Source organism: Zosterops lateralis (genome assembly GCF_965231275.1).
Source record: "Zosterops lateralis genome assembly, chromosome: 14".
NCBI lineage: Eukaryota > Metazoa > Chordata > Aves > Passeriformes > Zosteropidae > Zosterops > Zosterops lateralis.
In genome coordinates, this window is record NC_139774.1 from 17,169,878 (window position 1) to 17,313,522 (window position 143,645).

General features: G+C 44.9%; 4 protein-coding genes across 6 annotated transcripts; 1 reads left to right on the top strand and 3 right to left on the bottom strand.

Annotated features, from left to right (window-relative positions):
* Positions 1 to 4,454: 4,454 nt before the first annotated feature.
* HTR4 (5-hydroxytryptamine receptor 4) lies at positions 4,455 to 58,852 on the top strand (the record flags this gene model as incomplete). Its single annotated transcript, XM_083871526.1, has 7 exons — positions 4,455 to 4,510; positions 18,474 to 18,599; positions 20,102 to 20,302; positions 30,042 to 30,195; positions 30,840 to 31,049; positions 31,536 to 31,894; positions 58,765 to 58,852. Coding segments are annotated over 7 exons (1,194 nt in total), but the record flags the coding sequence as incomplete, so codon positions are not given.
* Positions 58,853 to 64,721: 5,869 nt separating this feature from the next.
* FBXO38 (F-box protein 38) lies at positions 64,722 to 86,632 on the bottom strand. 3 transcript variants are annotated; one of them, XM_083871721.1, is made up of 22 exons: positions 86,560 to 86,632; positions 84,295 to 84,436; positions 82,973 to 83,106; positions 81,767 to 81,930; positions 81,253 to 81,418; positions 80,793 to 80,930; positions 80,376 to 80,513; positions 79,938 to 80,031; positions 79,548 to 79,678; positions 79,104 to 79,274; positions 78,706 to 78,848; positions 77,622 to 77,850; positions 76,429 to 76,548; positions 75,583 to 75,762; positions 73,713 to 74,402; positions 71,983 to 72,083; positions 71,717 to 71,819; positions 70,627 to 70,793; positions 69,449 to 69,594; positions 67,964 to 68,067; positions 67,638 to 67,751; positions 64,722 to 66,717 (listed from the first exon to the last, which is right to left on the bottom strand). In XM_083871721.1, exons 2-22 carry the CDS (start codon positions 84,420 to 84,422, stop codon positions 66,539 to 66,541), a joined length of 3,540 nt encoding a protein of 1,179 aa, XP_083727847.1. In that variant the 5' UTR covers positions 84,423 to 84,436; positions 86,560 to 86,632; the 3' UTR covers positions 64,722 to 66,538. The 3 variants fall into 3 exon arrangements, with proteins under 3 accessions (XP_083727847.1, XP_083727848.1, XP_083727849.1); XM_083871722.1 differs by lacking the exon at positions 86,560 to 86,632 and adding an exon at positions 86,125 to 86,225; XM_083871723.1 differs by lacking the exons at positions 81,253 to 81,418; positions 84,295 to 84,436; positions 86,560 to 86,632 and having other exon boundaries at positions 81,767 to 81,854.
* A 2,286-nt stretch (positions 86,633 to 88,918) lies between these two features.
* LOC310914973 (ovomucoid-like) lies at positions 88,919 to 93,972 on the bottom strand (the record flags this gene model as incomplete). Its single annotated transcript, XM_083871491.1, has 4 exons — positions 88,919 to 88,964; positions 90,321 to 90,448; positions 91,715 to 91,746; positions 93,918 to 93,972. The coding sequence occupies 4 exons, from the start codon at positions 93,970 to 93,972 to the stop codon at positions 88,919 to 88,921; spliced, it is 261 nt and encodes an 86-aa protein (XP_083727617.1).
* A 9,263-nt stretch (positions 93,973 to 103,235) lies between these two features.
* Positions 103,236 to 110,238, bottom strand: IL12B (interleukin 12B; the record flags this gene model as incomplete). The annotated part of the gene is made up of 6 exons (XM_083871527.1): positions 103,236 to 103,352; positions 105,280 to 105,422; positions 106,094 to 106,287; positions 107,497 to 107,614; positions 108,273 to 108,548; positions 110,154 to 110,238. The coding sequence occupies 6 exons, from the start codon at positions 110,236 to 110,238 to the stop codon at positions 103,236 to 103,238; spliced, it is 933 nt and encodes a 310-aa protein (XP_083727653.1).
* Positions 110,239 to 143,645: the final 33,407 nt, after the last annotated feature.

Below are 143,645 nucleotides of genomic sequence, written 5' to 3' on the forward strand. Positions count from 1 at the left end.
ATCTGAGGGGTTTTTTATCAGTTTTGTCCTTCATGGGGAGAGAAGAGAGCACTGACAGGGAAGGCAAGAGGTGCAGTGCCTTTGGCAGAAATGGGTGGAAATAAAACCATTTTATCCAAGATGAATCACTTTGATATTTCCTGTTCACAGGCAGGATATTCTCTTACAGCACTTGGAGGGTTTTGGAGTGCTCTACAGTGATGAGCAAGAAATTATCTTTTGATTGAGGTGACTCCCACTCCAAAAATATCATTTTATTGTGGGCAGGGGAGAGCTGGTCCAGTTAACCTCTGCTATCAACAACTTATTTTTCTCTGCTAATGATGGAGCCATGAGGAAAATCCCCACCCCAAATGTGAAATGTGAAGGGAATGGAGCAACAGCTCTTTTTTTATTCAGTCCCAGTTTTGATTTAGCAGATTTTCACTAGAGAAAGTGAGGAGCCTGTTGAAATCATGGGTTTAGATGGTCGTAGCATTTTTTATTTATGTTTGTTAGGGTGATTCTGCTGGCCTCAGTCAGGACTCACACACTGGATGGGACCCAAATGACTCCCTGCACTTCCAGCAGCTCCTGCCTGAGCTGTGGAGGGCAGCAATTCCCAGGGGGAAGGTTAAACAGTTCCTAAACATCTTTTTCTCTGTGTTACCCCATAAAAAACATGTTTTCTGCCAGAAATCCGCCCTGAACTCAGCCCCCATCCCTGCACACCCCCCTGGGCTCCAGAAAGCAAAGCATCACTGTAAAGGGGATTTTTTACACTTACGAAGAGGAGAACAAAGTCACCCAGGGATAAGCCAAATTCTTCACTGGGAGCATGAGACACGCAGAAAGTGAATTGAGTTTATTTTTGCTGCTGTGGTGCAGCAGAGCGTGTCACAAATGGGTGATTTTGATCACTCAGAGTCATCTCCAAAGGCATTGGCAGAAGGGGGTTTAATGGGATGTTGTAAAATTGTGAGTTAAGAAAGTTCAGTGCAAGGTTCACTCTGTTCCTTATACAGGGAGGGAAAAATGCAAAAGGAAACGAGAACTAAAATAGATTTAAAATTATTTACAAATGATTTACACAGTGACCAGAGACACAAAAGGGTCAGGGGGAGTCTCCTATGGAATTGTGAGGTTCAGAGTGGATCTCTTTGCTCTCTAAACTCCTGATGCAGTTTAGGTCCAGTCTGAGTCTCATGTGGCCAAGGGTTGTGTCTGATGGAGTTGCTGACATGGATTTAATTAGAATTAATTAGAAAATTAAGATCTGTGATGAATTCAGGGTCCCATTCTTGGCTAAGGAAGAACCTTCCAGGATGTCAAACCCACCCCTCCCAGAGCAGAAGGGACAGTGTGGATCTGAGCAGGGAAAATGGGTTTTCCAGGATGTCAGTCCCATCTCTCCCACAGCAGAAAGGACATTGTGGGTCTGTCTGCAGGGAAAAAGGGTTTTCCAGGATGTCCAAACCCTTTTCTCCCAGAGCAGAAGGGACAGTGTGGATCTGAGCAGGGAAAATGGTTTTTCCAGGATGCTCAAACCCTTTTCTCCCACAGCAGAAAGGACATTGTGGGTCTATCTGTGGGGAAAATGGGTTTTCCAGGATGTCAAACCCACCCCTCCCAGAGCAGAAGGGACAGTGCGGATTTGTGTGCAGGGAAAATGGGTTTTCCAGGATGTCAATCCCATCTCTCCCACAGAAGAAGGGACATTGTGGGTCTGTCTGCAGGGAAAATGGGTTTTCCAGGATGTCCAAACCCTTTTCTCCCACAGCAGAAGGGACAATGTGGATTTGTGTGCAGGGAAAATGGGTTTTCCAGGATGTCAAACCCATCCCTCCAGAGCAGAAGGGACAGTGTGGACCTGTCTGCAGGGAAAAAGGGTTTTCCAGGATGTCCAAACCCTTTTCTCCCAGAGCAGAAGGGACAGTGTGGATCTGAGCAGGGAAAATGGTTTTTCCAGGATGCTCAAACCCTTTTCTCCCACAGCAGAAAGGACATTGTGGGTCTATCTGTGGGGAAAATGGGTTTTCCAGAATGTCAAACCCATCCCTCCCAAAGCAGAAGGGACAGTGTGGATTTGTCTACAGGGAAAATGGGTTTTCCAGGATGTCAATCCCATCTCTCCCACAGAAGAAGGGACAGTGTGGATCTGTCTGCAGGGAAAATGGGTTTTCCAGGATGCTCAAACCCTTTTCTCCCAGAGCAGAAAGGACAGTGTGGATCTCTGCAGGGAAAATGGGATTTCCAGGATGCTCAAACCCATAACTCCCAGAGCGAAAGGACATTGTGGGTTTGTCTGCAGGAAAAATGGGATTTCCAGGATGTCCAAACCCTTTTCTCCCACAGCAGAAGGACAGTGTGGATCTGAGCAGGGAAAATGGTTTTTCCAGGATGCTCAGTCCACCACATTTCGGGTGGCACAAGCGGTGGAGCAGCTTCAGAGCCCAGAGCTGCAGGAAATGGGGGTGGCAGCTGCTCACAGTGACTCAACTCCTGTTGTCATCAGCTGAGCTGTGACAGAAAGTGGAACTTGATGGGGGCTGAGTGGGATGAAAATAAACGGGGTGGGGAATGTGTCAGTGTCTCAGTGAGTTGCAGGGAGGATGGTGAGGCCACTGCTGGCACTTGGGGGGACATTCCCATCTCCACTGGGGACAGTCTGTGGGGTCACCTCTGGGCCACCAGCCAACCCCTTCTGCCTCTGAGAGCTGAAATCTGTGTCAGTGCCTCAAATCCACGGGAGAGATCCAGCCTTTTATCCATGTCCTTGCTGGATTTTCCCATTTTTCCCATGAGGATGAGGAGGAGAAAGGGGCAGAGGCAGTGGCTGCCAAGTTCCATGCCAGTTCCTGCATTGCCTTGGGTTTTTAGGGGGGTTTTGTCTGTTGAAGACTTTTTTCCATTTTAGAAATTGGTTTTTTGGGGTTGGTTTGAGTTAGGTGGTTTCTTTTTTTTTTTTTCTTTTTTCTTTTTTTTTTTTTTTTATTATTATTTTTTTTAAACTTTTATATAGAAAGTTTCAGTTATCGTAGAATTCTCCATGATGGTGCAGAATATCGTGTAACCTCAGTGCACACTAAAATTACTAAATTACATTTTTTTTTTCTCAGAAGAACAAAGGAAAAAAGATGTCCCCTAACCGAAATTTTGACATACAAAATCACTGAAAAGCTTTTCATCCATTTTGCAAGAAAAATCAGAATTAATTTTATGCTGGTAGAGTGAAACTGTAGCAGGTATTTTGTCCTATGGAAAAACTCCAATGCAGGAGCACAGGAGAGTGGATTTGGGGTTTTTTCCTCCAAATTCAAATTGGAGATCAGGTTTTAGGGGCACAGGGGTGAATCTCTACACCTCTCACCCTTTCCTTTGCAAAATCCAGCAGCAGGTTTTGCATCCCCATCTTGCAGAGTGTGCCCAAAGCATCCCCATCTGAAGGTTTAAACTGCAAACAGGATCCAACCAAACGCTGCCTTTTGGATAAAAATATCCTTTTTTATCCAGCGAATTTTTCCTTACAAATCGATGTCTGATATCTCCATCCCAAATTCCTGCTGGTGGCAGACACCGAGCCAGGTCTGGAGGTGCAGGGGGGCTCATTTGCATTGCAAACCCATCATGGGTGTCTGGAAAAGCTGAGGCACTTTTATTCCACTTCTCCTTTTGAAGCCGAGTAACCACAATTGGCATTATTTGTATTATTTGCATCTGGGTTGGCATTAACAGTGGTTTTATCCCTGCCTCCCTAGAGACAGCACAAGGGGTAATCAACAGCCTCAAGAGCTCCGAAACTGAGCCTATTTTTTCCACTGGATTAGAGGCAGCAAATGCACAAGCACGTTATTAAGACGGTGCATTCATTTCTTTGGAGTCAGGATGGAATTTTGATAGAGTTAAAAACACCCCCATTAATATTTACATCACTTAGCGGTGCTGGAAGTTAAGTACATTTATTTTAACTCGAGCTGCAAAGCATTTAGTCCTTTGTAATTACGGCGCTGCTATTAAGTATTCATAAGGCTGCACAATAGAGTGTCACAGGAAACCTGGTTTAATTTAGTGGTAACTCAATGTTTTAGTTTTGTGTAAAAACAGAAACTAATTTACCAAGCCTTCTTGCTTGTGTTTTCCCACCTGGGCTTTGCAAAGTTTCTTTGAGCTTGGCTCTATTCAAAATACTTTTTTTGAAAGTCTGGAAGTTCCTGGGCAAGCCTTGCAGGTGTGCAGGTGGTTTGGAATGGGCACAGCCTGGCTGGGGGAAGATGGAAAAAAGATGTCTGATGGAAAAAAGCTGATCTGAAACAGCTGAACATGAGCTGGTGGGTGCCCAGGTGGCCAAAAAAACCCCAAGGGCACCTGGTTTGGATCCTCCAGCAGGGTCTTCACTGGGGTAAATTGTCATTTATGGAATTAATCCCTGTGTTTCTCTCTCCACTGCAGGATGAGGGCTCTTCTATGGACTTTGAACTCCCGGCTGCCTGTGCCTGTTGCCTGTGATGGAAGAACTTGATGTGAATGTGAGGTAGGAGGAAGGGCTGGGCTCCTGCAGCCCCTGGGCTGTGACCCTACGATGCATCTGCAGGGTGGGATTTCCTCTTTCCCTGCAGATCAAAGTCTCTGCTCATGCAGCAGAGCTTTGTTTGGGGGCTCCTGGAGCTTCTCTGAGGACGTGGCATCACCCTGGCATTTGGATAAGTGTCAAATGTGGCCTAGACAAGTCCAGGATTTCTTTCCAGTAGAAAATGTTATGAATTTTGAAAAGGTTGCAACGTGACGTTGGAGAGACATTCCTGGAAAATTTTTTGACAGTTCAGCTTGGAACTTGCATTCAATCACAGCTCGAGGGAGGTGGCAGACCTTATTTTCTCTAATTCCAGAGCAGAAAACTAAATGACCCGCGAGTATTTCCTATTTATATTTTATTGGTTTTTTTTTAATTCCGTGCGCCTCGCCGATTGTTATTGGGCACATTTATTATAGGCAGTAGGTTAATGAGATCCTGTCAAGTGGTTTGAAATGAAAACCTCACATTGGTTACAGCAATGCAGAGAGGCCAAACTCTGCCTCTCTTGGGCTAATTGTGCCCTGCCTTTGAAAGACTGTGATAACCTTCCTGGACTTTGGGTAAGACTCCCATCACCTCCTGCATTTTTTTCCTGCCCTTTTCCCTCTACCCCTTCTCCTCCTTTTCTCCCCGCCATTTTTTCCTGCCATTTTCTTACCTTGTTTTCCTGCCCCCTTTTTCCCTGGCACCTTTTTTCTCCACCTTTTTCCCCCACCTCTTTTTTCCTGCCTTTTTTCCCTGCCCTTTTTTCACTTTCTCCTTGCCCTTTTCCTCACTTCTTTCCCATCCCCTTTTTTCCCGCCTTTTTTTTCCCACCTTTTTTTTCCCACCTTTTTTCCCCACCTTTTTTTTTTTCCTGCCTTTTTTCCCACCTTTTTTTTCCCACCTTTTTTTTCCTGCCTTTTTTTTTTCCCCGCCTTTTTTCCCATCTTTTTTTTCTGTCTTTTTTCTCCCACCTTTTTCTTTCCCGCCTTTTTTTCCCGCCTTTTTTTCCCCTGCCTTTTTTCCCCTCACCTTTTTCCTGCCTGATTTTTTTCCACTATTTTTTCCTGCCTTTTCCCTTCCCTTTTTCCCCCACTCATTTTCTTTCCACTCCCTTTTTTCCTACCTTTTTTTCCCACCATTTTTTCCACCTTTCCCCTGCCTGTTTTTCCCCCACCATTTTCCCCCTGCTCTTTTCCCCGGCTTTTTCCCCACCTTTTTTCCTTTAGCCTCCTTTTTTTCCTGCCTTTTCCCCTCACCTTTTCCCCATCTTTTTTTCCCACCCTTTTTTCCTCCCCACACACTTTTCTTTCCTTTTATTTCCTGTTTACCCATTGCACCAAGTTGGGAAATGGCATTTAATTGAGAATCTGAGCTTTGCTGATTCTGGCACCTCATTTTCCTGGGCTGGCTGATGTTTCCCTTGGAAAATCTCCTTTAATGCTCACTAGGGGAAGATGTGTGCTGATGTCTTTACAAATAATTCCAAGGGCGTTAATTAATGGCTTTGAAATGGCTCTTGATGTCCCCACCAAGCTCAAGGGCAGAGTTGTTAGAAAACCAAGACAAGTTTGACTCCTGAATTTTAGGGTGATAGATAAAAGGGTCAGCAAAAAAATCTATCGTAGAACCAGTGAGGAAAGGAAGAGTGAGCTTAGGATAAATGAAATTTCTGATAAATGCAGCAGGGACTTTAGTATAAAAAGAATTTTGAGAGACCCCCTCAGGGTATTAGATTTTCTCCTTTTATTCAAATAAAGTTGCAGGACTCTTCTGTCTCCTGGCTTTTCACTCTGGGGTTTCCTGCACATCTGAAATATTGATCCCACAATTGTGCTCCAGGCAGATTTTGGGATATTGAACTCAATAAAAGGTTCTTGCTTCCTCAGGTGTGGGGGACAGGTTGTTACTGCCTGGATAAACAGGTAGAAAAAAAAAAAAAACCAAAACTTTTGGAAAAAAAATTCTTTACAAAACCCTTTTAATTGTAACTGCTGGTAAAAACAAAGTCCTTTTGCTCAATCAACTAAAGGAAAAACAATGTATTATTTCAGTTTGCCACAGCAGTAATTGCCTTTTATTTTTAAGCCGAGCCCCTAAAGCAGCTAAATTTTAGATTGATGTTAATTGCTTCCAAACTTGGCTTTATATCAGCTTTACTTTTTTTTTTCTCCTTTTGCTGCTGAAGGTGGTTTTGTGGCTTGAAAAGTGCAGAGTCCTCCAGCAGCTCAGTGTGAGGCTCATTAATCTCAACTTGACTTTGAGGAATGAGCAGCGAGGACAAGGAATCAGCTGGGTTGGATTGGTTGTGTTGGTTTGGAAGGAAAAAATCCCATTTTTTAAGCCAAATCGTTGGCACAGAGAGAGGCACAGGGGACACCAGTCCTGACCTCCATCCGTGCCCTTGGCAGGGAATTGTGTGTTTGGTGAGTCCCAAATTCTGGAATTTGCTGTGCTGCCCCAGGAGGCTCCTTTTCCCTGAGAATCACAAGGAGTGGAGCTGTTGGGGGATTGTTGGAACCCTGGAGGGTGAAAATTTCAGATTTTGTGTGCTGGGGGGCACTGACCCCCCAAACAAACACTGAATTTGACCTGAGAGTGTGGAAAAAGCTCCCAAAATTGAATGGCAGCAATGGGATTGTGGGTGTGGGGTTTGAATATATTGTGTGATCTCACAGGGTGAAAAACTTAGAATTTAAGGTTTTAGTATAGAGTAATATATGTGGGGCAACATGGAGGATTTAGGGCGTTGTCTAAGTCCTTTTTCTTTACCTTCCTATTCTGGTATTTTTTTTCCTAATTGGGTGAAAAAGGTTCACATTGCAGGCCTTGGGTGGTCATTATTGGGCCAAAAATATAAATAATATAGGTGTCATCTCATTATTGGGTGATTAGTGCTTAAATAACCTTGGAAAGAGTTAGAGGCATCCATTTTTTACCTCCATTTTCTACCTTGCCAGTCAGAGCTCACAACTTGTGAGGCTGTAACAGAGATAAGAAATAACAAAGTTCAGACACCAAGTCTGAACACAAAACTGCAATTCCCTTGTATTAATCCTTGCTCTAACACAAAGAAAAGAAGAGAGAAAACCAACATTGGGGAACTGGCTCTGGGATGGGTTTGGCTCCTGATGCTGTGCACAGGCAGGAGGAGGCTGGGGGGATCCACAATCCCCTCTGCCCATCCAAACTTGAGAGAAACAGGAGAAAAAGTCACAGAGGGAAAAAGAGGGACCCAAATCTCCATCCCTGGAGCTCCAGGGATGTCCTGGGAGAGGAGCTGGATTGTGTCCTCATCCCTCCTTGCTCTAACACAAAGAAAAGAAGAGAGAAAACCAACATTGGGGAACTGGCTCTGGGATGGATTTGGCTCCTGGTGCTGGGCACAGGCAGGAGGAGGCTGGGGAGATCCACAATCCCCTCTGCCCATCCAAACCTGGAAGAAACAGGAGAAAAAATAATAGAGGGAGAGAAAGGGACCCAAATCTCCATCCTTGGAGCTCCAGGGATGTCCTGGGAGAGGAGCTGAGCTGTGCCCTCATCCCCCCCTTGCTCAGGACACTGCTGGGCTGAGGGATTTCAACCAAATAGGCACCAAAATGACCCAAAGGGTAGGAAATGGAAGGAGTTTGGGGAAGAGCCTGTGTGCTCTGAGTGCCCTGGCAGTGGGGATTCAGGGAAAGCAAAGCTGCAGCAGGGGGTAATAGGAGAGTTTATTCTTGTGTACACAAGCTCTTCTCTAAACCTCTCCAGCCTCTGCACTTGGAGTCATTAAATCATTGTTTATCTCAAGTCCTTTGATCACAATTCTGTTTAGGTGAGAAATGCGAGGCTATAAAATGTCATTTAACGAGCCACAATCAGCCCGGAGCTCTCTTCCTCATTCCCTTTCCAGGGGAAGATCAACTCTAATCCTTCTGTAATATCAGCAGCATCCACCCAGAACGGGATTTGCTCTTGCATTTCTGCAGAGATAAATGAACTGATTGAGAGGATTTTCTGCCAAACTCTGCCTTCTCCACCTGGTCCCCCAGGCTGGGGAAGGGTCTGGAGCCCCAGGAGGGGCTGAGGGAGCTGGGGAAGGGTCTGGAGCCCCAGGAGGGGCTGAGGGAGCTGGGAAGGGGCTCAGCCTGGAGAAAAGGAGGCTCAGGGGGACCTTGTGGCTCTGCACAAGTCCCTGCCAGGAGGGGACAGCCGGGGGGGTCGGGCTCTGCTCCCAGGGAACAGGGACAGGAGGAGAGGGAACGGCCTCAGGCTGGGCCAGGGGAGGCTCAGGGTGGACAGCAGCAGGAATTTCTCCATGGAAAGGGCGCTCAGGCCTTGGAAGTGCCCAGGGAGGTTTGGAGTGCCCGTCCCTGGAGGTGTCACCTGGATGTGACACTCAGTGCTCTGGGCTGGGGACAAGGTGGGGATGGGGACAGTGTGGACTCAGCGTTCTGGGAGGGCTTTTCCAACCTCAGTGATCCCATTAAATGTTGTCAGGAGGCAGCTGAAAGAGGCTGTGGGGTTTTTGCCAGGTTTATCCTCTCCTGGATAAACTTGGGCACAGCAGGGACACTTTGGGGAGGAATCCACAAACTGGGATCACTCAAAAACATCCCGAGGGGCATCTCTGAACCTGCAGCCACAGAGTTCACAGAGCATCCCCCACCTGCCAACAGCAGGGCAGAGCAGGAAGACACAGGGAAGCAAGAAATGATAAATAGATTCACTTCTATATTTTACATTTTTACATTTTACACTTTTATATTTTGTGCTACCAGCCAAAGATTTCCAGTAGCAAAAAAAAAAACCAAAAAAAAACACCTTGGGGGAAAAAAAAAAAAGTTCTTTTTCCTAAATGCTCCCTCCAGCCCAGGCACTGCTCCATCCATCCATCCACGGGGGAGTCATCAGCCTGGGTATTTTTCATATTGTTCAACTCTTTTCTCAGTTTCTAGGGAAACACTTTAAAGCACTATATTTATGGGAACATCTTTCCAAACACCTCCGCCAACACTTAATTAATGGAGTTTTTAAGCCTGGCTCCAGCTCCTGCAAATGAATAGTGTGCTCTGTGATGGCAGCAGTGGAGCAAGGGAGACACACATTCTGTAAATAAAGCTGGGGAGTGCAGAGGGGCAGCTCCTGTTTGTGTTTGTGCTCAGCCCCAAGGGGAGGTCAGGCCTCTGGGAGGTTTTATCTGCTTTTATTAGAGCAATCTGTGCACATGGACTAAAAGCTGGGCCACAAAAAATGATTTTTTTTGATGTCCTGCATCACATTTTTTGCATCAGTGTCTCTGTACAAAGGGGCAGAGAGTGGAGCTCTGGAAAAGGCTGTGGAAAGATGTGAAAACCATCCTAAAAATTGGGATATCCCAGGACAGGCCTGGCTCCAGAGCTTGGCAAAAAATGGGCTGGATCTTTTTGCCAGATTTTTCCCAGGGTACTGCAGTGGCAGAGGATTTCCACAACACTTTTCTTGACTTTCCAGAGCTGACCTTCAGCATCAAGCTGCCAAAGTTCCCTTTGTCCCCATGTTTGCACTGCCCTCTTCCCCAGGAGTGGCTTTTCCAGGAAATCAGGGACCTCTGCAGAGGAGCTGGAATCTCCTGCCCTGTCTTAACCACAATTAAAACACAATTAACAAAACCCTCCCAGAGCTTGCCAGGCTGGAGAAATGTGCTGGTCCCAACTCCTGGGTGGCACATCTGGGTTCCATCCCAGCTGGGAGCCTGCACTTCCCATCCTCAAAGCACCTTGACCTCCTCTCTTTGTTTATTTGAAGGGAGAAATGTGACAAGGGCTTGGTGGAGACTATTCAGAGCATGCACTTAGCTTTAGGTTTAAATAAAAGGAGGAATTTGAGTGCTCTGCTCTTGGAGCAAGGACGTTCCAGAGGGAGGACACCTGTCTGGAGCCTCCACCATCACTGAGGGCCATAAAAATGAGCTGCTGAACACCAGGAGCTGGAATTTTTTCTGCCTGCCACCACTGGAATTATGTTTACCAAGCTTTGGGTTTTATAGTGAAGCTCACAATGAGCTGGGAGATTTTTTTTTTTTTTTTTTTTTTTTTTTTTTTTTTTTTTTTTTTTTTTTTTTTTTTTGTGTGTGTGTGTGTGGCTCAAAGTCACACAGAAGTGGCTCTTGGTGGGGGGGAAGGTCTCAAATAAAAAATATTGCAGAAATCAATGTTTTCTCCTGCCTGTGCCAAGTCTTCCATTAGCAGAGGTGACTGCAAGGAACTTTTTAATTCCTCTGGAGGCTTGAAACTGGGAAAGTCTCCAGGAAATATTAGAAGTTAGACAGCCAATAGCTGTATTTGTGTTATGCTGTCCATGGTGTAAACAGGCAGTGGGAAAAGGGCACAGCCTGGATATTTTAATACCAAGGGTCTTGACTAAAGGCCTCTCATTTAACAGCATTTTCCTGACTGCAGAAGTGGTTTGAAAAAGCAGAGCAGGACTTTTGTGGTTTCTGATTTGAACATCTTGCAAGTCCCATTTCTGATTTGAACATTTTGCAAGTCCCAGGCTTTGGGCAAAGATGGGAACAAAGGTTTGAGATTGACTAAGAACTGCCTGAGAGGGTTTTGATCAAGAGATAACAAATCTCTGGGCTCAGGGCAGGGCTTGTTTTGGGGTAATTTTTACAGGAAAAGGTGTAATAAGACAGGGCATTAAATGCTTTGAGCCCAGGAGCTGAAAGAGCTCCTGAAGAGCTGTGGGCTCTGTGCACCCCCAATTCTGCACCTGGTTATTGCAGGAGGCAATAATTCTCAAATTCTCAATTCTGTGAGAAATTTGGGCACTCAGGGTATGTTTGGTGTAACATAAAGCCTAAACCTTTATTTCCCCACTAGATCTGCATCCAGTCCCTGCCTTCTAAACTCCTGAGATAAAACTTGAGTTGTGCATGTGTGTAATGGTGGTGTCTCTGTGAGGTTAAAATTTTCTATACAATGGCAAAATTACAAATATTCTTGTGCAGAATGAAACTTTCAGCATTCAGATATGCAAGAGACAAATGCTCTGCCATGAGACATGAATAGCCATATGGAATTTTTAATCCTTCAGGAGGTTTTTATTAGATGATAACATGATACTAATCATTATTTCTACATGTACAAGTGTATGTAATTGTATATATAAGCAAAAAATGAAAGTATAGAAATACGTGATTTTTTTTGAGGTGATACTACCGAACTGATTTGAGAATAAATTCCCCAGAATTCATTTGGTATTGTGAGAATATTGGGAATGAGGTGAGAATATTGGGAATGAGGTGCTTCACCCCCTCTGTGCTGTTTGTTGTTGAACATTCAGCCTCGTGTGTGACAGGAGACAGGCAAGAGCTGCCCAGAAAACAGGGGACAATAATCACATTGTGCTTATGGAAAATGCACCAAAAGTCAGGATTGCTGCTCTGCTCCTTTCATCACCCTCTGTTCATCATTAAATGCTGTGTGGTTTGGAAGAGGCCACAGATTCCCTTCGGAGGAGCAATTCTAATGAGGAACTGATCGAGACATTTCTGATGAAACGTGTGTTTGATCTTTGGCTTTAACTCAGCATTTGCAAAGGAGAAATGATTGTTACAGCAGCTCTGCTGTGCTGTGTGGTGTCTAAATCTCTGCCTAAGTCAGAGATTTGAGGTTTTTTCATTGTTGTGGGGTGTTTAGTAACTCCATTAAAGTACTCAGACTCTGCACAGAGTCCCAGCTCTCCCAGCCTTTCCCCCTGAGCATCCTGGTGCTTCCTCTGGACTCTCTCCCCATGCTGCAAATCCCCAAAACGTTGTGTTGATGTGAAAACAAAAGGGGAGGGTTCAGCACCTGAAGGGGACAGCTGGATTAAGATGTGAAAATTTGCAAATGTATTATCAGGAGGAAAAAACCAACCCAAGGTGCTGCAGAGCCCAGGGTGGGATTTGGGTGGCACAAGGGGTTCTCCTGTGGAAGTTGTCAGAGGATGCAAAACAAAGTATTTGCAGCAGCTGCCTTTGCTCCGTGTAAACACCGTGATCTTAATCTCAGGCTGATTTCATGAGTTAATTTTAGCTTGTATTTTAGGTGACAGTCTAATGGGTTTTGAGGGTTGTACTCACATCCATCAGCCCCGCAGCGATATCTGCTCGTGTGTGGGTGTAAATTATGTAACTCCTGAGCTGCTGCCTGGGACAGAGCAGAGCCAGGGCTCCATCCTGCCCTGCAGGAGGAGCACACAGAGGTGTCTGGGCCACTTCAGTCCCTGCCAGGAGAGCACCCAGAGCTCCCCAGGACTGGCTTTATTTCCTCCCTCATTCCCCAAATTCTTGCTTTACTCTCTGTCTCAGTCCATCATAAAGCATCTCATTGTCCTGGAGGAGTTTTCAGCCCCAGATCCAATTTGCTCTGAGCAGAAGTTCTGCTGGTGTCAGCTCAGGGGAGTGCAGGGAGCTCAGGGAGCTCAGGGATCCCTGGCCCTGAGCTTCACCTCCAGTCCTGGACACACTTTGGGCACCACAATGGGAAAAAAATATATCTCTAAAATGTGGGAGAGCTTCCCAATAGGGACACGGGGATGGGGAAGGGTCTGGAGGAGCAGCTGAGGGCACTGAGATTGTGCAGCTGGAGGAGACTGAGGGGAGATTTTCAGGCTCTGCAGCTCCAATCTCAGTGACAATGACAGGGACAGGAGCCAGGGCAGGGCTGGAGCTGGGCCAGGGCAGGTTTGGGTTGGATTTGGGGAAAGGTTCTTCCCCCAGAGGCTCCCCAGGGAATGGGCACAGCCCCAGAGCTCCAGGAGAGCTTGGACAGCTCCAGGGATGCTCCAGGGTGGGATTTTGGGTCTGTGCAGGGCCAGGAGCTGCACTGGATGATCCTGTAGCAACTCAGGATATTCCAAGATTCAGTGGCAGAGCCTGGGGTGGGGCAGGTCCTGGTGTCTCCCCAATTCCCTGTTCCCAAACCCAAAAGCTCTCCCAGCACGGATCGACTGTTCCAACCCACACACGGCAATTTCTGAGCCATCCCAGTAGCCTTGTCTTTTCTTCATCTTGACACGATTGGTTTTAATCAGCGTTATGAGGAGTTTTTATTTCACATAAAGGAGTTTCACAAAAGGAGAAAATCTCATCCCTTCCCTTCCACCTCACTGCCACAATATTTTTATATTTTTTTTTCCCCAAAAAAGCCACTCAACGAATCGTATAACCGAGTTATTTTGGTGCTGTTTATTCCTGCCTTGTCAATACTTTAATTAAATTTCAATCCGTTTGTAAAACAGAAGTGAAGGACGTAATTGACTGGGATCTGTCAGGGGTTGTCCTGCCCATCTGCACGGGCTGAAGTGAAGCAGTGTAGTGTTTAAAGGCATTAAAATGGAATTAAACGCTTCTGGATTAATGCTGATTCCTGATTAATATTTTAGCAGAGGTAACAGCTGGAAAGGCAGAGATCAGATCATCTCCTCCCTCTTGACAAGTTTCTGTGCTGAGACACGTTATCAGGTTTACCCATAAAACAGCTTATCTTGATTTTTAGGTGCTTAAGACCTAATGATTATTTTATATCTGGGAATAATCAGGGAAGCAGTAAAGAGGAGAGGCCAGTGACAGCTTATTTGTGGTGATGAAATATGGAGTGGCAGAGGGAAAAGCCCTGGCTGGAAACAAATCAACCCAATTCCCTGTATTCCCCACACCTGAGGGCACGGTTAAATCAAGAAAACTCTTTTCAGGGCACAGTTAAATCAAGAAAACTCTTTTCTGGGCTCCCACTGCTGGGAGTTTTTATCTGACTCTGAGTTTAATCCCCTCCAGCGAGGCTTGTGCACATCCCCTGTTAGGGAGTGTTCCCTGTGATCCCTTGGGATGCTCCAGGCTCCCTGTGCAGGCAGATTTATCCCTTCCAGTCCCATCCTTTTATCAGCCCTGCTCCTCTGGCCCCCAAACACAGAATTATTCCTCTCTCCCTGCTGCAGGAGTTCTGTGCTGGGTGCTGTGTCCAGCTCTGGGTGTCTCAGTTTAGGGAGGACATTGAGTGCTGTGTCCAGTTCAGGATGGACACTGAGTGCTGTGTCCGGTCTGGGGTGGACACTGAGTGCTGTGTCCAGTTCAGGATGGACATTGAGTGCTGTGTCCAGTTCAGGATGGACACTGAGTGCTGTGTCCAGTTCAGGATGGACACTGAGTGCTGTGTCCAGTTCAGGATGGACATTGAGTGCTGTGTCCAGCTCTGGCCCCTCAGTTCAGGAAGGACGTTGAGATGTTTGAACGTGTCCAGAGGAGGCAACAAAGCTGGTGACGGAATTGGAAAACAAACCATATGAGGAACAGCTGAGGGAGCTGGGGGTGTTCAGCCTGGAGAAAAGGAGACTCAGAGGTGACCTGAGCACTCTCTACAACCCCCTGAAGGTGGTTGTGGACAGCTGGGGTTGGTCTCTTTCTCCAGGCAGCAACTGACAGAAGGACAGGACAAAGTCTCGAGCTGCACCAAGGGAAATACAGGTTGGATATCAGGAAGAAGTTTTTCACAGAAAGAGTGATTAAATACTGGAATGGTCTGCCTGGGGAGGTGGTGGAGTCACCATCCCTGGAGGTGTTTAAACAAAGACTGGATGTGGCACTCGATGCCATGATCCAGTTGAGGTGTCAGGGCTGGGTTGGACTCGATGATCTTGAGGGTCTCTTCCAACCTACACATTCTGTGATTCTGTGATTCTGTGATAAAATACGCAAAAAGCTCTCGAGTTCATTTAGAAAAGTTGGGCTGTTTACAGGAAAGTGAAAATCGAGCTTGAAAAAGTAATTACCCTTCTTTTTTACTTTCACATTAATGACTGTGCAGAGGAGCTTTTTAAATATGTCCATATGTGGGTTTTAAGCATTCATTCCCCCATCAGTATTTCACCTTTTTTTCCTTAAGTGATTTCTATATTCCTGCTAACCAGCAATCATTTTGCCTGAATCTCATTTCCTCATAATAGCAAACCCATCAATCTCTGCTTTATTAAAGAGGGGAGCGAGCTTGGAAGCCAGAGCACTCCGATTTGATAAAAGGATGTTATGCAAACCATTGATTTTAATTTACAGCAATATCCACTTCTTCCATTATTAACAACTCGGAATTACTGCGACTGAATAATTAACACGTTTCCCTGCCTGATGATGGATTATTCCAGAGGCAGGAGCAGCCCAGATGAAATCCCAGTGAGGAATTTGCCCGTTTCATGTTCCCCAGGGGAGCAGTGACAAACAGCACCAGAGGAACTTTCTCCAAAACTGATTTCAGAGCAAATTATTCTTCTCACAGATGTGCCAAGTGGGAATTCCTGCCCTGCTGGGCTCTGCTCAGAGCCCCCCACTTCTGTCCAGGGTTGATAAAATTCTGGGTGAAGACAGAGAGTTTTTTAGGCTCACACAGGTGTATCAAGCTCTGAGGGTTCCCAGCAGCTTCCTAAAAATGGCTCAAGAAAAATCACCCAGATGGCTGAGCAGAGGTGTTTGGAAAAGGCAAAAAGATTTAAATTAAAGAGAAAACAACAAACTGTACAGAACAAAATCATAAAAGCTGTGTGAGGTGCAGGGAGGTTCCTCACACCTGCCAAGACACCCCAAAAATGCCCCAAAGAGACTCTGAGCTCTCCTTTGAGTATTCAACAATCCAGGAGAGGTTTTTGGCTTTGCTGCTCAAGAGAAAATACAGAAAATAACCGCAGGGATTGAGAAACAGCTCAAGGATCCAAAAGGTACCTTTGTCACAGCATTGAGTAAATTGTGGTGAGAAAAGCAAAGAAATTTCTGGTTCTTTTTCCTTAAAAATCAGGGGTGAAACTCAAACCCTTCCCTGGTGTGGAAACACCTGCTGAAATGTGGGGCTGCTCTGCAACAGGGGCCTGTCCGTGATGCACAGGGTGGGAAATGTGGGTTTAAAAGTGAAAAAAAAACCCAAGGCAATGTCTGCAGGGATGTGGCTCAGCAGTTTCTAATTTTTTTTAGCTTTTTCTCCAAATCAGGAGAACTCGGTGAGATGAGGTGTAAAAAGCTCAGGATGGTGTTTAGTAAATAAAAAGTTGACCCCGCAGTCAGTCAAGGTAAAACAGAATAACAGTTCAGTTTTTCAATTACCTGAGTGATCTCACTTTAATCCTGGGTGTCCAACACCAGCTCTGCAGGATGAGGAGAAATTTCTCTCCTGAATTAGTGCCAAGTGTTGCTTTTAATGCCAGTTTATCTCCAAGTGTTGCTTTTAATGCCAGTTTATCTCCAGCCACATTTGGAAACAGGAAAACCCCTGTTCTCACCTGTATAATGTAAAGTCACACGAGCAGGTGAAGGTTTAGGATGGAGTTTCTTCAGGATTTGTCATTAAAAATAGCTTTAGAGCAAAAATAATTCCGAATTTTGTAATAAAATCAGATTTACGAGGGATTTGTTGCATGCTGGGTGTTACCTTCCTGCTTTGCAACCCCACCAAAACTTTCTATGAAACTGCAAAATTATTTGTAGAAATGCAGATTTAAAATATGGCTGACATTGTGTGGAGAGGGGGTTGTGTTATTTTTCCTTTTTTCTTTTCTTCCTCTTCATTAACTGAAAAAAAAATATTGATCTCAGAGTAGAGGGAAATTGGGCACTTGGAAAAAAAAATTATTTTCTTTTCCCTAACTTTGGGAAAATTACTGAGTTAAAAAAGAGAAAAAAAAAAAAAAAGAAAAAAGAAAGAAAAAAAAAGAAAGAAAAAAAAAAAAAAAAAAAAAAAAAAAAAAAAAAAAAGGAAAAAAATTAGAAAAGGAAAAAAATTAGAAAAGAAAAAAAAGAGATAATCCAGACTGTTTTGTGTGTTGTAGCACAGAGTTGAAAGGCAGACAGAAAAAGGGCAAAACATTATGTAGATTTCAAAATCCAAGATGTAAAATGCTTGCCTTGAAGAAAGTTGGAACCCATTAGTCCTTGTCACATCACGTCGGGAGCTGCAGTGACAGACAGAGAGTGATGGGTTCAAACTGAAAAGGGGGAAATTGAGGTTACAGGTACAAAAAAAAATATAAATCCTTCCTTGTGAGGGTGGGGAGGGAATGGAATTCCCAGAGCAGCTGTGGCTGCCCCATCCCTGGAAGTGCCCAAGGCCACGTTGGAACAACCTGGGACAGTGGAAAGTGTGAAATGAGATGAATTTTAATGCCCCTTCCAATCTAAATCATTTTGTGATTTTGTCATACTGAAACCTTGGGGAAAAAAAAACACAAACCAAACCAAAATGACTCTGCATAGGAAATAACGAGATTTATTTGTGTGAAAAAAGAATGGGAAGGTTTTTGTGCAGAGGAAGTGTCCAAGGGCGGGTTGGACAGGACTTGGAGCGGCCTGGGACAGTGGAAGGTGTGGAGTGAGATGAGTTTTACATCCTCTTCCAACCCAAGTAATTTTGTGATTTGTGATTTTTATGATACTAAAACCTTGGGAAAAAAAAAAAAAAAAAAAAAAAAAAAAACAAAAAAAACACACCAAAACCAACACCCTTCTGCATGGGAAATAATGAGATTTATTTGCTTGAAAAGAGAATGGAAACATTTTTGTGCAGAGGCTCTGCACAAGCCAACCTATTTCCTAATCACAATTCCTTATAAATGCTTTCCAGCCTATCAGCTTTGACCACACAATGCTGCCAATGCTTCTAACACCAATCATTTATTATTTAACCCCACGTGGCCTTGCTACAATACACCTTTCACAGTTCTAATTCTCCAAAATATCTGGTTTATTTGCAGGGTCATCATTAGAAACTTGTTTCCAGTCCCATTTCTCTCTCAGCAATATCTGTCCCATCCCATGGTCTTTCCAAATCAGCATTTTTTATCTCAGAGTTTGCACACAGATGTATAAAACCCTGTGAGCTTTCAGCCAGGCTTTGAGAATCCTCCACAAACCCATTCCTCACTTGTTCCCTTTTTGTCTCCCTAGTGTCCCTGGCAGTTCCAGTGAGGGCTTCGGCATCGCGGAGAAGATCCTGCTGCTCTCCTTCGTCTCCGCCGTCATCCTCATGGCCATCCTGGGCAACCTGCTGGTCATGGTGGCCGTGTGCCGGGACAGGCAGCTCAGGTGAGCCCTCTGCCCTTCTTCAGGGTGAATTTGGGAGGAAAATGTTGGAATTCCAGGTGCTGAGTGTAGCCCTGGTTTTGTTGTCCGAGATGTTTTGGGTTTCTGGAATTCTTTTCGCGAAAAATTTTGTGTTAACGAAAGAAGTGGTTTTGTGACGTGGTTTGGAAGCAAAATGAGTGAGAGGCTCCAAGTCAGAGATATAATTTAATATGAAGAAAGGTAAAAAGGTGAAATAAAATAAAATAAATGCAATAACACAAAGGATCACTGACAGAGTCAGAACACACCCTGAGCAGGGTGGGGGGAGCAGTCCAGGTGAGGGGCTCTTCCTGAAGCAGTGATCCCACAGAAAGGTCTGGGAGCTCTGCTCCTCTGGGAATCCAGTGGCTCAGGGCTGCTTGTCCTGTCCCAAATCCCAGATTCTCTCCAGGTGGGAATGCTTGGCTCCTCCCCCTGGGCATTGGGAGCATCTCCCAATGGGATGAGGAGTCGTGCAGTGGCTCCTTGATGGCCCATTAAACAGAGAGAGCTCCTGGAGGGAGTTCCCTGTGAGTCCTGGGCAAGGCATTGATGGGCCATGAGCAGAAGAGCCCAAAGGAGGGGCCTGGGAAAACACTGCCCCACCTGGTTCCAGCAGCTCATGGGGATGGGGATGGAATAAATACTGTGTGCACATCCTACACCACAGCCCAGGACAGTGGAAAACCAGACAAATCAGTGAAGGGCACACTCATTCCCATCCTCATCATTTCAGTATCCTCAGTGTAGAAAACCAGACAAATCTCTGCAGGGCACAGCTACGCAGCAATTCTCTGGAGAAACACTTTGGCTTCTGCCCCTTTTCCATCTCAGATTTCCCCATGAGCTCATCATCAGCACACAGACCAAGGTCTGGCTGTGATTGTGCAGCACCAACACAACTTATCAAATGTTTCCCACCATTTCAGGGGGTCACAGGCACAATCCCCATCTCAAGGCTGCTGCTCACCCTGGGAATTGTCAGCCCAGCCTCAGGAGCAGAGAGAGAGAGATTTAACAGCCTCTATTCATGTGCTGCGTGGGATTTTTTAATGGATTTAATTCTATTTTATTGTTGTGATTTAAAAAGTACTCTTCAAAGTTAAAATTACAGCTTCAGCCTAGATTATTCTCGGGTGCTTTCTGGAAGGATTTTCTCCATTTACAAGTTAAAATAAAATCTCCCTCCTTGCACCCCAGAGTCTCCAGTACAAGCTGTGAGGCTGAGCCACATGCAGAGGGCTCTGAGCATCCATTTGCCTCCTCTGGGTGAGCAGAAAGATGTCCTTAGGGCAGGAAAATTGTGGATATTTAGCTTCAAAAACCATGAGCAAACCAAGGATGAGCATACAGAGTGAGGAGTGTGTTAGAGAGCAGATTTTAGTGAGAGGGAGCAAAGTAAACCCAAATTCAAGAGGGAATCTCTGTCCATTTGTGGAGGCTGCTGCACTGAACTCACCTTAATTTTGTGCTCTGCCTTGCAGGAAAATCAAGACCAACTATTTCATTGTTTCCCTGGCCTTTGCTGACCTGCTGGTGTCGGTGCTGGTGATGCCCTTCGGAGCCATCGAGCTGGTGCAGGACAATTGGATCTATGGAGAGATGTTCTGCCTGGTGAGGACATCCCTGGACGTGCTGCTCACCACTGCATCCATCCTGCACCTCTGCTGCATCTCCCTGGACAGGTACGGGCTGGGATGGGGCACTGCTGGGAGTCTCTTCTCTCCTCTGGGTTATCCTGAGCTGCCAGAGGGCAAAGATGGATCTGCTTGGAAATGGCAGAGCAAGAAATCTCTCTCTCTCTCTGCCAGGGGATGATTTTGGAGAGAATCTTGATAAAGGCAGAGGAATTTGGAATGGGATGAGATTTATGGTGAGGGGCTGGGTTGTTCTGTGCAGGGATGTGTTGGCAGCACTGGGCAGGTGTGGTTTTGTTCCTTTTTTTGCTGTAAAGACACTTCCAGTGAGTCCAAAGGTGGGTCCAAAGAGGGAAGGGCAATTGTGCACAGGGAGTTGTCCCAGCAGAGAAGTTTCTCTGCTCGCAGGGAACAGGGACAGGAGGAGAGGGAACGGCCTCAGGCTGGGCCAGGGGAGGCTCAGGGTGGACAGCAGCAGGAATTTCCCCATGGAAAGGGAGCTCAGGCCTTGGAAGTGCCCAGGGAGGTTTGGATCCCCATCCCTGGAGGTGTCACCTGGATGTGACACTCAGTGCTCTGGGCTGGGGACAAGGTGAGAACTGGGCACAAGATGATCATTAAAATCTTTTCCAGCCTAAATCTCCTGGGAGATCCTAAAAACTTTCCTTTCTTTCAAACTTGCCACCTAAAAATAAAACCCAAAGCCTCAATAATTTATGGCAATTCTGTTTGACTGCAGATTTTCAGGGGAAGTGGTAGAACTCCCAAAAGAGTTTTTCACAAGATAAACACTCAGTACCGAACATTTTGGCTGTTCTGATAATATTTCAAACTTTTTTTTTTTTTTCCATTTGGACTTCTGCGTGGAGATCTCAATACCTTTAAAAACACTCTTACTTAATACTGCTAACAAGGCCAAAATAACCATAATTATTCTCGTCATTATGACAGCTGATATTTAAATATGTGGCATTTCAATATCTTGAGAGTCTGAGTGCAGCCAGACTTTAAAAAAAAAAAAAAAAAAAAAAAAAAAAGAAAAAAGTTGCTTTACCTCTGTATTGATGGGCAGCACTGCTCTGGGGTGGGAGAAAAGGCACCAGCACAATTTTTTATCCAGAGAGAAGCTGATGTCCACCAGCTCCTGTCCTTATCTCCAAGTTGAGATGGCTGGAACACAAATGGGAAGCTCATTATCTTCAAACCATTGACAAATTGCCACTCTGAGCCAATTACCAGGAAAGCAGATGTTGGGCACGGCGCTCTGGGACGTGACCTTGCTCTCTGAAATGTTGGAGTTTGATTCTCCAGGCTCTTAATTAAATAGAGAGGTTTGTGGAGAGAAGGGAAGATGAGATTTCAGATCTGCAGAAGGGGATGAGGAAACTCATGTGTGGGGGGCACAGAAAGGGGGTTCCTTCTTTCTCCTGTCCTCCTGGAGACCCCTCTGTTGGGAAAGATGGGACAGGAAGGGCTTGTGAAAATGATTATATATATAATTTATATATATATATATATATATATATATAAAATATATATATATAATATATATATTATATATATTATATATATATATAATATATATATTATATATATAGTGTATATATATACTATATATATATGTATGTGTGTGTGTGTGTGTGTGTGTGTGTATATATATATATACACACACTGGAGATTTAAAACCTGTGAGTGAAATAGAAATGAAATTCAGCTTTGAGATGTGATCGTGGCAGGCAGGAAGACTAAGTTTATTAACTGGTAATAAGTTGAAGGACAGAAAGCAAAAGGCCCCAAGGGTGCAGCCCCTCTCCACCCTGCCAAGGCATCAGGGAAAAGGTGGATAAGAAAAGTCTCTTTAGAGTTTAGAATACAGGATGATGTGGTGATAGAGCAGTTCTCATGGGCTGCAGGCAAAGTCTGTAGGGTTTGTATCTGGCGCCGGTTGGTCACTGTAAATTAGAATATTCAACACAAAAAGAGATGGAATGGATTGGAACAGAGTCCTGGCTCTCTTCCTCTTCTACCTCCCTCTTACTGCTCTTTCTGCTCCCTCTTTCTTCTTCTGTCTTACTCTTGCTCTTACCTCTCTTACCCCTCTCAGCTCTTTTACCTCCCTCACCTCACCCCCTCTCTCTCCCCCTCTCTCTTTGGGGTTCCCTCCAGCCCAGGCTGGTGGCTGAAGGCAAAGCCCTTTTTACCCACAACCCTTGCAATAAACCCACATATTCCAGAATATCTCAGCTCTGCAGAGTTCCCTCTCCCTGCCCTCCATGGATGATCCTACACCCGCCATGTCCCTGCTCCTGCTGCCTGTCCCCAGCTGTCCCCAGGATCCTGGGACAGCCTTGGAGTTGATGCTTTAGGGCCATCCCCCCACCTCAGCCCTTGGTGTTAAAAGTTCCTGGTAGAACCTTGAATTTCCCTGATATTTTTTTAGTTGTTTTTTTTTCCACAGTGAGGACGGATTGAGAACAGCGTGGAGGGGCCAGAGTAGATGAGGAGAAGGTGGTGGATGAGCCCAAAAAGGGCAGAGCAGGTGGATGAATGAAAGGTTTTTGTGGAGGGAAGAATGACTCAGCCCAGCATGGATCCCTCCCTGGGCTGCAGAGGCAGCACTGCTTCCTTCCCAGGGTTTAATTCAATTTTTTTTAAATTTTATTTATTTTTTTTTCTGTTTGCTCTTGTGTTCATTCAGAATTTATGGCAGTGCTGCCTCTAGTTGGTTTTTTTTTATATTTTTTATTTTTTTTTCCTGTGATTTATTTCCTGTCTTCTATTTTATTTCAGGGCACACAGGGGTGAGTTTTAAGGGGTTTTTAAAGAAAACTGGGTGGTTAATCTAATCCTAAAGACTCTGTTTGGAAAGTCATTCCCTTCGACATATTCACCAAGTGTTGCTTGAAAAGACTTTTATCAGATAATGTCTTGTATCTGTTCTCACTTCTGCCTCTGGAAAAGAAGGAAATGAGCACTGAGGTTTGAATTCTCAAAGGCATTGGAGAAAATCTGGAGAAATCACCACATAATAAACTGATTTTACTGCTCAGACAGGGAGAAAAGTACTGCAGAGAGCCCCTGTCAGCCTCAGCTGGAAAAGGGATTTTCCAAGGTGGCAAATCTATCTCAAGGCTCACTAAATCCAAAATTTCCTGCCACTGCCTTATGCTTTTTCATCATCTCTTTGATATTCTAATATATTAGAGGGATTTACCCTTGAAATATTTATTTATTGCATGTTTTATGCATACGTGTCCCTTCTTTGCGCCGGCGCAATAAAAAATAATTGCACTGCAGATAAACAGACCCAGAAGCTCTGATGGAGTCTCGGGATACAGCAAACCTGTCAGGAGAGGCAATTTTCTCCTCCAATATTTGCAGTCTCCAATTTGCAATGCAATTACTCCTCAAAGTCTTTGGGAAAGCGACAGAGGAACAAACAGGTCTTAAATGTCTGTGGGTTTGGGGTTGGGGGCACATCTGGCACCTCTGGATGCAGCTGGAGCAGCCTCTGCCTTCTCCCTGTCCCAGACCAGGGAGGTCCCTCTTGGGTTGGGTTTTACACCCAAGATTCAGGTTGTTAAAAGTCCTTGGCCCTCTAAAAGCCCTGAGTCACATCACAAGAAAAAAGCAGAATCTTCAAGGTTTTGTTTTTAGGTTTTTCGTGTTATTTATTGTTTGATATCTCAGGATTTTCTCCGCTCCCAGCCGAGGTCTGGACAGTGGGGGAACTGCCCCCGATGGGGCATCACCTCACATTTATACAGATAACTACATGTGGGTTATTTACAATTTCATACCAATGCCCAGTGCCTGTACCAAGATCTCGGGTTTTTGGGTTTTCTTTCTGACTCAAGATTCCAGGCTGGTGCTTCTGGTGGGTTCAAACGAGTGTTTTTCCCTCCTGACCTCTGAAGGCTTTGAATCCGAGTCTGTGCTTGGTGTGAGAAGGATGAGGAGTCTCAAGGTCTTGGTTTTCTTGGTTTCTCATGTTGTTTATTAATTCTTATCTTGGGCTTGGGGGCATGAGGTCTTTTCCCAGGCTGGGAGGAAGCTGCTGTGCCCAGAAGTGCCCCTGGAACACCCCTGGAACACCCCTGGAACATCCCCCGGAACATCCCCACTGTCCAGGACCACAAGGAAGTTGTTTTTGATGGGGAGAACCATTAAACTTTGGGTAGCCGACAGTAATTAACAGTCTGATTAAATACCCCAAATCCCAGCTGGGGCTGTAAATTCACCTGGAGCTCAGACAGCTCTGTTGGGACAGCAGAGGAGGCAGAGCAGGCCGGGGCTGAGCAGGGCCAGCTGCTGTCCTGTCCCCAAGGCTGGCAGAGGTGACACCACCGTGGAGCTCTCCCTGCCACAAAACCAGCCCAGGCCCTGCAGAATCCAGCTCTGAGAGCATTAAGGAAAATCCCAGAGCAGATGGCCACAGCACAGGCTGAGGGATGCTCTGTCCTTTTATTAATCTTTGCAAACCCTGCAGAAATATTTTGTTTATTTTGCCACCCTTAGTGCCAATAACCCTCCCCACACCTCGGCCTCAGGGGGACCATGGAGGAGCCCTCTCCCATCTCCATTTGGCAACAAACATTTGTTTGTGTTCCCTGCTAAATTTATCCAGCTCCAATTTACTGTTCTCTTTAGCATTTTTTCTCAGTGTAATTATCTCAACACCAGCAGGCCGTTGTTTTTTCTAATAAGAATTTAATTTTGTTAGATATAATCATTTTAGGACATTTTCTTTTCCTGGACCAACGATGCAGAACTTTTGTTTCCTTTGGCACAACGAGAGCCCAAAGCTTATTTGCTTGGTGGGAAAAAGGAAAATAGAAAGAGCTGTTCTTTCCAAAAAAAAAAAAAAAAAGTTCAGATCTGGTTCTACAGAGGCCAGAACCTGTTTTCACTGAAATATCAGCAACAGTAGTGTTGGATTAATTCCCCACATGCATAAATAAATGGAAATCGTGGCTCTTGAGGTTCATCACTTGGTCAGGGCTCAGCTGGAGATTCTGTCCCAGTCTGGATTCTCTCAGGGACAAGGACAAGGGCAGTGACTTGGCTCTTGAAATTAATTTTGGGAGAGGGACAGCAGCACTCACAGTTTTCTCATCCTTTGGTCTTCATTTTTTAAGTTTTCCCATCCTCTTGTCTTCTTTATTCCAGTTTTCCCATCTTTTGTCTTCTTTTTTTTTTTTTTGTAGTTTTCCTATCTTTTATACTTCTTTCTTTTTTCAGTTTTCCCATCTTTTGTCTTCTTTTCTTTCCAGTTTTCCCATTTTTTGTCTTCTTTTTTTTTCAGTTTTCCCATCATTTTGTCCTTCTTTATTCCAATTTTCCCATCGTTTATCTTCTTTTTCTTTTCCAGTTTTCCCATTTTTTGTCATCTTTTTTTTCCAGTTTTCTCATCCTTTTATACTTCTTTTTTTTTTCCAGTTTTCCCATTATTTACCTTCTATTTTTTCCAGCTTTCTCATCTTTTGCCTCCTTTATTTTTTAAGCAGCTTTCCCATCTTTTAGCTTTTTGGTTTGGTTGTTTTTTTTTTTTTTTTTTTTTTGAGTTTTCCCATCTTTTGGCTTCTTTTTTCCTAGATGATTTAAAGGGAGGAGGGGAGGAGGGAGGAAATATTAAAATATTACTCAGCGCGAGCGCTCAGCAAGCGTTCCGTGTCTCATCCTGGCCCCGGCCACGATCCAGCACATGCTCTGTGCATCATTTTCCACATGCCCACGACACCAAAGGCTTGGGGAGCGTGGGCCACCCCCAGAGGCTGCTGTAGGGCTGGGGGTGGATTTGTCTGGCTGTGGAAGCTCCAGAGCTCCTTGCAGGGTGGTGCCTCCAGTCCCAGCTCCAAACGGCGCTGCAGACCAGGGGAGGGGTTTTCATTCCTCTTGGGTTTTATGGTTTTCTCTCTGCTCGTGATTTCAAGGCTGGTGGTTCTGGTGGGTCTGAGGAAGTGATTTTCCCTCCTCGACCTCTGAAGGATTTGAATCTGACTCTGTGCTGAGTCTGGGGTGGCACGAGAATGATGTGGAGTCTCAAGGTCTTGGTTTTCTTGGTTTCTCACGTTGTTTATTAATTCTTATCTTACAATTCTCAGTGTCCGGCCAAGGTGTTCACAGCAGCCTGGACACGAGGGGACTGCCCTGTGATGGGAGGTCACTCTGCCTTTATACAGATAATTACGTGGTTATTATTTACCATTCCATACCAATGTCCATCACCTGCACTAACAGGGTCATGTCTACTTTGATCCAATCCACTGAAACTCCCTGTGCCCACGTCACTGCAGACAATGGAGGCCAAGGGAGAAGAAGAAGAACAACCCAGGGCACTGCCCTGAAACCTCCATCTTGTCCCCTTTGCATCTACATTCTAAAAACCCAAACTACAAAACTTTCCACACAGTGATTAGCTACACTGCCATGTGTCACACATTTGTGACCTGCAATTCTTCTCTGTGTTGGAAGTTTTTCACATGGACCGAAATCAAATCCTGTGTCCTCCTGGGCTCTGTGCCAGGCAAACCCCCTGCACAGACCCCAGACCCTCTTTTTGGGGTTCCAGGCCTCTCTACCGAGGTCTGTGACTTTCCAGGGGACCCAGAGGGATGCCCTGGAGTCCAACATCAAGAGGATAATTTCTACTTTGACCCAATGGAAAGAGAGTTCCAGGAGAAGGGAATGGCAGAGGGCAGGGATGGATGGGATTTGGGAAGGAATTCCTGGCTGGGAGGGTGGGGAGGCCCTGGCACAGGGTGCCCAGGGGAGCTGTGGCTGCCCCTGGATCCCTGGAAATGTCCATGACCAGGTTGGAGAGGGTTTGGATCCACCTGGGACAGTGGAAATTGTCCCTGCCCACGGCTGGGGTGGAATTAAATGATCTTTAATGCCCCTTCCCAAGTCTCTTCCCAGTGATTCTGTGGTTTCTGCGGTGGCCAGGAGAGCCACAAGGGCAGAGAAATGATGAATTTCTTCTTTTCAGTCACCTGTAAAATGTTGTGAGCACTTGATTCATTCCTGTGGCAAAGTCTGATAAGGAAAAGGAGAAATATTAGAATAACTTTTGCTTTATTGGAAGAGCTGCAGCTCCAGGAAGGGATTCCTGTGTTTCCCCTTCAGGGGAGAATGTCATTGCAGAGGAGAGGAGGTTTCACAGCAGCTGCTCTGCCCTGGGTTACAGGGAAATGAACATTTGCAAAGAACTTGACTGATAATAGAGAGAATTAATATTTAATTGGGCCTGGACAGGGTATTAATCATGTGTATGTATTGCATTTTATGTTCATCCATCACAGCCACAGATATCAGATATTCCTTGTGAGCCCAGGAAAAAACAGCTCTGCCTGGAAATGAAGCAGAAAACACAGAGCATGTCTTTATCCCAACCTCAGACTGAAACTATTGATAATCTCACAGATATAATTACTTTTCTCCCAGTGAATAAATAGCTGTTTAAACTCTCAGGCCACCACATCCATCAAACCTGCAGAAACTGTGACTCCCAGGCTTTGTGGTGGCACTTCCAGCTGTGTGTGCCCCGATCCCTGGGGTGGAAACCCTGCTGGGCTCTGCAGGAGTTGGATCTGTGCCCCCCTTCCTCCCTCCCCATCACAAAATTGTCACCCACACCCTGCTCAGGGCACTTTTTGTCACCCAAAACACCGACAGGAGGGGGTTCAGCTCCACTGGCTGAACACAGGGGAAGTTCTGGTTGTAGCAGCACCCAGGGCGGAAAAAATGAAATAAAATAAAAAATCTTTTGACACGAAAGTGGAGGAAAATTGCTGCTGAATCACCGGGAGGGAAGAAATATGAGAGCTTAAGGTGTCATTTTTTACAGGCGTGATTTTTACTCTAATGGCCTTTAATAGCAGGAACAATTCAGGGTAATTCTTTCAGCTGCAGCAGAGAAATGTGATCATTCAAACTGCTGGCAAGAATTTGTTTTCCTGCTGTAGTTAATTAGCAGTGTACAGTGGTTTTTTCTCTTCCTGTTTGCTTTGCCAAGGCTGGCTGCTGTCTTGGCTGCTTTTATCCTTTTATTTATTGGATTTCTTCTTTTTTTGGCCTTTTTGTGCAAAGAACTGGAGTCTCTCGTGATTTGGCTTTGATGCCTTTGAAGTCCAGCACTTGCAGAGGGTGACTTTGAGATCAGAAACAATTAAACAGTTTAAATATATATATATATATATATATATATATGTATATATAAAATATAAATCCTTTGTGTTGGGAGTCAGAGGAGCAGCTCTGATGCCAAGGGAATCTCCCTCTGTCCCAATCAACATCCCCAAAAATTCCCATTATAATTTAATTTCCTGGGACAGAGACAAACCCCAGGGGAGCTGGAGCTCAAAGAGAAGAACATTTCACCCTCAGGTCTAAAATATTTGCTCCAGGCAAATCCCTTTTTGTTTGAAAATGCAGCTTTGCAGAGGAACGGGCTGATATTTTTTTCCTGCACACAGGGGAAGCAGAGGGGAACAGAGGAATTATCAAATTGCAGGAGTTGGTTGAATGCCTGTTTCAGCGTTTTTCCCCTGTGACATTTTGAATCTCGCTTCAAAGAGACTTTTTAAGAAATGTTTTCTTTTGACACTTTGATATTATTTCAAGCCTCTGTGTGGAATATATCATCTGATTTTATCAAAATAAAGCAATTCAGTTGACTCCACATGACTTTAATAATAAAAAAAAAAAAAAAAAAAAAGCCTGAGGAAAAAAATGGAAATTCATATTTTTTTTGTGCCTGTTTGGGATAAAACTCTTGGTTCCCACCCAAATCTTGATGAAATAAATGCAGATCTCAAAGAGCAGCTTTTTAATACACACAACACGTGTGCTTGCTAATTTAATTCCTCTAATTCATGGTTCTGCTGAACCTCATAAAACTTTTTACAGAGTGTGCTGAAAATCCAAAAATCTAAAAGAGCCAAAAATATTTTATTGGGAACTTGAAGCTGATTGTCAGGTCAGGACCATTGAAAGTCTGCAATTGGATATTTGCTGGCCTGGTTTTCTTAGGAATAAATAATAATTTCAGAGCCAGAGATTTCCAGTTTTAGGTTTTCTATCCCTTCCTGATGGAGAGATCCACCTGCAGGGGATCAAACCAATAGAAAATTTGATTTCTTATCTCTTTGGGAACACATTTTTAGGTCATTTTATGAGCAGGGACTTGTTGTACTTGGGATATTTTGGATGGATCTGGAGGAGGGAGGAGAGTTCAGGGCACATCCCCTGGATGGTCCAAAGACACCTTTGCCCTGTCCTTGGGAAGGTTAAAGCCCAGCTGGAAAAGAGGAGGATTCCTGGGAAATTTCCATTCCTGGGAAATGGAAAAACTCACTTCATTTTACCGACATTTCACAGCTTTGGGAGACTTTGTTAATTTGTGGTAACAGCTTCTGCAGACTTGTCAAAATAAATCTGCAGTGCAGGTAGGAAATTCAGCTGAGGCTGCCTGGAAGGAAAGGATATTCCTTGGAGGGTGGGGATGAAAATGGAATTTCTCCTTTGCCCTGCGACCTCAGACAACCCACAGCATTTACCTGTTCCTCGTTCTCCCTGGCTGGAAAGCAGGAAACTCTTTTTTTTCCTTGAACCCAGCAGAAAAATCCCAAGTTCTTGTGTGAGAAGCCCAATGGAAGCCGGCTACAAACTCCTATTTTCCCTCTATTTCTAAAGACCGGAAAAACAGCTGGAGAAAAGGACTTTACAACTTAATTTTCAGCAGGTTTGAAGCCTTCTTAGGGCGTTTCTGTCCCTTTTTTCCCTGCAGGTACTATGCCATCTGCTGCCAGCCCCTGGTGTACAGGAACAAGATGACCCCTCTGCGCATCGCGGTGATGCTGGGGGGCTGCTGGGTCATCCCAACCTTTATCTCTTTCCTCCCCATCATGCAAGGCTGGAATAGCATTGGCATCATTGACCTGGTGAGTAGCCAAGGAGGGGAACCAATGCGATGTGTTGGGTGTTCTTTAAAAAGCAATTTTCAGGGAAAGGGAAAAAAAAAAAAAGGAGAATTTTCCCATTCCCAGGTGCAGAAGAGCTGCTTTTTATTTTGGGGAATTTCTGGAGGGGATCTTTAAGTGGGAGTTGAAGTGGCTCTGTCCTGGAAGGACTGGCACAGGGACAGTGGTGGCCTGGGGAAGGATTTTACCCACATTCACTCCCAGTTCAGTCAGGAGTCCTTGGAAAAATGGCCAAACCCCAACTGGCCCCCAACAACACCTCAGGAGTCCTTGGTCTTCTTGGCTTTTGCAGTTCTTGCTTAAATAAGAGGCAGGATTATTCTCTTGGTAGAATTTGTAGTGCCAGGCTGAGGGAATGGCTGCACACTGCCAGAGTAGGGTTAGATGGGATATTAGGGAAAAAATCCTCTTCCCTGTGTGCCCAGGGAGGTTGTGGATGTGTCCAAGTGTCCCAAGATGGTTGGACAGGACTTGGAGCAACCCAGTCTAGTGGAAGGTGTCCCTGCTCATGACAGGGGGTGACATGAGATGGTCTTTAAGGTCCCCCTCAAGCCACTCCATTCTCTGAGCCTCCCATTCCCACATCCCTCCCCTCCTCACCGCAGATCCAGCAGAGGCAGTTCAACAAGGCCTCCAACTCCACCTACTGCATCTTCATGGTGAACAAGCCCTACGCCATCACCTGCTCCGTGGTGGCCTTTTACATCCCCTTCTTGCTGATGGTGCTGGCCTACCACCGCATCTACGTGACGGCGCGGGCGCACGCGCGGCAGATCCGCCTGCTGCAGAGGGCTGGGAACCCCCAGGAGACACGGCTGCACCCACAGCACCCACAGCACCCACAGGAGACACAACAGCACCTCCAGGAGCCACGACAGCACCCACAGCACCTGCAGGAGACACGGCAGCACCTCCAGGAGACACATCAGAACCTTCAGGAGAAACGGCAGCACCTCCAGGAGACAAGGCAGCACCTCCAGGAACCCCAACAGCACCTCCAGGAGCCATGGCTGCACCCACAGGAGTCACAGCAGAACCTCCAGGAGCCACGGCAGCACCCACAGCACCCACAGGAGCCACGACAGCACCCACAGCAGCACCCACAGGAGCCACAGCAACACCTCCAGGAGCCACGGCTGCATCCACAGGAGCCACGGCAGCACCTGCAGCAGCACCTTCAGCAACACCCACAGCACCCACAGCAGCACCTCCAGGAGCCACAGCTGCACCCACAGCACCTACAGCAGCACCCCCAGCACCTCCAGGAGCCACCCCAGCAGCCCCCTGAGGAGCCCCGGCAGCAGCACCCCCCTGACCAGCACAGCACCCACCGCATGAGGACCGAGACCAAAGCCGCCAAGACCCTTTGCATCATCATGGGCTGCTTCTGCCTCTGCTGGGCCCCCTTCTTTGTCACCAACATCGTGGACCCCTTCATAAACTACACGGTGCCCGGCAAGCTGTGGACGGCCTTCCTGTGGCTGGGCTACATCAACTCGGGCCTGAACCCTTTTCTCTACGCCTTCCTCAACAAGGCTTTCCGACGTGCCTTCCTCATCATCCTGTGCTGCGGCGACGAGCGCTACCGCCGGCCCTCCATCCTGGGCCAGAGCGTGCCCTGCTCCACCACCACCATCAACGGCTCCACGCACGTGCTGAGGTCAGTGCTGCCCACGGGGGGATGACTGGAGTGTGGGTTGGAGGGTGCTAAAGGAGTTTTGTGAAGTGGGGAGTTGTTAAAAGGTGTTCAAAGGATGTGTCTTAGGTGGTACAAGGGATGCAGTTGAGATGGACTTAGAGTTATCTGGGGGGTTCTTCATTGTTGGGGCTGCCTAGAACAGAAGTTAGAGGGTGTTAAAGGGGTTTTATAAAGTCGGAAGTTATTAAAAGGTCTTCGGAGGATGCGCCTTGGGTGGTACAAGAGCTACGCTCAAGATGGACTTGGAGTCATCTGGGGGGTTCTTCATCATTGGGGCTGGTTCTTCTGGTGCCTTGAGAGGCTGCCAAGACAGAGGTTAGATGGTGTTAAAGGAGTTTTTGTGAAGTGGGAAGTTATTAAAAGGTCTTCAGGGGATGCATCTTGGGTGGTACAAGGACTACCGCCGAGATGGACTCGGGGTTGTCTGGGGGGTCCTTCATCATTGGGGCTGGTTCTTCTACTGCCTTGAGAGGCTCCTAGAACAGAGGTTAGATGGTGTTAAAGGAGTTTTTGTGAAGTGGAAAGGTATTAAAAGGTCTTCAAAGGATGTGCCTTGGGTGGTACAAGGGCTATAGCCGAGATGGACTCGGAGTCATCTGGGGGTTCTTCATCATTGGGGCTGGTTCTTCTCACGCCTTGAGAGGCTGCCAAGACAGAGGTTGGAGGGTGTTAAAGGAGTTTTATGAAGTGGGTATTTATTAAAAGTTCTTCAAGGACACACCTTGGGGAGTATAAGAGCCTGGCTGTTGGCTGCACCCAAGATGGACTTGGAGTCGTCTGGGGGGTTCTTCATCATTGGGGCTGCCTAGAACAAAAGTTAGAGGGTGTTAAAGGAGTTTTCTAAAGTGGGGAGTTATTAAAAGGTCTTTGGAGGATGCACTTTGGGTGGTACAAGGGCTACAGCCGAGATGGACTTGGAGTTGTCTGGGAGGTTCTTCATCATTGGGACTGGTTCTTCTGGTGCTTTCAGAAGCTGCCTAGAACAGAAGTTAGATGGTGTTAAAGGAGTTTTGTGAAGTGGGAAGTTATTAAAAGGTCTTCAAAGGATGAGCCTTGGGTGGTACAAGGGATACAGGCAAGATGGACTCTGAGTCATCTGGGGGTTCTTCATTACTGGGGCTGGTTCTTCTGGTGCCTTGAGAGGCTCCTAGAACAGAGGTTAGATGGTGTTAAAGGAGTTTTATGAAGTGGGTATTTATGAAAAGTTCTTCAAAGGACACACCTTGGGCAGTATAAGAGCCTGGCTGTTGGCTGCACCCAAGATGGACTCGGAGTCGTCTGGGGGGTTCTTCATTGTTGGGGCTGCCTAGAACAGAGGTTGGAGGGTGTTAAAGGAGTTTTATAATGTGGGAAGTTATTAAAAGGTCTTCAAAGGATGCGCCTTGGGTAGTACAAGGGATACAGCCGAGATGGACTTGGAGTTGTCTGGGAGGTTCTTCATCATTGGGGCTGGTTCTTCTGGTGCCTTGAGAGGCTGCCAAGACAGATGTTAGTGGATGTTAAAGGAATTTTGGGAATTTATTAAAAGGCCCTCAGAGGATTGTTTTGTTTGACTAAACTGTGAGGAGAACTTGCTGACACTTTATGTGAAGTTCAGAGTTATGCAGCAATGCAGTGTGGAAACTGGAAAACATGAAAGCTAGAGCTTAAGGCATCAGGGGTGGCCTGGGGGACATCTGGAGATCATTGGAGCTGACTCTTCTGATGCCTTGAGAGGCTCCTAGAACAGAAGCTGGACAGAGTTAAAGGGATTTTATAAAGGAGGAATTTATTAAAAGGCCTTCAAAGGACACACCTTGGGCAGTACAAGATAGACCGAGATGGACCCTGAGTGAGGAGTTTCCACATTTTTAAAGTTTTGGTCCATTTACACATTGGGGTTCATTGCCCAGTTACAGCTCCAGGTGATGCCGTCCCATCCTCCCAGATTTCTCTCCTCAACTCGATGTGGTTTATAATTTTTTTGGGCCTGAAGCTGCAGCAGTGCCCTTGGTTGTGGGGCTGGAAAAGGATTGTTTTGTGTCACTGAGCTGTGGGGAGAACCTGCTGACACTTTATACAAAATTCAGAGTTATATATTAATGCAGGGCAGAACCTGGAAAATATAAAAGCTCAAACTCAAGGCACTGCACAGACCCTGCAGCCACCAGCAAGAGGAGTCTGTACAGAATTCCCTTCATTTTGCAATCTCTTGGTGGTATAAATAACTATTAAATAGAAATAGAAATAACTATTAAATGCTTAGAAATAACTATTAAATACTTAGGAAAGGGATAGATAAATGCTGAGAAAGGGATGGGACAGAAGAAATCCTGAGGGTGCTCAGGCAGGGTGGGTTTGAAGGGAACTGGAGTGTGCAGCTCCTCCAGGGGTGAGGTGGGAAAATACAGAAGTTTTGTGTGAATTTTGGCATCATTTTTTCTGAAGGGAACAGCTTGACTTTGGGAAAGGGACCAAAAGGTTCTGCAAATGGGGAAATTGTACCAGCAGGATTTTCCAGGTGCTCTTTGTCCCCTGGCAGGGAGAGCAGTGGCAAGAGGGACACACCTTGTGCTGAACTCAGCTGTGACAAAAATCAGCACAACAATGAGCTGTAAATAGATGGGCATTTCTGGGTGTTCTGTGCAACACCAGACTGAAAAAAAAAAAAAAAAAAAAAAAGCCAAAGTCATCTGAAAAAAAAAAAAAAAAAAGCTGTGTTCCCCTCGAAACAGGATTGTTTGCATTTCTTCTGCCACCAGCAGATATTTATTCAACACAAACCAACAAACTCGTGCCTCCATAAATCACTGAAATCCTGCACTGCACAAGTGGATGGGGAGCCAGGTCAGCATTGCTGCAATTCCTGGGGGAAACGAGTTGTGAAACTTTGTCACGGCAAAGAAGATGATTTTAGGTGAAATATATTTGAGCAATGATGGTTTTGGGTGAAATCTATTTGAGCAAGGATGGGAGCAGACAAATTTTGGAACATCCGGGTCAGGGAGGTCACTCTGGTGTTGTTCCCATTTCCTCCCAGAAGTGCTCAGAGCTGCACTGAGTCTCTGCAGGGAGAAGAGACTCTTTATTTACCACTCATTTCCCAGCACTCCTCCAAATGTCAATTGGATTTCTCCAAAGGAAAAAAAAAAAAAAAATCAAAAAATCCTGATTTTTTTTTTTTTTTTTCTCTTGACACAGCCAAGAGAAACAAAGTGGGGAAAAAAAACCAGAAACAAACACCTTGGGGAGTTGGAATTGCAGTGAGCCCCAGTGCTCCCTCTTGGAGCAGGAGTGCAGCCACTCAGGGCTCCAGTTTTTAGAGGTTTAGCGGCTCCACGGATCCATTGGAATAAAAATAAATCCCTGCTGGTTGTAGGAAGGAGGTCAGAGCCGCTGTGGAGCAAAAGGATGAGTGACCACAGGTTACTGGGACCGTGGAATGGTTTGTGTGGGTCTTGCAGTGGTTTGTGGTGGGGTTTTGAATGGCTTATGGCATTTTTTTAAAATGGTTTGTGATGGGTTTTGAATGGTTTAAGATGGTTTTTGAACGGTTTGAGAGGGTTTTTGAATGGTTTGTGATGCTTTTTCAATGGTTTGTGGTGGTTTTTTGAATGGCTTGAGATGATTTTTGAGATGGTTTTTGAATGGTTTGAGATGCTTTTTGAATGGTTTGGGATGTTTCATGAGTGGTTTATGATGTTTTTCGAATGGTTTGAGATGTTTTTTGGATGGTTTGAGATGTTTTTTGAATGGTTTGGGATGTTTCATGAGTGGTTTATGATGTTTTTCGAATGGTTTGAGATGTTTTTTGGATGGTTTGAGATGTTTTTTGAATGGTTTGGGATGTTTCATGAGTGGTTTATGATGTTTTTCGAATGGTTTGAGATGTTTTTTGGATGGTTTGAGATGTTTTTTGAATGGTTTGAGATGCTTTTTTCAATGGTTTATGATGTTTTTTGAATGGTTTGAGATGGTTTTTGAACAGTTTGAGATGGTTTTTGAACTATTTGAGAGGGATTTTGAATGGTTTGTAAGGCTTTTTCAATGGTTTGTGGTGGTTTTTTGAATGGTTTGAGATTTTTTTTTTTTGATGGTTTGAGATGGTTTTTGAATGGTTTGAGATGCATTTTTCAATGGTTTATGATGTTTTTCGAATGGTTTGAGATGTTTTTTGGATGGTTTGAGATGGTTTTTGAACGATTTAAGATGGTTTTTGAACTATTTGAGAGGGTTTTTGAATGGTTTGTAAGGCTTTTTCAATGGTTTGTGGTGGTTTTTTGAATGGTTTGAGACTTTTTTTGAATGGTTTGGGATGTTTTTTGAATGGTTTGGGATGTTTTTTGAATGGTTTGGGATGTTTCATGAGTGGCTTATGATGTTTTTCGAATGGTTTGAGATTTTTTTTGAATGGTTTGAGATTTTTTTTCAATGGTTTGAGATGTTTTTTGAATGGTTTTGAGATGGTGTTTGAATGGTTTGGGATGTTTTTCAGATGGTTTGTGATGCTTTTTCAATGGTTTGAGATGGTTTTCAAATGGTTTGAGATGGTTGTTGAATGCTTTGAGATTTCTTTGAATGGTTTATGATGTTTTTCGAATGGTTTGAGATGGTTTTTGAATGGCTTGAGATGTTTTTTGAATAGTTTGTGATGGTTTTTGAATGGTTTGAGATGGTTTTCAAATGGTTTGAGATGTTTTTCAGATGGTTTGGGATGTTTTTGAATGGTTTGAGCTGTTTTTGGGATGGTTTGAGATGTTTTTGGGATGGTTTGAGATGCTTTTTGAATGGTTTGAGATGGTTTTTGGATATTTTGAGATGTTTTTTGAATAGTTTGTGATGATTTTCAAATGGTTTGAGATGTTTTTGAATGGTTTGGGATGTTTTTGGGATGGTTTGGGATGTTTTTTGAATGGTTTGAGATTTTTTTGAATTATTTGAGATGTTTTTTGAATGGTTTGGGATGTTTTTGGGATGGTTTGAGATGTTTTTGAACGGTTTGGCATGTTTTTCAGATGATTTGAGATGTTTTTTTGAATGGTTTGAGATGCGTTTTTCAATGGTTTATGATGTTTTTTCGAATGCTTTGAGATGGTTTTTGGATGGTTTGAGATGCTTTTTGAATGGTTTGAGATGGTTTTTCAGTGGGTTTTGGTGGTTTTTTGAATGGTTTGTGATTTTTTTTTGAATGGTTTGGGATGTTTTTTGAATGGCTTGAGATGTTTTTTGAATAGTTTGTGATGATTTTTGAATGGTTTGAGATGGTTTTTGAATGGTTTACGATGTTTTTTGAATGGTTTGAGATGTTTTTGGGATGGTTTGAGATGGTTTTTGGATATTTTGAGATGTTTTTTGAATAGTTTGTGATGATTTTCGAATTGTTTGAGATGGTTTTTGAATGGTTTGGGATGTTTTTGGGATGGTTTGGGATGTTTTTGAATGGTTTATGATGCTTTTTGAATGGTTTGAGATGGTTTTTTGATGGTTTGAGATTTTTTTGAATAGTTTGTGATGTTTTTGGGATGGTTTGAGATGTTTTTCAGATGGTTTAAGATGATTTCTGAATGGTTTGAGATGATTTCTGAATGGTTTGGGATGTTTTTTGAATGGTTTGAGATGGTTTTTGGATGTTTTGAGATGTTTTTTGAATGGTTTGAGATGCATTTTTCAATGGTTTATGATGTTTTTTGAATGGTTTGAGATGCTTTTTGAATGGTTTACGATGTTTTTTGAATGGTTTGAGATGTTTTTGGGATGGTTTGAGATGCTTTTTGAACGGTTTGAGATGTTTTTTGGATATTTTGAGATGTTTTTTGAATAGTTTGTGATGATTTTCAAATGGTTTGAGATGGTTTTTGAATGGTTTGAGATTTTTTTGAATTATTTGAGATGTTTTTTGAATGGTTTGGGATGTTTTTTGAATGGTTTGAGATGGTTTTTTGATGGTTTGAGATTTTTTTGAATAGTTTGTGATGTTTTTTGAATGGTTTGAGATGGTTTTTTGATGGTTTGAGATTTTTTTGAATAGTTTGTGATGTTTTTTGAATGGTTTGAGATGGTTTTTGGATATTTTGAGATGTTTTTTTAATGGTTTGAGATGGTTTTTAGATGGTTTGGGATGTTTTTGGGATGGTTTGAGATGTGTGTCTGTCAGGCAGGATCCCCCCAGCCCAGGGCGGTCCTGGGGGTGGAGCAGTGACCCCAGTGACCCCAGTGACCCCAGTGACCCCAGTGACCCCAGTGACCCCAGTGACCCCAGCCCAGCTGTGGGGGGATTTCATGGGCTGCAGCTGTGCCTCAGCTCGGGCGAGGCAGAGCTTGTTCCTCAGGGCTGTCCTGGTGCACCCAGCAGGTCTCAGGTAAAACATCTCCTCCTCCTCCTCATCCCTTTGTGCTCTGTGTTATCCCTTCTCCAGCATTTCTTTAATTTATGACACCAAAAGACATTTTTTCCCTTTGCCAAGGTGCTGATAAATCACATTCTCACTAATTTTTATTTTTTATTTATTTTTGGAAATTCCTGAGCAAAAGCTTGAGAAACACAGCAGATGGTGAGCATTTAAAAGTGATGAATTCAGTGATTTTTCATTTGTTTTTTTGCCCAGGGCAGGGCAGCCAGAGGTTGCTGGAGATGAGTTTTCCACTCCAGAGGTTTCAGCTCAGGGATGAGCTCCCTGTGCCAGCAGAAGTGGCTCCAGACCAAGCCCAGGCTCAGGGGATCTGATTGCTGCCTGCAAAATGCTAAATATTGTTATATGGGCAAGAGATAATTTGATTTTCACCTCAATTTCATTAGCTGCCAACCTGCAAAGGGATTTTTTAAAAAACACAGGGGATGATTAGACTCAATAACAACTAACAAAAAAAAAAAAAAAACAAAAAAAAAACAAAAAAAAAACAAAAAAACAAAAAAACAAAAAAAACAAAAAAAAAAAAAAAAAAAAAAAAAAAAAAAAAAAAAAAAAAAAAAAAACAAATTTTGTCATTTCTTGCAGGAGCTTTTTAAATTTTTTTTTAACGAAGCTCTGCCAATATTTACAACCAAACTTCTGTTCCAACTTCCCTGGTGTGGTTTTCCAGGCTGGCACCAGTGACATTCCCTGTGGCCATCAGAGATTCCTCAGATTTGGGATCTGCTGCAGGATCCAGGAGCACAGGAACCCTCAAAGCCCAAATTATCACCCTCCTTCCCCCCAAAGAGCAGGACCCTGCTGAAACCTTGTCCCAACTCCAAAAAAATACCTCACAGAGAGTTTCTGATAAGAGAAAAAAAGCCTCTTGTAATCGTGCTGAGTGAAATCAAGGTGTTTCTCTTATTTCCTGCAAAGGAGAGAGAGGATTAGAGTTTAAAAACCACATTTTCCTTCAATTTTCCAAAGAGATTCTCTTTCAATAGGCCTGGACATTGGAAAAAGAGATGACAGTGAAGCTAAATTTATTTTTATTTGGCCTAACACAAGGTTCAGGATCAGAATTCTGCATCAATTTGTGTCTGGTGGGGAAACTGAGGCTCTGCAGGGCACCCTGAGCTCTGAAATGACTGAAAAGTGTCTTGGGCTGCTTTCAATTGCACCATTTGTGCTGTGGGTTAAATGAAGAGTTACCCAAAGCACAAACCATGAAATTGATAGTTTAAAAAAAAAAAAAAAAAAAAAGTAATTCCTAATTAATGAAATATTTAAATTGTGTTGTGGGTGGGGCAGGATCTTCCAGAGCCCACATTCCCTGCAGCTGCAATTCCTGCCAGAGCCCAAACCTGGGGGGAAATTCCCCATTTAAATCCTGGAGTGCAGCATTTAGATAAAACATTTATTTTAGCAGCATTTAGTCCAACAACAGCATTGAGAATAAAACACAGACACCCCTCATCGTGCAGCACGTACAGAACCCAACTCCCAGACCTTTGCCAGCCTCTCCGCTCATCCCAGAGATCCAAAACAGGATTTAAAACTAATTTTGGTACCTGAATAAATTCTGTTACGGGTGGAAATTTGCTCTCCACCTACTTGCCTTCTGTTTCAGCCGACCTTTGGGTGAGTTAGGCTGGTTTTCTCCTCTCCAGAGATTAATTTGGTTTATCAGCCAAGCAGTTTTTTTTCAGACAATGCAAATCAGCTCCACATGCCTTGGGCTTGGAAATTCTATGGAAACTTCAGCAATTTATTGTCATGTTCTGTTCCTCCTCGGGGCACCAGTGTCTCCAGCTCAGAGCTGATTGTGTAAGTGAATTTTTAATTTTAGGTTCACTTCTTTGTTCTTCCTTTCAGTAATTCTCTTCCTTGCTGATTGCTGGAGGAGAATTTATTTCAGTATTTTGTGCACCGCCCCATTGTAAAGCCACAATGTGGAAAAGATTCCCTGTTGCTGCAGTAAAATTGTTTTTAAGGCTTTTGGAGTGGCTGTGGGAGAGAAAACATGGTTATTCCCAAGGTATTTTGGCCAGAAATTCGGTTATTTCCAGGAAGGAAATTTTCCGAGGACTTTCAGCACAATCTGTTGTGATTTGATTGGTTTTTAACCATTTTTGGGCTCCTCCCCATTGCCTGTGGTGCTCACCCAGCTCTGAGCACCTTTCCACCTTCAGCTTTCCATTTCAAAATGGAAAAAAAAATGGCATTTGGAGGGTTTGGTCAATCCTTCTCTTCTCTGGCCACCACAGACCATTCCAGCCATGCCAGAAAAGAACATTTTAAAATGCAGGTAACCAGATTTAGGAGGCGATTTAGGAACTCTCCAGGGACTCCTCCCCTGGGCTGCCCTTAAATTGGTTTCCAGAAGGCACAGGCACATTCCAGGCTCAGTTTGAGATGAGTTTTGCACAGCAATCCTTGGGATGGCTTTGGCTGTGTAATTTTTCCTTGCTGGAGCAGGACTGGGCTGGGAATGGGAACATTGCTGAGGTTCATCTGGGATTTCTGCTTCCTCTGCATCTTTCCACCTTCAGCTTTCTATTTCAAAATGGAAAAAAAAAATGGCATTTGGAGAGTTTGGTCAATCCTTCTGTTCTCTGGCCACAACAGACCAGAAAAGAACACTTTAAAATGCAGGTAACCAGATTTAGGAGGCAATTTAGGAACTCTCCAGGGACTCCTCCCCTGGGCTGCCCTTAAATTGGTTTCCAGAAGGCACAGGCACATTCCAGGCTCAGTTTGAGATAAGTTTTGCAATCCTTGGGATGGGTTTGGCTGTGTAACTTTTCCTTGCTGGAGCAGGACTGGGCTGGGAATGGGAGCATTGCTGAGGTTCATCATCATCAGGGATTTCTGCTTCCCCTCCGAGGAGTCAGAATTCCCTTCTGGCCTCATTCAGCCTCCCTTGGCAGTGATTTCCTGTCCCTGGAGTGTGGATTGTGTGTGACACTGGCACTGACAGGTTTGCAGAGCTCTCCCCGGAGGGTTCTTAATGAGGCTGTTAATTTGTGTCACTCCACTGAGGCATCAAAGCGCTTCAAGAGCTTTTGGCTTTATCTCATCGAGTGTTTGTGTTGTCCTGGAATAATCACTGAGGCTGGAAAAGGATTGAATCCAGCCCTGAAATCGGAGTTTCACCTCCAGGGATGGGGATCCCAAACCTCCCTGGGCATCCCTTTCCAATTTTTTTTTATACTTTCCTTTATATGATGTCACAGCCCAAACGTTGTGACATCAACACTGGGTTTTTTTTCCTGCTCTGAAATCCTTTTCTCTCTCAAAAAGAACTTTAAAAATCCCTTTAACCTCCGTGTTTTCCAAGCTCTGAGCCCTGGCAGTGCTTTTCCCACCACTTCTGGAAAAAAAAAACAAAAACACATAAACAACAGTTTAAGTGCCGTGCACAGCAATATATTGTGGAGATTTATTTAAGAATTGAAGGAAACAATATGGATTTGTCCCTTTGCAGAGCCAAAACAGGCAAAACTCCAGTACAAAAGAAAAAAAAAAAAAAAATCAAGAATCTGGTCCTGTCTCATATTAAAGTTATCTATGAGTAACTTTATCACAGATTGATCTGTCAGTGCTCAGGAGTTTGCAGTGATGAATTAAAGGCACAGGGATGTTTTTAGGGAGATTCATGCCCTGTGTTGACAAGGCTCTAGAGCACCGTGATGGGGATTTATTAGCACAGAAAACACTTCATAACACTTGGATCCAGAGCTGCACAAAGCTCCAGGGGCAGGAGAGCAATTGGGGGGAGTGACACTCCCACAAGTGCTGCCAGGAGATGTGCAAAGGGAAAGTGGGGAGGTTTTATCCAGCAGGAGAATCCCATCCACCTCCTCCATCCCTCCATCCATCCATCCATCCCTCATCCATCCATCCATCCCTCATCCATCCATCCATCCATCCATCCATCCATCCATCCATCCCTCCATCCATCCCTCCATCCATCCATCCATCCATCCATCCATCCATCCATCCCTCCATCCATCCCTCCATCCATCCATCCATCCATCCATCCATCCATCCATCCCTCCATCCATCCATCCATCCATCCATCCATCCATCCATCCATCCCTCCATCCATCCATCCATCCCTCCATCCATCCATCCATCCATCCATCCATCCATCCATCCATCCCTCCATCCATCCATCCATCCATCCATCCATCCATCCATCCATCCATCCCTCCATCCATCCATCCATCCCTCCATCCATCCATCCATCCATCCATCCATCCATCCATCCCTCCATCCATCCATCCATCCCTCCATCCATCCATCCATCCATCCATCCATCCATCCCTCATCCATCCATCCATCCATCCATCCATCCCTCATCCATCCATCCATCCATCCATCCATCCATCCATCCATCCCTCCATCCCTCCATCCATCCATCCATCCATCCATCCATCCATCCATCCATCCATCCCTCCTCCATCCCTCCATCCATCCATCTCTCCATCCATCCATCCATCCATCCATCCATCCATCCATCCCTCCATCCCTCCATCCATCCATCCATCCATCCATCCATCCATCCATCCATCCATCCATCCCTCCTCCATCCCTCCATCCATCCATCCATCCCTCCATCCATCCATCCATCTCCTGGAGATCCATCCTTGGGCACAGCCTCTGCAGGAGGGAGGAAAACCAGGAAAACCAGGTACTGATTGGTGCTCCTGGGACAGGGACAGGAGCTGAAGCTGTTCCAGAGCAGGTTTAGGTTGGATTTTTTGGGAAAATGTTCTTCCCCCAGAGGGTGCTGGCCATTTCCAGCATTTCCAGCACATTGGAGCTGTCCAAAGCCTCCAGGATCACCAGGCAGGGATTTCCAGCAGCTCTGCAGTGCTTCCAGAAATCAGATTTTTGAGCAGTGAGCGTGGCTGTTAAATCATGGGGACAAATTAAATGGCCAAGCTACAACTCCCTGGACTTTGGTTTGAGGGCCAGGTGTGGCTTCCTGCAGAAAGAATCCTCAGTCACACCAAAGAGGTGTTGGCACTCATGGAATGAGCAGGAGAAAGGCAATATCCAGCTCCCAAATCCCCTCCAGAGCAATACTGGAGAGGTTTTGGGAAAACAGGCAGAGAATTCCTGCTTAAAACCCTATGGGAGAGACAGGAAAAGGATTTTGTTGGAAAGCAGAATGATTCCCAGGATGGTTTATGGAATGAAGGGCTGCACCTGGTGGCTCAGATGGTTCTGGCACCAAAAGGCTCCTGTCAGGGGGAGGTTTGGGAATGTTGCTGTGACTCTCATTGACTGCTCAGTGTTTGATGTGGGGCTGTTCCCGATTAACCAGCGCTGTGTTTTTTTCCTTTTTTTCCCCCCCTTAACTCCCTCACTGTGTCTGTCTTTGCTCCTTCCTGCACTAAAAGTGGCTGTTCCTCTGTCTCCAAGCTCCTCCTGCTCTTCTGCAGCAGACCAGCTCCTGTCTAGCCATGACCATGCTCTGTAAGTCCTTTCTTTTATTACTGCAGCTCTGTCTGTTCACTGTTTATTGCAACCCACTTTAAATCCCTCCTTTATTCACGTCTGAACCTTTGTGGGGTGGAACAGAAGCCCCAGGGGCACAGGGGTGTCTGCAGGACACTGGGAATGGGCTCCTGGCTGCAGGATCCTGTGGAAAACAGGGATTTTTCCCTCTTTGGGATGGTTGTTCTCACTCCAAGGACCAGGGTGCAGCACTGCAGGGTGTCCTCAGTGGGCAGCACACAGAGGAAAGGAGGATACAGAGAGTGGGTTTGGATATTGGGAAAAATTCCTCCCTGTGAGGGTGGGGAGGGCTTGGGAGGTTCCAAGGCCAGGTTGGGCCTGTCTTAAGTGGGTTAAACATGACAAATCAGAGATTTCCCCTTCCCCCAGAGGTTCTGGTTGGGTTCCTGCCACCATGGGAATGCTCCAGAGCCAGACAAGTGCAATAAGAGTGGAATTGGCTTCCTGGCAAGTGGAATAAGAGTGGAATTGGCATCTTCCTCAAAATGTTTTTGGAACGAGGGCAGGGGAAAGGAGCAGGGCTCACCCCAGGGCTGAGCAAACCCTGGTGGCCACAGTGACACAGTGACACCCCCCCTGTGTGGGGTGACAAGTGACAAGGACTGTCAGGACACAGGGGATGCTCCTCTCCTTTCATTTACACCCCACAGCATCCCCAGGTCCCCATCCCTCCACCTGCAGCCCCAAATCCTGGGCTCCCACTAAAGCTGCAATTATCCCACCAGGTTTGTGGCAGGCAGGGGTTTCCCTCTCCTTTTTTTCCCCTTCAGTGCTTTGGTTTATTCCTCACCAGGCACAGATTGCAGGGAGGCAGCAGATTTCAGCAGTTGTTTCACAGCAGCAGAGTTCAGGGCTGTGGAAGTTTGCACAGCCAGGTTCCCTGGGAGGGCTGGGAGGGAAATATTTCAGAAGGCAAAGAGAATAGAAAAAAAGGCTTTTATTGTCTAATTCTTACTACCTTTTATAAGGTGTTCCCATCCAGATTTAACATGGTCGGTGAATAGGAACAACACCTCATTAATCCCATAGAGAAAAAGCAAAAAAAAACACCTGGAGAAAGATTGTTCTGAGAAAGGAGAGTTGTTTGCCAGGATTATATGAGAAGAAGATTTCTTGAGGAATTTTTTCTTGGGGAAAAAGTTAGACGATGCTAGTAGGCTGAAATCTGTCAGACCCAGAAATATCAGGCCCACAGTGGAGGAAACAGAAAATCACAGGATGGTTTGGGTTGGGAGGGTCTTTACAGCTCAGCTCTGCCCTCCCCTGCCATGGGCACCTTCCACCATCCCAGGTTATTCCCAGCCCTGCCCAGCCTGGCCTGGGGCACTTCAGGATTATTCACATTTTGGGATCTAAGGCTTCACTGGGCACTCAGAAATCTCAATTCCAGCTGGACCTGGCTGTTATTCCTTTGTGTCAGTTGTCTGTGGATTGTCCTCCTGTGAGTGTTTGTGTCTGTTCTCATCCCTGTGTCCATCCCTTTATTGTGATCCATCCTGGCTGCAGTTTTCCCAAAAAAATCTCCACTGGAGAGAGGCTGCGACCCTTGGACATAACACCCCTCCCCTGGTTCTGCTGGGCACAGAGAGGAAAATCTTGATTTTTTTTTAATATATTTTTTTTTCTATCATATCTATGCAAAGCAGGTACAAAACCTCCCCAATCAGGTCTGGTAGGATTTTACACTTTCCTGGTCAAAGTGACAAATGCCTCCCTTAAGATCAGAACAGCAGCAAAAGTAGCTCAGATTCAGAAAGAAACAAGGAGAAAGGACAAAAAGAATCAAAATGCACTGGAAAAAGCTGCCCTGGGCAGCCCCTTTCTGTGCTCTGGGCCAATTTTGCCTGGTCTAGAGACAGAACTGGGGTGATAAAACTGCTTCTTGTTCTTTTACCTCTCTCTTTGTCCTTGTTTATGTCCCCCAGTTGGTTTTGTCACAGTTGTTATGGATGAGATCCTCAGTGAGGCTGCAGAAATGTTATTGGAGATTGTGCTGGGGTTTTTTTTGAGGTTTAAAAGCACTGAGAGAGAAGCTGTCAGTGCCTGTGGTAGGAACTCAGCTGATTGAAACACCTCAGGCATCAAAAAAAAGTGTTTTTAACTTGTAACTCAAACCTTTCCCCACAATCATCCTTGGAGGCTGCCTGGAAGGAAAAGGAAAAACTCCTTTTTGTCTTTTTTTTTTTTCCTACATTAACAACCCCTTGGTGTGGTGAGGATGATCCCTGGTGGGAGTTGTGGCTGCACTGGTACCAGAGATGTCTCAGAGAGAGGTTTCAGCAGCAGAAACCAGGGGCTGCCCAATTTCCCAAAGCACAAATCCTTCAGTTTTGAGGATTGCTGTCCAAGAACCAATGGAAATAACCAACTTGGACCAGGCTCCCAGCTGGAAAGGGGATGAGGAGGATGATGATGAGTGTCTCATTAGCAGCGTCACTCCAGGATTAATTGCAGAGTTTGCTGTCCCCTGTGAATTCCACGGTGCTTTTCTGTAGCAGGAATGAGCTCCAGGGCTCCTGGTGTCATGGTTTGAAAACAAAACGAGTGAGAGGCTCCAAGTCACAAATATAATTTAATAAGAAAAAAGGTAAAAATAAAATAAAATCAATGCAATAACACAGAGGAGCACTGCCAGAGTCAGAACACACCCTGAGCAGGGTGGGGGGAGCAGTCCAGGTGAGGGGCTCTTCCTGAAGCAGTGATCCCACAGAAAGGTCTGGGAGCTCTGCTCCTCTGGGAATCCAGTGGCTCAGGGCTGCTTGTCCTGTCCCAAATCCCAGATTCTCTCCAGGTGGGAATGCTTGGCTCCTCCCCCTGGGCATTGGGAGCATCTCCCCATGGGATGAGGAGTCGTGCAGTGGCTCCTTGATGGCCCATTAAACAGAGAGAGCTCCTGGAGGGAGTTCCCTGTGAGTCCTGGGCAAGGCATTGATGGGCCATGAGCAGAAGAGCCCAAAGGAGGGGCCTGGGAAAACACTGCCCCACCTGGTTCCAGCAGCTCATGGGGATGGGGATGGGATAAATACTGTGTGTACATCCTACACCACAACCCAGGACACCTGCCTTGCATCCAAAGGGAAGGAGAGCAAACCTGCCATGGTGGGAATCAGGAGAGAGAGGGAGGTTTTCCCTTTTTTCCAGTTAAACCCCAATGGAAGAGGAATCAGGTTTTTGTGCTCTGCATTCCAAGGGCACATCCCAGCAGCAGGACATGAGCCAGCACCTCCAAAGGCTTCTCCAGGAAGCTCCTCCAGGACTTTTTCCCTTAAGATTTCAGGGATTTCTGAGCCGAAGCTGCTCCTCCACCCTCATTCCTTCCAGGCTGGAGCAGGAGGAGGAGCAGGGAGGGGACGGAGCCGATGGTGCCGATGGCAGCGCCATTTCCAGAGCTATCAACACTGTCACTGTCATAGCTCTTGGAATGGTTCTGCCATAAGCACTGGACTGCCAGCAGCTCTGCCTGCGAGGGCCTGGAGTTCTCCTCCCTTGGGATGAAGCCTGGCTCCTGAAGGATGGATGAAATCTGGGCCTCACTGACAATCACCACGCTCTCCTAACCCACAAACAAACCCCTGATGCATCCAGACCTCCCTGCTCGGGTCAAGAAGATGCAGAAATTCATGGAAATGTTGGGAGAAAACCTGCTTATCTGTCTTTGGGAAGATTTGTATTTTTACAGCGAGTTTGGGTGAGTGGGAACGACGTGCTCACTCTCAGCAGCCCATCCCTGGGGTTGTGGAATTCCAGTGCTTTGTGCAGTTGTATTCCTGAAGGGATCACAGCTGGAGAGAAGATCCTGGTGCCAAAACCATCACAAGTGCAGAACAGGAGCATCAGGAGCCCCAGGAGCTCCGTGGCCACAGGACAGTCCCTGCCTTTGCTCCTCTTTGTCCTCGCTCCAAGAGTTTCCCTGCAATGTTCCATATTTTGCCACCCCAGTGGGGTTTTTTTTGGCAGAGAAGAGGAGGAAACCCAGCAGCTGCAGAGAAATGGGTGTGGATGTGCCAAGGTGCCAGGCAGGGCTTGGGGAAGGGAATGTCCTGGCCAACAGGGCTGGAATTCCTGCTGGAATTCCCATTCCAGGGGCAGCTGGTCCCTTTTGGGGCTGGCTCAGACCCTGGGGATGCAGAGAGGGGCCAGGTAAAGCTTTTGGAACAAGAACAAACTGTCACCTCTTGACAAATCTCAGATCTCTTTGTCCCATGAGCCTGATTCCTGCTCCAGGAGATCCCACAGGGATCTGAGAGCCCCAGCAAGGGGAATTGTGTGGCTCAGGGATAGATTCTGGTCACTGAAGAGTCCAGACCTTTGTGACAAACCCACAGGTTGCTCGGCCAACCCTCTTAGGCCAATCCTAAGAACTAATTAATTCTTTCATTTTCTGGATTAAACTCTTGTGCAAAACGTCCCGTCAAACAGAGGCCGTTACGTGGTGTGTCAGTGTAATTAAATAGAGAACTGAGCTCCAGAGATGCCCACAACACTTAATTAAGATTAATTAAGCACCATGAGTTACAGCTGGAGAGGAGGAAAGGGAGGGATTCAGAACTGGCTCAGTGAAGGGGTGGGATTTTCATAAATTGTTTTTTAGAATCTCCAGCCAAGATTATTTAAAGATTATTTTTGGGTTCAGCCCCTGGCACAGCCCCGTTCTCCTGGCCAAACACAGGGATCTCCTGCACCCGGGAGAGGGAAGGGCTGGATTTCTGGAGCCTCAGTGGCACAGATAAAGCTCTGCCAAAATAAACACAAGATTCCCTTCACTTCCTCCCTGAGGCACCAGTGTGATCTTCATTCCTTGGAATCGGAGAATCCCAGAATGGTTTGGGTTGGAAGGGGACCTTAAACCTCATCCAGTTCCAACCCCAAACCACTTTCCACCATCCCAGGATGCTCCAAGTCCATCCAACCTGGCCTTGGGCACATCCAGGGATCCAGGGGCACCCTGAGCCAGGAATTCCTGTCCAAAATCCAACCTAAACCAACCCTGAATTATTGAGCAAAGCCCACCTTTGCTGCCCTCAACATAACACCAAGAGTCGTGGCACAAAATTGAATTTATTTTGTGAGGCCACTTATTGCTGTAGGAGAGCCCAGACTTCAGTCAGTTACATTGGGAACCTGATGGGTGAAAAAAAAAGCAATTTTCTGTTCCATTTGCCACATGTATCACACTGCTTTGCTTTTCCTCAGGAAGGAACAGACATAAATCTGAGCAGATTTTATTTACCAAAGCAAGGGGACTGAGGAAGAGATTTATGGAGTGTGTCATCTCCTCTGGAGCAGAAAATAGCCAGGCCCAGGGGCAACCAAGGGATGGCACAACCTTCACAAGTTTTGAACTTATTTTTTTTGCTCTGCACAGCGAATTTGAATTCATTGTATAAAGGTGAGGGTCTCATAGGTGGCCCTGAAAGACACTGTGCAGGAAAACCAGAAGAAGGAAGCAGAAAATGACAGAAATAACCTGGTGTTAACAGCAGGGATGTGGAAATCAAGGGTTTGCACACACACACAGGTGTTTTGATGGCCTCGGTTACCTCAGAATCAATTCATTGATCAGTGGAGCTCTTCATGTCTCAATCTGCAGGGAATTCCTCTGAGGAGAGAGCTCAAAAGGAGTTGCTGAGAGATGGTTTTACTTGGAGTAAAAAACCAAAAAATATCCAAACCCATCAGAGAATAAATAAATAAATACATACCTGCTTGATTATGGTCCCTCATTTTGGGGAGGTTAATCTCATCCTCCCCACAAAATAAGCTCTGCCTTCTATTTAGATTTCTGCCTCTCCTTGCCCTGAGTACGGTACATTCAAATATTGAGTTTGGCATTTTTATTTTGGGCACCTTCAGGAGATTTGAGGCTAAAAACAAAATGGTTTTCCTCAGGTTTTTGTTCCCAGAGAAGTTCAGAGGATCCCTGAAATCCCAGAGGGAGCAGGGTCTGGCATCACCTGCACAGATCTTAAAAATAAAAATATTTTTCTTAGTTTTTTGTTCCCAGAGAAGTTCAGAGGGTCCCTGAAATCCCAGAGGGAGCAGGGCCTGGCATCACCTGCACAGACCAAAAAAATAAAATAAAATAAAATAAAGGTTTTCTCAGGTTTTTGTTTACAGAGAAGTTCAGAGGGTCCCTGAAATCCCAGGGGGAGCAGAGCCTGGCATCACCTGCACAGATCCTCATCCTGGGGAGATGCCCAGGAGCAGCTGCTGGAGGGGCTGGGGTGGGAAAGCAGCACCAGCACAGGAATTTTGGGCACAGAGTGACAGAGTTTGGGGGCTGAGCAGCCTCTGAGTCACAGCAAAATGAAACAGCAGCTCCTGTCCCCCCGCCCGGGGAGGAGCTGACCCTGCAGGGAGGGAGCTCCTGGCAGGGAAGGGGATGAGCAAGGGGAGCATCATCCTCCCTGAGGAACAGGGGAGGGAACAATATGTGCTCCTTGGCTGGGGATGTCTGGAGGAGCTGAAAAACCAGGAGAAAAGTGCCCAGCAAAGGGAGGCAGGGGATGGATTGAGCTCCAGGGAGCACAGGGGGGTCTGGAATCCCACCTTGCATTGATCAAACCGAGGATTTTGCAGAAGGAATGTGGAGATTTTATACAAATGTCCCCATCTGTGGTGTGACATTTCATCCTGATAAAAGGCTCACCGAGGGTGAGGAGTGGGGAGCGCAGCTGACAATTAATTAATGTTGTTCCCAATCTCACTGATGAGACTTTCCCAATTCACACCCAGTGGGTTGCAGGGGAGAGAGGCCAAAGGCAGGAATGTGCTGCTTTAATCACATCATGGAAATAAATATTAATTGGTAAATGTGGATAAAGAAGGAGAAGAGGAGAAAAAACTCACCCTGAACTCACCACGGTGGAACCTGGGGTTTGCACTCTCACCTGAGGAAAGGCAGCCAAATAAATAATTAAAGTTGATAAGATTTACCACAAGATTAATCTACAACAGGTCCAAGCTGAGATGTTAAAAGCATCATAAAGATATTTATTATTAATTTTAAATGTGGGGTTTTTTAAACAATTTTTTAGTTGACTATTGTTTAAGTGGCATATTGTTATTAAATTTTTATATTATAATATATATATTTATAATATATTATAAATATATATAATATAAATATAAGTATAAATATATAATATATGATATATGATATATGATATATAATATATAATATATAATATATAATATATAATATATAATGTATTACATTATATATACATATATATAAATCTATATTATATATTATATATTTATAAAAATATAAATATATAATTATATTATATAATATATAATATGCAATATATAAATATATATATATAAAATATATATAATCTATATTATATATTATATATCTATAAAATATAAATATATTTTTACATTATATAATATAATAATATATAATATATAATAATATAATATATAATATATTGTATATAGTATCATATAATAATTATTTTATATAATAATACTTTTTATATAATATAAAATTTTATAATAATATAATTATTATCGTATATAGTTATTATATAAAATTATTATATAATTATGTATAATTTTATATATAATTTTATATATATGTTTATATATATATAATATTTATATTATTACTCCTATGTTTATATATATATATATAATTTATATTATTACTCCAGAAAACACATTTTTCAGCCCTTCAATTCGATACCTTAAGGTGAGCACACCTTAGGGCTGTGCAGGAGTTGCAGGGACACCAAACTGTGGATTTTCCATGGGCAGGAGGGGCTGGACGAGCCATTCCCTGGGGAGCAGAACTCTGCAGGGTGGGAGGAAAACTCAGCTGCTCACAGGGACTGGGTGGTATTTATTCCTGAGAGAGGAACCCAAAGGAGTGACAGGAACAATGTGCACAAGCCAGACTTTTGTTACCAAACTCGTGGTGCTGCGGAGAAAATCTGCTTTGGACACCTAAAAATAAAATAAAATAAAATAAAATAAAATAAAATAAAATAAAATAAAATAAAATAAAATAAAATAAAATAAAAAGCTCTGCTGTTCACACACAAAGGAGGGGGAAGGTTTTTTTGTCAGATTTCAACGAGCTGTAATTCCATTTTTCACTGGATATTTCAGTGGGGAAAAAAACACTCATTCCCAGAGGGAGAAGGTTGGGAAATATTGAAGGGGAGGTTTGGAGTGCCCATCCCTGGAGGTGCCCAAGGAATTCCTGGAGGTGACACTCAGAGCTCTGGGCTGGGGACAAGGTGAGGATTGGGCACTCCATGGGCTGGGAAGGATTTTCCAACCTGAAATCTGAATCTTTGTCATCTCAAACTTGTCAAACTCCAACAGCTCCTCCAACTTTTGCCACTATTTCACTCCACAGCTTTAAAAAATGTAGTTTTTTTTTTTTTTTCCACCTCAACAGATAAAAGGTTTAATTACGCCAGTAGTGAAACCTCCATTAAAAAAAAAATAAATTAAAAAAAATCATCATTATCTCCCATTTGAATATTATTAATTGATCCTGCTTATGTTTCATTAATTGAAACACTTAAATTGAATTTAAATTGAACACCACCAGCCCATCTGGGGGTGGTTTTGAGCAGCTCCTGATGGGCTGCTCTGTGTCCCTGATGTGTCTGTGTCTCCTCATTAGCACATTTGGGGCTCTGATGACTCTTGTATTAATTACAGTGCAAAAAAAAAAAATCAGAATTTGAGGCCAAAATCTGGAGCTAATTAGAGCCTCTAATGGAGTGCCAAGCTTGGCATTAATGAGAGAGAAAAATGGAAATTGGGAGTTAATGGGAGAAAAAGGGGAAAGGGCTCCTCTCCCCCAGTGCCCCTGGGTGGCCTCTCTCGTTTTGTTGATTTGTTTATTCTGGTTTAGAATTACTAAATGCATTTCACTCACTGCAAACAAGCAGCTCCTGATGGATTTGGAAAATTTTTTTTGCCTCATTTCTCTCCTTTGAGTGCACAAATTGCTGTTGTTTTTTTTTTTTTTATTGTGGAAACATCAAGTTCTGCAACATTAAAACATCACAAAACCTGTAGGAGAAGAATTCAGCAGCTCTGGGTCATCCTCACCCTTGTGGTCCTTGTGTGGATCTCTTGATTTCCATCAGAAATCATTGATTTCCACCAAAAATCTTTGATCTCCATCAAAAATCTTTGATCTCCATAAGAAATTCTGATTTCCATTAGAAATTCCTGTTCACAACACCCCAGATTCCAAAGTTTTGGAGCTGAAGCTGAGCAAAAAAAAACCATCCTGCGGTGGAAAATTGGGGGAAATTATAAACATTCTCCAGGTGGAGCAGCTGAAAGCAGAAGGAGAGTGGGAAAAAGGAAAAAAAAAAAAAAAAACCAAAAAAGATGAAATGCAGCAGTTGTGGTGAGGGGGATTGGAAAAGAGCACAGAGAAATTCATTAATAGAGCCTGGAAATAAAGAGGATTTTAAAGGAAGATGGAAATGAGCACCTGCACTCCCAGGGAAAACAAAATTTGGGTAAAATTCAGCAGAAAAAAACCAAGAGGAAACAAGAGGCTGAAGGGTTTGGACATCTCATTTCAAGATCCTATTTTGGGTTATTATTTGCACTTCTAAACATCCTCCTTGAAAAGGATCCACAGTTCCTGCAAACACAGAAATAAAGGGGCTGGAGGGGGTTTGGTCTTGGTTTGGCAGAAAAAAATAATAATAAAAAAAAAATTTAAAAAAAAATAAATAAAAATAAAAAAGGGGGATGATGGAGCACTGGGGGAAAATAAGACACAGAAAATATTGGGAAATGATTGCTTTGTTTCCTGAGACTTGACAGAGACAAAAAAAAAATTAAAAAATCTCTTTTTAATATTTTTTTATATTTCTTTTATTTGAGAGCTTTGCTTACCTGAGACCTGCTAATTCCCAATCTCTGTTCCTGCAGAAATCCTACAAAATGCACTGAAATCTGGGTGATGTGGGCTGGGGACAGATGTTTTATCAAACCTCTGCCTGATATTTAGCAAAAAAACGAGGGCTGAGTTCACCTCCCGAGGTCAGAACAGCATTATTTGATTTAAAGATAATTAAGAGATTCAGCTCAGCTGCTCAGGAGTGGGAAAATAAACTCCTGCCATGAGACAGAGAGAGATTTGTGCTTAGATTTGACTACAAAGGGTTCTAAAATCAACAGTGCTGTCAGAGCCAGGTAAATAATTCAGCAATTCCAACGTTTTCCCAAGATCTGGGTTATAATGGGATAATTCAATTTATTCTTACCCCGCTCTAATGATTTTGTGCTGATGGGTGAGTGCAGAACTTCACTGCAGTGAGAGGAGCAGGACAAATCCAGCCCAGAGGTTACAGAATCACCGGGAAGTTTTTTTAATTTTCTGGAGTCTGGGGATGCTGAGAGAGGGATAATTCTGCTTGGGAATTTTTGGAATAATTTGTAGAGGTTTCATTTGAAAATATTTTGTGAAATTCCATTTGGTTTGGTCTCTGTGAATTCATTTTTTCAGCAGAAGATGGAAATGGGACAATGAATTTTGTTCCCAGTTCATGCTGATATTTGGTGTTGTTCAGATTGGAGGATTTTGCTTTTCCAAAGCCTTTCCCACTCTCTCAAAATGAAAAAATATCACAAATTAAAATCAGGAATTCCAGAGATTCTTGGATTTTTGTGTCACACTCTCCTCACTTCTCTGTGTCCCAGCATCTCCCAATTTCCCAAAAATATCAGAATTCCCTTTCCAGGGAGACCAGAGGAGGGGACCTTCCTGATGTCCTGGAGAACAGACTCAGATTTTATTCCTGGAATTCCATCTGAGGGATCTTTCCTGGTGTTTCCAGCCTTGGGGAATTTGTGGTGCCACCTGCAACTTCCAGGGGTTGGTTCCCTGGGGCTTTTATGGGCTGCCATAAAACACAGAAATAATTTTTTAAAAAAATACTTTTCCACCTGTTCCTGACAAGGAATGGAGCAGAGCAGATCCAGCACAAAAATCAGCTGAAGCTCCTCTCCCTTCTCCTCACTTTTGTGAGTTCTAATTGTTGTTTTCTAATTCACAATTTATAATTCTGGAACTGAGCAGATGGTGCAGGGCTGATCCCAGCGATGTGTTCATTAAATCTCCTCTGCCAAGGGATTGTTCAGCACAATCCTCATCCTTTGTTTGTTCCTGCTCTTGGAAGTTCTTGCTCTTCCCCTCTGGAAGCAGCAGAGCTTTGAGGAATGGACACAATTTCCTGTCCAGGTGAAGTTCCTGCAGTGATGCTGCAAATATTCCACAGGGAAATCACTTTGGGAGAGGGAGGAAAATGAAAGATAAATTGTGGAGCAACACAATTGTCAAATCTCAGAACAGCTGAAATCTTTAATTCCATTTGGAAGTTCAGTGACATTAAAAACGTGGCTCCAGCTCCAACTTTTGCCTCAAAATCTCTTCAACATTCCAGAATTTTAGGTGGTTTTGGAGAAAAATGGTATAAAAATACTATTAAAAACGAGATTCTGCTCAAGCCAAATGCAAATCATCCCATTTTATCCCATTTTCCATAATTCCATCTTGTTTTCCTCTGGTCCCAGCAAACCTTTCCTGGCTGCTCCTGGAAATAACAGTGGGAGCCTTTTCCTTGGACTCTGTTCCAGGTGGATTCTGGTCCCTGGGGGAAGTTTCTGGTTCTGGATGAAGGAAAAAAAGTGTTTTGAAGAATAAAATGGTTAAAATTCTTTTTTCTCTTTACAAGTTTTGGGGTTGTTTTTTTTTTTCAAAATAACATGTAGAGACAAAACTTGGAACTTTAGATTAGTTTACTTATAAAATCTCCTTACTTTTACTACTTATAAAATAGTTTTTTATTAGTTTATTTAGACAGAGTGTCTGGGAAATTTGTAGTCGTGAATATTATATTATATTATATTATATTATATTATATTATATTATATTATATTATATTATATTATATTATATTATATTATATTATATTATTTTTTGCCACAGCTTTCTTCAGTCAATGCCAAACCAGCACACCTGGCAGGGCCAGATGCACCAAAAATATCTGATAAAAAAATCCAAAATCAGATACTGATAAAAGTATCAAATACACCCACCTGTCCCTATTTCTGTGCAAAATCTCCTCTCTGCCTGTTATCCTTTTTTCAGCAGAGGGGGAATGGATTTATTTTTTATCCCAGCTGGCAAATGGTCACTGGTTTTCATCCCAAATGGGGAATGGTCACTGGTTTTCATCCCAGTTGGGGAATGGACATTGGTTTTTATTCCAGCTGGGGAATGGACACTGGTTTTCACTCCAGCTGGGGAATGGACACTGGTTTTCACTCCAGCTGGGGAATGGACATTGGTTTTTATCCCAAATGGGGAATGGACACTGATTTTATTCCCAGTTGGGGAATGGTCACTGGTTTTCATCCCAGCCAAGGAATGGTCACTGATTTTATTCCCAGTTGGGAAATAGACACTGGTTTTCACTCCAAATGGGGAATGGTCACTGGTTTTATTCCCAGATGGGGAATGGTCACTGGTTTTCATCCCAGTTGGGGAATGGTCACTGGTTTTTGTCTCAGCTGTTTTGGGGCTTTGATTTCCCAATGAATTGTCCAGGTTGGTGTTGGGGGATGGCTCTGCAGGGAGTCAAAGTGGGAACATTGCAGTCACTGCATCCCCTGCACCCACCCCCTGCATTGGAGCCTCTCCCTGGGATTTGCCAAATTCCCAGAATTATTTTGTGAGGCCAAACCCCCTCCTGTGCTGACCCCAGCTGTAATTCCAGTCCCTGGGGCTGGCAGGATAAGTGTCCCCAAACCTGCTCAATTCCAGGGCCAGGGAGGGTTTGCAGCAGGTCCCTGCAGGGGACAATTATTGGGATTTATTTTGGGGTGTAGTTGGGATCTGGGCAAAGCTCCCTCAGAGCTGTTCCCCACTTTGGGAGGATGCAGAGGGCAGGGACACCCCAGGATTCTTTTTGAGGAGCCCATCAGAGGCAGGAAAACTGCACAATTATTACCAGTAGATAATTTACTTAATGCATTTTTAACCCTTTTAATGTGTATTTTTTTTTCCCCTGCACACCTATTGCAGCTCCCTCAGACATGTTAATGTCTCAGACCTACCTGGCTGCTTTTTCTGAAGCCTTGAGCCCACACAGGGAGGGCTCCAGTGCTGTTTTCTCCTTGTATTGTAGGATAAATAATAAATAAATAATAACCCATGGGGTGGGAGCTGAGGCACACCAGGTGTGTTCCTGCAGGGGAAGCAGCTGAATTTGGGGGTGTAGATGAACCTTTTCTCTGAAATTTGCTCCCCACAGCTGAGAAATGAATTGTATTTTCAGAGAGAGCTCAGTGAACACACAGAGGGGTGAGAACAAAAGCCGGGCTGTAAAATCCCACTTTTATCCAGCACCAAATCCCTGCCCTACAACTGAGGGGCAGCTCTGAACTTACATTTGCAGGGAAAAACCGCAGAGTATGGAAAAAAAAAAAACCAAACAAACAGAGAACACAAAACCCTGGCAGCAGAGGATGCTGGAAGAGAATCCTGGGGATATTTTAGGGATGATTTTGAGGTTCCTGAGCAAACCAGGAGCTCTTTGCCCCTGTCCTACCAAATCCTCTTTCCCCACAGGGTAAACAGCTGGAAGTGTTGAACCTCACTGCCAGAGGCTTGAGACAGACCCTCTGTGCCCCACGGGACACCTTTAATGACTCCTCTTTAATTAATGAACCTCTCACAGTCGGCACCTCCTGCTCTTGCTGCTCTTGCTCCACTCCGGGCCGGCCGCGGAACACGGAGGAAGGTTTGGATCCTTGGATGGTCCCTGTCCCTGTCCTGGGATGGAGCAGGAGCTCCTCTCTCTGTGTCCCGTCTGTGGCAGAGCCTTTGGCATTCCCAAGGTCTCCCAGGAATGTGGAATTGTGTTCCACACTGTCCCTGTGTGCCCTGGTCCATCCAGTCCCAGCTCTGTTGTCACTTCGTGTCTCGTCAGAGTCTGTTCAGTGTCAGGTGCAAAATGTCTCTCCTCATCTCTGACATCCAGTCTGTAACTCATTTTTTAAATTTCTGGTCCTCATTTGAAGTTCCAGGGGGTGTTTGAGGGAAATATCTGCACATTCAATGCTGGGAGCAGCATCCAACTTGGGAAATTCCTGATCCTTATTTAAATGTGCTGGAGTTCCAAGGGATATTTGAGGGAAATATCTGCATGTTCAGTGCTGGGAGTCAACATCCAGCCTGGAAAATCCTTATTTAAAGTTCCAAGGGATGTTTGAGGGAAGTATCTGCACAGTCCCTGTGTGCCCTGGTCCATCCAGTCCCAGCCCTCTTGTCACTTTGTGTCTCATCGGAGTCTGTTCAGTGTCAGGTGCAAAATGTCTCTCCTCGTCTTTGACATCCAGTCTGTAACTTGTTTATAAAATTCCTGATCCTTATTTAATGTTCCAAGGGGTGTTTGAGGGAAATATCTCCACATTCAGATTGCTGAGCCTGGGAAATTCCTGATCCTTATTTAAAGTTCTAAGGGATGTTCGAGGGAAATACTTCCACATTCAGTGCTGGGAGCAGCATCCAGCCTGGGAAATCCTTATTTAAAGTTCCAAGGGATGTTCAAGGGAAGTATCTGCACATTCAGTGCTGGGAGCAGGATCCAGCCTGGGAATTCCCTGCAGGAGCACCCAGCAGCCCAAGCTGACCCAGGCAGTGCAGCTCACCTCAGACACCCCAAACTCAACAGGTTCTTGGTTTTCAGGGATTGCTCTGACTGCCCCAAACCAAAGATTTCATTCCCTGCCACAGAGCAAAGCAGGGATTCACACTTTTTAACGTGAGATCTGGAAGAATTGCTCTCTTAAACACACTTTGGAGTTTACAAGGTTTTATTTTGCACAGGTTTGGCCTTGACCTGGCTCTGATCAAGGTTTGTGTTCCCCCTCCAGGTACACGGTTCTACACAATGGGCACCACCAGGAACAAGAGAAGCTTCCCCTCCACACCGACCCCGAGTCCCAGGAGTCCTGTTTCTAGTCCTGGCCCCAGAGGAGGAAGATCAGAGGCCTTGTAGGATATCCCCGACAGCAGGAGGTGACAATCCATCCATCAGCACTGTCCTGGTGCCTCCTGCAGTGAATTCCCAGGAATGCTGAGCACTGGGAGCTGGGTGGGGGCGTGGGGAGGGTCAGGACTGCTGTCCCTGTCCCTGTCCCTGTCCTGTCCCTGCAGGAGCAGACAGAGCCCTGCTCCAGGAGTGAGGAATTCCTGGAAAAGTCAAGACACACAACAAACAGCTCCAAACCAGCCCGTGCAGGGATGAGACTCCTGCTGCTCCTTTCCTCTCCAGCTCTCCTCTGCTCAGCTCAGCTCCTGTCCTGGGGGTCACAGAGGGTGGGACTGAGCTGCTCCATCCATCCCTGCTGCCTCCAGCCTGGACACTGCCAGGGGAGGAGCAGCTCCACCTTTTCTCCAGGAAAACAAGAGGAAATGAAACGTTTGCTGCCCTTCGTGTGCAGCCCCAGCTGCTGTTTCACCCGCCCTGCAGAGCCCTGGGAACGCTCAGGTTGGGTTTTCTGGCCCAGGAGGATCCCAGCAGGGAACTGTGGCCATTCCCAGGGGATGGGACACAACCCTGGAGCCCAGAGCTGCTCCCAGCCCTCCCCTGAGCAAACTTTGGGCACCCTGAGGCAGGAGGAGCTCAGCCAGGAGCCAGAGGCTGCCTGCAAAGGATCACTAAGTGCCACCTTGGAAAACAAACCACCCAAACCCTTTTCTAGCTACATTTGGAAGAGAAACTCCTACTCACCTTGGCCACTTTTATTTTTCTATTTATTTCTGGTCTCTCCCAGTTGAGGCCACAAGTTTTCCAGACTTTCCATCCTTGGCAAAGGTCTCAGTCCTCAGTTGCTCCTGCATGTCGGTGTCACCACGTTCCTCCTTCCCCCTCTGCATGGAAAAGGGTGGGCAAAACTCTGAACTCCCCAAATTTGGGACAAGGATTTTCATGCCTCTCGACCCTTTTTTTTTTTTAGGTGAAAATCCACCCCGGAGAAAAATCAAGTTGTACTTTGTCATATCGTGTTAATAACCATGTACAGATATTTTTAATGTACAAAAGAAAAGCTGACGTTATTTATTATTTTTTATCAGGAACGTGTGGGGTTTTTTGTTTTTTGTTTGTTTGTTTTTTTTTTTTTCATTAAAAGCTTCTAGACCAAGGAGCTTAACATTCTCTGTTATTATTATTATTATTATTTAGTAATATTTCTGTTGCTATGTGACAGGTATTTACTGTAAACAGACAAATCCTGCTCGGAACAAACAAAAACGTTGCTCAGTTGGAGAAATTTTGTGCATGAAAAGAACAAGTGGCTCCCCTGGCCACGGTGTCTGACTTCTTCCAATTCTTCTTCCAATTCTTCTTCCACAGCAGAGTCACCGACAAAGCTCCACATCCTTTTCCTTCAGGATTCAGAAGGACACTGGGCAGAAACAGCCCCAGTTGGAAGATTCAAGGTGGAAAATTGCTGGAAAGGCAGAAATTATTGATGTTTGTGGTGGAAGGTGCTCCTGGTTCATCATTGAGACCTGATTGGAAATGATCTGGTTTTAGAGGGTTTTATTTAAAAAAAAAAAAATTAATTCAGCTTTACTCTTGACACCAGAATAGTGAGTGAAAAAAAAGCCATTAGTGAAAGTTTGGGAAAAATCCATCCAGGGCTGCCTCAGTCCTTGATCCTCCCCCTGTGTGGAAGTGCCCACAGGGGATTTGTTGGGGTTTGGGCACACGAGGCTGCAGAACACCTTGGCTTGGTTTCACCTCAAGTGTCAAATTTCTTAAAAGAAACCCCGAAATAAAGCTTTTCTCTGTCCCCATTGAAGGGCACCAAAACCTTGGTGTGAAATTTCCTGGCCTGAGATGGAACCAGCAGCACTGGAAGCCAGAGGGAGGGGGATCTTTCCTTCTGCTTTGTCCTTCAGGCCTTGTTTTCTCCTTCATTTTTATGTGCATTGGGAAAAGATATTTTTTTTTAATTTTGAACAAACTCCCAGTTTCCACAGGGGCAACATTCCCAAGGCTCTGCCAACAGAGCAGAGACTCACCAGGCAAAATGGTCAACAGCTCTCACTGGGAAAAGGCTCCAAACACAAAAATCCATGTCCTGTGTCACCTCCTGTCCCTCCCTGGGCCCAGAAAACCTGCCAGGAACCTCCTGGCAGCTCCTCCTTGATCAATCCATGACCCCAGCAATGTCCCTGTGCCATCAGCAGTGCCACAACTGCCCTGGAAGTGAAGGTGGCTGATGGAAAAGCCCCACCCTGGAGCTCCTGTGGCCTCCCAGTTCAGCTTTTTGCCCATTTTGGCTGGTGGGGCCAGCCCTTGCCTGTGCTCAGTGACGTGTCCTGCAGTGGCTGTTCCTCAAAATAAAAACTCCTCTCTGGACGTGGCAGTGAACTCCAGCTGGGGCTCATCTCTGGTGCTGTTCACACTCAATTCCCGGGCTGGGAGCAGCTCAAACCTCCCAAAGTGACCCACAGGAGGCTCCAGGAGCTGTCCCAGGGAGGGGGAATCTGCCCCTCTTTGCTTTTCCTACAACTCCCTGCCAGGAGGGGACAGCCAGGGGGGATTTGGGATCTTATCCCAGGGAACAGGGACAGGAGGAGAGGGAACAGCCTCAGGGGAGGCTCAGGGTGGACAGCAGCAGGAATTTCCCCATGGAAAGGGTGTTCAGGCCTTGGAAGTGCCCAGGGAGTTGTGCAGAGCCAGAAGGTCCCTCCTGAGCCCCTTTCCCAGCTCCCTCAGCCTTTCCTGGGGCTCTAGACCCTCCAGGTCCCTCCTGGACACCCCTGGAGGTCCCTCAGCCCAGGGGACAGTCCCTGCCCTGCTCCTCGCTGTCCCCAGCTCACAGAAACTCTGCCCTGTTCAGCTTCACTCATTCCCAGCTATGATTTATTTGCAGTCCAGGAGCCCCCACCTGGTCCTGGCCCCTCACCTGGTCCTGGCCCCTCACCTGGTCCTGGCCCCTCACCTGGAGGATTCCCAGGAGCTGCTGATGGGATCAGAGGCATCCACATGGACCCATATGAGAAATAAAAACCAAGGAGCACCTGGATGTTGAGCAGAGTGGATCCCTTGCTCCAAAGACACTTTTTAGGCAATCTCTGCCCCTCCAGGGGTGTCTGCTCCACCCAAGGACACTCCAGGGGGGTCAGACATTGGGAATGTGGCACTAAAATCTGCCCACCAGGCAGAGCTGAGAGGGGAGTGATGCTCACCTTGCCTCTGACTCAGAATGGCTTTGGTTTTACCTCCTCTGCTCCTGCTGGGACCCCGAGCTCTGTGAACAGTCAGCAGTTGTGTGTCAGCTACAGCAAAGCCATTTCTGCATTTCCAAACCCCTCTCACTCAGTTCAGGGATTACTGACAGACACTTCCAGCCCAGATCTCCTCTCAGCCCCAGATTGGGCCTGTCAGGGTGGAATTCACTCCCAGCTCTGCTGGTTCTGCTCTGCAAGAGGAGGGAGAGTCAGAAAGTGTTTGACACTTCTCTGTGTCAGCCTGACTGAACAACGTGCCCAGAACCAGCCCAGATCCCAAATCATGTACAGAACCAACCCAGATCCTGTCCAGAACCAGCCCAGATCCTGTTCAGAACCAACTCAGATCCTGTCCAGAACCCACACTGTGTCCAGAACCAGCCCAGATCGTGTCCAGAACCCAGATCATGTCCAGAACCAACCCAGATCCAAAATCATGTCCAGAACCAGCCCAGATCGTGCCCAGAACCAACTCAGATCCTATCCAGAACCAGCCCAGACCATGTCCAGATCCAGCCCAGATTGTGCCCAGAACCCAGATTCTGTCCAGAACCAGCCCAGGTGGTGCCCAGCTCACTCCCAGCACAGAGGAGCAGCAGCAGCAGCTCCAGCCAAGGGCTGCAGGGAGCCCACACACACTGAGTCATTCCCACCCAGCTCTGGGAGTGCTGAAGCCACAGGGAGCATTTCCATTCTGTGCCTTCCCCAGTTTTAGGGTCCCCTTTCCCCCCACATTTTCATCCCTGAGCCATCTCTGAGCACTCCCAGACCAAAAGGCCAGAAACTTGTTGCTTTCTTATAATAAAAACTCAATAAAAATATACTAAAGCTTTTTGTTCTTTCAGTTTTTGTATAAATCTCGCTGAATAAATCCCCAGTTTATCTCCTGCCAACACCCAGTGGCTGCTGAGGAGCTCCCAGGGCCAAGGGGTCCCTGTCACACCCTGACAAAGGGTTAACCTGGAATTGCTTCACTGGGAACTGAAAGTGGAAATCCTGGGCAAGGGGAGGCTGCAGCTGCTCCCCACACCCTGAACAGCCCGGAGAGAGCAAAGGCAACATCCCTGTCTCCATCAGCTCCTTACAGCTTCTCCTCTGACTAAAACACCTCCGAAATCCTTTCCTTTTTCCAACCCAAGCACTGACTTTGCCTTTCTCATAAATGAGAGGGAAGAGCAAGCCCCAGCCCAGTGAACAGGAGGCTTTGTGCCCCCTCTGCTGTGCCCAAACACACTCTGGCCTTTCTCTGTGTACCCTCTGCACTGTTTGGATGACATTTCCCAGGCACCTGAGCCTCTCCCAGCTGGGATTTCTGCATCCTCTTCCAGCAGGAGCTGTGGGAAAAGCTCCTCTCAGCCTCACCTCCCAGTTAGTGCATTCACCTCCTGCCTTTTGCAGCTGAACTGGACCTGCAAATATGAATTCCCCCCTCTGAGTGTGCACCTGCACAGAGGGACAGAAATCCAACCAAAACCTCACTTACCCCGTGGTGCTGAGTCAGAGCTGAGCCAGGGAAGAAATTCCTGTTCAGTGTTTTCCCCAAAGTCACATCCAGGAGGGCACAGAGGTGATGCAATCCTTTCCTTTATCATCCCTTTACCCTGCAGGTTAAATGTTTGCCAGGCTGCCTTTGGTACCCAAAAGCAAATATTCCTGTTTTTAGGGGGATGTGGATGGATCCCAGATTGTCCCCACAGGAGCAGGGCAGAGCTGAGAGGCCCAGCTGGAATTCCTGGGCTGCAGGAAGAGGGAAGGGCAGGATCTCTGTCCCCAGGAAGGGCAGGATCATTGTCCCCAGGAAGGTGGGAAGGGCAGGATCTCTGTCCCCAGGGAGGGAAGGACAGGATCTCTGTCCCCAGGGAGGGAAAGGCAGGATCACTGTCCCCAGGAAAGAAGGAAGGGCAGGATCACTGTCCCCAGGAAAGAAGGAAGGGCAGGATCACTGTCGCCAAGGAGGGAAGGGCAGGATCACTGTCCCCAAGGAGGGAAGGGCAGGATCACTGTCCCCAGGAAAGAGGGAAGGACAGGATCACTGTCCCCAAGGAGGGAACAGTAGGATCACTGTCCCCAAGGAGGGAAGGGCAGGATCACTGTCCACAAGGAGGGAGGGAAGGGCAGGATCTCTGTCGCCAGAAAGGGCAGGATCACTGTCCTCAAGTAAGGAACAGCAGGATCACTGTCCCCAAGGAAGGAGGGAACAGCAGGATCACTGTCCCCAAGGAGGGAAGGGCAGGATCTCTGTCCCCTCACCTGCAGGGCCAGCAGCTCCTCCTGCCACACACACCAGGCACAGGAGGGAAGAGCAGCCTGGCACAGGAACATCTGGGATGCTCCAAGGAAAACTGAACTGGGCAGAGCCAGGGAAACCCTCCCTTGCCACAGGGATTGGATAAAAGTGCCCGAAAAAACCACAAAATGCAGAAAGGAGGAAGTTTAGACCCAAAAGATGAAATCCCCATCAGATCCCAGCTCTTCCCTCCTCCCCAGCCCTCAGGAGATGGATTCAGGTCTGGTGTAAAATGGGTGTCACATTTCAAAGGTGAAAATTACTGCAAGGCTCAGCTTCCAGAAATACTGAATATAAACAAACACTTTATTTTTATTTGTGTAAATACTTCTGCAAAAGGCTGGAGTGAGGAGATACCAGCTGGAGACGTGGTGCAATACCTCAGAAACTCAGTAACATTTTCTGGACTAAAATGGTAAATCTGACAGAAATCAATGACTCAGAGGACTTGAAACACTTCTAGGAAGGGTCACAATTGTTTTGGCTGAATATTATTTAATACATTATCTGTGGTTAATTAAATATAAGAGTGATAATAAACCATTGACTGTGATCCTGCAGTAAAGCAAATTTAGTAACATTCACATTTCTCTGGTGCTTAGTGCTCCACCTCCAGTCAGCACAGAGCAGGGCTGAGGAAATGCTCCCTTTAGGCACCATTCTCTTCCTCTTCTATCCCACTAATTTCATTTCTAATTTCACATTATCCCAAGAATTCCCACAGAGAGGCAGAGAAAATCAACACTGGCTTTGCTGCTTGGAGCAGCTTCACCTCATTTTTACAGAGCAAAACAATCATAGAAATCCCCCAGCAGCCAAATTTACCCCCAAATTCAGAGAATCACCATCAGCATGATGAGCAAAAAAAAATTGGATAAAAATGGTCTGAATTGCACAGCTTTTACCTCAGGAAGTGTCATTTTCCAGGCTGGTAACACCAATTTTAAAAAAGCACAGATGAGAGACCAGGCCAGAGCTGGGAATTCTTGCAAGGTCTGCCAGCCCTGGACACCCTGGGATGGAAAAAAGTGCATTTTACACCTGCACTGGCAGCAAATCCCCACCAAACACCAGTGGGCACTGGGAGCACCTTTCAATACACAACACACACACACACACGTTTTTTTTTGGGGGGGCAAATAGCAGCAGTTTTTTTACTGACCAGATGGGAAAATGTGCATTGAGGAGTGAGCACAGCCCCAGCCCCAGAGCTCCAGGCACTTCCACATCCCCTTTTCTGCCTGCCTGGAGGGAAAGCTCAGCTCCCAGCCAGCCACAAGGAGCACATTTGTGTTTGACAAAGGGTGGAACCAACAATCAGCAACTCGATTTCCACAAGTACAGAGTCAAATACACCGTGATCATGAAATCTGACAGTACAAAAATGTTTGAGAATATTCTGTTTCCAAAGTGCTAAAAATGGGGGTTTCCTTTCCCCCCTCAAAAAAATGGGTTGAATACCTCTAGAAATTACTACAGATCACCAAAATCTCTATTTTTTTTTTTTTTTTTTTCTTTCCTTGCTTCTGGCCTTCTTTGCAACAGCTGGAGAATATTCTGACCCTTCCAAAAATGCACACAAGACACCAGGATTGTGCTCAACAGGTTTACTCAGACTGGACTCTTAAATGCTCAAGAAAAAGGCACAGATTAAAAGAGACTCTGATGACTCTTTTGAACACAGCAAATGGAATTGTTGTTTGTAAGGAGAAAAAAAAAAAAATAAAAAATAAAATACTGCTATGAATTGCATGGGCTGAAAAGTTCAAATCTTCTTTCCCCGTTCCTAATTATTGGCCTTCATTAAAATGGAATTAAATTAATCGTATATAAACATATGAAATAAAGTCTCAGTATTAGGAAGTTTTTTTTGTTTGCTTTTTTTTGTTTGTTTTTTCCTCTATGTACAACTCTTAGTATACAATTTGTACTTTCCATTTTACATTTAACTACATCCTCCTGGGCCACAGGGGAGAGCCGAGGGGCGCCTTGGTGGGAAAATGCTTCGCATTTAAAGGGTAGGGAAAAAAAAAAAATTTAAAAAAAAATAAAAATCCTGCTTTTTCTTGGCCAGCAGTGCCAGGGGGAGAACAGGGCAGGCTGGGGACAAGCCCTCAGATGTAATCATCCTCCACGGGCTCCCCGTTGACATCACAGTAGTGGATGAAGATGGCCACGACCCTCTGGAACACCCCTTTCCTGACCTGCCGCAGCTCCGAGATCTCCTCGCCGATGGTCTCCATGCAGATGTCAGCTGAGAGCTGCCCCTTCCTCCTCGGGGCGTAGATGGTGGCTGGGGACGCACAGCAAAGGAAAAAAGGGATGTTTTTATTCAAAATGTTCCCCCAGGCAGGTTGGTTTTGCATGCAGATATGGCTAAAAGCCTCTTGTGGCTGGACACGGTTAAGGAGGGTTTTCTCTCCTGCACAGCTCCAGTGCTCATGGCCAAATGTCTGGGGGTGAAATGAACCCCAGAGCAGCAAAAACCCCCTCCATGAGGCCTCTCTGACAAAATTCCAGCTCAAAATTCCAGCTTATCCATTAATTAAATGTTTTATAAACAGCAATTAAGGATAAAGCAGCAGAGCTCTCCTTCATTGTCATGGCTTTAACACCGTGACTCTTTTAACGTCCTGACTCTTAAATACTTATCAATTTTTTTAGTAATTCAGCCTTCATACTGAACTACAAGCATCAAGCTACAATAAAATTACATCTGTCCAAAATAAAATTTTAAAAAGAAATTAAAAAAATAAAACCGGAGAAAGGTATAGCAAAAAAAAAAAAAAAATCTCTTTCTTCTTGAGATTCCTAAACTGGAGCTGGATAAGAACTTGATCCAAATCAGGACCAATTAAAAATACCTCTAACGAGGATTCCAGGATGTTTCTGATTAAGTAATGGAAGAACATATTTTTCTCTGCTTCCAAACAAGGTTTTAACTGAGCCCCAGGCAGTGCCTACCATCACATCTCACCAGACAAGCTCCCAAATAGAAAGAGTCACATCTACAATAAATTCTAACTCTGTTCCAGAGTTCACAAATCCAGTTTTTAATTTTACATCAACTTTCTGTCAGTTTTCTCACTTCTCTCCAGCCTACCTTAATAACAGATCTACCACAACCAGCCTGAGGAGCAGGAAACTGGAAAAAGCAAGGGATGAATTGGCAAATAAGCAGAGTTGTGTGGAGAAACAAAGCAGGTTACTCACTCCTCTCATCGTCCTCAAAGTCGTATCTGGCGTAGCTGTTGGGCTCTGCTGTCCTCAGGGACCTCAGCCAGGGGAAATCAGTGATCATGGAATAGGGAGCACCATCCACAATGCCTGGGAGAGGGACAGGGTGAGCAGCCAGAGAGGAAAACACCACCCCTGCAGCACTTTTTAAATCATTGATCAGCACAGAGCAGCTCCTCACTTCATTCCCCCACTGAGATGAGTTTCCCCCTTTTCCTCACAAGGAATATTCCTTTTCCACAGCTCTGGTGATGAATCAAAGCAAGAGGAGCAGGAGCCCTGAGCTCCACATAAAATCTCACCTTCCAGGGTGTAAATGTCTCTGCCCCAGGGGTATTTGGGGTATTTCTTCAGGTCCTCTTCAGTCCTGGTGGCCTCAGGGAAGAACTCGTATTTAATCAGCTCTCTGGGCAGGAGGAGGGACAGGTCACAGCCAGGGAATGGAGAGAAGGAGAGGGAAAAACCAAATGAGAAATCCTAATACACAACCTTCCCTTTAATGAGCCTCAAATCCATGGAAAAACTGCCCCAAGAGCCTCACACCAGCTCAGCTCCATCCCTTCACTCTGGAGAGCAATCACAGCCCACAGGGACAGGTTCAAATTGCTGGTTGAGATAATTCCCTGCTGCTGGGAATTTCCTGGAGGTGATACTGATTGAACATCACCTTCCACAGAAACTAACTCTACTTCTTGAAGCAAATCACTTTTAAAAATAACTTGGGAAATAACATTTCCCAATTATTCCAACAACTTCCACATCCAACTGCATTATTGCTGGATGAATGTGATGGTTACTGCTGGAGAATTTACAGGCTTTTCCATATGGGTTTACAGTCTGTTTTATATTAAATGCATCTTGACACTGAATTAAAACTGCACCACCCAGAGTTCGACCTTCAGTAGTAACAAAATGGATTTTTTTAAAAAAATTTGGGTGACAGAACAGAGCAAGTCTGGAGCTGCAGCTGCTCCAGGACACCTTGGCAGAGTCCCTGGAGGGCAAAAAGGGATTTCAGATCTCACACAGCTACAAGTGAGTTCTTCAGTCTGAAATTAATTCAGTGCATCCTAGCTTACAATATCCTCTAATGCAATCAATACTGGAGACAGGGAATCTTAGTATTTATCAGAGTATCTTAAAATCCAAGTAGCAGATTCTGCAATAAAAGGCTTGCTGGGCTTTAAACAACCAAATTTCACTGCCTGGGGATGGCTCAGAGCTCCCTGGCTGAGCTCAGGGCTTTTTGCAGGGGCTCAGGGCACTCTGGGGATTTACTCAGGGCTGCTCAGGGCTCCCTGAGGAAGGCTCAGGGCTCCTTGGCTGAGCTCAGAGGTCCCTGGGGATGGCTCAGGACTCCCTAGCTGAGCTCAGGGCTCTCTGGAAGGGCTCAGGGCTCCCTGGGGATTTGCTCAGGGCTCCCTGGTTGACCTCAGAGATCCCTGGGGATGGCTCAGGACTCCCTAGCTGAGCTCAGGGCTTTTTGCAGGGGCTCAGGGCTCCCTGGGGATGTGCTCAGGGCTCCCTGGAGAGGCTCAGGGCTCCTGGGGAAGGCTCAGGGTTCCCTGGGGATTTGCTCAGGGCTCCTGGGGAAGGCTCAGGGCTCCCTGGGGATTTGCTCAGGGCTGCTGGGGAAGGCTCAGGGCTCCCTCTCTGAGCTCAGGGCTCCCTGGGGATTTGCTCAGAGCTTCCTGGCTGAGCTCAGGGCCCTTTGCAGGGCTCAGGGCCCCCTGGGGAAGGCTCAGGGCTGCTCAGGGCCCCCCGGGGAGGGCTGCTGCTGCACTCACTGGTTGATGTTGGCGATGGTGTCCATCCAGCTGCGCACCCGCACCTTGTTGCGCACGTTGGGGGGGTTGCTGAACTCGTGGATGATGCAGATGTGGTAGGGGTAGGGCCCACTGAAGATCTTCTGCTCCAGAGTCAGCGTGTCCACCTGGCCACACAAAGCTTTGTGAGCACCACAGACACAGGGGTGGGGTTGCAGGGTCGAGAGAAAGCAGAAATGGACCAAATCCCCCAGAAATGCAGAGATGAGAGAGGATTTTTACACAAATAAATACAGGATTGAGGGGGGCGAAACTCCCTCAGGGCAGCTTTGCCAATTTATGTTCTTGAGTGCTGGAATGGGAAATGGAATTGGAATGGAATTGGATGGGAAATGCCCAGTTTCTGATGTCTTTCTGAACTCCAAAGATGGAGCTGGGAAAGACTCAATTATTTCTCAGCTATGTGGAAATAAACTCCATAAAATCACAGAATGGTCCAAAACTACATTTATTCCTTACAAATTTTGTTATGAGGAGAGGATCAGTGATTTGGGGTTTTATTCCCATCTAATATTTTTACAGCTGTCCTTTAAGAGATTTAAAGGTTTCAAAGCAAAGCTGTTATTATGGATTTTATCTACAATCAACCTTCCCTTGTTGGCAAACCAAGACAGGAAAGCAGGAGAGGAGCAGCACCACAGAGGGATCAAATCAAACATTCCCAACCTTCCAGATTTTAAATTAAACCCTCAAAAATCCTCATAAATGGTTTAAACAACTCCCTAAACACAGGGGGAGGAGAGGGTGGCTCCCAGTCCCACCAGGATCCTGTAACATTTCAGGATCAGAGGAGATGGAATATCCCAAACTCTGCTGTTCCTCAGTCCAGCAGGAACAAGGATTAAAGGATGGATTAAAGGATTTCAGATCCCTGTGCCATGCTCTGCTCACACACAGCTACAAGGAGCACCCAGGTTCTCACAGTCTGAGTTATTCCGTTTGAAATTAATTCAATCCTAATTTACAAGCTCCTCTAATGCAATGAATACTGGTGATAGGAAATTTTAACATTTAATTTATCAGAGTATCTGAAAATCCAAGCAGCAGATCCTGCAATAAAAGCCTTGCTGGGCTTTAAACCACCAAATTTCAGAGTTGTGGTGGTGTAACTCCTCCAGGTGTGTTCCCTGGCTCTGTACCTGCTGCATGGGACGAAGGTAAATGATCCTGTTCCTCTCTGGGGGCATCCTGAGGATCTGATCCAGGACCTGATCCATGTTCAGCTTCTTGCACTGGGCGTAGTCGAAGCGATTCACAACAGGGGCATTTTCCACCTTCAAGTGTTTCAGCACACGGCACCTTGTAGCTAAAAAAGGAAATAAAAGACCTCAGGAGACTCCTGTCAGAGAATTTCAAGGCTGGCAGGTTCAAAAGAAGGCAAACAAGTAATAAAAGTATCAAAAGATTGCATAAGTATATCAAATACAGCCCAGCTCTTCGTTTTTTCCATATTATCATCAAACTTTTCAGCTGTGGCCTTGACAGAAGTGGCCTTTTAAAAGGCCATGCCAAATTTCATCTAATAATTCTCTTCTCCCTCTTTTTCCTTTCACTGAAATGGTCTGTGGGCTGCCACAGCTTCCAAAATCAGCTCAAACAGAGAATTGGGAAGTAATGGAAAATAAAATTGTTTCCTTTCCAGCAACGCTGCTCATGTAATCAAAATTTCCTTCAAAAAAATCAAAGTGTGTTCTAAGTACTCTGGAATAAAGAAATAAATCCTCTATTTCTGCTGAGTAGACAGATCTCATGTCAAAGAAAATGTCTTTATTTAGGTGGTGCAGAAAACAATAAATGACCCAATGCAGGAGCAGTCACACCCTGGCAGGTGAAACTAATGCAACCCAGCACTGAAAACAGGTTTTTATCATGTCAAGGAGCAGAAGTATCATCCTGTCAGCTAAAAAAACCCTCGGGGAGAATGAAGAAATGAGAGAAAAACAAGGTACTCAAACTCATTTCATCAACTTCTAATTACTGTATTAACACTCTTCAATAAACATCTCATCTCCCTAATTGTCAGATCATTTCAGCCGTTGATTTGCAGATATTAATCTTTATTAAAGCTGTTAGAAGAGCCATTCAAAGTGGGAAGCAGCAATATTTGGAGTTCTAATCCATCAGCAATGCAGGTGATGAATGCAAAATGAGAAGTGGCCTGACTTGAATTCTTTCAGGAATTCCCAATAATGCCAGAGGGAGGAGGCAGCTCTGACAGGAGTCACATACCGTGAATAAACATCATTTTGGGACAGTCTTTCAGCACCAAATCTGTTATTCCACAGTTGGTCAATGTGATTCCCACCAGGTTTTTGGATTTCAAAGTCAGTACCTGGGGAAAAAAAATAATAATAATGTATGAAAGGGTAAAAAATGAGAGAAAAATAAATTGAATTTTCCAAGATCCGGGAGGATATTAATTAATAATAGAGTTTCAGGTTCCCAACAGGGGTTTGTGGTGCTAAAGCTGCAGGGAGTGAAGGAAAAGCTCTTACCTGAACATGATCATCCTCAATGACAGGGTCACTGGTACTGGTGGATTTGTCAGCTGTCCTTTTCCTCTTGGTGGTTTGCCTTGGCTTTGGCTTTGCTACTTCTGGAAACAAAAACATGGGAAAATCTTTCCTCTGCTCCGTCTCAGGAGAGCTGAGAACAGCCCAGGACAACTTTTCCCACACAGGGAAATCCAAACACCTGCCTGGCTCCAAAACAAACCCTCTCCTTGCTCAAAACCCCAGTTTTGTGCTCAGAATTATTCCCCAATAAATAACTTTAGAGGTGAAAACCCAGGAATGCTGAAGCTACAGCAGAGAGAGATGTGGAGCCAGGAAAAGATTCATGGTTAGGTTACACTTGAATCTCTGCAGGAAACAGAACATCCTTGACAAATACAAGGCCTAAAATAGCTTTAATGTTTAAATAGTAGAAATTATCTCAAACTTCTGGAAAATCTGGTTTTTGTCACTGTCACTAAGGTTTTCTTAATATTGCAAAGGATGCTCAGGTATAAAATCCTTTATTGCTCCCAAAGCTCCAGCAGGGACCTCCAATTCCTGCTTGATTTAACAGATGAGTCTTTGAAAAGAAATCACCACAAGCATTATTTCCATCAGGAAGAGGAAAAAAAAAATGCCCTAGAATTAATTTTCTGTCATTAACAGCTCAAAATGAGAAATTATTTTACTAAAACTAAGCTTTCTTTATTAAAACATACGGCATGTGCACAAAGATCTCCAATTAATTACTGGTCCTAAGGTAAAAACCAAACATTTTAAATTTAATAGCAAGATCTCTCCTTGAAAACTGAGCTACAAACTACCTGCACAACATCTGAGGTGATTTAGCTTTTGTTAACTCTTGGGAGCATTAAATAAACTGGAAAAAAAACAGCAGGACATGAAGTGTTTGAATCGTTCCATGTTAACAGAGGCAGGAATTTGTCCTCCCTCTGACACTCACAGTTGTGTAAGCAGCACATTTCATCTTTCAGTTTCATTTTACCTGCCAGATATTCCCGGCACAGAGTCCTGGATATATGAGGTTATATGTGCCAGAATAAGATGATTATTTTGGAAACCAAATGTATTTGAAAGAAACAGCAAGTTCCCCTCCCACATCTGTTGTTTTCTCCCTTCATTCCAGCCCTTCAGGGGTTTTATTTTATGTCAGATGAACAAAACAATAAAGTGAAGCATGAAGGTGTTTAAGAAAAGGACAATTTTCAGTGAGTTTGATCAACCTGCCTAAAACACTTGGAAGCAGAACCCAGTGCAGGTCCAAAAGCCTGGCTCAATTGTAATTATGATTTTATTGGTTGATAAAGCACCAGCTGTAACCTTTGCCTTCTTGTTCAGATCTAAGTGTAGCTGCTGCCTTTGCAGGGAGGAATTTAATGGGGAGACAACTCCTGTCTCAATGAATCACAGGCAGGCAGAGCCACCAAAAAAATGGCATTTGCTTTTCAAAGGAATAAAGCAAATACTGGTTAGGATGTACAGGGAACACAAACAGAAAGAGCTGCAGGCAGGAAAATGTCAGTGGCACTTTCAGAAAAACCTGATTTTACCTGGTGATGGCACCTCTGCTCCATCAAGCTCTGACCCTTTCAAAGCGCTCAGGTTGAAAAGCCGCACATCAGAGCTCCCTGGGGGCAGCTGCAGCTGCTCAGAGCTGTCTGATGGCAGCACTGCAGCTACTCAGGAGTTACTCTGTGTGTAAACCCTACCTGGCTCTGACACCAGAGGCACGTGGGACAGCCTGCTCCTGGCCCTGGTCAGGGGTCTCCGCGGATACTCCTCCTTGCAGTCCAGCTGCCAGCCCGGGGGCTGTGTGCTCTGCTCCTGCCTGCCGGCCCCACAGGCACTCCCACTAGTCCTGTCATGGCCAGGCTGTGCTGCAGCCCCAGTGCAGTGTGGCAGAGTCCTCAGTGCACAGTCTGGCCCGTCCCTGCAGGCTGCACTGGTGGAGGGGCTCTCCCCATCAACCCCCCCGCTCGTCCTGCGCCGCGAGGAGCAGCGCGAGCACACGGGGCTCTCCTCGGCCTCCCTCTCGCCGGATCCGTCCCTCCTGCAGGGAGAGCAGCCACACTGCCTGCACTCCTCTGCTGCTGCTGCAGGGCTGGAGGCAGCACAGTGGCTCTGGGCTGCCTGGGCACAGTCAGGACTGGGAGAAGCAGCGCTGCAGGAGCTGGGCGTTGGCGCGGAGGATCCCGGGGCGGTGCCGCAGGTGCCGTAGGAATCTTTGCTCTTGTTCCTCTCGGGCATGTCACTGGCTGCTTTCATGTCAGCTTTGATCTGCTCACTGGTCACCTGGCAGCCCTTCTCACAGCTGCTTTCCTCCACGGGGAACTGCTTGGCCTGGGCGCCGTGGCTGCTGCTGCATCTCTTCCGCAGGGGAGTCTTGCCTTTGCCGCTCACTGCGGGAGAGAACAACGATGAGAAACCTCAAATAAAGCTGAGTGTTACACAGGGCAGCCCAGAGGCCAGTGACAATCTCCCCAGGAATGGGGATTATTGGTAATTGTAGCTGTTGTAACATCTTTCAGCTATTTTTGGAGTGATGTGCTGGAGGCTTTGCCACACGAAAACACCAAATTGTCCCAGAGCAGCTCATTGCTTACTCAGGCACAACAATATGAAAGACACACTGAGAACAGAATCAAATACAGAATAGTTTGGGTTGGAAGGACCTTAAACCTCACCCAGTGCCACTCCTGCCATGCCAGGGACACCTTCCACTGTCCCAAGGACACCTCTCACTGTCCCAGGCTGCTCCAAGCCCCAGTGTCCAGCTGGCCTTGGGCACTGCCAGGGATCCAGGGGCAGCCACAGCTGCTCTGGGCACCCAGGGCCTGCCCATCCTCACAGGGAGGGATTTATTTTCTAATATCTAATCTAGAGAGGCTCCTGTTTTCTTAAATAGGAGGAATACACCTGAGGAATCAAACAGGAACAGAGACAGGACTGAAGTTCACACCAGTCAGCTCCCCCTCCTGGGTCCGGGCAGTGCTGCCAGCAGGAACAGCAGTCTCAGCTCACAGGGGAATAAAAACCCAAATAAATCATAACAAAACTTAATCCCAGGGTCACTGAGGGTGGAAAAGCTCTCCCAGCCCATCCAGTCCAGGCTGTGCCCATCCCCACTTTGTCCCCAGCCCAGAGCACTCAGTGCCACCTCCAGGTGACACCTCCAGGGATGGGGATCCAAACCTCCCTGGGCACTTCCAAGGACTGAGTTCCCTTTCCATGGAGAAATTCCTCCTGAATGTCTGTCTCAATCCTCTCAGCTCTTTACACCACCCCAAATCCCAAATCCCCAATACTGGCAGCACAAAAGCTGATGAAAATTCTCTACAAACAGGGATTCTTTCCCCTCTGAAACCAGAACTGTGGTTTGATATCCAGGCTTGATAAATTCTGTCCCCTTGGGAACCCCAAAGAGGAGCTGCAGGTTTCAGATCAGTGCAGCACCATTTCTATTTCTGTACAAAACCTGTGATTTGAGCTCAAAACGCCTTCATTCCACATTCCAAACGAAGCTGGAAATGAACCTGAACCACAGGGAAAGGCTGAGGCTTCAGAAGGAACGTTGCACACCTGAAGGTTCTCTGGTTTCCACTGGATCCCTGCTCTTCTCCTCCCCATCTGAGTAACTCTGTGCGATGCTGTTGGAGATGCAGGTTCTGGAAGTGCTCATGTTTTCCTCCTCATCCTCACTGTCTGAGTCATGGATGGTGATAGGAGCTGCTTTTACAACAGGTTGAATTCCACTTGGTCCTGAGAAGGAGAATATCAGCATTTTATGTAAAAATTAACCAAGCGTGGATTAAAAGGCTGAAAAACTTCTAGCACTGCTTGAAAAACTTCTAAAGAATTAATTGGAGACAATTTAGCCACCTAATCTGTGGGTCCCCCATTAAAATCTAATTGGGAGAAGAGCAAAATATTGCATTTCAGCATTAAAATGGTTTGGGAGGGGAGGAGTGTCACAATGGAGTGTCACTTCATGTTGTTGGGATATTCAGTAGAAAATCCTGTTGTCCAGCAAAAAAGTGGCAATAAAAGAAATCAAGGCTGCTTTGTGTCATTAATGCAAATTAAATTAACTCTGGAAAAAGTTGTGCTGGCTTGAGAAAAAGCAAAAACAACCCAAGTGCTGCAGTGAAAGAACTAAGGCCATGAACACCAACAGAGCAACAGGACAAGTTCATCCAGGCCTTCTCACTTTTATTACACTGAGCACAAAAATCAGGCTTCAAGTCAAGTTATTTCCCTGTATATGCAAAGAAAGCTCTGGGCTGTAACACAGAACAAATTCCTTCACAGCACCAAACTGTGCTATAACATCATCATTCAGAATCAGACAACTCAGCTGAAGCAAAACCAGACTTAAAATGGAAAATGAATCTCTCAGGGAGGTGATTTTTTCCCAAACACAGTTACCTGCTTGCTCCTCATCCACCTCCATGGGAACAACAGCCTGGCTGGGAGCTGGCAGCTCGTCCTGGGCCTGCCCAGCAGCCTCCCCCTCCTCCTGTGCCACCTCCTCCATCTCATTCAGGGCTGCAAAGAGCAACAGGAGCTCAGGGAGAGGAAACAGGATGGACAGAGCCCTCAAACACTCACAGGAAATAAATAATAACTGCCCTGGTTCCCTTGGTATAAAGTCTCTCAGAGATTTGTTCCACATCTCTGTGGCCAAAGCCCAGCCTAACTTTTGTGGTTTGGTTCATTCAGAAAAAATTAAAGCTCCACCTCAGGAGCTGAAAGAGCAACGAGCTTTCAATGTATTTTCCTGTCTCCACCAGGAGCCTGGTGAAGATAAAATCCCCCCCAAAAGCTCCTCCAGGGTTACCCTCAACTGCAAATCCCTCCAAAAAGGTCTCCCAGGGTTATCCTCAGCTGCAAATCTCCCCCCAAAAGCTCCTCCAGGGTTACCCTGAGCTCCAAATCCCTGCCAAAAGCTCCTCCAGGGTTACCCTCAAGTGCAAATCCCTCCAAAAAGGTCTCCCAGGGTTATCCTCAGCTGCAAATCTCCCCCCAAAAGCTCCTCCAGGGTTACCCTGAGCTCCAAATCCCTGCCAAAAGCTCCTCCAGGGTTACCCTCAAGTGCAAATCCCTCCAAAAAGGTCTCCCAGGGTTATCCTCAGCTGCAAATCACCCCCAAAAGCTCCTCCAGGGTTACCCTGAGCTGTAAATCCCCCCCCAAAAGCTCCCCCAGGGTTACCCTCAACTGCAAATCGTCCCAAAAGCTCCCCAGGCTTACCCTGAGCTGCAAATTCCCCCAAAAAGCTCCCCCAAGGTTACAATCAGCTGCAAATCCAGCCCCAAAAAAGCTCCTCCAGGGTTTCCCTCAGGTGCAAATCCCCCCCAAAAAAGCTCCTGCAGGGTTACCCTCAGCTCCAAATCCTCCCCAAACTCCTCCAGAATTACTCTCAGCTGCAAATCCCCCGAAAAGCTCCTCCAGGGTCACCCTGAGCTCCAAATCCCTGCCAAAAGCTCCTCCAGGGTTACCCTCAGCTCCAAATTCCCCCTAAAGCTCCCCCAGGGTTTCCCTCAACTTCAAATCCCCCCCAAAAGCTCCCGCAGGGTTACCCTGAGCTGCAAATCCCCCCAGAAAGCTCCCCCAGGGTTACCCTCAGCCCCAATCTGCTGCTCCTCAGCAGGGCCCTCCTGGCGCAGCTCGTTCTCCTCGTTCTGCTCGTTGGGGTGCTGGTGGTTGTTGTGGTGGATGTTGGGGTTGTTGTTGTTGTTGTTCTGGTGGTTGTTGTTGTTGTCATTGTCATTGTTGGAGTTCTGGTTGCTCACCAGGGCAGAGGAGACCCCAATCCCTGTGCCTGCACTCAGGCCCACACGAGCACAACCCTGGGAACAAAGAGCAGAAATTCAGGTTTGAAAAGAAGGACTCGTTATATTAACATTCCCTAAAGGCAACAGGAAAACCAAAAATATTGTCTGGGACAGCACAACACTAACAGGGAAACTGTCCCTCAGATTTCCTGATTGCAGAGGTTCCTCTTCAGGCTGACAACCCAGAACTTACACTGTCAAACTCCTCATGAACAGGAAACTCCTCAAAGCCCTTCACTGTAATCTATTAATTGTGTTTATTAATTTGCTGTGGGATCATGACATGAATACAATCAGATCAGAGTCTTCCCAGCACACAGGTACCATCCATGACCAGAGGAAGCAGGTTTTACACTTCTCATTCCCTGCCCAACAGCTCACCAAGGAGTTGTGTTACAGTGTGGGAGGGGACAAGGTGAAGAAATAAAATTCCTAAGCTTTGAAAGCACTTCAAAAGGGAAACGCCACCCCCATTTCACCCAGAAAAAAATCATAAAAAATCCTTAATATTGGAAAGACAGGCCTAAGAGGAAAAAAAAAACAAAAACCAATATAAAAAGCAGCAGCACAGCGAAATATCAGCAGAGATCTTGAGAGAATCAGTGAGTTTTACTTCTGGTAGAATCAATTAGTTTTATTTTCTGATCACATTCCTTGCCACTGCTCCCATGTGCAGAAGCAGCACCATTCTCCCCAGCACATCATGCTAAAAGCAACTGTAAATAAAGGAATTTATTACCAATCTCTTCTATTAATGACAACTCGGAGCAGAATGCACAGCAGGCTGGAGCACACTGGATTGCCAACGAAATGGCAACAAGTAAAAAATCCTGGCAAGGAGAAAAAAACAAACCACTCACTGGAATTTACCTTTGGAGGCTCCCTGAACATCTGGTCCAGAGAAATAAACTCCAAGCTGGGCAGTAACTCGATGAACTGACTGAAAGAGTCCAGCTTGATGGCGTGGCATCTCACCAGGGTCAGGTCAACCAGGCGGGTCCACCTCGAGTGGTCTGGGAACACAAGGGAGACCTTTCCTGAGGGAAATTCCCACCTCACTCCTGGTTTTATTAACCCCCTTTTCAGATCTGAGAGAGCAGCAGCCTCTGGATCTCTCCATCCTGCTCCCAGCACCACCGTGGCCCCAAAGCAAGCATCATCTACTGTACTTACTAACAACAGAACAAGCAGTACTAGAGAGCAGAGAAATTCTGGTTTTAGCACAGAAATTCATAGAATAGCTCTGAAATTTCAAAGGTGTGCAATACCTGTGATCCAATTATTTGGGTTATGTAGATGTGGGCAGTTGTAAATGACCAGATACTTGATGAAAGAAAAAACTTCATTTACAGCTTTCATACCAATATCTGTAATAATTCCTGGGTTTTCAACCACATCAGCCAAGCCGTACCTCACCAAGTCCGTACTCGTCATTTTACCTATAAAAGAGAGGAGCAGACACAGCAGTAAATTTGCCTTTTATAGCAGGATTTTCTAACTCCTTATTGATCAGATAATTCCTTTAATAAAGCTCAGCTTCCCCCACTTTCAGGGAGTGAGGAAAACCAGATCTGGCTGTAGGAGATCAGCAGCATCAACACATGCAACATTAATATTCTTATTAATCAATAATGATTGAAAACACAGCAATTTCTGTAATCCTGATGGGTTTGGGTTTTTTTTTTTTTTTGTGGATATAAAAAGTGTCATACACTGTAGCAAAAACTCATCAACGTAGCCTAGGTGAAGAGTTTCAAACTGTGGGAATTCCAGTTCAGCCATCTTCAAAGCAGAAAAAACACCATCTTTGGTCAAGGAAGGCTGGATCCGCACTTCGTGCAACCTGCGGGGAATTCAGAATTGCTCCATCAAAATTCAGCCCAAAACACAGGAAACACTCAAGAAAGTGCCCTGTTCTAATAAAACAGAGAATCTGGCAGGACTCAGAGGGTATTTGCAGTGATTTTAACTACAGAAAACTCTTGTGATGCAAAGTTTATATGTGTAATACTTAAACTTTGATGGCTGTTCTGTCCCTTGGATGTCATTTCTGACGTTTATTTAGAAAAAGGAGAAGCAAAGAGAGATCTGAAGGGAGGTACCTTCGTGCAGCAGTTATGATGAGGTAGCCAAGATCCACTTCAAGTGCATTCTTGCAAGCTCCCAGAACTATAGTGTGCAAATTCCTAAAACCACCTGGCAAGGCAAATAAAGAACACCCTTCTTACACTCCAGCCTCACATCACAGCCCTCAACCCTACACATTTTCATCAGTGGTGTCTTGACCCTTTTTAGCAAATAAAAAAAAAAAAATTGCAATTCTTTCAATCCTCATTCTGCTCATCAACTAATGCAGCTCATTAAGAGTTAATTGCAGCTGGAATATCAAAATTATAACCAATACAGAGAATATTTAGCACCGTGACCACACTTCCAAACGCTTAAAAAAGGATACGTTACAGACAAAAAAACCTCCAGAATTTGCTAAAGCTTTAATTTATTTATTTTTATTTAGGTATAAAGGATGGGGAGCTTCCCACCTGATCTCCAGCTGTCTTCTACCACGTGCTGGATCAGTCCTCCAAGAAATGGAACACGGACCAGCTCCAAGTGCTCCAGATTCCTGGCAGAGGCCAGGCCTGTCACCAGGGGAACGTACTTCAGAGAGTTTGTGGGTCCTGCACACAACAAGGCCAGAAAGACACAGCAGATTGTTCACTTCTCCCTCAATGATCCCGTGGAAGAACTAAAAACACATCCACACAAATCCCCCTAAGAGCAGGAAGTCAGCAGAACCACACAGCACCGAGTGAAGGCACAGGACAGGGAGAGATTTCTGTCCAACACCACAAATCAAACAAGGGCTGCTCTCAGAATGTGGAATTTCAAGGCTTTTAACAGAACCAGATTTCCTCCATGCTCTACCATCCCCTTCAGACAGGAAGAATCCCTCTTACCAGCACAGTTCCTCATGACAAAAGCACGTAAGCTGATACAAAGGAAATCTTTAAAAGGCTGTGGTTTGGTGAGTCTCACCCACTTCAAATAAAGGTGCCTCAGCATTGGGATACAAGGAATCTCAGGGACATTCACCCCTAATAATACATAAACAAAACAAACAAACATTTTTAAACAAGCTTTAAACTAATCCACTGCATGACAAATTCCTGGCTTTCAAAAGGAAGCTTTTTTTCTGTGCAGAAAACTTGAACTTGAAACACCAGTTCTTCACCTTGGTTTGTCAAGAATTCTTTAGAACTTGCCCTCTGCACCTGCTACCAAATATCCAACTAAGACCTCCAAGATGCCACAGCCCAAACTCCCTCTCCTCCAAAGAATTTACAAATCTGCAGAGTTTCAAAGCCTTTAAATCCACCTGTGTTTGAAGCCAACTACTTCCACCACGACCACACTCACCTACTAAGTGCAAAGTCTGAATTTTAGCTCCTATAGGAATTTTCAGCTTGTTCTCAGGAGGAATTGGAAAAGCACCATTACGATTACGAAACTTCCCTAAAATGTGGACTTGGGGCATGTATGTCCAAATAGCTTCCACCAGCTCTAAATGAGAGGTCTCAACACCCTGGATAAAAGGAAGCAAAGCAAATGCTCTAACACCAGTTCAACAACAACAACAACAACAGGAACAATATCCTCTTAACCATGTAAACTACAGAATGCAACGTTATTTTCACTTTTCATTTCTGGCAAGACTGGCCTTTTTTTTTTAAAAAGCAGAGGGATGAGAGCTTTAATTCCTTGCTGGGCTTAAGGAGCACCTGGGTGGTGCCAACTAAAAATAGTTGTCATTAGCAAATGGGGTCACAATTAACTCCTCCCTGTGCAGCCAGGCCTAAACCAAAGCCCTGGAAGCATCAAATCACAGTTTTTAAGTGTTGAAGGAGGTTTTCTCCCAAGCCCAACCACTCACCAGCAAATTTGGACAGGCCTGCAAAGCCTCTAAAACTCCAGGGATGCTGAAAGCTTCGTGGCCACGGACTCGGCGCCTTTCCAGATACCTGGGATGAAGACCATAAAGTTGTTCAATGTCTGGCATCTTCCTCAGCAGCGTTAGGAAGCTGGAATCAGTGAAACCTAAGACAACAACAACACATTTGGTATTGGTGTGGCAGCAGACACTGGGCTCTGAAGGGAAAGCCAAACACACTCCTCTCTTTATGTGGGCAGTACAAGCTCTGTGATGTTGAAAGATGGATGGTGGTGAAGCAATAGCTTTTCTTTTCCTTCCACATTCTAGAAATTATGACCTAAATATTCCTCTCTGTCTTGAATTCTGTATGTTTGCATGGCTGCAGGGTTCACTGTGCTCTCTCCCCTCCTCACATGAAGCTTTGGGGGTCTATTTTTCCTGGAATTCTATTTATCAACTCCATGGCTCAAAAAAATCCCAGCTGGGTCCCTTATTTCAGTTCACTATTCACAGCTCACATTTTTCACAGAAACAGGATGGTTTCTTAAAGGCAAAGGTCTATTTTATTCTAATGAAAGACAGCACATAAAAAGGATTTTATCTGGGTAAGTTACTTGTATTTACACCAGTTTTAGATTAGGTCTAAACGCTTGCTTAATACCATAGCCAATCTCAATTTTTAACTCCTCTGATTTGCAGAATTCCCTCACTTTAGCTGTGTCCCCCACCAAATCCCAGCAGTGCAACTGAAACCCAACAGAAATCCTGGTACTCACAGGGCTCACCCAGATTAACAAATTTATCTACTCATCTGCAGGTGACACGAGCTGTGACATCAAAACTCATCCTCACATTGTTAAGTGCTGGCAGATGAGTTGCTCTTTCACTCCACTTTATTTTTTGCTGCCTGAATGCAAACAGCCTCTTGATGTCATAACCCCTGGACAAACTCCCTTCCAACAATCTGCACTGACAGGAGGCTCCAGAGCACTCCCAGCCTCAGAACCACAGGGTGAACTGGGCAGGGTGAACTGATCTCAAAGGTCTTCGAGATCATCAAGCCCAACCTACGACCTCACACAGCAACACCCCGAATTCGTATCTACACCAGACACAACCTTGGCAAGCCATTCCTGAAGGCAAAGGAAAGGGAATATCTGATCAATCCCAGGTTTGTTGAGTGGAGGAGGGTGGCAGGGGGCTCACCTGTGGGCATGTACTCCCACCAACGCCCCGCACACAGATCCACCACCTTGACCACGCGCAGGTAGAGCGTCACCGCCTCCTTCAGCTTCCGCGACAGGCACTCCATGCACATGATGTCCTGCAAGGGCAGGTACCTGGGGGAGCACAGACAGCCCCTGCTCCAGCACTGCTGCAGCCTCCCGCACTGCTGCAGCCTCCCGCACTGCTGCAGCCTCCTGCACTGCTGCAGCCCCCTGCACTGCTGCAGCCTCCTGCACTGCTGCAGCCCCCTGCACTGCTGCAGCCTCCTGCACTGCTGCAGCCCCCTGCACGGCTGCAGCCTCCTGCACAGCTGCAGCCTCCTGCACTGCTGCAGCCTCCTGCACTGCTGCAGCCTGCAGCTGGCACCCAGCAGAGCCTGGTTGCAGCACTGGGGGCAGTTGTAGCACGGCGCTGTCTCATTAAACGTGGAGTTTTGCTTAGTAAAGTGACTCAGCAGTTTCTGACACTGCACGTGGAATTGTCATGCAAATATAGTATTAAATGCATTATTATTTGGGTCTCTAGGGAATTGGGAATTGCTGAATGGTTTGGGTTGGAAGGGACCTTACAAGTCACCTCTTCCACCTCCTGCCATGGGCACCTCCCACTGTCCCAGGCTGCTCCAAGCCCCAATGTCCAACCTGGCCTTGGGCACTTCCAGGGATCCAGGGGCAGCCACAGCAAATCTGGGCACCTGTCCCAGGGCCTGTCCACTCTCCCAGGGAACAATCCCTTCCTTAAAGTGAATTTAAACCAACCCAAACCCTGCTGACCAAGCCATTTGCCTCACTAGGTTTAAAGAAGTGACTTTTGTTTCCCAGCACACACTGCAAGGTCAATTTCCAAATATTTTGGAGAGCTGCTGTTCTCCAAGAACTTGTGGGTGAGGCATTTGTTTTGGGTAATAGGACTGAGTAAACATCAGGGAGAAGGACTTTGCTGTAGAGGAGGTCACACCCTCATCCCAATCCCTTCTGCAGATGCAACAATTCCCAAGCAAGCACCTCAACTGTGCTCTATCCAAAACGTATTTCTGCTCTAAAATCACTATTTCTAACCAAATTAAATCACTCATTGACTTCTTCTTCATTCTAATAACATTCATGACACTCACATAAATTGATTTTCAGTTTCCAAATGAATTTTGAAGACTGAAAAAAAAACATTTGTAATCCCTCTTTATCCACCAATCCGCTCATGGTCCATCCACCGTTTACTGTGTCACAAACAGGAAAAGCAGGAGAGAAAATAAAGAACTCTAAAACAACAAGCAGTGAATTGATTTCTGCCAGGCTGCTCACCTAAAGATGTGGCAAAGCACTTCATGAGAGAGTTGGTTCATGTAATCTTTTGGCTCCTCAGCTTTGGTAGACTCTGCCCCTTCCCTGCTGGCCGCGCTGGCTTTCACAGTTTTCCGCCGGGGCCCCATCTCTGCACCGAGCCCTGAGGGAGGAAACAGCACAGGGTTATGAAATCCAGGCCACTGAAACACACAAGGGACAGAGCACAGGAGGGAACAGCACTTCAGCTGCAAAAAAACCCACCAAGTTGTGGTTTGATTAGACAGAAAGGCTCAGACAAAAGCTGGGGATGGTCAGACAAACCGGACGGATCCTCTCAGCTGAGGGAGTGAGGAAGAAAAATCATCTCAGGTTTGAAGCAGAATAAAAAAAAAAATCTTTTTGTGAATAAAAAAAAATGTTCAGAGATCCTGCCCTGAGATCAAGACAAGCACAGGGGAGCTGTGCAGAGATCACCAGCTCAGCACCAACTGCCACCTTCCAGCACAGAATGAAAGTCCAAAGTCTGCCCGGCAGAAAAACGATTTCTTTTCCCTTTTTGAAAAAAAAAAAACCAAAACAAAACAAACAAACAGGCTCCTGCTGAACACTCCCCAAAAATGCCCCATTAAAAGCCCTCAAACCAGCTCCTCCTCGAGGTGAGAACACCAAGGAAAATATTGAGGCTGTTGAGTTAGAGATCAAAGCCAAGGAGAAGCTGGGAGTCATTGTTTGAAAGCAGCTGAGGATCCTCTGCTCCTTCCTGGGCTGTGTCCACCCTCAGTGCAGCACAAACAGACACTGGGATTGCAATTTCTCACCTAAAAACACCCACAAACTCCATGAGAACACAAAAATGAGCAGCTAAAATAAAGGTGAACTCGATGTTAACAGGAAATCACTTTGTACAGATGCTGAGAGATCCTTCCCTGACTTCACCTGGCAAAGATTTATTTTATTCCAAGGCAAGAACAAGAATGAGGAGGGCAAAGCTTCACCAGCTCAATGAGCCCGAGATTAACAGGCTGGATGCCAAAATTCAGTGGATTGAGGGAAAACAAGTGGTTTTAAAAAAATAAGGGCAGATTTCGGAAAAGCTTCCAGCAAGGCTCCATTGCAGCCTCTCTGTGAGGCCAGAATTTGGAATATTGACAGTTTCACTGAGATCCAAGCACTGCACAGCACCTTCTGTCACACATTTTGGGTGTATTTGAAGTTCCTGACAGCACCTTGCCGTGATTTGGGGAAAATCCAACCAATAAATCCCCACCTGGTGCCTGTGGGCAGCAGGAAATGGAAAATCCCTTCTCCTCTGGAATTGGGGGAATTCTCCAACCAGGAGTGAAGATCCTGCTTTTGTTGTTTTTGGGGCAGGCTGGGAAAGGGCTCAGTTTGGGGTGATCAACCCCATAAAGCCCAAATTGAACCATTTATAGCCTGAATTCCAAGGGAAAGATCAATCCCCAGTCACCAGGGGTAACTCAGCTTGACCAGAGGATGTGACACAACCCAAAAACCCTCCAGAGTGGCACAGCAGGAAAGAGAACAGCACGAGGACTGGGAAAACAGGCAAGAAAAATGAGAATATCAACAACCAAAGCAGGAAAAACCCTGTAGGACACAATTCCAAGGAGCACAACCCGCCCCTGCCGTGAATTGGGGAAAAGAAAGATTTGTCTCTATGAGTTTGCACTTTCTGCACGATAAAAACTCCTCTTGAGGTTATTCCGAGCTAATAACACCTCGTTCCACATTAGCGAGCTGACCCCGTTTAAAAACTCCAGACAAATCTCCACAGAGAGAAAAAAATCTATATATTCAACAAAGCAAATGGGATTTCGCGGCCCCCACCTCAATTAATTCCCGACAACGAACGTCGCACCAAACAACAGCTCGACGCGCTTTATTCTTGATGACTAAACACCCCACGGACCTTAAAACGCTTTAAAAACCACGGGGAGACTCCGCAGGAAGGAAAAAATAAGAAAAAACGCAGCGACAGCGGCCAGGGACAGCCTAGAAAGCGCCGGCTACAGAGAGGCGCTCCTGAAGCGGAGGGAAAAGGGGAGAACGCGGCGATTTGTGCCGAGATAAGCGAAGGAAAAGCAGCTTTCCCCAGAGCCCCGTCACCGCCGTTGGCTCACGGAGGGGCCTGTGACAGCGGGGAGGGGCCGACAGGGTACGGCAGCCTCCGGGTCGCCTCTCCGCCGGTCCGGGGGGGGCCGAGCCGGCCGTGTCCTTGTCCCCGTGTCCTCGCTGCCCTCCCCGTCCCCTCGGTGCCCTCACCTGCCCGCGCTCCCCTCGCCGCCCTCGCCCCGGTTCGGCCGCGGGGGAGCCCCGGCCCCGCTTCCTGCGCGGCCCCTTCCGCCACCGCCGCCGCTTCCGCTTCCTGCCCCGCGCCGCTTCCGCTTCCGCCTCAACCCGGCCCCGCCCCCGCCGCCATCATGAGTGTGGCACCCCCGGCCCGACCCGCTGAGGGCAATGAGGGCTCTGAGGGCAATGAGGAGGCAATGAGGGCTCTGAGAGCAATGAGGGCAATGAGGGGGCAATGAGGGCTCTGAGGGCAATGAGGGGGCAATGAGGGCTCTGAGGGCTCCCATTGCAGGCTGGGCTCGCTGAGCACACAGCGAGAGCGATGTGGTTCAATGAAAGTGTTCTGTCAACGCGCAGTTACAGTCACAGACGTGCCGAGCTCTCAGGGACACACTGTGCATGAACAGCCCCGGCTGTGGGAGGTGCCCATGGCAGGGCTGTGGTGAAGGTGGTTTTAAGGTGTTTCCAGCCCAAACTATTCTGTGATCAGCTCCTGGTCTTGCTCAGACCCCCAAAATCCCTCCCTGGGGCATCCCTGGAGCTGTCCAAGCTCTCCTGGAGCTCTGGGGCTGTGCCCATTCCCTGGGGACCCTCTGGGGGAAGAACCTTTCCCCAAATCCAACCCAAACCTGCCCTGGCCCAGCTCCAGCCCTGCCCTGGCTCCTGTCCCTGTCATTGTCACTGAGATTGGAGCTGCAGAGCCTGAAAATCTCCCCTCAGTCTCCTCCAGACCCTTCCCCAGCCCTGTGTCCTTTGGATGCTCTTTGGGAAGTTTGTAAGTGATTTTTCCTGGAGAATCTTTACCCTGCCTGTTTCCTCCCATGTGTATTTGCAGTATTACACAGCTCTGTGCTTAAGTCTTGTTTTAATCACTGGATCCCAGCAGAAATCACAATTTCCTCAACATTTTAAAGTCATGTTTGATGCAAACCCCGAGGGGTTGGGTAACAAGGCTGGTTCATCACCCAGCAGATTGTTTGTGGGTTATTTTTTAATACAATTTTTGTATCCCAGGCTTTGGATTTTTAGCTCTGGAGTCAAGCCCTGCTCCACCAGAGTTTTCTGTTGTTTGTGGGTTATTTTTTATACAACTTTTGTATCCCAGGCTTTGGATTTTTACCTCTGGACTCAGTCCCTGCTCCACTACAGTTTTCTGTAATTTGGGAAATTGTTAGCAATAGATGCAATAAATTCTCTAGAAAGTTCACCATGGACAAAAAAAAATAAAAAGAGTGAAGGTTTATTTTAATAAACGAACACACTGAGTAGGTGAACAACATACAGAAACCAGAATTTGTACAGAGAGGGGTGAGAAAGAAGCACTTAAAAAGAAATAAGCATTCAAAATTTAGGTACAAAACTGGGAAGAATTAAAGGGAAAGCTGAACGCTTTGGGAAAATAATATCTGCTAAAAATTCTGAGTAAAGGAAAGAAAACATTTGAGAACAAAGGGGAGGGACTGGGGGCATTGTCAGAGGGTTTAACTTCGGCCATGGAATAAAATATCTAAAGAAGGGTTTGTGTGAAGCCACAGAAACATTCTCTGATGTGAGGACAGAAGGGTTAAAATCCCAACTCTGGAGCGGGGAGAGGCAACAGAGCCGGGAATCCTCCTCGGGATGGGCTTGGAACGGGCAGGACGGGGAAAATCCAGGGAATGGGGAGGAAATCCAGGAAACGGGGCAGTGAGGAGGAAATCCAGGAAACAGGGAAATTTGGAGGAAATCCAGGAAACGGGGCAGTGAGGAGGGAATCCAGGGAACAGGGAAATGTGGAATGAATCCAGGGAACGGGGCAGTGAGGAGGGAATTCAGGGAACGGGACAGGACAGAGGAATTCCTGGGAACGGGGAAATGTGGAGGAAATCCCGGGCACAGTGTGGAGGAAATGCCGGGAACTGGGAATGTGGAGGAATTCACGGGCACAGGGAGGAGGAGATCCCTGGACACAGCGAGGAAGAGATCCCAGGAACAGGGCAGTGGTGAGGAGGAGATCCCGGGCCCAGTGAGGAGGAATTCCCGGGCACAGGACACAGCGAGGAAGAGATCCCAGGAACAGGACACAATGAGGAGCAATCCCGGGCACAATGAGGAGCAATTCCCAGGAACAGGACACAATGAGGAGCAATCCCGGGCCCAGTGAGGAGGAATTCCCAGGAACAGGACACAATGAGGAGCAATCCCGGGCCCAGTGAGGAGGAATTCCCAGGAACAGGACACAATGAGGAGCAGTCCCGGGCACAGTGAGGAGCAATTCCCAGGCACAGGACACAATGAGGAGCAATGCCGGGCCCAGGCCGGAGCTGTTCTCAGCACCGCCCGCGGGGCTCCCTCAGCACTGCCCCGCCCGTTTCACATGCAGCGCCCCTCGGCTCCTCCTGCCAGGGAAAAACAGACATTGCACACACAAAACTTCACCTTGGCACCTTAAGTTTTAAATATATTATTTTCCAGGTTCTGGATTGGTACATAACTCTGAATTTCATATAAAGTGTCAGCAAGTTTTCCCCACACAAAACAATCCTTTTCCAGCCCCACAACCAAGGGCACTGCTGCAGCTTCAGGCCCAAAAAGTGAAAATAACAGGGAATTGAGGAGAGAAATCTGGGAAGACAGGACTGCATCACCTGGACAATGAACCCCAAAATTTAAATGGACCAAAAGTTATAAAAGTGTGAAAAAAAACCCAAAAAATAAGTCCTGACTCAGGGCCCATCTTGGTCCATCTTGGGTGCAGCCCTGGCAAGGTTCTTGCACTGCCCAAGGTGTGTCCTTTAAAGGCTTTTTAATAAATTTCTATTTTATTCTTTATTCCTCAGTTCTAGGCAGCCTCTCAAGACATTAATGTGGTGCACCAAAATCCTCTAAACCCTTCACCAGCAGAGCAGACACCATAAATATTCCCAGCAAGACATGAGGGCACCGATCTGCAAACAGCTTTCCTTGCAAAATTATGTGTTTTACCCATAAAATCCAAGATATTTCCAGGACCACTTTTGAATTTCTGTGTGGTCTGAGTTGGGTGCAGGTGCTTTGTCAGGTTTGTCAGGTTTATGTTGCTCATTGGACTCTTCTCTCTCCAATTTTCCCGTTTTTGCTGGAATTGGAAGCTGCTCACACAAATATCAGCGTCTTTTTTTTTTTTTTTTTTTTTTTTTTTTTTTTTTTTTTTTTTTTTTGTAAATAAATCTTACAGTACCTGCAGCAAGTTCCTCACACAAATAGGAGTAAATTTTTAGTGTTCAACTTTGCAATGGTTGCTGCAGTTTCCTCACACAAACATTTAGGGCATTTTTTAGCTCCCTATTTTGCGTTTCCTGCCAGAATTGGAAGTTGCTCACACAAATATCCAAGTAATTTTTTAGTGCCCAACTTCATAATTCCTGCCAGAATAGGAAGTTCAGACCTGAATATTTGGGTCGTTTTTTAGTTCCTTGTTTTACATTTCCTGCCAGAATAGGAAGTTCAGATCTGAATATCTGGGTCATTTTTTAATTCCCTGTTTTACATTTCCTGCAAGAATAGGGAGTTTTCACCCAAGTATCACCATCATTTGTTTTTCAGATCAGTTGGACGTTGTCAGTGAGAGAAACAATTTTTGTGTAAAGGTAAAGCAGCAGAGAAGTAACAACCCTAAAAAGAGGGTTCCAGGACTTTTGTGGAGTGGAAATCCCAGATAAGTCAGCCCAGCCCAGCCCTGGCCCCCTCAGGGGCAGTGGCAGCTCAGTACTCACAGCACAGCCTTGCAGAAGGAACATTTGTTGTTGTAGGTTTTGCCATCGGAGCCGCAGAAGGGCTGGTAGAGCCTCTCACAGTAAATGGGCCTCCCCCTCTCCAGCCTCCTGTACTCGCTGCAGTCCACCTGCAACGAGGGCAGCCTCCAGTTCAATCCTCCAGGCACAGAAATTGTGAATAAATCTAATATATGTTCATATATATGTATGTCCCATGCTTTTATATATATATGTGTGTGCCATGAATATATCCAATATATATTCATATATATGTATGTGCCATGATTTTATATAGACATAAATATATATATGTGTGTATGTGCCATGCACATATCCAATATATATTTATATATAGATGTGCCATGCTTTTGTATATATGTGTGTGTGTATGTGCCATGAATATATCCAATATATATTCATACATATGTATGTATGTGCCATGCTTTTATATATAGATATATATGTGTGTGTGCCATGAACATATCCAATATATGTTCATATATATGTATGTGCCATACTTTTCTCTCTCTCTATATATATGTGTGTGTCATGAATATATCCAATATACATGTTTATACGTGTGCCATGCTTTTATATATATATATGTATGTGTGCACCATGAATATATCCAATATATATTCACATATATATGTATGTGCCATGCTTTTATATATACATATATATATGTGTGTGTGCGCCATGAATATATCAATATATATTCATATATATATTTGCCATGCTTTTATATAGATATGTGTGTGCCATGAATGTATCCAATATATATTTATATATATATGTGCCATGCTTTTATATATATATTTATATGTGTGTATATGCCATGAATATATCCAATATATATTCATATATATGTATGTGCCATGCTTTTATATATATATGTGTGTGTGTCATGGATATATCCAATGTATATTCATATATATGTATGTGCCATGCTTATATATATGTGTGTGTGTCATGAATATATCCAATATGTGTTCATATATATATGTGCCATGCTTTTATATATATATTTATATGTGTGTATCTGCCATGAATATATCCAATATATGTTCATATATATGTATGTGCCATGCTTTTATATATATATATATATATATATGTGTGTGTGTCATGGATATATCCAATGTATATTCATATATATGTATGTGCCATGCTTTTATATATATGTGTGTGTGTCATGAATATATCCAATATATGTTCATATATACGTATGTGCTATGCTTTTATATATACATATATATGTGTGTGTGTGTGCACCATGAATGTACCTAATATATAAGTTTAACATGTTTATTTTCTGACTTAATGCTATTATATTTATTTTTTTTTTTACCTCATATTATATACTTTTATCCAGGACAAAAGAAATCACTCACCTCATCCTGTGGAGCAGCATCTGCAGTGGAAACTGAATGACAGAAGAGAAAAATAAAAAGCCACAGTGAATGAACACTCAGGATGACTTCACTCAGCACCTCTGAACCTTTTACCTCCTGAAATGTCAATACTGACAGAGCTTTGTGGTGTTTCACGAGGCCCAGGTGTCAGAACCTATTGAACAAGTGGATTTTGGTGCATTATTTACCTTCTGTCACCTTTGCTGCAGGAGGGGATGGGGCCATTGTTCACCACAAACAAAGGAGTCAATATTATATTTATTGTTCATAATCTTATTTTATATTTAATGTCCAGCATTAACTGGTGGTTGAGCACGGCTGGGGTTTAATTCCTGAGTTTACCAGGAGCTGTGCATGGCTGTGAGCAAACCACATCCCTTTCACACAGGTGCTTTCTGTCAATAATGAGGATTAAAACACAATATTAACTCTAAATAACAATGATAACACAATCTGGCTCCTAATCCCACTTTAGGAAGTGGTTCCCTTGTTTCAATATGTATTTTCAGCTGCCTGGCTCCTATTTTTAACCACATTCCTCTGGAGCAGAGCCGTGTTCTCAGGTGGGGCTGCAGGGAGCTCCTTCCAAACAATGCAAATTACACCTCCCACAAAGTAATCAGCCCTTGGCGTGGCTCCACAGCGCTGACACATTTCTTACTTTCTTTAGGAATGTATTTGTCCCTCTGCTGTCCCATCATCATCATCATCATCCTGGGGCTTCCAGGGAGAGATTTTCACTGTGCAGAAGGAGCAGGAATTTGTTCTGGAGCAGAGCTCTAGCACTTGGGTTTTTTAATTAAATTTTGAATTTTTTTTTTCTTTTTTTTTTTTTTTATCTTTAAAGGTTAAACTTCCCAAATGTGCTCTGGAGCAGAGCTCTAGCAATTGTCTTTTGGAATAAATATGGCTTTTTTGTTTTTATCTTTAAAGGTTAAACTTCCCAAATGTGCTATGGATCAGAGCTCTAGCAATTGTCTTTTGGAATAAATTTAGCTTTTTTTTTTATCTTCAAAGGTTAAACTTGCCACAAAAAACTTCCTTTCATAAACCTGTTGACATCCTCACATCAAACACACTTGTTCAGTGGAAAGAAAACGAGCAGAAATGAAGCTCCAGGTCAAGTTTCCCTCTCTGTCACCAGAGCTTTGACTGAGATTTCATTATTCTGGGATTGGATTTATTCCCCTTCTCCCCAAACATTCAGATATTATTATTTTATTTTCTCTGGTAACCTTTAGGAGCCACTCTGCACACGGGAGTGAATGCAGAAAAGGAAGGTGTGGCTCAGAAAGTGTTGATTCATGAAGTTTTCAAGCAGACAAGATAAACCAGAAAGTTCAAGGAAGAGATTTCCTGGAATTCTAATGGAAAGAATATTTTTTATTATTATTATTTTCCTGCAGTTAATGAAACCCTGAATGAATTATTTCCATCACGTTTCATTTCAACTGCTGTTTTTCATAAGATTTTTGGGGTTGAGACAAATTTCAAAGCAACCTTTCCAGAGCTACTCAAAAAGATCCTTTTGTTTCACAATCTTGCATTTGACATTTTCATTATTTTACTTCTTTAATGCTCATAATGCATTTAAACTTCTATACTACCTGCAGAGCTGTGGAATCTTTCAGATGTTTTAAATGCATTTATTTTTTTCTCTTAAAAAAACATTTTTTTACTGCAAGTTTTTAATAAAAATAAAATTGCCAAGTAAAGGGTGAAAAAATTCCTTCCGGATCCCTATTTTATAGAGCAACCTGTGCCTCAAATCTCTCTGCATCTTGGAAAAATAAGATTATAAGATTAAAAAAGATGTGATTCTCAGCTGTTTAATGTGACCTGAGCATCATCTGCTGTCCTTTGCTCGGTCAGTTTGGCAGGGGGACAAACTCAGCAGCTCCCAGCTCCCTTTCTCAGATAGAAATTTAAAAATAAATCATTAAAACATGATTTATTTTTTTTTAGCTGAGGTGTCACAGCTCTTTTGAGTCACAGCTCTGAGTTACACCCAGCAAGGAGCAGCTTCTATCTACTCCAGGTGAAGAATGCATTATTACAGCAACAAATAACAAGATTTTAAATAGAAAAAAAATCCAATTTTCTCCCTCCCACCAGCACAGACAACACCGAGAACCTCCCAGAAGGAAAAACCCCAAGGAACAAGAGGGAATTAATTACTCACACGCCAAGCACAGAACTGCCAGCACCAGGAACAGCCCTGTCCCTGTGACCTTCATGGCAAACACCAACCCTGGGCTGTCCCAGCGCCACTCTCGGGTCCCTGTGATGTCCCCAATGTCCCCATGGGGCTGTGGGAACCATTTATAGCCATGAGCCGGTGATGAAATCCCTCTGTGGGTAATTAGGGAAGGTGTTGCCCAGGGCAGAGTCAATAGGATGTGTCCTGTGCGGGGTGTTGATGGAGCAGGGATTGTTCGTGCCTGGACCCAGCCTGGACCAGCCTAATTAACTGTTCCAGCCCCACAGCCAGGCTCTGACTCAGCCCCCTCTCATTGCCATGGGGACTCCAGCTGAACACAGTTCCCAGGGAGGAATCATCCTGCCTGGGTGTTTGCCAGAATATTCATCCCATCAGGGCTTGATTTTTAATTTTTTTGGGCTTTTTGAGGCTGTTTCTGAGCTCTGGTTTGAGCTGAGCTGGTTGTAGCACTGAGCCTTTGAGCTGCTCTGGGAAATCCACGTTCTGCTCAAAGCCCTTCACAACCAGCCCAGAGCATCCCCCAGGGCTCCTTTTCCTTTCCAGTGCCCCCAGTTTGGGATCAGAACCAATGATTTGGGAGAGGAGCAGCAAAGACACCCCAGGGCACTGCCTGGCCCAGGACAAGAGAGGATTTGAGTCCCTTCCTGCCCAGCCATGGACACAGGAGGAGATTCCTTTGCCCCTCTGCTCCCATGTCCCTGTTTCCAGCACAACAGGAGGGATTCCTTCAACAAATCCTGCATTTGTTGGTGACTTTACCAAAAGGCAACAATTTCTGTCCTTTGTGACAGAGCTGTGGTGGAGAGCCAACGGGACACTCAGGTCCGAGGCTTAATTTTCATAAATAATGTGGAGTTTGGAGGTGATAGTTTGGTTTCATCCTTCCAGAACTGCCTTTTCTTCTTAGTGATTTACCATCTAAATGTGCGAAAAATCCTAATAGGAAAAATCTCTGCACACCACCACAATATTCCCACAATTCCCACAATATTCCCACAGAATTCCCACAATTCTCACAATTCCCAGTATTTCAGTGATGACCTTCCCTCACTGCAGGGTGGCCCAGGGCTTTCTCCCCGTGCAGGATTGGGGTCAGAGGTGTTTATCCCAGTAAAACAAGGGTCTGAAAGCTCCTGCAGAAAAGATTTCAATAGGTCAGGCAAGCCTTGGGCTCCTCTAACCCATCCTAAGAGGGATAATGAATAATTCTGTCATTAAAGAATACAGGTAATTAATAAAGGTTTAATTTCTCTTTATTTAACAGGATGAAAAACATAAATCCCATCAAATCCAAATTCCAGGATGGGCAAAGATCTGGTTGGAGCCGGAGGCCTGGAATTTTATCTTTTGGATGCCCTAATTTATTTTTCTTTTTCCTTAATTTGTACATGTGTTCCTGTGAGGCTGAGAGGACAAAAGGCAGGGTGGGGTTTACCCTGGATCCCTCTGCTTGGGGCTGTCAGTGACTTTATGCTCTGAGGAGATTTTCTGGAGAAGAGCCTGGCAGGGCACATGCAGGAACTCGTGGGGAGTATTCAGGACACATCCCTGCTTGATGAACAATTATGAGCAATTAGGCAAGAGGAGCAAAACCCAAACCAGCAGGAAGTTCCTCCTGATCTGAAGAGTTTTGAGCACACACAGAGATCTCAGGGATGTCCTGGCGCTGTAAAACTGCAGCCTGACAGATGCTGCCAGCTCCTGAGCCCGGAATGGGGAAAGGGCTCCAGCCCAGAGCTGCCAGTGTCCTGTGGGATGCAGCCCCAGCATCCATTTCATCCCATCCCATCCCATCCCACTGATCCCATTTCATCCCACTGATCCCATCCCATTCTATCCCACTGATCCCATCCCACTGATCCCATCCCACTGATCCCATTCCATTCCATCCCACTGATCCCATCCCACTGATCCCATCCCACTGATCCCATTCCATTCCATCCCACTGATCCCATCCCACTGATCCCATTCCATCCCATCCCACTGATCCCATTCCATTCCATCCCACTGATCCCATCCCACTGATCCCATCCCATTCTATCCCATTCCATCCCACTGATCCCATCCCACTGATCCCATCCCACTGATCCCATCCCACTGATCCCATCCCATTCTATCCCATTCCATCCCACTGATCCCATCCCACTGATCCCATCCCACTGATCCCATCCCACTGATCCCATCCCATTCTATCCCATTCCATCCCACTGATCCCATCCCATCCATCCCATCCCATCCCACTGATCCCATTCCATTCCTTCCCACTGATCTCATCCCACTGATCCCATCCCACTGATCCCATTCCATCCCATCCCACTGATCTCATTCCATTCCTTCCCACTGATCCCATCCCACTGATCCCATCCCATTCTATCCCATTCCATCCCACTGATCCCATCCCATCCATCCCATCCCATCCCACTGATCCCATTCCATCCCATCTCATTCCGTTCCATCCTATCCCATCCCACTAATCCCACCCCATCCCATCCCATCCCACTGATCCCACCCCATCCCACTGATCCTATTCCATCCCATCCCACTCATCCCATCCCATCTCACTAACCCCACCCCATCCCATCCCACTGATCCCATCCCATCCCTCTCAGGGAACACAAACCTCTCTGTTCTGTTGATGTGGGAAGATTTTCCAGCTCTGCACTCCAATTCCAGTGCATCATCGTTCCCAAGGTGTCACTGGCGAGGCTGGAGCTGCTGTTCTGGGACAGTTCTGGGCTCCCTGGCAGGGAAAGGCACTGAAATGTTGGGTCAGAGCCCCTGAGGGAGCGCCAAGTGTTGAGGGTGGGTGAATCAAGAGGAAAACTTGGGAGAAGGGGTTGGTTCCATTTGGAGAAGAAGGAAAAACCTCGTTGGTGACAAGAAAATGGAGCCAGAGCCCTCCTGGAGCTGCAGAGTGAAAGGAAGAGGCAACAGAGCAAATTGCAGGGAGAGAAATTCCAATTAGACGGGAGCAAAACAAATTTCACAACCAGAGGAGTCAACCATGGAGACAGTTTACCCACAGAGATCACTGGAGATATTAAAAGTGGGGCTGATGTGAAGTGGCCGCAGAGGGTGGGGACATCCCAGTGACCTCCGTGGGCCATTCCAATGGAACTGGTTCTGCATTCCCTGGAGAATGTCAAGTGTTCCTGGCATTTTCAGGGACCTTGGGGTGGTTTTTGTCCTCGTAAATTAACCTTTGACAGACCAAACGTGGGCAGTAAAGGACCATAATGGAGTCATCTGAGCTCCTGTGAAAAAAAAAAAAGAAGTTAATTGGGAAACAAATGTTTGGATGTGTACAGGAATAGCTGCTTCCCAAAGCTGGGTCAGTAAGGCCTAATTGCTGAGCTCATTCAGAAATTTAGGGTAAATATGGTAAATAAATCATTTATATTGAAGAATTGTGAGTGCAATTTTGGCCTCATCAGCAAAGCCATGAATACCTGTAAGTTAATCGTGGACCTCTCGTAATTTTCTACCTTTGTCATTATATCTTGGGTTTTTTCCTAAATTTTTATCCCTCCCAAGTTGATCTTTTGAAGAAGAAAAAGCAATTCCATGATGTTCCATTGTGGTAAAATATTAGTGTGTATTTCTCTGAGGGTAAGGAAATATTCCAAAATATTATTTATTCCAATTTTTAGACTGCTTTTAGTTCTGAAGCCCAAGTTAGAGCACCACTGGGATGCCAAAAATGCTGCTGCAGCAGGTCATTAGTCAAGTGCAGGGGAGGATGTTCCCTGGCTGCATTCCAGAGGAGGAACCTGCTCCCACCCCGTGGAGAACCTCCCAAGTGGGGCATCCACAGAGCTGCTGCCAAAGAACACCTGGAAAATGTAAAAAACAACCCACTTTGTCACCAGGAGGTGAAAAATCCACTTTGTCACCAGGAGGGAGCGTCACAGTGGGACCTCCCCTCCCACCTGGAGATCCTGGAGGTGTTTTTATCCCCCAGCCCCAGGAGAGTGTCTGGCTCAGTGTTTTTGGGGGTGTTTTTATCCCTCAGCCCCAGGAGAGTGCCTGGCTCAGGGTTTTGGGGGTGTTTTTATCCCCCAGCCCCAGGAGAGTGTCTGGCCCAGGGTTTTGGGGGTGTTTTTATCCCCCAGCCCCAGGAGGGTGGTTGGCTCAGGGTTATTGGGATGTTTTTATCCCCCAGCCCCAGGAGGGTTCCTGGCTCAGGGTTTTATCCCCAAGCCCCAGGAGGGTGCCTGGCCCAGGGTTTTGGGGGTGTTTTATCCCCCAGCCCCAGGAGGGTGCCTGGCTCAGGGTTTTTGGAGGTGTTTTTATCCCCCAGGAGGGTTCCTGGCTCAGGGTTGTCCACCCAGCTCCAACCAAATGAACATTTTGAAGTCTTGCCCAACGCAGGGTTTGAGAACCGAGGGCTGCCCGTGTTGGGGCTGTGCCAAAGCCTCGGGTGTTTGTTTGCCTGGGGAAGGTGACAAGGTGACATCCCTGTGGGACATCAAAGGAGCCTTTATCCAATGCTGAGGGTGTCAGAGCCCTGCCAAAGGTGCCTGTGTTGTTGCCTGTGTTGTTTCAGAAATTAAAAACAAACCCAGCACGCTGCTCAAAGGCTGGAGCTGATTTTTGTTTTCCCTTGTCCCTCCTGATCTCTTTGGGGTGCCCCATGTCCTGCAGGCAGCTCAGGGATCCTCCCTCAGCGTCAGACCATGGATGGCTCTGAGTTGATTCTTCAGAAAAACAAAGTATTAATGGCTTAACACCTCCAAGGATGGGCTTTGGGTAGGAGTGGTTTGAAACCACCTGAAGATGCAGTTCCTGGGTGTTTGGACTGACTTTGCTGCTCTGTCACACCAAAGTCAATCAAACTGGCATTTCAGGAAGGGTCTCAAGGTTTTCTCATGGCTCACAACAAGGTTGGAGGATGAGCAGGTTGGTTTTCCCTTTATTAGAAATAAAAATTTAGAAAGAGAAGCTACAACTCATAAAGAACAGGGGTGGGAGGAAGATCAGCACAGAGAAGGGATGGATATGCAGGATTTGGACCTGAAATCTGTGTTTTCTCCCCCAGAACCCCTCATTAAACATCAGCTTTTTCCCCCTTTTCTGCTCCCAGCAAGTTCCTGCTTGCCCAGCTCCAGGGGCTGAAGCTCCTGGAGAACAGCAAATCCCTACAGCCACCAATTAAAGGCTCATTAAGGGCACCGACTCTTTAGCTGTCAAGCATTCCTTGAGCTGAGCAGCACCCACAGAAAGCCCTGCGGGGGATTAGTCAGGCTCTGTCAGAGCAGATTGAGGGAGGTGTGGTGGCAGAACCCAGAGCCAAGGCTTGAGTGGTGGGCAGGGATAGAAAGCTGCAGGAGCTGCCCCTTCCCAGGGAATGGTGGGGATTGGGAAAAGGAGCTGGTCCAGCAGAAAAATATGAGATTCCTACAGTCAACGACTCTCTTCTCCCAGGAAAAAAAATTTGTTCTAAAATTTTATGTCAGAAAAATCTGGGGTTTCTACAGTCAACAACTCTCTTCTCCTAGGAAAAAAAAAATTGATCTAAAATTTTATGTCAGAAAAATTTTGTACAGTCAACAACTCTCCTCTCTCAGGGATAAACTGGATCTAAAATTTTATGTCAGAAAAATCTGAGGTTTCTACAGTCAACGACTCTCCTCTCTCAGGAATAAGTTGGATTTAAAATTTGATGTCAGAAAAATCTTGTTTTTATACAGTTAACGACTCTCCTCTCTAAGGGATAAACTGGATCTAAAATTTTATGTCAGAAAAATCTGGGGTTTCTACAGTCAACGACTCTCTTCTCCCAGAAAAAAAAAAAATTGATCTAAAGTTTGATGTCAGAAAAATCTTGGGTTTATACAGTCAACGACTCTCCTCTCTCAGGAATAAGTTGGATCTAAAATTTTATGTCAGAAAAATCTTGGGTTTATACAGTCAACAACTCTTCTCTCTCAGGGATAAGTTGGATTTAAAATTTTATGTCAGAAAAATCTTGGGTTTATACAGTCAACAGGAATAAATTGGATCTAAAATTTTGTGCCAGTAACTTGGATTTTGCAATCTAAAGATTGGCTTTTTTGGGGTTTGGAGATAATTTTTGTACATTGTGCAGCCTGAATCTGTGCATTTGACAATTATGCAGAGGTTTCCAGATTATTTCTGTGTAACCAGGAGAGGAATGAAGGGAGAGAAGCCCAAGGAGTGATGACACACCAATGATGATGTTCTTGGATGGATGGAGTGTGTTGGAGAGTGATCTCCTGTGCGTGGAGCCACCACAGAGAATATTTTTTGCTTTTTATCCAACCTAGACTGAGGTGGGAGCCTGAAAATTCCCAAAGGAGACCTTTCACAGGCACCTGGATCCATGGGAATGGAAAACTGGGGAGCAAAGCCAACCTTAGGAGAGCAGGGAGCTGACAATGAGCTGATTCCTGCAGAGAAAGGGGCAGATCTGAGCTGAACTTTGGTATTTTCCTGAATAAACTCAACCACTGGATGCTCCCAATCCACCCCAGGAATCCTCTGGGGAGGCTCCTCTCATTCCAAGGCGCATTCTGAAGGCAAAGCTCAATTTAGGCTCTGTCAGGACACCAAATTTAGCTGAACATTCCAGGGCTGGAGGCTGGGCTGGGTCTGAGCTCAGGGGAGGTTTCAGGGTTGGTTTAAAAGGTGCCAAGGTTCAAACCCTGAAGGTCAGGAAGGTTCTGTGACCTCTGAGCACTGAAACTCAGAGCCCTCGAGGTCTGGGCTGGGTGGGTTCAGTTCAAAGCTGGAGATCACAAAGAATCCCTGAATTTTCCTCTCCTGCAGGTCAGGGCTCAGCAGATCCTGCTGCCACACCCCGAGCCCTTGCCTGCCTCATCCTCTGCACTTTTACAGGCTGGGAAATTTGCTATTATTAATTGGGAATAATTAATCTGCCCTGCAGACATTGAGACAGAAATAGTGTCTGATCCTCTGGTACAAAAGTGAAGAGTGACACAAACAGTTATTAAAAGATCACAAATAATCCAAATTTTCTCGTTTTCAGTGCGTTTATTATTAGCTCCTTTGTAAACAAGCACACAAGTTGCCTTTATAGCCAAAATAAGACATGTAAACTTAATATTAATAAATACCAACAGGACTTGTAAATAAATTATCAGCAGTTTTCTGAAATATCAGATACTTGACACATTTGCAATGTTTAAATATCTTCAATTACCAGCCATTATTAAGACTGGGAAAAAGGAAGCATGTCAGTTTTCCCCCCCCCGTGCAGTGGTTGGGACAGCAACTGCCACCCACTGGCCTTGCAAGTCAATAAATAAATACATAAATAAATAAATACATTAATAAATACATAAATAAAAAATAAATTACCAAATAAATAAATAATAAAATAAATACCAAATGGCTAAATAAACAATGAATAAATGAATAAATAAATGAATAAATAAATAAATATTAAATTAAAAAATGCATAATATTAATAATAATAATAAGGGCATACAATAATAGCTGCCAGCAACCTGTGGAAATCATGTTAATGTAACATGATGGATGCTAAAAGTGGAACTCCAATTTGGGGGATTTAGGAGCTGCCAAAATCAGGACCACATTCAACTGGTACAAATAAAATAAAATAAAATAAAATAAAATAAAATAAAATAAAATAAAATAAAATAAAATAAAATTATGGCTTCTTAAGAATCTCAAATGGAAATTTTCCTTCTAACTGTGCTTCTGTTCTTGTGCTCATCCATTCTTTGCCTTCTCTAGGAGTGCTGAGCCTCCCTCCTGGATCCTCACTCGTTTTTTATCTGTGAAACAACATCAGAAATTCAATTTACGTGTCAATTCATACAGGATTCCTGTGGTTGTCCCCAGGGCAGGAGCCAGGAGACACAGAGGGGACACACAGGGGACACAGAGGGGACACAGGGGACACACAGGGGACACACAGGGGACACACAAGGGACACACAGGGGACACACAGGGGACACACAGAGGACACACAGGGGACACACAGGAGACACACAAGGGACACACAGGGGACACACAGGGGACACACAAGGGACACACAGAGGACACACAGGGGACACACAGGGGACACACAAGGGACACACAGAGGACACACAGGGGACACACAGGGGACACACAGGGGACACACAAGGGACACACAAGGGACACAGGGGACGCACAGGGGACGCACAGGGGACACAGGAGACATACAGGGGACACCCAGGGGACACACAGGGGACACAGGGGACACCCAGGGGACACCCAGGGGACACACAGGGGACACACAGGGGACACACAAGGGACACACAGGGGACACACAGGGGACACACAGGAGACACACAGGGGACACACAGGGTACACACAAGGGACACACTGGGGACACACAGGGGACACACAAGGGACACACAGGGGACACACAGAGGACACACAAGGGACACACAAGGGACACACAAGGGACACACAGGGGACACACAAGGGACACACAAGGGACACACAGGGGACACACAGGGGACACAGAAGGGACACACAGGGGACACACAGGGGACACACAGGGGACATACAGGGGACACACAGGGGACACACAAGGGACACACAAGGGACACACAGGGGACACACAGGGGACACACAGGAGGCATACAGGGGACACACAAGGGACACACAAGGGACACACAGGGGACACACAGGGGACACACAGGGGACACACAAGGGACACACAGGGGACACACAGGGGACACAGAAGGGACACACAGGGGACACACAGGGGACACACAGGGGACACAGAAGGGACACACAGGGGACACACAGGGGACACACAGGAGGCATACAGGGGACACACAAGGGACACACAGGGGACACACAGAGGACACACAGGGGACACACAGGGGACACAGAGGGGACACACAAGGGGACACACAAGGGGCACACAGGAGACACACAGGGGACACAGGAGACATACAGGGGACACAGGGGACACAGGGGACACACAGGAGACACACAGGAGACACCCAGGGGACACACAGGAGACACACAGGAGACACCCAGGGGACACACAGGGGACACCCAGGGGACACAGGAGACATACAGGGGACACAGGGGACACAGGGGACACACAGGAGACACAGGAGACATACAGGGGACACACAGGGGACACACAGGAGACACACAGGAGACACCCAGGGGACACACAGGGGACACACAGAGGACACACAGGGGACACACAGGGGACACACAGGGGACACACAAGGGACACACAAGGGACACAGAGGGGACACCGAGGGGACACCCCCAGGTGTGTCCTTACCTGCAGAGCGAGGACCACTGGCTCCAGGAGGAGGGGTAGCCGCGGTCCCTGGCCTGCACCCAGACCTGTGCTGGCCCCGGGGCTGGCACAGACTGCTCATCGGTGTCAAACACCTGGGGACAGGGACAGGGACAGCTCCCTCAGCCTGGGACACGCCCAAAGCACCGGGGAGGTCACTGAGCCCCCACCCCAAAGGCTCCAATGCACCCACAGGTCACACAGTCCTGGGGGTTGGGAGAACCTGAGCTCAGCAGGAGCAGCTGGAAAGGTCAGGGACCACTCAGGGGAGTGTTCTCAGTGACCCAAAACCACACTGAGGGTGTAAATGACCTGAAACCCACTGAGCTGGGTGTTCTAAATGTCCCAAAGAGATCCAAACCCACTGAAAGTGTAAAGGACCCAAATCCCATTGAGGGGGGTGTTCCAAAAAACCCAAACCTACTGAGAGGGTGTCCCAAAGAGATTCAGACTATCTCAGGGTGTAAATGACCCAAAATCCACTGAGCTTGGTGTTCTAAATGTCCCAAAGAGATCCAAACCCACTGAGTTTGGTGCTTTAAATGACCCAAACCCACTGAGAGGGTGTCCCAAAGAGATCCAGATCCTCTCGGGGTGTAAATGACCCAAAAACCACTGAATTTGGTGCTTTAAATGACCCAAACCCATTGGACTTGATGTTGTAAATGACCCAAACCCACTGAACTTGGTGCTCTAAATGATCCAGACCCACTGAGCTTGGTGTTCTAAATAACTCAAACCCCAAACCTAAACACTCATTAAATGAAAGGGTCATTTGCTTATCTGGTTTTGGTTATTTTTCTCTTTTTCCTTCTTCTCCCAGCACAGGAACCCCGAAAACCAGGAGCTGCTTCTGCTCAGGATGAGTGAAATCCCCTCTGGTGACACAGGAACCATCCCCAACCCCACAAATCCCCTCCCAAAGGGGTGGAGGAGCCAAAATCAGGGACTGAGCACCGGGGGAACGGCCCCATCTGCTGGCCCGGGCTGGATCCCGTCCCCACTGGGGAACATCCCCTGGGGCTTGGATTTCATCCCCTGGAAAAGCGGGATATCCATTCCAGCTGTGCTTTCCTCAGGGCTGGCCCCAGGAAAGGCTCAGGGGTCCCAGTTCTTTCCCAAGCCAGGAGCAATTTGGACATTTAACCCTATCACAGTTAATTATTCCCATGAATTAACTGGAAATTGAGGGGAAAAGAGCAGAGTCTCCATAGAAATTCTTCCAGGTGAGACCCTGATCTCTTATTTCCAATTCACCTCTAAAGTCTGAGTTACCCAGGTATGAATAACTCATACCCTGCTCTTTCCCAAACCAGGAGCAATTTGGAGATTTAATCCTATCACAGTTAATTAATTCCATTAATTAATTAATTTCCTCCTTAATTTCATTAATTAACTGGGAATCAAGGGGGGAAAGAGCAGAGTCTCCATAGAAAATCTCTTATTTCCAATTCACCTGTAAAGTCTGAATTACCCAGGTATGAACAGCTCATACCTGGTCCTTTCCCAAGCCAGGAGCAATTTGGACATTTAAATGATGTCCAAATCATTTGGACATTAACTGTGATAGTTAATTATCACAGTTAATTAACTCCATGAATTAACTGGGAATCAAGGGGGGAAAAGAGCAGAGTCTCCATAGAAAATCTCTTATTTCCAATTCACCTGTAAAGTCTGAGTTGCCCAGGTATGAACAGCTCATGAGGAAATTGGTGTCACAGATCCTGAGGGTTCTGGGTTTGGAAATTGGGATTTTCCCACACGGGGCCTCCTCATGGATTAGCAAACACAACCCTGCAATGCTGGACAGGATTTTCTGTCCTCAGTTCCCTCAGGGATCTTCCTGCTCATGGACCTGGGAAAGGCTTTTTCTGCCAGGGTAGAATTTGCCATTTTTGGGACTCACCACCATTTTAATTTTTTTTTTTAATTTTAGTTCATTATTCTTGCAAACAAAACTTAAATTATTTATACTCTTCAGGTAAAAAAAAAAAAATTGTGTCTCAAATGTTGTGTTTCTACCTTTTCTGCTCTCTTTGGGCTTTTAACTTTGACCTTGAAAGTCAAAGGGAAGTAGGAGTTTGGGGTGCTCCAGGTCCTGGGGTATGTCCAGGTCACTGTCCCATTGCTGGCCACGTACTGACACTGGGGGGGGTCAGGCTTTACTGCAAGAGAGAACACAGAATTATTCATATTAACAATTTAATGTCAGATATTGGTGTGTTACTGGTGGTGGTTTATGGGAATGAGCTTTGGGAGCCTCCAGGTTAAGAGAGGAGTGAACTTGAGGTGTAATAACTGCCTTGGGTGCTTTGTATGGAAATTTAAACACATTCCCAGCCTCAATCTGGATAAAATCCTTCTTTTTTTGGCCTGGAGGGCTCTGCTGGACACACAGGAATATCTTCACTTGCTGACCATTAATGCATTTAGGAAAACCTCTGTTTCACAACTCAGAGCCCTCTGAGCCCCTTTCTATGACCCTGCCCTGGCTGCCTCTCCAGGAGTGGGTGAGGAGGGGAAACACCCCCAGCCTGGAGCAGCTCTCAGAGAGGAGCCAGCTGGGTTATTGCCTTGTCCCAACCACCTCCATCCTTTGGGGACATTCAGGGATCTGTGGGTGTGAGGCCACTGCAGGTCACAAGCCAAGAAAATGCTGCTGCTTCACTTCCTCATCCTCCTCCAGCCTGGCATCCCCTGTTCCTGTAACTGAGCCTTGCTGGACATTTACAGCGCACAGGGCAGGGATTCCCAGGGCTGCCCTCAGCCCTGACTCCCACTGGCAGCAACAAACCCCAGCTCAAAGTTCACCTCCCACCACTCCTGGGCTACTCACTGATGTCCCTGATGAAGAAGCTGGTGGTGCAGTTCTCATATTCCACCTCATCGATGACCTCCAGGACCATGTCAATGGGCTGGTGCTCCTCAGCAAAGGGACAGAAGTTCTCCTTGTGGCACTGGGCAGTGAAGGTGGTCAGGGCCCCCTTGGTGAGAGCCACGGGGCTGCTGCAGGACACGTCACCCTGGGGGCTGGAGAGAGCAGGGACAGGGCTGGGGATGCTGCTCGGGGCTGGGAATGTGCTCCCAGAGCAGCAGTTTGGTGAGGAAAGGTTTTGGTTTGCCTGCACTTTGCTGAAGAGGGTTTGGGTTTTCCTGCACTTTGTCTGCTGCAGGAAAAGGTCAGTGGGACCTGTCACATTCCCAGAGCAGGGACAGGGCTGGGGATGCTGCTCGGGGCTGGGAATGTGCTCCCAGAGCAGCATCATCATGTATTTGGTGAGAGGTTTTGGTTTTCCTGCACTTTGTCTGCTGCAGGAAAAGGGTCAGTGGGATCTGTCACATTCCCAGAGCAGGGACAGGACTGGGGATGTTGCTCAGCCCTGGGAATGTGATGCCAGAGCAGCATCATTGTCTGTTTGGTGAGGAAAGGTTTTGGTTTGCCTGCACTTTGTCTGCTGCAGAAAAGGGTCAGTGGGAGCTGTGGGATGTATTGGTGTCAAATCCCAGCCTCAGCAGAAGAATTAATAGTTAAACCTAACCCAGGATCTCTCATTTCCACCACCCCATGGCAAAGCTCCACTTTTCTCCTTAGTCCCTTTGCCCTCTCCCAAACCCTGCTGGAGAAATGAGGGTTGAGGAGTCTCCGTTGGGAAACAAACACCAAAAACTCCCAAAGCACAGCCCCCATCTGCCTGTGTTTGTGCTCCCAGCCCCCTGAACCCCTTGTGCAGCCGTTTCTCCTTCATCAGGCTGGAGTGACCTTTGCTGGAGCACTCCCTGTTTTGGAGAACCCCCCCTAAGGAGCAGTGGGAGGCAGGAAATCCCCCCAGGGTTCCCAGCACACATTTCCCTGCAGGTTTCTGCAGGGCTCCTCAGCACAGCCCTGTCAGGGCCCTGTGCTCTGCACTGGGGCAGCCTCCCACTCCCCTCTGCACTGGGAGCTGTGGTTCTTTCTGCCCTGGCTCCACTTCCCCTCTGCCCTCCACCAACTGTTTTGCTATTGCTTAAGTTACCCACTGGCTACTCCAGCCCTCTTGGGCTCTTTCCTTTTTTTCAAGGCTTTATTTATTCATTTTTAAGCCACTTCCGCGCTCTTATTGAGTTGACTTTGGGCCAGAAATGACTCAAAGCATTTTGGGGATGTTCAGATTTGGAAAAGGGGATCTCCCCCCCAACTGAATGTCTCTGACAACCCAAAATCCTACCCAGAGTAACCCCAAGGGCTGCTAAAGCTCTTACTCGTTCAGGCTTCTGATGGTGAACTTCACATTGGGACTGTTATTTTCTGTCATCCAGGAACACGTGAAAATTCCAGAGTAGTTCTTTGCCTCGCACTTCAAAAACGTATCCTTGGGCTCTGGATAGAGAAATGTAGAAGAGCAGGAGTTATTTAACTCTTGTTTGACAGAATGGCCAAGGCAGAGAGAAATAATTCATAAATTCACTGGTGTAACACTCTGGCAGGGACTCAAATATGGGACTCAAATGAGTGAGGCTCAAATGACAGAACTTCAAACCTGGGTCTGGTTCTGTCAAATCTCAGAATCCTGGAATCTCCTGAGCTAAAGGGACCCACAAGGATCATGGAATCCAACTGCTCAGACCCCCAAAATCCCACCCTGGGCATCCCTGGAGCTGTCCAAGCTCTCCTGGAGCTCTGGGGCTGTGCCCATTCCCTGGGGAACCTCTGGGGGAAGAGCCTTTCCCCAAATCCAACCCAAACCTGCCCTGGGACAGCTCCAGCCCTGCCCTGGCTCCTGTCCCTGTCATTGTCACTGAGATTGGAGCTGCAGAGCCTGAAATGTCTCCCCTCTGGGTCCTGCCCTGGTTTTCCAAACCAATTCCTCCCATCCCTCCACCCAAATAAATCCCAAATAAATCCCACTCAATTCCTGTGCTGCTCATCAGCAGAGATGATTTTCCTGCCACTCTCAGCAAGGTTTTTGCAGAGAACCCCTTTGCAGGGACATTTCCCAGGAGCTCCCAGATCCAACCCCAACATTTTAGGGCCGAACCTTTAAAGCTTTTCAGGATCCACCTCATCATCTTCCCCTGGGAGTCGATTCTGGTGATGAGGAGCAGTTTGGAGCTGAGCAGTTCTTTGCTCTCCTGGCTCCAGCAGCTGTAGTTTCCAGCATCTGGGCTCTCCTTCACTGCAGCAGTCACAGTTTTCCCTTCTCTCCTCCAGTCCAAGCCCTTTTCCCAGTAAACTGATTTCTCAGAGGTGTCACAGGTCAGCTCCACGGTGCTGGCCGGGGCCTTGGCGTCCCACTGGGACTCAATGACCAACACTGGGGATGGCAAAGGGAAAATCATGATGTTTTCTGAGCCTGAGAATTGCTGAGCTCTTCCCAAGGGAATCCTTTAACAGTTTTTCTTTTTCCCAAAACAACCTTGTGTAGACAATATTCCTTTCCCATCACAGCAGGTGTTGTTTGCTATTTAGACAATGGGAGAGGTGTCAGCCCTATGGACCAATAATGTGGATTTTTTTTAGTGCAGCACGTTATAAAAGGGCTGAATGAATTGTAAATAAAACCTTCTAATTTCTCCTGCCTCCTGACTGGGGTCAAACATCTTTATTTCGTGTTTTATTGTGACCCAGGAGCTGCTCAGAGGGAGCAGGGGCAGCTCAGGCTGAGCCTTTTCCTGCAGCTCCATCCCAGGGAGCCCCAAGGCTCTCCCAGGAAGGAGAAACACCAAGAAACCTCCAAAACATGGAATCTAAACTGGCAGAAAATACTCAGCTCTGGGAAGTCTGTAAGTCTTTCCAATACAACCTTGTGTGAACAATATTCCCTTCCCATCACAGCAGGTGTTGTTTGCTATTTCTGTGACTTAGACAATGGGAGAAGTTTCAGCCCTATGGACCAATAATGTGGTTTTTTTAGTGCAGCACATTATAAAAGGGCTGAATGAATTGTAAATAAAACCTTCTGATTTCTCCTGCCTCCTGACTGGGGTCAAACATCTTTATTTCGTGTTTTATTGTGACCCAGGAGCTGCTCAGAGGGAGCAGGGGCAGCTCAGGCTCCATCCCCAGGGAGCCCCAAGGCTCTCCCAGGAAGGAGAAACACCGAGAAACCTCCAAAACATGGAATCTAAACTGGCAGAAAATACCCAGCTCTGGGAAGTCTGGAAGTCTCTCAAACTCCCTCAGGAAAAATTTATCTTCAAAGTCAAAGTTTGCTCTCAATGTTCACCAATATTTGCTTTTTTCAGCATCAAATCCCTCCCAGGGAACCCCCAGGATAAATATTCATTTTGATGTAATGGGGGAAAGTCAGTGCAAGAGAGGGCAATCTGAATTTAGCCCGATTTTCTGATAAATTGTTCAAAAGAATTGTTTATTATTGTTATTATTGTTACCTCCCCTGTATTTTTACAAATGGATTTACAGTTAAGTTCTTTACCAGAAAAGTTGATAAACTATTTCAAGGTTTTACTCAGAAACAGATTTTCTTTTTCACAATTAATTCTTCCCTTGTTTTTTTTTTTTAGGGCTGTTCCCTAAGCCAGCTTTGAGATTTTAAACACGAGGAGAAGGAATAGGAAATAAAACAGTTACTAATGCAAATATTGCAAACATGCTGTTGGAAGACATTTTAAGACTTTTAAATATTCTCGCATTAACTCCAATTAATTATTATCAAACAAATAAACATATAGCCTTGGCCTAAGACACTGGAGTTAAAAAATTCTGTTCTAGTGGCCACAATTATATATATATATATATATAAAATTATGTAATTATAAAATTATTATATATAATTATATATATGATATATATTATAATATATAATTTTTTTATATAAAATTTATATAATATATATATACATATTTTTAATATATATATATATAAAGTTTTAGCTGTGACTAAGTAGAGACTTCCTTACCATTTTCCTGCAGTTTCCACTGGGCACTTTCCAGTAGGACAGCAAAGGAAAACAAGGACAATAAGGCACAAAGGAGGTGAGACATCTGTAGGGAAAAAAAAATTAATTATTAAACTTTATTGAGGTTGTCTCCAAAATCATCCTGGGGCTGGGCAGGGTGACAAGGACACAAATTCAGAGAGCTGAGCTGATCTTCCCATTCTGAGGACTCCGAGACCCCATAAAAGGGGAATCCCAGGTTTGTGGTGGAGATGGAACCAGGATTTTAATCATTTTTGGGATTCTCATGCCAAGGCATTGAGAGGAGGGAATTGTGTCAGTGGGTTTGGGGTGGGCGCTCATTAAATATTCCTTGTCCTCTGCTTGGTCCAGTGGGGAAAATTCCATGGAAAAGGCCCAGGGAGGTTTGGATCCCCATCCCTGGAGGTGTCCCAGGAATTCCTGGAGGTGGCACTTGGAGCTCTGGGGTGGGGACAAGGTGGGGATGGGGACACAAGGTAGGGATGGGGACAGGGCAGGATGGGTGACATGGTGGGGATGGGGACACAAGGTGGGGATGGGGACAGGGTGGGGATGGGGGACAGGGTGGGGATGGGGACAAGGTGGAGATGAGGACAAAGTGAGGATGGGGACAGGGTGGGGATGGGGACAGGGTGGGGACAGGGTGGGGATGGGGACAAGGTGGGGATGGGGACAGGGTGGGAATGGGGACACGTGAGGATGGGGCACAGCTGGGTCTCAGTGATCCCAAAGCTCTTTCCCAGCCCCAGTAATTCCATGATCCCCCATGACCTAAAGGATCAATGAGTTCCATCCACCCAAAGCTGAGTTTGGCTCAGCTCCTCAGCACTTCCACTCAAACTCCTCGAGTTTGTTGTGGACAAACCCAAGGAGCTGCAGGAGGGTTTTTCTGGGTTTTGTCTCCATCATCCCTGGAGCAGAGACAGCAGGGCCAGTGCTCAGTGCAGGGCTGTGCCAGCACTTGCTCCACTCCTATTTCTGGTACCCCCTGAGCTCTCACAGTCTGACTTTGGGAACAATTTCAGGCAAAATCCCTCCTGGATTCAGAGCCACAGCTCTGCCTGCAGGGAGGGCTGGGAGTGGAGACCATTGCTGCTGGATGTCCAGGATATAAACGGATATTTGTCCTGAATTTGTTCCAAAATCCCTGCAGAACTCTCCATAAAACACCAAACACCTTGGCCAAATATTGTCATAATTACTGAGTGCAGAAAAACTTTTATAACAGTTATTTAGATCCACTTCCAGACCTCTTTAAACTGAAGAGTAAACCAAATTAACAGATATAGAGGGGATTAATAGTTAAGAAAGAGACGGTGAATATCTATTCTAACTACACTGGGAGGCTGAAAAACACAAAATTCAGTGGGGAAAGCCAGTTATATTATTATTATTATTATTATTATTATTATTATTATTATCATTATTATTCTCATTATTATTATTATCATTATCATCATTATCATCATTATTATTATATTGTAGTAATAATCATTATTATTATTATTATTATTATTACCCAGACAGAAATTACAGAATCATTTGGGTTGGAAAAAAAAATCGCTAAAATATGTGATCACTGCTTCATTGCACTCTCAGATTTCAGGCAGGATTGGTTGGAATTTCCAACAGAAAGATTCATTTGGCAACTTTCTGTGAGCTGCTGGTTTCTGTCACAGGAACATGAAATTCATCACCACTTCATAAACCTGAAACTGAACATCCAAACCATCAAAACACCAGCTCGGGCTGGGGGGGAGCAGTGGGACTTGTGTCTTCTCTCCCATTCATCACAATTAAAACCTCCAAAACCAGAAAAGTTTCTCCTGCCTCGGGGGAGAAGCTTCATGATTCAGGTTTTTTGATGAAAAGAGATGAGATTTTTGATGAAATGAGAGCACATCCCTCCCCCGTGTCAATATTTGATTGAAAAATTATTCAGAAATAAACTCAGGTTTTTGTACAGCACCAGTGAGAACTTCAGAAATGAGAAGATTCCTGCTCCAAATGTTCAGGGAATCAATCACAGAATCATGGAACAGTTTGGGTTGGAGGGACCTTAAATCCCACCCAGTGTCAGCCCAGCCATGGCAGGGACACCTCCCACTGTCCCCAGTGTCCAGCCTGGCCTTGGGCACTCCAGGGATCCAGGGGCAGCCACAGCAAATCTGGGAATTCCATCCCACCCTCCAGGGAACAATTCCTGCCCAAATCCCACCCAGCCCTGCCCTCTGTCCATGTGAAGCCATTCCCTGTGTCCTGTCCCTCCATCCCTTGTCCTAATCCCTCTCCAGCTCTCCTGAAGGCTCCTTTCACTGGAATTCCACCCCAAAATCCCACAAATCCCATCCCTCTGTCCATGGGAAGCCATTCCCTGTGTCCTGTCCCTCCATCTCTTATCCCCAGTCCCTCTCCAGCTCTCCTGGAGCCCCTTCAGGCTCTGGAAGTGTCTCTGAGCTCTCCCTGGAGCTTCTCCTCTCCAGGGGGACATTCCCAGCTCTCCCAGCCCTGCAGCAGCTCCAGGGGCTCCTCTGGATCTCTCCAGCAGCTCCAGGTGCTGCTGGTGTTGGAGAGCCCAGGTGGGGTCTCACCTGAGGACAGGGGCACAGGGACAGTGTCCCTTGGTGTCCCCTCTGGAGCTCCAGGGTGGGACTGAGCCCAGGTTCCTGCACTGAGGATTCCCAAAGGATTCCTGGCAGGAAGGAACCTCTGCTCCTCCTCTGAGCAGCCCCAGGAGCAGAACAGGACAGTGGAACAGAGCAACCATTAAAAAAATTGACTTTGGCAGCACTCCCAGGCCAGAAACATCAATCCTGGCCCAATAAAAGTGTTGTTATTGCCTGGTGACACAAGTTCCAGCTCCAGGAGTGTTTACACGTGGAAACTTTATGAGGATACAAACAGTGCCCTGAGGAAAACATCCCGACAACTGTCACAATCCACTCCCAATGAAATAATGTTAAATTCTCATTCATTTTTTACCTGAGTAAAGAAAATTTAAAAATAAATTCTCACCGTTCTCTGGCTGGAGCTGCAGCTGGAGGTTGGCTCTGGGATGTGAAGGAAGCCAAGTTCTGGTCCCCAAAGTCTGCAGAGGAGCTTTATAAACGCTCCCTGTCACCGCACAGCCACAGGATTGCAACACGTGGCCCCAGTTCCCATTTTGCATTGGGCCACAGCTCCAGCCAGAAAAAAAAAAATATACAACTATTTGGGAGTCCCAGGTAAACTTCGAGGAGGAAATGAAATTGTAAGATTGTAAAACGACCTTTAGTGGTTGGCCAGAGTCATTTCCTTTCCTCGCTGGTTTTTTCTGTCTCTCCTTTTGGGGTTCTTCATCACGGAGAAAGAGTGAAGAGAGACCAAATGAACTTCCAAAAGTGGCTGGTGGGAATCACAGAATGAAGACAGAAAGAGAAAGTTCAATAAAGTAAAACTCCTTCTACCTGATAAGCAGGAGAGAGATAATTACATGACCTCTAATCGATCAGAAGGAAAGGGAAGATTAATTTTTAATTGCTGGTTTCGTGTTGTGTTTGTTCAATGAATTGAGACTTGAGTCAACCAAAAAAAACAAACAATTAGTTCTGTCTTAGAGATACCTGATATTTGCACATTGTTATGCTGCAGTTTTTAAATATAATCTGAATTTGGTGTTCCTTTTAGACCTCAGGAACAAAAAGAGCCCCGTGCTCCACATGGGCTTTAAAATGAGGAAAGACTCTGTGGATTTCTTTTTTTTTTTATTGTTTGTGAAGTAATTGAATCCAATTCTCATTATTTGCCAGGCAAACACAAAATACACTGCTTAGGAAAAAAAAAAAAAAAAAAAAAAAAGCCCAAAAGAAAAGGTTTGAAACTCAACCTGACACACTTTAGGAATGAATGGAGAGACACAACTCAATTCCAGGGGCTTTCCAGGGGCAGGATTCCCACAGTGCAGAAATTACAGAGCCCAAAGCCAGGAGTGGAGTGATGGTTTGGGATTGATGGGACCTTAAAAATCACCTTAAATCATGCCATGGGCAGGGACACCTCCCACTATTATTATTAATAATATTATTATTATTCTAACCCAGGCTGCTCCACTATCCCAGGCTGCTCAGAGCCTCATCCAGCCTGATCTTGGACCCTTTCAGGGATCCAGGGGCAGCCACAGCTTCTCTGAGCACCCTGTGCCAGGGTCTCCTCATCCTCCCAGGGAACAATTCCTGCTCAAAGTCTCATCCATCCCTGTTCTCTGCAGTGGGATCCATCCCTGTGTCCTGTCCCTCCAGGCTGGGACAGTCCCTGTGTCCTCCAGGCTGGGACAGTGTCCCTGTGTCCTCCAGGCTGGGACAGACGACAAATGCAGTTCAAACAGGATCCTGCTCCCCTCCTTCCCATCCCACAGGACACATCAGGGTGACCCCGGTGACTCTGTGCCCATCCTGGAGTGCCCAACCTGCTCCTCAAACATGGGAATTCCCTGGGCACGGGTGGAGCTGCTGGGAGGGAGCTCCAGGCCAGGGAAAAGCTGTTCCCTTCACACCCCAAATCCCAAATGGGGCTGTGGGTCCGTTCCTGGCACAGAACTGAGATCTGGGCCAGGGGTGGATGGAGCCCCAAAGGGAACTTCCCAAGGGATGCAAAGGGATTCCATCCCCAGGGATTCCAGGGGACAGAGTTGTCCCCTCCTCATCCTTGTCCCCCATTGCATTTCCCACCTCTCCTGTTGTCCTCATTCCAAGAGCACGATTTGTTTGAGGAGCAGGAGGAGGCTCAGGGCATTGATCCCTCCTGCTGTAAATTCATCCCTGGGCAGGGGAGGGAGCTCAGCCTGAGCAGTTTGAACACAAATCTATTCACATTTAGGACAATTTACAGTCTCCAAAATCCTTTTTTTTGGGGGGGTAATACACAACTGAAGGTCAGCAGGGACAGGAGAGGTGGGAGCTGGGTTTGGTCATGGGTAAAAATAAAGGCAGGAGGGAATTGAGGTGAATATTTCCTGCTCCTTCCCCTCATCCCCTCATCTCTTTAGTCACAGTGACTAATGCAGAGCTCAGCAAAGTGCCTGCTCACTTCTGAAACATGAACAGCTCCTAATTAATTAGGAACTGTTAAAATTAAAATTAATTAAAATTAACTAAAAATCAATACAAATTTAAAAATTAAAAATTAATACAAATAAACACATTATTATTATTAAATACAAATTAAAAAATTAAAAATTAATACAAATAAACACATTATTATTATTAAATACAAAATTAAAAATTAAAAATTAATACAAATAAACACATTATTATCAAATACAAATTTAATAATTAAAAATTAATACAAATAAACACATTATTATTATTATTCAATACAAATTTAAAAATTAAAAATGAATACAAATAAACACATTATTATTATTAGATACAAATTTAAAAATTAAAAATGAATACAAATAAACACATTATTATTATTCAATAAAAATTTAAAAATTAAAAATTAATACAAATAAACATATTATTATTATTATTATTAAATACAAAATTAATAATTAAAAATTAATACAAATAAACACATTATTATTAGTATTAAATACAAATTTAAAAATTAATACAATTAAACACATTAATATTATTAAATGCAAATTTAAAAAATTAAAAATTAATACAAATAAACACATTATTATTATTATTATTATTCAATACAAATTTAAAAATTAAAAATTAATACAAATAAACACATTATTATTATTCAATACAAATTTAAAAATTAATACAAATAAACACATTATTATTATTATTCAATACAAATTTAAAAATTAAAAATTAATACAAATAAACACCTTATTATTACTATTATTATTATTATTACTATTATTATTATTACAAACAAATGCTTGCATCAAGCCTCCCTAATTCCCTCATCTCAGCTCTTATCCCATGAAATGATTTGGTGCCCCAAAACTTTCTGCCAAGAATCCCAAAAACTCAGTCCTGGAGCACAGACACCTCCGGGTGGAACTTCCACCATGGGATGGAGGGTTTCCTGTGCTCCACCAGAGGAATTTTTAAATATTAAAAGACAGAGATTGTGAAAAGCTCTCTCGATGACAGGCTGGTTTTCCACTATGAGCTCATTGATTCTGGAGGGGAAATTTGGAGGGGAGCAGCTTCTCCCCATTTCTTATTCTGCTTCCCCTATGACACTGACAGAGAGTGTGCAAACCCTGGCCAGGCTTGATTTTAAAAAAACTCCTTTTTGGCAGAAAAGGCACATTTGGAAACAGGTTTCCTTTCTTAGGAAGGAAGAAAGATTATTTTTGCTTTGTGAAATGATAAATAAATCAGATCAATCCAGGAAAAAAAAAATTAACCAACCCAGTGTAACTTAGGGAAAAGGAATAATTATAAAAAGTGTATAATCTTTCTATGGAATTCCCTTCAGCCCTTGGCTGGTTTTCCATGGATTTCCATTGGCAGATTAATGTCAAAAATCAACTTTTATTCCCAGGATTTTTAATGCAGTAGCACTGAGAAGCCAACACTGCTCTTTATCTGTAATTCTAGATATTGTTCTATAATCCAGTCATTTATGTGAATTCATCAGGAATTACTGTGTGATATTGGTGCACCAATGAATTTTCCTAAAAAATAAAAAAATCCCATTAAGCCACTCCATGGAATCACTGAACCAACCTCCAACCTTGAGAAAAATACAAAAAAATTACACAAAGGGGGAAAATATACCCAACTTCTCCCAAAAAGCAGAAAGCTCCCTAGGGCAGTGATTAATTTGATTTTGGTAGCAGGGGCCAGGATTGGGAATCTCCCCCTCCCTGGGCGGAGAGCACAGGAAGGTGGGCAGGAGGATCTCTGACCTCATCCAGCTCAGGCTGATGTAATTCCTCAAATTCCAGCTCAGAGCTGCAGGATGTGGATCTGGGGTTGGGTACAGACATGGAGCAGGAGTCTCCTGAGAGGAGGGAAAATGGGATTTCACCTCTTGGTCCTGCTCCTTTCTGCCCCAGGACCTCACAATGTGTAATTCCCAAAGCTTTGGGTGTCTCTGCACAAACTCCTGGGCTTGGAGACAACCCCAGAGGGATAAAATGAACAGGAAGAGCCAGAAGGGTCTTGCAGGAGGATTTTTAAAGAAAGGCAAAGCGAGGTGTGACATTTCCAAAGGGGTTTAAGAACCAAATCTCATTTTCTGCAGTAAATTACTCTGTGGAGTCAATGGGGTTTGGGTGTTTAAATGCAGGAGATGCTTTTGCAAAACCTTTAAAACTGTTCAGTGAATGTGGGATCCAAAAGGAATTGATGTTTGTGCTGGATTTATTGCAGAATTAGAGTTATCAATCCTCTCTGGCACAGGAACACAGGAGGTTCTTCCCAGTGCTGGTCCAAAGTGCAGATCCCTGTTCCTTATGGGATCAACTCACTGCTCCCATCAGAAATCACACACTGAGATAAAGCTGACACTGAGATCAGTCTGACATTGAGATAAACCTGACATTGAGATAAACCTGACACTGAGATAAACCTCACACTGAGATAAACCTTACACTGAGATAAACCTTACACTGAGCTCAATCTGACACTGAGATAAACCTCACACTGAGCTCAATCTGACATTGATATAAACCTGACATTGATATAAACCTGACATTGATATAAACCTGACACTGATATAAATCTGACATTGATATAAATCTGAGATTGATATAAATCTGACATTGAGATCAATCTGGCATTCATATAAATCTGACATTGATACAAACCTGATATTGAGATAAACCTGACACTGATACAAACCTGACACTGATATTAATCTGGCATTGATATAAATCTGACAATGATATAAATCTGGCGTTGATATAAAAATGATGTTGAAATAAACCTGACCCTGAGATCAATCTGACATTGATATAAATGTGACATTGATATAAACCTGACACGGAGATAAACCTGACAATGAGATCTGTCTGACATTGATATAAACCTGATATTGAGATAAACCTGATATTGATATAAAACTGACACTGAGCTCAATCTGGCATTGATATAAACTTGATATTGATATAAGCCTGACACTGAGATAAACCTGACATTGATATAAATCTGACAATGATATAAATCTGGCATTGATATAAACCTGATAGTGATGTAAACCTGACACTGAGATAAACCTGACACTGATATAAACCTGACTGAGATCTGTCTGGCATTGATATAAACCTGATATTGATATAAGCCTGACACTGAGATAAATCTGACAATGATATAAATCTGACATTGATATAAATCTGACACTGATATAAACCTGACACTGAGATCTGTCTGGCATTGATATAAATCTGATATTGAGATAAACCTGACACTGATATAAACTTGACACTGATATAAATCTGACACTGAGATCAATCTGGCATTGATATAAATCTGACAATGATATAAATCTGGCATTGCTATAAACCTGACACTGAGATAAACCTGACACTGATATAAATCTGGCATTGATACAAACCTGACACTGAGATAAACCTGACACTGATATAAACCTGACATTGCTATAAAGCTGCCCCTGATGTAAAGCTGCCCCTGAGATGAGCGTGGCACACCCAGCTGCAGGGTGGGCTCTCCCCTGGAGCTGCTCTCATCTCTGGGGATGTTGTAACTCTCAACTCCACCATCAGCAGAGCCTGGGCCACCTTCCCCTGCTGGGGGTGGGGAAATAACACTGCAAACTGAAAGTCAAGGGAAAAGCCCAGCAAATTCATTTCATTGACTGAAATTCGAGCAGCATTTTCTTTGTCTGACAGCTCCTAGAAAAGGAGTTTTCAGGCAAAGCCGAGCCAGGCCATCCTAAGGCCAAGGAGAGTTTGGAAAATGCTCTCAGGGACAGGGTGGGGTTTTTGGGGTGTCCAGGGGTTGTTGGACTGATGATCCTTGAGGGTCCCTTCCAGCCCAGGATATTCCATAATTCTGTAATTAAAACACTCAGGGATATACCTGGAAGAAAGAAAAAAAAAAAAAAAAAAAAAAAAGTCGTGACAACTTCCTATTTTATTATTAATTAATTTATTATCATCAATTATTATTATTAATTAGTAATTATTATTTGCTATTAACTATTAATGTATAAATATTTATTTCATGCTAAAGCCTGGAGACCCAAAGTGACAATGGGGACCCAAAGTGACAATGGGGACACCAGGGTGAGGAATCCAGGAGTTCACAGGAAGATTCAGTGCCCAGGCAGGATCCAGGCACCTTGTTACATCATTTTTTTTATCTGTCAGAAAATTCCAAGTTCCTCAAGGTGGGGAAAAAGAAACTTTAAATAATGTCGTAAGAGCTGTGACACCTCCCATGACTGGGAGGGAATGAGGTCATGCAAGACCTGTTTGGAAAGCAAAAAACTTTTCACCAGTGAACCGCTGAAGCATCCCTGAACTTCAAAGAAAATTTTGGAATTAACTCCAGGGGTTTGCTGTGTGTCATCACACTCACTCCTGGAACTCCTTTGCTGCTGTCGTGTTGTAACAAATGGGACAGTGCTGTTACCAAGCCCTTCAAATTAAAATTAAAATTAAAATTAAAGAGCTCTGACGGGGGAGGGTTTCCAGGACCCACAGCAGATGAGGAGGATTTTGGAATAGGAAATCCTCCTCCAACTGAATTTCCTGCTGTTACAGATTTCTGCTTGGGATGGAGCAGATTTTGGTGCCAATTCCTCAGGAATTATGACAATCCCCAAGGTCCCTGTTCCTGCAGCTCACAGGCTCCAGGACTGTGAATAATTCAGTGAGGAGAAAGCTTTGCATGAGGGAACTTCCAGCAAGGACTTTCCCAGGGGAATGATGAAAGCACAGCCCAGCTGTTCCTGCTGGGACCAGGGAGGAGGATGAGGATGTGCTTGGAGTTGCTCCTGTTGGGAATTGTGCTCCCTGTGCTCTGACATCACCCTGATTAAACACCTCAACAGCCCCAGAGGGAAAGTGTCCTTCAGCCAGCTGGAATAACTGACTCATGGCAGTAAATTCCTGCAGCTCAGCAGGAATGTTGTGATTTGCTCGAGGAAATAGGGAAAAAAAAAAAAAAAAACACAAGCAAACAAGTAAAGGATGTTTTGCATTTTAAATGCTCGTGGATTTGTATTTTAGGTTGGTTTTTGCTAAAAAAAAAAGGAAACATGATGCCTTTTTTTTTTTTTTTTTTTGGATGATCCTGTACACAAGGCTATGGACACACAATTGAAGTAAAAATCTGCTTTTTGTATATCTGGGAGCTCATTTGATCCTGTCCCAGGAGAGGAGATCCCTGCTGGGTTCTGCTCCCAGGATATGAAGGGATGGAACCAGGAATGTGCAGATTTCTGGGAGAAAAGGATCTTTTCCTGCTCAGTAAAGAAATCATCCCTGGAGCCATCACACAGCCAGGGTGGCCTGTCCCCTGTCACTTCCTAACTCTGCTCTGACGGGATTTTGGGGAGGACAATCCTCACTTTTTATAGCTGGAAAATAAATGAAACTCTCTTTTTCCAACTCCACAGGGCACAAAGATCCATTGGCCCCAAAATCCATTTGTTTCTAAAAATCCATTTGTTTCTAAAAATCCATTTGTTTATAAAAATCCATTTGTTTACAAGCTACTTGAGCCACAAATTCATCACCCCAACTTGTCTCTAGATTGTGATTGGCTTTTCCTTCTCATCTCTGCAGGTGAATTCCCTGAGATATCTCTACAGGTGAATTCCCTCTACAGGTTTATTCCTTGACAGTCAGAGGAATTGCTGGGAGTGCTGGAAGCAAACCCCAGTCCCTGTTTGCAGAGCTCAGGGAGTGACCCTGGAGCTCCAGGCCTTGGGGACTTCCTTTGCCCTGCACCCAAAGCTTCCCCCAGCACAGGGGAGTCAATCAAGGCGCTGCTGTGACCACAAGGGACACGACTTCCTTCCTTCCCGTGGTGACACTTCAACAGCCACTGCAGGGACTCTGCTGGGAGCCCAACACCTGCTTCTGCCTCCCTTGGGATCCTGGAGATGTGAGTGGCACCTCCAAAATTCCTCTGGTGCCCCAGAGGTGGCTTTTCTAAGGATTTCTAAAGCGAGGAAAAAGCAGCAGGAAAAAACCTGGATTGCAGAATCTCTCCATGAACACGCCCCTGCCAAGAAGTTAAACATTGATGTTCTTGTGCAAGGCTCGTTTGTACCTCTAATAAAAAATAATATCAACTTCAAACGTCCTGTTTCGATTTCCTCCACCTCTAATTAATGTCTGAGATTAAGAGCAGCTCGAGAGAGATTTAGTCTGGCAGTTGTAACAATGAATGCCTTTGTCAAAGGAACTACTGTTTGCCCTGAGCAAATTGGACTCAATCCTGATTGACATCAGCCCTGGGATGGTGTTTGAAGAGTTCAGCAGAAAATCACTTCCACCAGAGAGTGCAGCCCAGTATAAACCAGTATAAACCAGTGTAAACCAGTTACTGGGGTACAGAGAGAGGGGATGGAGCACAATGGGGAGGAGAATTTTTTTTTTCCTCAACCAGCTGAATTTAACTCGCTCTGCCCAAGTGTCCTGAGCAGCCTCATGGAAAGGCATTTCCACCTGGAGCTGCAGGGAATTGCTGCGGCTGAAAGGGCAGCTGGGGTCAGCAGGGTGAGCCTGGAACTGCCCCAGGGATCTGGAACTGTTCGGAGGACCTGGAACTGCCCCAGGGACCTGAACTGCTCCAGGGACCTGAACTGCCCCAGGGATCCTGAAATGTCCCAGGGATCCTGAAATGTCCCAGGGATCCAGGACTGCCCCAGGGATCTGGAACTGTTCTGAGGACCTGGAATTGCTCCAGGGATCCAGCCCTGCTCCAGGGACCTGAACTGACCCAGGGATCTGAACTGCTCTGGGAATCTGGGACTGCCCCAGGGATCCTGAACTGCCCCAGGGATCCAGAACTCTTCCATGGACCCAGAACCACTCCAGGGATCCAGAGCTGCCCCAGGGATCTGGAACTGCCCCAGGGATCCAGAACTGCCCCAGGGACCTGGAACTGCCCCAGGGATCCAGAACTGCCCCAGGGATCCAGAACTGCCCCAGAGACCTGGAACTGCCCCAGGGACCTGGAATTGCTCCAGGGATCCAGAACTGCTCTAAGGGTCTGAACTGCCCCAGAGATCTGGGACTGCTCCATGGACCCAGAACCACTCCAGGAATCTGGGACTGCCGCAGGGATCCAGAACTCTTCCATGGACCCAGAACCACTCCAGGGATCCAGAGCTGCCCCAGGGATCCAGAACTTCCCCAGGGACCTGGAATTGCCCCAGGGATCCAGAACTGCTCCAAGGGTCTGAACTGCCCTGGAGATCTGGGACTGCTCCATGGACCTGGAACCACTCCAGGGATCTGAACTGCCCCAGAGATCCAGAACTGCTCCATGGACCCAGAATCACTCCAGGGATCCAGCCCTGTTCCAGGAATCCAGAACTGCCCAGGGATCCAGAACTGCCCAAGAGATCCTGAACTGCCCCAGGGATCTGGAACACTCCAGGGACCTGGAACCACTCCAGGGATCCATCCCTGTTCCAAGGACCTGAACTCCCCTCAGGATCCAGCCCTGCCCCAGGGACATTTGGAACACCCCAGCCATGGGATGTTTTGCTGTGCCCCAACTCCAGCCCCATCCCTGCAGTCCCCCCCCAGCCCCACACACAGGATTCTGCTCCAGGGGTGACATTCCCAGGAAACACAAACCTCTGCTGTGAATAACCGAGGGCAGAGTTTATTCCAGGCTGGGAGGTGGCTCCACACCTTTGTTCACTCACAAAGGCTCAGGCAGGATTTGGGAACAGCCAAGCCCTGAATTCCCACTGGGACAATCCTGGAATTACCATTTAATTACATCTGCACTGCCCTTTCCTGACATGTTGATCCTTAATTGACTGTTAATTGAAAATTAACTGTTTCCTGAGAGTTAATTGTTCATGGATGAGGAATGAGGAGAGAGGAACCCCACAAATATTGTAACATCTGATGCAGAAAGAGCAGCTGTGGCTGAGCAGGGGGCAGAGAACTCCACTCACTTGCACTGCAGATTTATTTCTATGTAATAAACCAAAAGAAAATGAGAGGTGGGGATAAAAAACCACACAAATTGTGCTAAATAAATAACCTTGATTTTTTTATTTGAGAAGGGTCCTCACACTGCAGTGCTGCTCACCCCAGAGCTGAGCCAGAGGCTCAGGGTTGGGAAATCAGAATTCCCAATCCTGGCAGGGCAGAGCAGAACTGCAATTGCAGGGTGCAAAGGCAGGTGTGAGAGCAGAGCAGAAATCTCTGGGTGAACCCAGGTGTGAGAAGAGCAGAGCAGAAATCTCTGGTGCAAACCCAGAGATGTGAGAGCAGATCAGAAATCTCAGAAATCTCTGGTGCAAAGGCAGGTGTGAGAAGAGCAGAGCAGAAATCTCTGGTGCAGAACAGAAATCTCTGGGTGAACCCAGGTGTGAGAGCAGATCAGAAATCTCTGGTGCAAACCCAGAGATGTGAGAGCAGAGCAGAAATCTCTGGTGCAGAGCCAGGTGAGAGAAGAGCAGAGCAGAAATCTCTGGTGCAAAGCAGAAATCTCTGGGGCAGAGCAGAAATCTCTGGGGCAGAGCAGAAATCTCTGGTGCAAAGCCAGATGTGAGAGCAGAGCAGAAATCTCTGGGTGAACCCAGGTGTGAGAGCAGAGAAGAGCAGAAATCTCTGGTGCAAAGCCAGATGTGAGAACAGAGCAGAAATCTCTGATGCAAAGCCAGGTGTGAGGGCAGAGCAGAAATCTCTGGTGCAGAGCAGAAATCTCTGGTGCAAAGCCAGATGTGAGAGCAGAGCAGAAATCTCTGGGTGAACTCAGGTGTGAGAATAGATCAGAAATCTCTGGGGCAAAGCAGAAATCTCTGGGTGAACCCAGGTGTGATAAAAGAGCAGAACTCTCTGGTGAGCCCTGGGCAGGCTCTGTGTCACTGCAAACACCCACCCTGAGACTCCCCAGGCCAGTTCTCATCCCAGGCGAAAGGCCAGCACTGCAGTGTTAAATCCAGCAGAGCCCAAACAGCTCCATCAGTGCTCCTCACCAGCCCCCGGGCAGGAAAAGCTCAAGTCACTTCTCTTCAAAGAACTGAGATTTTCAGTTGGGAGGGGAATCCTGGGCAAAAAAATAATAATAAAAAAAAAATCCCCTTTGTTTAACCTTGTGGAGGGGTGGAATCCCCATCCCTGGAGGAGCTGGTGGGTTTTTATCCTGATCCCAGTCCCAGCCAAAGCCATTCCAGACATCCCACTGCTGCCCTTGGAAACTGGGCTGGGATCCCCCAGGATTTAAATTTAAAATTTTAGAATTAAATTAAAAATTTAGAATTAATCCTGGGATCCCCCAGGATCCCATTGGAGTGGGGAATAAAACAGGAAATTAAATTTAAAAATTTTAGAATTAATCCTGGGATCCCTCAGGATCCCACTGGAGCACATGGGGAATAAAACAGGGAATTAAATTTAAAAATTTTGGAATTAATCCTGGGATCCCTCAGGATCCCACTGGAGTGGGGAATAAAACAGGAAATTAAATTAAAAATTTTGGAATTAATCCTGAGATCCCCCAGGATCCCACTGGAGCACATGGGGAATAAAACAGGGAATTAAATTTAAAAATTTTGGAATTAATCCTGGGATCCCCCAGGATCCCACTGGAGCACATAGGGAATAAAACAGGGAATTAAATTAAAAATTTTAGAATTAATCCTGGGATCCTCCAGGATCCCACTGGAGCACATGGGGAATAAAACAGGGAATTAAATTAAAAATTTTGGAATTAATCCTGGGATCCCCCAGGATCCCACTGGAGCATATGGAGACTAAAACAGGAAATTAAATTTAAAAATTTAAAATTAATCCTGGGATCCTCCAGGATCCCACTGGAGCACATGGAGAATAAAACAGGCCATTAATTAAATTAATTTTAAATGAAATTATTTTAAGATTAAATTAAAATTCAGTTAAATTATTTTAAATTCATTAATTTCAAAATAAATTTTTCTATTAATTTTAAAATTAATAAATCTTAAATAAAATAATTTAAAAATATTAATTTTAAAATCAATAAATTTTAAATAAAAATAATTTTAAAATATTATTAATTTTAAAATTAATAAATTTTAAATAAAAATAATTAAAAATTATTAATTTTAAAAGTAATACATTTTAAATAAAATAATTTTAAAATTATTAATTTTAAATAAAATAAATTTTAAATAAAATCATTTAAAATTCCAGGCTGTTTGCAAGTTTCCAATAATTATCAATAAATGTGGATGCACAAATAGCCAGGAGAACTCTGCCCTTTAGGAAAGGGAAAAATGCTGAAATTTCCTCAGCTGAAATGGCCAAACAGAGATAGGAAGAGTTTAAGATTTTTTGAGGAACAATTTAAAGTCTCACCAGAATTATCAGGAGAAAGTTGTCCTGATAGATTTGGGGAGGGAGACAGAGAGAAAAAAAATAAAGAAAATAAAGAAAGAAACAGCAGGGAAAAAAAAAAAAAAAAAAAAAAAAAAAAAAAAAAAAAACCAGAAACATTTAAAATCAAATTTCAAAATCTATTTTTTGGGGAATCTTCAGGGATTTAGAAGAAAATCACAAACAAAACCCATTCCAAGCCCATTTTGCTTCTATTTCCAGCCTTGATTAATTTTAATCAAAAATTCTTCCCAAATTTGGCTCTCCTTTCCCCTCACCCAGGACTTTCTGGGGTAATGAGGCATTTGGTAAAAAAAAGAAAATTCCACCTCCACTCACAATTTCTGTGAAAAGAAACTCCCTCACTCTGAGTTTCGGCGTCTCTTGGTTGTTTTACCAACCTGGTGGAGATGGAAATAAACTGTAAAAACTGAAAGCACAAAGAGGAAGCCGAGGCCAGCGTTTCCCAGGTGAGCGCAGGGTGTTCTCAGTGAGGAGCAGCCCCAGGGTGGGAGGCTTTGGCAGCACCAGGAATTCCTGGAATTCCTGGAAAAGCCTCCCCAGCCCTGGGAGCCAAAACCTGTCCCCAGCCCAGAGAACTGAGTGTCACATCAGGGGACTGAGCACCTTGCCAGGATGGAAATATTCTTTTCCAGGACAGAAAATATTATTTTCCACAAGGAATTATTCCTTTCCACAAGGAATTATTCCTTTTCAGGATGGAAATATTCCTTTCCACAAGGAATGCTCCTTTCCACAAGGAATTATTTCTTTCCAGGATGGAAATATTCCTTTCCAGGACGGAAATATTCCTTTCTACAAGGAATTATTCCTTTCCAGGAAGAAAATACCCCTTTCCACAAGGAATTATTCCCTTCCAGGACAGAAAATATTCCTTTCCAGGAAGAAAATATTTCTTTCTACAAGGAAATATTCTTTTCTGGGACAGAAAATATTCCTTTCCACAAGGAATTGTTCCTTTCCAGGAAGAAAATATACCTTTCCAGGATGGAAATATTCCTTTCCAGGACAGAAATGTTCCTTTCCACAAGGATTTATTCCCTTCCAGGATAGAAATATTCCTTTCCACAAGGAAATACTCCTTTCCACAAGGAATTATTCCTTTCCAGGACAGGATTTCCATTCCCAGATCTCAATTTGGAAACCCCAGCAGAGTTTGGTTCTGTCCAAGGACCTGCTGGGAGCTCCCTGGGAGCTCTGGGAGGTCCTCGAGGGATGTTCTGAGCTCCAGTCAAAACATCTCTGTGGTTTGGTGACGCTGGGCCGGCGGCGCCAGGGCAGCCTGGGTTATGTAATAAACCAAGAGATGAGGAGGCGGCTGCAGAACTTCCCCCAGGACGGGCTGGGAGACCTGGCCTGACCTCAAAAGCCACAAGGCTGAAACTGGCTCCTGTCCCAGCACTGTGAGCCTGTGTCACTGTGTCACTGTGAGCCTGTGTCACTGTGAGCCCTTGTCACCGTGAGCCTTTGTCACCATATTGGAGTGTCCAATGGTCAGGAATGGGGCTCCTCTGCTCCTCAGAATTCTAGAATTCAGAATTCCAGAATCTCTGAGCTGGAAAAGCCCTCCCGTCCTGTCCCGTCCCATCCCATCCATCCCATCCATCCCATCCCATCCCGTCCCGTCCCGTCGCGTCCCGTCCCATCCCATCTCATCCTGTCCTGTCCCATCCCATCCCATCCCATCCCATCCATCCCATCCCATCCATCCCATCCCATCCATCCCATCCCGTCCCGTCCTGTCCCGTCCCGTCCCATCCCATACCACTGATCCCATCCCATCCCATCCATCCCTTCCATCCCATCCCATCCCATCCCATCCCATCCCATCCCATCCCATCCCATCCCATCCCACTGATCCCATCCCATCCCATCCATCCCTTCCATCCCATCCCATCCCGTCCCGTCCTGTCCCATCCCATCCATCCTATCCCATCCCATCCCGTCCCATCCCTGTCCTGTCCCCACCTTGTCCCCAGCCCGGAGCTCTGGTGACCCCAAACCGTGTTGGGGCTTTGGGGTGGGATTTCTGCCAGGAGCTCCTCAAGCTTTTATTGCAGCACCAGTCTGATATTCACAGGGTTTTACACAATTAAAGGATGGTTACAGCTCAGCAGCCAAAGATCTCTTTGTTACAGAACATTTTAAAGGTTTTCCAGCCAAGAGCACGTTGCTAAAACTCACAGACAATTGTTCTACCATCACTGAAGGCACACACACACCTGCTTCAGGCAGTGCTTGCCTGGATGATTTTTATTAATATTAAACAATATTCCATTATTAAGCTTAAAACTTTCTACCATCTTGCTGAACATATTTTTCTGCAGCCTTAAGATCTATCCCAGCCAAGCCTAAAACTCAGATTAAAGCCTAAAACTCAGATTATTGGTTTATTCCTTGTTTGTCATACTATTATAATTTTTCCTACTTTCAAACTTAGCAATAGCAGCTAATTCTGAAATCTTCTCTTTCTGTTTCTGGGCCCTGCTTTCCCAGATTTCTGATTTTTTTTTTAATATTTCCCACGCAAACCTCCCTGGGCAGCCCCTTCCAAAGCCTGGCCACCCCTTTCCATGGAGAAATTCCTGCTGCTGAACCACATTCCACAGAGATTGCGCTGGTTTTTCTATCACACACCACGATAAAGAAACTGATTTTCTCCATTTGCCAAGGAAACCTTTTCAAATATGAATTTTCAATTTGACGTAAAAAACCCCACCACATTCCACTGGACATTGACAAATCAATTCTTGTCACTTATTTTCCATGTCCTGTACCTGTGGATGGTGACTTGGACCAATTTTGGAGTCAGAATTTGGCTGATTTATTTTCCAGGTGCTGAAGAATTTCAATTTTCTTTCAGCTCATTCAAATAACAGAATGTTTAACTCAGAATGAACAAAACCTTTGTATCCAACTCCTCAGGTCAGGATTTCCCTCCTGTTATTTACACCCGAGACTTGGGGAACAACAATAAGAGTTAAACTGGGGATTAAACACAAACAAAGAGGATTTTAATTCCATAAAAAGCAAAGTTAAACGCTCACAATCCAAAATTCTCATCAGCGCTCAGTAAAACATCAGAATAAATTCTGAGCATGATATTTTTTTCTATAAAATTCATAATTTGACAAAAAGTCACCAATTCTCTGACACAAACCCCAGAGGCAGAGACTTTCACCCCCCACATCCACAGCACTCATTGAAAATAAAGTGAGTTATTATTTTTGTTCTTTTTTGCCCTTTTACACACATTCAGCAAGGGATTGGTGATTTCAGTCCCTGCAGGCCTTGGAAGGGCAAAGGCAAAGTGAAAGCGCGGAAGTCCCGGCGGGTCACGTTGTCACTGTGTTGTCACTGTGTCACCAGGGCCTGAGCCACACGCAGGGACAGGAAACGGGGGAAGGAAGAGTCCTGGCCATAATTTGAATAAAAGGGTTTTGCTCCTGTTGATGACTTTGTGTTAAAAATGTGTGTTATAAAGTTGGTTTTTTGGCAAGATTTGTGTTGTGTGATTAATGATGTTGTGGTAAAAAAAAATTATATATTTTTTATTATATTTATTATATATATTGTTATTATATTCATTATATCTATATTATTATATTCAATATATCTATATTTATTATATATATTTATAATATTTATTATATTTATTATATTTCTATTATTATATTTATTATATTTCTATTATTATTACATCTATATTATTATATTTATCATATATATTATTATATTTATTATATGTATTATATTTATATTATTATATCTATTATATTAATATTGTTATTACATTTATTATCTTTATATCATTATTACATTTATATTATTATATTTATTATATTTATTATATTTCTATTAATATATTTATTAAAGTTCTATTATTATATTTATTACAGTTCTGTTATTATTGTATTTATTATATTTCTATTATTATTACATTTATTATATCTATATTATTATTACAGCTATATTATTATTGTATTTATTATATATATTATTATATTTATTATATATATTATATTTCTATTATTATATCTATTATATTAATATTGTTATTACATTTATTATATCTATATTATTATATATCTATTATTATTGTATTTATTATATATATTATTATATTCATTATATTTATTATATTTCTATTATTATATCTATTGTATTAATATTGTTATTACATTTATTATAGTTCTATTATTATATTTACTAGAGTTCTATCATTATTGTATTTATTCTATTTCTATTATTATTACATTTATTATATTTATATTATTATTACATCTGTATTATTGTATTTATTATATATTACTATATTTGTTATATTTATTATATTTCTATTATTATATCTATATTGTTATTACATTTATAATATTTATATTATTACATTTATATTATTATATTTCTTATATTTATATTTATATTATAGTTATATTTTTTATTTCCGATATTAGTCAAAAAAATTAGGCATAGTGGTAGTAGTTAATATAAGTCTGCTTAAACTGTGTTTACTCAAAATAACATCCAGTGAACATATAAAGAAAACTCTATTGCTGATATATCAACTATCAGCATCTCCCATCTAAAAAAAGTGTAAACCAAAGCCCAAAATAAAAGTGATAATAAAGACACAGTCACAAAACACAAAATGGACACAAAATGGTCACAAAATGGGCACAAAATGGTCACAAAATGGACCCAAAATGGGCACAAAATGGCCAAACAATCACAAGCTCTTACATTTTTAGACGTTTGGGTCTATTTGCATTTTAGGGTTTAATTGTCCAATTCCAGCCCCAGGTTATGGAGTCCCATCCTTCTCATTTTCTCTCTCCAGCCCAGCCTTGTTTGTGCTTTTGGGCCTGAAACACTTGACATGAATTATATACATCGCCTGAAATTGATACACTTTACACCCATTTTTAAATTTTTCCTTGTGTTTAATTCAAGTTTGATTTTCCCTTTATCTGCAGATCCTGAACTCCCAAACCTCAGTTATTCCCAAAAAAAAAAAAAATCCCAAGAGAAGCTGCATCTTATCCAAACTCTGTGAACATTTTCTCCAAACTCAGACCTGGTTAGAACTTTTAGAGATCAGGGCTGGCAGCAGAAACTTCATTTATTTCTGATGTTGCTGAAAATCAAATTGGGCAATGAAAGTATTTCCACTGTGACTCCAAGTCTCACTTGTGGTGCCAACAAAACCCACATGGCCCAGGGCAAGTCTGCAGGGCCTGGAGGTGACATCAACACAAAATCCTGCCAATGGCTTTTTTTAGGAAATAAAAAATTCTCCAAGCCCAAAGTTTGGCCAACTTCAGACCAAAAAAAGTGAATAAAAGGCAGGAACCTGCTCTGGATGAGGGGATTGGGTTTGGACAGCCCTGCAAAGGACACACAGTTCAGGTTAGTAGTTTAAATGGTTTTTTTTTAATTTTATTATTATTATTATTATTTTTTTATCCCACTGCTCTTTGTCCTGCTGCTCCAAGTCAGCCCAGCCACGCTGGAGGGACCTCTGGGATAACAGAGTTGGGAAAAGGGCAAAACTCTGCACTCCAGGGGGAAAATGGAATGAGATTTTTATCTCACTGGGGCAGATGTGTTGTTTGGGAAGAAAAGGCAAAAATTGGGGAGAGGAATGGGGAGCACAGGGGGAGGGAAAGGACTCCTGGCTCTGCCCCAGGGGGATCCAACCCCAATGTCCAGCCTGGCCTTGGACATTCCAGGGATCCAGGGGCAGCAAGGTGGTCACACCAATAATGTCAAAATAAATGAATTGAAACTTTAAAAGTGAAAATTTTATGTTTGGCAAAACAAACTTTATGAAGTTTGAAGCTTTAAAACGATACTTTAAAACTACTCTGTTAAATAGGGTGTTTTTTTGTGTTTTAAAGCCATTTTTGGTTATTGTACCTTCTAATCAAAGGCTGTGAGGGGCAGAGGGGCTGTAAAGGGTCTGGAGCTTGTGGGATGCACCAAAAAAGCCCCAGAGAAGCTGCAGGTTGTGGTTCAGGACGTGCTGCCCACCCTCCCAGGGAACAATCCCTGCCCAATCCCCCATCCAGCACTGGATGCTGCTTTGGCTTGACCCTTTTGGGTTTTGCCCTTGGTTCCTCTTAGAGAAATGGAGTTCAGGCCATGTTTTGGGGAAAATCTCTGGGGAAAGGAGGAGATGCTGGTTTTGCTCAAGTTTTTGGGTTTTGCCCTTGGTTTCTCTTAGAGAAATGGAGTTCAGGCCATGTTTTGGAGAAATTAATGGGGAAAATTGCTGGGAACAGGACACGCTGTGCCAGGGCCTCACTGCCCTCCCAGGGAACAATTCCTGCCCAATGTCCCATCCAGCCCTCTCTGGCAGTTTTCATCCATTCCCCCCATCCTGCCCCTCCTTTAATGGGCTCCTTTAATGGGCTCTGACATTCAGAGACACTCACAACACCAGCACTGCCCAGGCTCTGGGGCACCAAAAACTAATTGCACCTTGATCCACTTCCCTCTTCCACTTCTGCATCTCCCTTCGTTGTTTTAATAATCTCATCCCATCGTTTTTCACCTTCCCTCCAAGAAACTCACACTGACAGTCTCAGGGGGGGGATTTACCAGGGTGTTTGATATTGAAATATTAAAATACTGCAAGATTTAAGTTACCTGAGTGAAGGAACACAAAGGAACATTTGTTTCTGTCATGTGCTGCAGTTATAACCTCAGCCCTCTCTCCTTTTAGGCAAATCACTTTCAAAAGGGGAAAGAAACCCAAGAAAGAATTTCCACCATCGAGGGTGACATTGTGTCTTTTAGCTCTGAGTCAGAAATCCACTCCCGGCTTTAATCTGCAGAGACTCATCTGCCAGGGGGAGCTTCATAGAAAGTGGAGCAGTTTCAGGGCCACTTTCTGATGGATAAATCCCCCACCAGAGGCTCAGCCCAAGGGTGAGCTCACCAGCAAGGCTGAAGCTCCAATTCATCTCAGAATGAACAAGCTCCAGAGCAATTCCTTAAAAAAAAATGTACAAGCAGTCATTTTCTTCAGTCCACTTCCCTTTTTTTTGTTATTTTCCCTGTATTCAGTTCATGTTTTTGGCTGATTCAGAAGCCTCTGGGCAGTTGTGCCCATTCCCAAGGCTGTGCTGGGCACCACCCTGCAGCTCCTCTGTGCCCAAAGAGCTTCCAAGAGCCCAAACTGGGCTTTGCTCTTCCCAGGGGTGGACAGCAGCAGGAATTTCTCCATGGAAAAAGTGCTCAGGAAGTGCCCAGGGAGGTTTGCAGTGCCCATCCCTGGAGGTGTCACCTGGAGGTGGCACTGAGTGCTCTGGGCTGGGGACAAGGTGGGGATGGGCACCTGGACTGGATGGGCTGGGAGGGCTTTTCCCTGGTTAAACACCAAATATGTGAACAAAATATGGCCTGAACTCCATTTCTCTAAGAGAAACCAAGAGCAAAACCCAAAAACTTGAGCAAAACCAGCATCTCCTCCTTTCCCCAGAGATTTTCCCCAAAACATGGCCTGAACTCCATTTCTCTAAGAGAAACCAAGGGCAAAACCCAAAAGGGTCAAGCCAAAGCAGCATCCAGTGCTGGATGGGGGATTGGGCAGGGATTGTTCCCTGGGAGGGTGGGCAGCACGTCCTGAACCACAACCTGCAGCTTCTCTGGGGCTTTTTTGGTGCATCCCACAAGCTCCAGACCCTTTACAGCCCCTCAGCCTTTGATTAGAGGGTACAATACCCAAAAATGGCTTTAAAACACCAAAAACCCCCTTTATTTAACAGAGTAGTTTTAAAGTATCGTTTTAAAGTTTTAAACTTCATAAAGTTTGTTTCATCAAACATAAAAAAATTTCACTGTTAAAGTTTCAATTTATTTATCTTCACATTATTGGTGTGACCACCTTGCTGCCCCTGGATCCCTGGAATGCCCAAGGCCAGGCTGGACATTGGGGTTGGACCCCCCTGGGGCAGAGCCAGGAGTCCTTTCCCTCCCCCTGTGCTCCCCATTCCTCTCCCCAATTTTTGCCTTTTCTTCCCAAACAACACATCTGCCCCAGTGAGATAAAAATGTCATTCCATTTTTCCCCTGGAGTGCAGAGTTTTCCCCCTTTTCCCAACTCTGTTATCCCAGAGGTTTCTCCAGCGTGGCTGGGCTGTCTTGGAGCAGCAGCACAAAGAGCAATGGGGTAAAATAAAAAACATTTTAACTCCTAACCTGAACTGTGTGTCCTTTGCAGGGCTGTCCAAAGCCAATCCCCTTATCCAGAGCAAGTTCCTGCCTTTTATTCACTTCTTTTGGTCTGAAGTTGGCCAAGCTTTGAGCTGTCTTGGAGCAGCCGGACAAAGAACAGTGGGATTAAAAAAATACCGATTTAACTCCTAACATGAACCTCATCCTCTCTCCCCTCACTTTCCCTGGAGGTTTTTTTTTTCTTTTGCATCCCTTTGCTCAGGCTCTGCCACAACCCCTCTCCTGCAGCATTCCCAAAGGCCACTCTCACTTCTGCAATTTTTGCTCTTTCAGACACAGTTTTGAGAAAATTATTGTGGTTTGAGGGGGGAAAAAAAACTCCCCCCACACACACAAAGACATAGAGAGGAGGAATGGCATCATCTCCCTGAGGTGAACAGAAATTCCACGTTTGCTTTCGAGTATTTATGAGAAAGAAACCCTTTTCATTGAAAAAGCCTCTGGTGGAGACTCATTTCAAATGGAGAGAGGGAAATAAACTCATTTCAAATGGAGAGAGGGAAATAAACTCATTTCAAACGGAGAGAGGGAAATAAATTCATTTCAAATAGAGAGAGGGAAATAAAATCATTTTGAATAGAGAGAGGGAAATAAACTCAGCTCCTGAAGCCTCAGAGCTCAGATTTTTGTGCCATGAAATTTTCCTGTCTCTCCCAGTCACAGCTTGTCCTGAAGCACAACCTGAAATTTTTTGTGATGATTTTTTGGTGCATCCCACAAATTTCAAGCCCTTTACAGCCCCTCTGCCCCCTAAAAGCCTTTGATTAGAAGGTACAATAATAAAAAATTAAATACAATTAAAATTAAATAAAAATAAATAAAATTTTAAAAAATTAAATAAAAAAATAAAATTTAAAATACAAAAAAAATCTTATTTAACAGGGTAATTTTTAAAGTATCATTTTAAAGTTTCATTTTAAAGTTTCATCTTAAAGTTTCAAACTTCACAAAATTTGTTTCGTCAAACGTAAAATTTTCATTTTTAAAGTTTCATTCATTCATTTTGACGTTATTGGCGTGACCATCTTGGCATGAAGTGAAGTGGGGCAGGGGAACATTGATGGGTGAATTTTTTTTCTCTTAAACCTTAATTTGCTTTTTGTTTAAAAAGACAAAATTTTTTTATTTATGCTTTATTTTATTTTTTTTTTTATTTAAATCCAGCCAGATTTACCCAGTTTGGAAGCCCAGCCTCATCTTGGGGTATTTCTCTGCAGGAAACCCAAGGAGAAAAGCTCTTCTAGAAAGAGGAAATTTAGATTTTATTTCACCAAAACAACATTTTTTATGTCTTTTCTTATCTAAAACCCCCCAAATTATTCCTCCTCATATTCCCCTTTAATTCCTCCTTTGTCCCCAAATCTGGGCATTACAGGAATTTGTACCTTCCCCAAAAAAAAGGGGGTGATTTTACCTCTGTCCTGTTATCCCTGAGCTCTGCAACAGCAAAACTGAATTTTCACACAGACAAAAGTGAGACAAACAGGGGAAAATGGGATTAAAGAGAATTATTTTAATATAAAAAGGAAAAAGCAAGAAAACTTTGCAGTTCCTGCCTTTGGGTGCTGATGCTCGAGGGCTCAGCCACTAGAGGGAAATGTAAGATAAGGGAAAAGGGAATTCAAACCTCTCCAGCTGCAGCTTTCTGTCCAAAACTTCAGGTTTTAGTGGCAAAATGTTATTTATTTAGTTATTATTTATATAGTTTATATATTTATGTATATATTTATATATATATTTAGTTAGTGTATATATATAGTTATATATATACTAATTATATATATAGTTATATATATAGTTATATTTAGTTATTAAAATTATGGTTATTTAGTTATTAAAATCGTTGGATATTTTGTTATTAAAATGTTATTATAGTAATGAATAAAGAGTTCTGAGGATTGTGATGTGATGCACAAAGATTTCTGAGGGTTGTGATGTAATAAATAAACATTTCTGAGGATTGTGATGTAATGAATAAAGATTTATGAGGATTTTGATGTAATGCACAAAGATTTCTGAGAGTTGCACTAATGCACAAGGATTTCTGAGGATTGTGATGTAATAAATAAAGATTATTGAGGGTTGTGATGTAATACATCAAGATTTTTGAGGATTGTGATGTAATGCACAAGGATTTCTGAGGGTTGGGATGTAATGAATAAAGATTTCTGAGAGTTATGATGTAACGTACAAAGATCTTTTAGGATTGTGGTGTAATGCACAAAGATTTCTGAGAGTTGTGATATAATGAATAAAGATTTCTGAGAGTTGCACTAATGCACAAGGATTTCTGAGGGTTGTGATGTAATGCACAAGGATTTCTGAGGATTGTGATGTAATACATAAACATTTCTGAGGGCTGTGATGTAATAAATAAAGATTTCTGAGGATTGTGATGTAATGCAAAAATATTTCTGAGGTTTGCTCTGTAATGCACAAAGATTTCTGAGAGTTATGATGTAATGTACAAAGATTTTTTAGGATTGTGATGTAATACACAAAGATTTCTGAGAGTTGCACTAATGCACAAAGATTTCTGAGGGTTGGGATGTAATTAATAAAGATTTCTGAGGTTTGCACTGTGACATTTCTGATGTTTGCACTGTGAGATTTCAGTTCAGCACCCAGGAGTGCCTGGAGAGCTTTGCTCTGGCAGCTCCATGGATGATCCCAGTGTTTCATTCCGCTCCCCATCAGAGCCCCCCTGGCCCAGGGGTCCTGCAGAGCCTCTCCAGGATCTTTATTCCACCCAATTCTCCCCCAGCCCTGAGGAGGCTCCTGGGTGGTGGCTGCTCCTCCATCTGGTGCTTCTCCAGCAGTGACAGCCTGGCCCAGTGAGTCATCAAGGCTGAGGAGGTTGGGAAATTGGTGTTTGAAAAGCCACAAAAATGTTATTTTTACACGAATTCTAGTTGTTATCTCCTCTATGCAACACCTGCCATGGGGAGGATATTAAATATTCTCCCAGCTCCCCTTATGGAGATCTGGTGTGGTGTAATTTGGGTTTTGATCTGGATCAATCAGATTTATTTATTGGTCCTGTCAGACGTCACCAGGCCAGGATCTTGCAGGTTATTTTGTTTTCTGTGTTCCTGCCATGTTCCTGTGCTGGAGCTGCTGAAATCCAGGGCCATGTGGGGAGCAGCTCTGTCTGTGCCCCCAGCTGGGCTCAGCCTCTCCCCAGAGCTGCTGCTCCAGGGGGAAATGCAATGGGAGGGTCTCTCCAATGGGGAGATGCTGGGCTTGTGCGGGAGAGACAGGGATGCCTTTGTCCTTGTTCAGTGTCCAGTGATCAATCCCTGTGTCCTCCCTCCTGTTCCCTGTGTCCAGTGATCAATTCCTGTGTGTCCAGTGATCAATCCCTGTGTGTTCAGTGATCAGTTCCTGTGTGTTCTCCCCTGTTCTGTGTCCAGTGATCAATCCCTGTGTCCAGTGATCAATCCCTGTGTGTTCTCTCTTGTTCCCTGTGTCCAGTGATCAATCCCTGTGTGTTCCCCCTTGTTCCCTGTATTCAGTGATCAATCCCTGTGTCCAGTGATCAATTCCTGTGTGTCCAGTGATCAATCCCTGTGTGTTCTCTCTTGTTCCCTGTGTCCAGTGATCAATCCCTGTGTGTTCTCCCTTGTTCTGTGTCCAGTGATCATTTCCTGTGTGTTCCCCCTTGTTCCCTGTATTCAGTGATCAATCCGTGTCCAGTGATCAATCCCTGTGTGTTCTCTCTTGTTCTGTGTCCAGTGATCAATTCCCGTGTCCAGTGATAAATCCCTGTGTGTTCAGTGATCAATCCCTGTGTGTCCAGTGATCAATCCCTGTGTGTTCTCTCTTGTTCCCTGTGTCCAGTGATCAGTTCCTGTGTGTTCCCCCTTCTCTGTGTCCAGTGATCAATCCCTGTGTGTTCAGTGCTCAATTCCTGTGTGTTCTCCCTTGTTCCCTGTATTCAGTGATCAAACCCTGTGTGTTCTCCCCCATTCCCTGTGTCCAGTGATCATTCCCTGTGTTCAGTGATGAATCCCTGTATTTTCTCTCTCTCTCAGAGACATCAGCAATGCTCCTTTCCCTGGATTCCCCAAAGCCCTGGATTGAGCAGCTCCCATGGTCCAGGTTCTTTCTTCTCCTCTCTGAAAAAGAAAGAGAAGAGAGGAGGCTCAGCCCTGGCTCCTCTGTGTGTTCTCCCCTGCTCCCTGTGTCCAGTTCTGTTCTGTGTCCAGTGATCAATTCCTGTGTCCAGTGATCAATCCCTGTGTCCAGTGATCAATCCCTGTATGTTCCCCTTCATTCCCTGTATTCAGTGATCAATCCCTGTGTGTTCTCCCCCATTCCCTGTATTCAGTGATAAATTCCTGTATTTTCTCCCTCTCTCACAGACAGCAGCAATGCTCCTTTCCCTAGATTCCCTAATGGAATAGCAGCTCCCATGGTCCAGGTTCTCAGTTCTCCTCTCTCAAAAGAGAAGAGAAGAGAAGAGGCTCAGCCCTGGCTCCCCTGTGTGTTCTCCCCTGTTCCGTGTCCAGTTCTGTTCTGTGTCCAGTCATCAATTCCAGTGTGTTCTCCCCTGTCTGTGTCCAGTGATCAATCCCTGTGTTTTTCCTCCTGCTCTCTGTGTTCAATCCCTGTGTGTTCTCCCTTGTTTGCTGTATTCAGTGATGAATTCCTGTGTTTTCCCTCCTGTTCCCTGTGTTCAGTGATCAATCCCTGTGTGTTCCCCCTCATTCCCTCTATTCACTGATGAATTCCTGTGTGTTCTCCCTCTCTCACAGACATCAGCAATGCTCATTTCCCTGCATTCCCTAATGGAATAGCAGCTCCCATGTCCAGGTTCTCAGTTCTCCTCTCTGCACAGGGCACAGGCTCAGCCCTGGCAGCTGCAGGACAGGAAGGACCTGCAACAAAGATTAATTTTCACAAGGTGAATTCCAGCGAATTTCCCAGCTGGATCAGCCACATCCAGCATTTCTATCCCCACAGGCAGAGCTGCTGAAATCTCTGTCTCTCCTGCTGCTGCTCCCCTGCCAAACATCAAAAGCACTTTTCCTGCAGAGCAGCTCAACAAAACTGACAGAGTGAAGTGAGGGGAGGCCAAAGATGAATGAGGATGGCACAGGATCTAAAACTCACTCACAGCTGTCGGATTTCCCCCCAAGGAGGCAGGGAAAAGCTGCTTCTGCTTATTCTGCTTCATTTGCTTCTGTTCTTCAGCTTTTTTTTTTTTTTTCCTTAAAAATCTGCATTTTACTTTAAGGCAAAGCTGCAGAAATTGGAGGTGGTGGTGATGAGCAATTCCCCTTCTCCTTGGGCTCACGGTGTTTGTTGTTATTTCCTGAGCTCCTGTTCAGCTCCAAGGGAGCAAAGGCATTGTCAGCTTTTTCCTCTTCCAAAATCACATAAAAACATCTTGGATTTTAGGGACAGAAAGGAGCAGTTATTATGGTCTGTAACATTCTCTCCCTCATAACCCCCTCATTCCTCACCAGCCCCTGCTGGAGACTATTTTTCCTCCTGCTATTTGATTGGGAAAATAAAAATAAAAATAAAAATCTCTAAACTATTCCTAGTGACTTGAGAAAATAGCTGTCAGTGTATTTTGGGCATTGATGTAAAAGTGATGTGCATTTTCCATCTCTCCATTAACCCCCAGTCCCACCCCAGGGTTGCTGCCTCTGTCCTTTCTTCCTCTGCTCTTTAGGGGACATTCTGAAATTTCTATTTCTATCAGAGAAATAAAGAAATTTTTATTTCTATCAGAGCTGCTGGTACCATTTGGAAAGCTCAATTAATACAGGATTTTTTATTTTTTTTTCTTTGGAATCTCTGCCCCCTTCAAGCCCTTTCAGTCAAGGTTTAGGGAGTGCAGCCTCTGTTTTTTTACACATTTCTGCAGAAGGATCATGAAACTGGGACCTGCTGGGCTTTTGTGCCCAGAGGAGGAGCAGAGCACCAAGAAAAGCCCAGACAGAGGCTGGGGGTGATAACTGGGCTCTTATCTGTGGTTTTAACCCAGAAAAATTCCTTTCCTATTGGAGGGAGAGAATATGGAAAGCTGTGGGAAGTGCAGGAGGATCTCTGGAGTCTTTGGAGATTGTGTTCATACCAAACTTTGAATTCTTTGTTCATACACCAGCTCCTCTCATTTCCCTGGGGAGTTTTGGCGCTGTTCTGTTGCTGCTGGAGCTCTCAGTGAACTGTGGCAGCTCAGGCTGGTCCTGCACTGCACAGGAGCCCTGGGCAGATCTCCTGCCAAAAAAAATGACTTTTTAAAGCTTTTTTTTTTTTTTTTCTTCTAAGGCAGAGGTTAATCCTCCCCGGATTAACCTGGTGGGAATAAGCAACGATTCCTCATGAATAGCAACAGCACAATCAGGCCTGAAATGAGATATTTATTCAACCTTTCTCATCTGTCTTGTCTAAATCACCTTCTCTGCGTTGGCATCTCGTGTCCCTGGAGGAGAGGAGTGACTAAAGCACAGCTTCATTCCAGGAGAGAACAGCAGGAGGGATGAGGATCAAAAATTATATTTCAAAAATTATATTTCAGGCAGATTGTTAATGGTTCTGGCTGGTCCCTCCCAGCAGGGGAAGGGGAGGTGACCCTCTGTAGGATCATCCATGGAGGGCAGGGAGAGGGGAATCTGCAGAGCTGAGATATTCTGGAATATGTGGGTTTATTGCAGGGCTGTGGGTAAAAAGGGCTTTGCCTTCAGCCACCAGCCTGGGCTGGAGGGAACCCCAAAGAGAGAGGGAGAGAGGGAGGGGGTGAGGTGAGGGAGGTAAAAGAGCTCAGAGGGGTAAGAGAGGTAGAAGCAACAGTAAGAGAAATAAGAGTGGTAAGAGAGCGAGCTCCTTATTACAATACATTATATTTTCTTTTGTGTTGAATATTCTAATTTACAGTGACCAACCGGCGCCAGATACAAACCCTACAGACTTTGCCTGCAGCCCATGAGAACTGCTCTATCACCACATCATCCTGTATTCTAAACTCTAAAGAGACTTTTCTTATCCACCTTTTCCCTGATGCCTTGGCAGGGTGGAGAGGGGCTGCACCTTTGGGGCCTTTTGTTTTCTGTCCTTCCACCCATCTCAAATTAATCACCATTTTCCTGCCTGCCATGGTCACATCTCAAAGCTGAATTTCATTTCTATTTCACTCACAGGTTTTACATCTCCAGTATTTTTTACCAGACAATCATATCTACAAGCTTTTCCCGTCCCATCTTTCCCCACAACCCTCAAACAGGGTCAGGGCAGTGCAAACCCGGACAGGGAGGGGAAGAGGAGCCTCTGAGCTTCCCTAAATTCCCTGCTCAGGGTTCAGAGTGTGAAACTGCAAAACCTCAATTTCCAAATTCCTTGGAATTTGTAAAAGTGCCCCAATCCCAATATTCATGAGCAGCTTGCAGGGTGTGCAAGAACAGCTGGGATCAGTCCCTGAGCTCCTGAGCATCATCAGTAAAACTCTGTGCACTTTCAAAAAGACTCTGAATAATGGCAACTGTAAATACTTCACAGTCAAATAATAACTGCTGGACAGAACTGCCCATTGCTGGAAGGAGGAGCAGGTTTTTTTGGGGTGCTGAGCTCTGAAATGGAGAAGTTTGGGACAAGGGAAAAGGAGGAGCTTCAAGCCTTGGGTGTGTTGATGCAAAGCCAAGAGAGGTTTTGGCAGCAGCCTGTGGGTTTGGGTGGGAAAGGCTTCCAGGGAGAAGGTCTGGAGGAAATTCTCCCAGGATTTTTTTGCCTGGGAGATGCATTTCTGGAAATCAAATCAGGCAACAACCAAAATCAGTCGCTCCAAGGACTTTCCTGGGGTTTGGGTGGGAAAGGCTTCCAGGGAGAAGGTCTGGAGGAAATTCTCCCAGGATTTTTTTGCCTGGGGATGGATCTGGATGCATTTCTGGAAATAAAATCAGGCAACAACCAAAATCAGCCACTCCAAGGATTTTCCTGGGGTTTGGGTGCTTTGAACAACCTCCCTGATAAAATGAGACACATCAAGTGCATCCAAAACCCTGAAATGTTCCTTTCCTTGGCCTCTCCTGGTGCCCTGAGGTTTCCTGGAGATTCTCATGGCACTGGGAAGAGAAGGAATCAATCTGGAATAATCCCTTGCCCTGCAGACTCACAGCATTAACTTCCAGTCTGAAATCAGGAGATTTTTTTGGTTCCTTTCCACCCCAAACCATTCCCTGAGTCTGTGATATGGAACAAGAAATTAGGTACAAAAATGTCTTTTTGAAGCCCACAAGGGAAAACAGGATATTTCACTCATTTTCCCCTTATTCCTTCCATTTCAAAATGTTCTTAAAATGTTCTTAAAATGTTCTTAAAATGTACTTATTCCTTGAGTTCTAACTCTGCAAAAACGCCTCAACAGATGGAAATTAGAGACGAGTTAAAGAGCCAAGGAATTCTAGAGACAATACAGACACAAGTGTCTCCACTTATCCCAGCCAGGAGTCATTTTCTCGTTTCCCTTGATGGATTGAGGATTTTTTATTTTTTTTTTTTCCCCTGATCACAATTGAGTCCAGAATACGTGAGATGGAAATTAGGATGAATTAGTTTGCAGCACCCACGGGTTCATTGTCTCACAAGGATGAGATTGTTAAGCAGTGATTCAGATTGATGGGTTTGCAGCAGAACCTGCTGCACAAAAGGGAAAATAAAGAAATATTTTAAAGGGGAAGCATTTCTCCTCAGAGCCACAGAGACAACAGAGAAATCATTTAAACTATTCCCTAACCTGGAATTTCTATTCCCTCCTAGGGCACAGCAGACAACAGAGAAATCATTTAAACTATTCTCTAATCTGGAATTTTTATTCTCTCTTAGGGCTATTAAGAAAAAATAATGACAAGAAGAGGTGAATTTATTTGAATCCCTGAAGTTTCCCTTTAGGACCTGCCCTTCAAACTCAATATTCAGACAGACCCTCAGCCTCCTGTCACTGACAGTCCTGAGACAAAAATTTCTGAAAGTTGATTTAGCCAAGTTTTCTTCCAGCTTTGTCAGTTTGTTTCTGTTCCCAGTGATTTTACCAATTGAAAATTTGTAAAATTCCCAGTGATTTTCTCATTGAAAACGTTGATTTTTGCGCTTTGTTCAAAATTTTTGTACAATTAAAATTGTAAAATTGTAAAATGCAAAATTGTAAAAAATTTTTGTAAATTTAGGAAATCTATCCTTGCCTGTCTCAGTGTGGGTTTAAAATCCCTTTTCGGATGATTTTGGGTTTTAAAGCCGATTTAAATCTGTTTCAATGGGAAAACAGAGAGATTTTCTAGAAGGGGAACAGCAGATTTGCAAATAGACAAACACCACATCAGCATTTTGTCCATCCAGTTGTTCCCTCTCATCCCACTCTCCAACCCCTTGTTAATGAACTGCAGGAAGGAGGAAAAAAAATCAGCTTTTTCCAAATAATAAACATCTGGATTGCTCCTGGCCTCAGCAATTCTCACTAGAATTACCCACTAACAGTTCCCAGAAGAATAAGATTTACAATGTTTTTCTTCCTAATGTTTTTTTTTATTTTATTTTATTTTCCATCTCGAACTTTGTTAACGGATTAAAGCCTAATAAATAAATTCTCCTGGAGGTGATGATTATGAGGTTATGAGTTGCTGAGAGCTTTTGGTTGAGCAACTTTTGCTGGAGGGAAAAGTCCAAAATCCAAAATGTTTGAGCTGAGCTCTGCTGCAGGACCTGCTACCTGAGGATCCTTTGGCAGGTAAAAAATCAGGGAATCA

Coding starts and splice junctions, on each gene's coding strand:
- FBXO38 (XM_083871721.1), bottom strand. CDS start 84,422: ATGGGGCCCCGGCGGAAAACTGTGAAAGCCAGCGCGGCCAGCAGGGAA. Junction 68,068..69,448: donor ACCATCGCCAACATCAACCA/GTGAGTGCAGCA, acceptor CCTCCTGCCCAG/AGAGCTGATTAAATACGAGT. Junction 67,752..67,963: donor AGACATTTACACCCTGGAAG/GTGAGATTTTAT, acceptor TCCCTCTCCCAG/GCATTGTGGATGGTGCTCCC.